At 56.8% G+C, this 111026-nt stretch overlaps 11 protein-coding genes and 2 long non-coding RNA genes across 49 annotated transcripts; 7 read left to right on the forward strand and 6 right to left on the reverse strand.

The window, feature by feature from the left end:
• Nucleotides 1-5305: 5305 nt before the first annotated feature.
• Nucleotides 5306-16255, reverse strand: LOC111928524 (uncharacterized). 20 transcript variants are annotated; one of them, XR_015281311.1, is made up of 14 exons: nt 12858-16255; nt 12736-12779; nt 12576-12641; nt 12321-12400; nt 12219-12248; nt 11055-11217; nt 10773-10939; nt 10610-10689; nt 10381-10537; nt 9435-9496; nt 9313-9356; nt 9176-9220; nt 8260-8303; nt 5306-6684 (listed from the first exon to the last, which is right to left on the reverse strand). It is a non-coding gene; the product is annotated as an uncharacterized LOC111928524 (long non-coding RNA). The 20 variants fall into 20 exon arrangements; XR_015281306.1 differs by having other exon boundaries at nt 9435-10537; nt 11055-11077; nt 11156-11217; nt 12858-16251; XR_015281303.1 differs by having other exon boundaries at nt 9435-10537; nt 11034-11077; nt 11156-11217; nt 12858-16251.
• Nucleotides 16256-16314: 59 nt separating this feature from the next.
• On the reverse strand, nt 16315-20366 carry LOC111922412 (uncharacterized). Its single transcript, XM_086870481.1, has 4 exons — nt 20297-20366; nt 19038-19095; nt 18404-18496; nt 16315-17566 (listed from the first exon to the last, which is right to left on the reverse strand). Exons 3-4 carry the CDS (start codon nt 18477-18479, stop codon nt 16851-16853), a joined length of 792 nt encoding a protein of 263 aa, XP_086726607.1. The 5' UTR covers nt 18480-18496; nt 19038-19095; nt 20297-20366; the 3' UTR covers nt 16315-16850.
• A 93-nt stretch (nt 20367-20459) lies between these two features.
• RNF212B (ring finger protein 212B) lies at nt 20460-24726 on the forward strand. Of its 6 annotated transcripts, none has more exons than XM_086870487.1 (12): nt 20460-21278; nt 21677-21825; nt 22196-22248; nt 22357-22431; nt 22527-22642; nt 22940-22988; nt 23114-23189; nt 23284-23326; nt 23436-23487; nt 23571-23619; nt 24031-24062; nt 24553-24726. In XM_086870487.1, the coding sequence occupies exons 2-12, from the start codon at nt 21726-21728 to the stop codon at nt 24613-24615; spliced, it is 708 nt and encodes a 235-aa protein (XP_086726613.1). In that variant the 5' UTR covers nt 20460-21278; nt 21677-21725; the 3' UTR covers nt 24616-24726. The 6 variants fall into 6 exon arrangements, with proteins under 6 accessions (XP_086726613.1, XP_086726609.1, XP_086726614.1 ...); XM_086870488.1 differs by having other exon boundaries at nt 20480-21278; nt 21567-21825; XM_086870483.1 differs by lacking the exon at nt 24031-24062.
• Nucleotides 24727-24806: 80 nt separating this feature from the next.
• Nucleotides 24807-27708, forward strand: ASB8 (ankyrin repeat and SOCS box containing 8). Its single transcript, XM_023943322.2, has 3 exons — nt 24807-25514; nt 26025-26129; nt 26812-27708. The coding sequence occupies exons 1-3, from the start codon at nt 25398-25400 to the stop codon at nt 27442-27444; spliced, it is 855 nt and encodes a 284-aa protein (XP_023799090.1). The 5' UTR covers nt 24807-25397; the 3' UTR covers nt 27445-27708.
• A 610-nt stretch (nt 27709-28318) lies between these two features.
• PFKM (phosphofructokinase, muscle) lies at nt 28319-38081 on the reverse strand. 5 transcript variants are annotated; one of them, XM_086870468.1, is made up of 23 exons: nt 37845-38081; nt 36793-36891; nt 35864-35937; nt 35694-35771; nt 35207-35396; nt 34413-34578; nt 34292-34336; nt 34096-34204; nt 33852-33947; nt 33660-33752; nt 33439-33564; nt 33105-33169; nt 32963-33026; nt 32545-32691; nt 31725-31795; nt 31559-31646; nt 31243-31395; nt 29946-30110; nt 29788-29849; nt 29463-29574; nt 29232-29331; nt 28760-28865; nt 28319-28652 (listed from the first exon to the last, which is right to left on the reverse strand). In XM_086870468.1, exons 1-23 carry the CDS (start codon nt 37984-37986, stop codon nt 28505-28507), a joined length of 2499 nt encoding a protein of 832 aa, XP_086726594.1. In that variant the 5' UTR covers nt 37987-38081; the 3' UTR covers nt 28319-28504. The 5 variants fall into 5 exon arrangements, with proteins under 5 accessions (XP_086726594.1, XP_086726595.1, XP_086726598.1 ...); XM_086870469.1 differs by lacking the exon at nt 37845-38081 and adding an exon at nt 37711-37825; XM_086870472.1 differs by lacking the exon at nt 37845-38081 and adding an exon at nt 37078-37822.
• Nucleotides 37946-46429, forward strand: SENP1 (SUMO specific peptidase 1). Of its 2 annotated transcripts, none has more exons than XM_023943158.2 (16): nt 37946-39157; nt 39798-39870; nt 39985-40081; nt 40597-40732; nt 40991-41094; nt 41249-41484; nt 41788-41842; nt 42000-42038; nt 42131-42215; nt 42629-42781; nt 42960-43091; nt 43530-43733; nt 44499-44578; nt 45000-45084; nt 45482-45577; nt 46221-46429. In XM_023943158.2, the coding sequence occupies exons 1-16, from the start codon at nt 39083-39085 to the stop codon at nt 46281-46283; spliced, it is 1713 nt and encodes a 570-aa protein (XP_023798926.2). In that variant the 5' UTR covers nt 37946-39082; the 3' UTR covers nt 46284-46429. The 2 variants fall into 2 exon arrangements, 1 of the variants encoding a protein (XP_023798926.2); XR_015281292.1 differs by having other exon boundaries at nt 38968-39157; nt 44734-45084.
• Nucleotides 46430-52829: 6400 nt separating this feature from the next.
• Nucleotides 52830-70408, forward strand: COL2A1 (collagen type II alpha 1 chain). 2 transcript variants are annotated; one of them, XM_086870466.1, is made up of 54 exons: nt 52830-53017; nt 54920-55123; nt 55794-55810; nt 56017-56049; nt 56165-56197; nt 56332-56385; nt 56508-56609; nt 56909-56986; nt 57242-57286; nt 57369-57422; nt 57513-57566; nt 57683-57736; nt 57820-57873; nt 57965-58018; nt 58179-58223; nt 58325-58378; nt 58485-58529; nt 58649-58702; nt 58783-58881; nt 58980-59024; nt 59403-59501; nt 59795-59848; nt 60499-60606; nt 60771-60824; nt 60904-61002; nt 61557-61610; nt 61735-61833; nt 61917-61970; nt 62119-62172; nt 62358-62411; nt 62517-62570; nt 62661-62705; nt 62994-63092; nt 63177-63284; nt 63364-63417; nt 63607-63660; nt 63807-63860; nt 63940-63993; nt 64064-64171; nt 64291-64344; nt 64425-64478; nt 64918-65079; nt 65159-65266; nt 66203-66310; nt 66490-66543; nt 66663-66770; nt 67081-67134; nt 67227-67334; nt 67451-67504; nt 67616-67723; nt 67833-68121; nt 68307-68494; nt 68994-69236; nt 69688-70408. In XM_086870466.1, the coding sequence occupies exons 1-54, from the start codon at nt 52870-52872 to the stop codon at nt 69832-69834; spliced, it is 4524 nt and encodes a 1507-aa protein (XP_086726592.1). In that variant the 5' UTR covers nt 52830-52869; the 3' UTR covers nt 69835-70408. The 2 variants fall into 2 exon arrangements, with proteins under 2 accessions (XP_086726592.1, XP_086726593.1); XM_086870467.1 differs by having other exon boundaries at nt 52831-53017; nt 54920-55120.
• Nucleotides 70409-72063: 1655 nt separating this feature from the next.
• TMEM106C (transmembrane protein 106C) lies at nt 72064-75889 on the reverse strand. 4 transcript variants are annotated; one of them, XM_023943214.2, is made up of 8 exons: nt 75564-75889; nt 74794-75015; nt 74633-74696; nt 74111-74270; nt 73892-74032; nt 73698-73747; nt 73396-73449; nt 72064-73061 (listed from the first exon to the last, which is right to left on the reverse strand). In XM_023943214.2, exons 2-8 carry the CDS (start codon nt 74984-74986, stop codon nt 72938-72940), a joined length of 786 nt encoding a protein of 261 aa, XP_023798982.2. In that variant the 5' UTR covers nt 74987-75015; nt 75564-75889; the 3' UTR covers nt 72064-72937. The 4 variants fall into 4 exon arrangements, with proteins under 4 accessions (XP_023798982.2, XP_023798983.2, XP_023798984.2 ...); XM_023943215.2 differs by having other exon boundaries at nt 75529-75576; XM_023943216.2 differs by having other exon boundaries at nt 75358-75569.
• A 2957-nt stretch (nt 75890-78846) lies between these two features.
• Nucleotides 78847-92853, forward strand: VDR (vitamin D receptor). The gene is made up of 10 exons (XM_086870480.1): nt 78847-78919; nt 79683-79745; nt 84737-84887; nt 86920-87050; nt 89708-89892; nt 90000-90123; nt 90517-90688; nt 91062-91213; nt 91533-91649; nt 91817-92853. Exons 3-10 carry the CDS (start codon nt 84739-84741, stop codon nt 92074-92076), a joined length of 1290 nt encoding a protein of 429 aa, XP_086726606.1. The 5' UTR covers nt 78847-78919; nt 79683-79745; nt 84737-84738; the 3' UTR covers nt 92077-92853.
• Nucleotides 92854-93123: 270 nt separating this feature from the next.
• Nucleotides 93124-95477, forward strand: MYG1 (MYG1 exonuclease). 2 transcript variants are annotated; one of them, XM_023943234.2, is made up of 7 exons: nt 93124-93325; nt 93632-93744; nt 93812-93971; nt 94224-94373; nt 94448-94570; nt 94756-94937; nt 95014-95477. In XM_023943234.2, the coding sequence occupies exons 1-7, from the start codon at nt 93146-93148 to the stop codon at nt 95192-95194; spliced, it is 1089 nt and encodes a 362-aa protein (XP_023799002.2). In that variant the 5' UTR covers nt 93124-93145; the 3' UTR covers nt 95195-95477. The 2 variants fall into 2 exon arrangements, with proteins under 2 accessions (XP_023799002.2, XP_086726604.1); XM_086870478.1 differs by lacking the exon at nt 94448-94570 and having other exon boundaries at nt 93131-93325.
• Nucleotides 95478-96171: 694 nt separating this feature from the next.
• On the forward strand, nt 96172-101101 carry LOC147647870 (uncharacterized). Its single transcript, XR_015281313.1, has 2 exons — nt 96172-96705; nt 98368-101101. It is a non-coding gene; the product is annotated as an uncharacterized LOC147647870 (long non-coding RNA).
• AAAS (aladin WD repeat nucleoporin) lies at nt 96722-103068 on the reverse strand. 3 transcript variants are annotated; one of them, XM_086870474.1, is made up of 17 exons: nt 102786-103068; nt 102448-102583; nt 102065-102192; nt 101926-101981; nt 101727-101818; nt 101389-101435; nt 100898-100996; nt 100194-100337; nt 99956-100076; nt 99665-99789; nt 99409-99469; nt 98658-98748; nt 98199-98292; nt 98008-98075; nt 97818-97899; nt 97406-97490; nt 96722-96960 (listed from the first exon to the last, which is right to left on the reverse strand). In XM_086870474.1, exons 2-17 carry the CDS (start codon nt 102568-102570, stop codon nt 96826-96828), a joined length of 1551 nt encoding a protein of 516 aa, XP_086726600.1. In that variant the 5' UTR covers nt 102571-102583; nt 102786-103068; the 3' UTR covers nt 96722-96825. The 3 variants fall into 3 exon arrangements, with proteins under 3 accessions (XP_086726600.1, XP_086726601.1, XP_086726602.1); XM_086870475.1 differs by lacking the exon at nt 102786-103068 and adding an exon at nt 102689-102783; XM_086870476.1 differs by lacking the exon at nt 102786-103068 and adding an exon at nt 100555-100660 and having other exon boundaries at nt 100194-100387; nt 102448-102723.
• Nucleotides 103069-104899: 1831 nt separating this feature from the next.
• On the reverse strand, nt 104900-106322 carry SP7 (Sp7 transcription factor). The gene has a single exon (XM_086870479.1). It carries the CDS (start codon nt 106286-106288, stop codon nt 105299-105301), a length of 990 nt encoding a protein of 329 aa, XP_086726605.1. The 5' UTR covers nt 106289-106322; the 3' UTR covers nt 104900-105298.
• Between the last annotated feature and the right edge of the window lie 4704 nt (nt 106323-111026).

Genomic DNA, 111026 nt, shown 5'->3' on the forward strand with positions numbered 1-111026 from the left:
CCCCCAACCCCTAACCCTAACCCTAACCCTAACCCTAACCCTAACAACCTAACCCTAACCCAAACACCCTAACCCTAACCCTAACCCTAACCCCTAACCCTAACCCTAACCCTAACCCTAACCCCTAACCAACCCTAACCCTAACCCTAACCCTAACCCTAACCCTAACCCTAACCCTAACCCTAACCCTAACCCTAACCCTAACCCTAACCCTAACCCTAACCCTAACCCTAACCCTAACCCTAACCCTAACCCTAACCCTAACCCTAACCCTAACCCTAACCCTAACCCTAACCCTAACCCTAACCCTAACCCTAACCCTAACCCTAACCCTAACCCTAACCCTAACCCTAACCCTAACCCTAACCCTAACCCTAACCCTAACCCTAACCCTAACCCTAACCCTAACCCTAACCCTAACCCTAACCCTAACCCTAACCCTAACCCTAACCCTAACCCTAACCCTAACCCAAACCCTAACCCTAACCCTAACCCTAACCCTAACCCTAACCCTAACCCTAACCCTAACCCTAACCCTAACCCTAACCCTAACCCTAACCCTAACCCTAACCCTAACCCTAACCCTAACCCTAACCCTAACCCTAACCCTAACCCTAACCCTAACCCTAACCCTAACCCTAACCCTAACCCTAACCTAACCCTAACCCTAACCCTAACCCTAACCCTAACCCTAACCCTAACCCTAACCCTAACCCTAACCCTAACCCTAACCCTAACCCTAACCCTAACCCTAACCCTAACCCTAACCCTAACCCTAACCCTAACCCTAACCCTAACCCTAACCCTAACCCTAACCCTAACCCTAACCCTAACCCTAACCCTAACCCTAACCCTAACCCTAACCCTAACCCTAACCCTAACCCTAACCCTAACCCTAACCCTAACCCTAACCCTAACCACCCTAAGTGAAACTGAAAGTGAAAGTGAAACCGAAACTGAAAGTGAAACCGAAACCGAAAGTGAAACCGAAACCGAAAGTGAAACCGAAACCGAAAGTGAAACCGAAAGTGAAAGTGAAACCGAAAGTGAAAGTGAAACTGAAAGTGAAACTGAAACCGAAAGTGAAAGTGAAACTGAAAGTGAAACTGAAACCGAAAGTGAAACCGAAACCGAAAGTGAAAGTGAAACCGAAACCGAAAGTGAAACCGAAACCGAAAGTGAAACCGAAACCGAAAGTGAAACCGAAACTGAAAGTGAAAGTGAAACCGAAAGTGAAAGTGAAACCGAAAGTGAAACTGAAACCGAAAGTGAAACCGAAACTGAAAGTGAAACCGAAACCGAAAGTGAAAGTGAAAGTGAAACTGAAAGTGAAAGTGAAACCGAAACCGAAAGTGAAAGTGAAACCGAAAGTGAAAGTGAAACTGAAACCGAAAGTGAAAGTGAGACTGAAATCTAGAACCTGATCTAGAACCCGATCTAGAACCCGATCTAGAACCCGATCTAGAACCTGATCTAGAACCCGATCTAGAACCTGATCTAGAACCTGATCTAGAACCCTGACCTAGAACCGTGACCTAGAACCATCACCTGGAACTTGAGCCTGGAATTGCAACCTGGAACTCGAGTCTGGAGCTGTAGCTTTGAATTTCAGATTAAATATGGCGGCTGCTAAGTATTTCCGGCAAAAAACATGCCGCGCCGTGTATTTCCGGCAAAAACATGGCTGCGCCCATGTATTTCCGGTGAAAACATGGCGGCGCCCTGTATTTCCGGCAAAAACATGGCCGCCCCCATGTATTTCCGGTTTAAAATGGCCGCGCCCTGTATTTCCGGCAAAAACATGGCCGCCCCCATGTATTTCCGGTTTAAAATGGCCGCGCCCTGTATTTCCGGCAAAAAACATGGCCGCCCCCATGTATTTCCGGTTTAAAATGGCCGCGCCCTGTATTTCCGGCAAAAACATGGCCGCCCGCATGTATTTCCGGTTTAAAATGGCCGCGCCCTGTATTTCCGGCAAAAACATGGCCGCCCCCATGTATTTCCGGTTCAAAATGGCCGCGCCCTGTATTTCCGGCAAAAACATGGCGGCGCCCTATATTTCCGGTTCAAAATGGCCGCGCCCTGTATTTCCGGCAAAAACATGGCCGCGCCCTATATTTCCGGTTCAAAATGGCCGCGCCCATGTGGTTATGCATAATTGTAGTGTCGTGCTTGTGTGTGGCTTTGAAACGGGGCGCCGAGAAGTGCCAGAAAACCGGCACCGAATGCCGCGCTGCCGCGCGGCATTCGGTGCCGTTTTTCTTGCGCTTCTCGGCGCCGGGATTTGGGATTCTCGATTTGATTTTTTTCCGGGACAAAATGGCGCCGCGCATGCGTCGTGGGGGCTCCGGAGCGGTTGCCGTCCCGCCGGTGACGCGCTTCCGGTCAAGATGGCGGCCGCCGTGCCGGGAGTTTTACCGGAGCCGCGCGGCCGCGGGAGCGCCCCTCGCGACCCGGAACGACCCTCCGGCGCGCTGGCGCGCGCCGGAGGGTCGTTTCGGGTCGGCGAGGGGCGCTCTCGCGGCCGCGCGGCGCTTGGGGGTGTGACGGTGATCGGGATTGTTTCTGGGGTTTCGGGACGGGTTTTTTGGCGTGGCGGGGTCGGCGGGGTGTGTGCGGGGTGTGGTGCTTGTGTTACGGTGTGTTTTTGTCGTGTTTCTGGACGTATTTTATTAAAAATGTGATTGTTTATATTTTTTTACAAAATGGCGGCCGTGTGATGTCATCGGGGCGGAGCGCCTTGACGGGCAGGCGGGGGGGCGGTGCCGGGGGGCGGGGCGGCGTGACGGACACCTCGGGGGCGGTACCGGTGGGCGGGGCGGCGCCGAGGGGAGTTCCGGGCGGTTGCCGTGGTGCCGGTGACGCGCTTCCGGTCAAGATGGCGGCGCCCGTGTCGGGGGGTTTACCGGAGCCGCCCGGCCGCGGGAGCGCCCCGCGCCGACCCGGAACGACCATCCGGCGCGCTGGCGCGCGCCGGAGGGTCGTTCCGGGTCGGCGCGGGGCGCTCCCGCGGCCGGGCGGGGCTTGGGGGGGCGACGGTGATCGCGACTTTTTCTGCGGCTTCGGGACCGGTTTTTTGGCGTGGCGGGGTCGGCGGGGTGCGTGCGGGCCGTGGTGCTTGTGTTACCGTGTCGTTTCGTCGTGGTTTTTTATGTATTTTATTAAAAATGTTAATGTTGATATTTTCATAAAATGGCGGTTGTCTGATGTCATCGAGGCGGGGCGCCGTGACGGACAGGTGGGAGGCGCTGCCAGGGGGCGGGGCGGCGTGACGGACAGCCGCGGGGCGGTCTCGAGGGGCGGGGCGGCGTGACGGGCGGCTCGGGGGCGGGGCTCGGTGACGGACACGCGCGGGGCGGTCCCGAGGGGCGGGGCCGCGTGACGGACGGCGCGGGGGTGGTGCCGGGGGCGGGGTCGCGGGGCGGGGCTGCGTGACGGACGGCGTGGAGGCGGTCCCGGGGGGCGGTGCCGGGGGTGGGGCGGCGTGATCGACGGTTCTGGGGTGGTCCCGAGGGGCGGAGCGGTGCCGGGGGGTGGTGTGGCGTGCCGGGCGGCTCGGGGGCTCTGCTGGGGTTGAGGGGTGGTGTTTCGGTGGGTGTTGTGTTGATTGGGGGGGCTCCCGTTGTTGCAGGTGTGTTGGGAGTGAGGGTGCTGGGGTGGGGGGCTGTGTTTGGGGCTGGGGTGTCCTTGAGGGGTGGGTGCCAGGGGGTGGGGGGTGTGCAGGAGGGGTGGGTGCTTGGGGATCGGGGGGGTGTGCAGTAGGGGTGGGGGCTAGGGGATCGGGGGGTGTGCAGGAGGGGTGGGGGCTAGGGGATCGGGGGGTGTGCAGTAGGGGTGGGGGCTAGGGGATGCGGGGGGTGTGCAGTAGGGGTGGGTGCTTGGGGCTGGGTGGGTGCTAGGGCATGGGGGGTGTGCAGTAGGGGTGGGTGCTTGGGCACAGGGGGTGTATGGGAGGGGTTGGTGCAGGGCTTGGGTGAATGCTAGGGTAGGGTAAGTTGTGTGCCAGGAGTGTGTGAGGGTGGGATACGGGTGGGGACTAGGTATAGTGTAGGTGGGAGGGGGTGGAGCCCCCCTATATAGTATATATACTATAAAGAAAAAGAATAAAAACTATAAGTCTGGTGCAGCAGTAGAAGGTTTCGTGCTCCCGGGGAGTAAGTGGTATGTACTTTATAATTTTTAAGTTGTTTTTTTACTCCCCAGGAGCACGAAAGGTTCTACTGCTGCTTTTTCTAAGTTTAAAGTTTAAGCTAGAAAGCAAAACAAGAAGTTAGAAGAGAAATGAGTTTAAGTTTCAGGGAAAGAAAATAGAGAGAGACTGAAGAGAAACAAAGTCAGAGGCACAGAGAAAAGGGAAAGAGGGTGGGAGCAAAAAGAAACTAAGTCCGAGTCAAAGTCAGAGGCACAGAGAAAAGGGAAAGAGAGTGGGAGCAAAAAGAAACTAAGTCCAAGTCAGAGTCACAGAGAAAAGGGAAACAGAGGGGGAGCAAAAAGAAACTAAGTCCAAGTCAGAGTCACAGAGAAAAGGGAAACAGAGGGGGAGCAAAAAGAAACCAAGTCCAAGTCAAAGTCACAGAGAAAAGGGAAAGAGAGGGGGAGCAAAAAGAAACTAAGTCCAAGTCAGAGTCACAGAGAAAAGGGAAACAGAGGGGGAGCAAAAAGAAACTAAGTCCAAGTCCGAGTCAGACTCACAGAGAAAAGGGAAACAGAGGGGGAGCAAAAAGAAACTAAGTCCAAGTCTAAGTCAGAGTCACAGAAAAAAGGGAAACAGAGTCAAAGTGAAAAGAAAGAGAGGGAGAGTGGAGAGAAACCAACTCTACTTCCTTTCCATCTAACTCAGAGGCAGAGAGAAAGGAAACTGAGACAATCCCTGTTCACCGTAACTCGGAGTTACGGTGGAAAGGAATCGAGTCTGTTTGCTTTCTGTCTAACTCGGACCTAGAGGGAAAGGAAACAGACTTGGAGAGAAAAGAAAGAGAGGGAGAGTGGAGAGAAACCAACTCTACTTCCTTTCCATCTAACTCAGAGGCAGAGAGAAAGGAAACTGAGACAATTCCTGTTCACCATAACTCGGAGTTACGGTGGAAAGGAATCGAGTCCAGTTGCTTTCTGTCTAACTCGGAGCTAGAGGGAAAGGAAACAGAGTTGGAGAGAAAAGAAACAGAAAAATAGAGTGAGCAACAGTGACAGAGACTTAGAGAAAGTTAGAAAGAGATTGAAAAGCAAGAAATAGAATGAAAATAATGACTACACCACACCGAAAACACAAGAGCCGGGGGGGAGTGGGGGGAGGGGGGCAGGGGGATGAAGGTTTATTCACCTTTATTTAATGAATTTATTTACAGTACAGCAAAACACAGATAAACTGGAGACAAATGCATTACAATACAATCCATGTACACACTGAAAAATTCCTAATTCACATACAGAGTAATACAGCAAAACACAGCAGCAAATGCAAATACAGAACAATACAAGCCAAATACATATTAACAGAATATAACTATTTCTACAGTTCTGGAAAGGTCAATACATGCTGTTTCGTTATTACTGCTATGCCAAACCACAAGGAGCACACAGAAAACACAATACTCATTCGCCACAGAAGCCGGCTTCAGCTCGCACACATACTCACCGTCACTCTCCTCTCCACCGCCCCATTATAATCCTGCTGTCGTTGGTCCTCGGGAACGTGGTTCCCGGGAGCCTGAAAATGAGCCTGCCTGACGAAAACCTCGGCCCGGGGCCGGTCCGTGCCCAAACTTTGGCGATGACTGTCGCCTCGCAGACCGGCCGGGACCGAGGAAAAAAAACCCCAGCTGGGAGGGAAAAAAAAAAAACCCCCCCAGCTGGGGATTTTTTATTCTAAATTTAAAAGTGAATTGCAAGTCCTGAAAAGCAAAAGCCATACAGACAAGGTTAGAACCACTCGACACAAACACACACCCCCCTCCTACCCCACGGGAACTCGGTTCCCGGGGGGCGTCAAATTCAGCCTGCCTGACGAAAACCTCGGCCCGGGGCCGGTCCGTGCCCAAACTTTGGCGATGACTGTCACCTCGCAGACCGGCCGGGACCGAGGAAAAAAAACCCCAGCTGGGAGGGAAAAAAAAAAAAACCCCCCAGCTGGGGATTTTTTATTCTAAATTTAAAAGTGAATTGCAAGTCCTGAAAAGCAAAAGCCATACAGACAAGGTTAGAACCACTCGACACAAACACACACCCCCCTCCTACCCCACGGGAACTCGGTTCCCGGGGGGCGTCAAATTCAGCCTGCCTGACGAAAACCTCGGCCCGGGGCCGGTCCGTGCCCAAACTTTGGCGATGACTGTCGCCTCACAGACCGGCCGGGACCGAGGAAAAAAAAACCCCAGCTGGGAGGGAAAAAAAAAAAAACCCCCAGCTGGGGATTTTTTATTCTAAATTTAAAAGTGAATTGCAAGTCCTGAAAAGCAAAAGCCATACAGACAAGGTTAGAACCACTCGACACACATGCACACAAGCAGACCCAGACCCACCGACTCTCACAGACAGACACGCTCTGACATGCAGCAGGAGACTAACTCGCACAGTGACTGCAACCCTTATTTGAAACACTCTGCTGAACAAAATGCCCTGACATATCTTCTCACTGCTGCTTCTCAACATCAAATGGTAGATCCTCAGAAAATAGGCATCAGAGACCTGCAAAACAACAACACAAGATGGTCAGTGAGGGATTCTATGGTAGCTATGACTCAGCCACCCTCAAGGCCCACACATTTTTTACACAAAAACCTCATAGAAAAGAGGAACTGTAACCTTTTATACTTGTTCCACCTAACTAACTATGTGCCAGGGCAGGGCAGCTCCAAACCAATGGAAGTTGAGTTACAGAGGCAGGCACAATGCAGTTAAATTAAGTTAAGCTGAGTTACAGAGGCAGGCACAATGCAGTTAAGTTAAGTTAAGCTGAGTTACAGAGGCAGGCACAATGCAGTTAAGTTAAGCTGAGTTACAGAGGCAGGCACAATGCAGTTAAATTAAGTTAAGCTGAGTTACAGAGGCAGGCACAATGCAGTTAAGTTAAGCTGAGTTACAGAGGCAGGCACAATGCAGTTAAGTTAAACTGAGTTACAGAGGCAGGCACAATGCAGTTAAGTTAAGCTGAGTTACAGAGGCAGGCACAATGCAGTTAAGTTAAGCTGAGTTACAGAGGCAGGCACAATGCAGTTAAGTTAAACTGAGTTACAGAGGCAGGCACAATGCAGTTAAGTTAAGCTGAGTTACAGAGGCAGGCACAATGCAGTTAAGTTAAGCTGAGTTACAGAGGCAGGCACAATGCAGTTAAGTTAAGATGAGTTACAGAGGCAGGCACAATGCAGTTAAGTTAAGATGAGTTACAGAGGCAGGCACAATGCAGTTAAGTTAAGCTGAGTTACAGAGGCAGGCACAATGCAGTTGAGTTAAGCTGAGTTACAGAGGCAGGCACAATGCAGTTGAGTTAAGCTGAGTTACAGAGGCAGGCACAATGCAGTTGAGTTAAGCTGAGTTACAGAGGCAGGCACAATGCAGCTAAGCTGAGTTACAGAGGCAGGCACAATGCAATTAGTTTTACAGAGGCAGGCACAATGCAATTAGTTTTACAGAGGCAGGCACAATGCAATTAGTTTTACAGAGGCAGGCACAATGCAATTAGTTTTACAGAGGCAGGCACAATGCAATTAGTTTTACAGAGGCAGGCACAATGCAGTTAAGTTAAGCTGAGTTACAGAGGCAGGCACAATGCAGTTGAGTTAAGCTGAGTTACAGAGGCAGGCACAATGCAGCTAAGCTGAGTTACAGAGGCAGGCACAATGCAGCTAAGCTGAGTTACAGAGGCAGGCACAATGCAGCTAAGCTGAGTTACAGAGGCAGGCACAATGCAATTAGTTTTACAGAGGCAGGCACAATGCAATTAGTTTTACAGAGGCAGGCACAATGCAATTAGTTTTACAGAGGCAGGCACGGTACAAGGCAGTCACAGGCGATGTCTGCCGGGTGAACGTGGCGATAGCTGCGGACGTGAAGGCCGGTTCCTCGGACGAAAAAATCCACGACGACGTCGAGAGGCTGAGATGGCCGATGACGTGAAACACGAGAGAACGAGAAGATGGATTGGAACTGCCCTGCCCGGCAAAAGCTCTGGGGAGCTTGCAAAGAAACCCTCTCCCTTGGCTTCAGAGGGGCCCATCCCACTACAGCCCTGTCCTCTAACTTAACTTCAAAATGCCAACTCACCTGCTCATCTCTGCTCCTTGCCGTGCTCGGGGCAACGCAGAATCCTGCAAAGACAGAAAAGAAAAAAGCACTCTGAGTTACTGTCACAATGCACAAGGTGGAATTCCTGATGTGGTTCCTTTATTCCATCTTGGACTACAAAAGCTTGTCAGCCAACCAGGGACTTTAAACAGAAGAAAAACCACTCAGTCCCACCTCTCATACCCAAAGATCCCCTGTAAAGTTCTGAAGACAGAGCCCTCAAACGAGTGTGGGGTGCTTTGCCCTGAGGCATGTGCAGTTTTTAACAAATTCGAGTCACCTCCCTTGCTTTCTAGACACTGCTCACCAACGTGGCAGGCTAGGGGCGGCTGAGGCGAAACGTCTTTCCCCTGATAATGACTGCACAATAAACCTGCAACCCCTTCTGTCTCTCAGAATCCTGTCCGTGACACCGATTCGTGTCAGGATCCACAAGGTGGGATTTGTGATGAGGTTCTTTCATTCTATCTTAGAGAACTGAAGATTAGCAGCAAACCAGGGACTTTAAACAGAAAAACCTCACAGTCCCACTTCTCATACTCAAAGATCCCCTGTAAAGTTCTGAAGACAGAGCCCTCAAACGAGTGTGGGGTGCTTTGCCCTGAGGCATGTGCAGTTTTTAACAAATTCGAGTCACCTCCCTTGCTTTCTAGACACTGCTCACTGGCGTGGCAGGCTAGGGGCGGCTGAGGCGAAACGTCTTTCCCCTGATACTGACTGCACGATAAACCTGCAACCCCTTCTGTCTCTCAGAATCCTGTCCATGACACCAACGTGTGTCAGGATCCACAAGGTGGGATTTGTGATGAGGTTCTTTCATTCTATCTTAGAGAACTGAAGATTAGCAGCAAACCAGGGACTTAAACACCAAAACACCCACAGAGCATGCACCCACCTGTCCTCCAGCATCCTGGGCTGGGATATCTTGCAAGTAGACCACCTAAAATAAAAAAAAAAACAAGGGATTAAAGTTATAGCAGAAACAGAGACCCCAGCAAGAACAACTGCTTCCCTCCACCAATCGAGGCTGACCTTCCACCTGCTTCGCCTTACCCGCTGCTTTCCAGCTTTACTTCCTAGAAATAAAGACAAAGAGCACAGCTGTTACACAGTGACCGGTTCCAGCCCCGCTGCAAAGTAAAACCGTGACCGACCTCCTCAGGGGGACCCCCTCATCTGGGACAGGTGCTCTGCCACGAGGTCAAACCGTCTGCATCTGAAAGAAAGTTAGGAAAAAAGTCAAAGTGCTGCAGGGTAACTTCACAGCTCCAGACACCTGCTGCAAACAGAAGAATACCACCTAGACTCCAACTACAGCCCGTATTACAAATCTCCAATTACAAGTGCCCGGGACTTGTCCTTAAACACCTACAACCGGGCTGGGCGGCAGGGCAGAGCAGCTCCGGACCAAATACCCCCAGACACCCGTGACACGTGAGACGAGGGGACGTGACAGGGAGAGAAAACTCTCTGAGACAAGAAAGTCCTCACGAGGACCGAGAGAATGCTGAACGTGATGACCGAGGAGGGACCCAAGGCGAGCCTGCCGGGCTCGGATGACCCCGGAGGAAAAAGATGCTAATGGAACAACTTTTTCCAAGAACCGCAGAGATGGATGCCTGAGAATCCTGTGGCTGGAAGCCTCTGCCTGCCTTTGAATCGGCACAAGTCCTTATCCACTGTAAAAAAACACTGCTGCATATAGCTGTTGACACAGCTGAGAACAAGACCTAAAAAAACATCTGATCACATGCTTCTAAAGACTGATGCAATTCTGACACGTGTCAGAGCTCCCGAATCGAAGCTTCGCCGGCGCCGCGCCGAGGAACGCAAAGATAGGAGACGAACAGAAGGACCCCGGGGTTTCTCATAAGCTCCTGGGAGGGCTAAGGCAAGAGACATGTTACACGAGATGCACAGAAGACACAGAAGGCACGAGAGACAAGTGACAACACACCCTGGGACTGCTCTGCCCTGTTCGCCTCAGCGTTACAAACCAAAGTGAGGCTTCCCCTCACTGGGGCCTATGGGGTCATTTCCAGAACCTCCCCATCCCCAAAGCTCACTCAAAAACCCAAACCGATCTCAGTCCCGACCCACCGCCCTGCTTTGATCCTCTCTGCGGGTTCCACTTATCTCTCAGAGGGCTGAAGATGTGAGTCACAGCGAGAGGCCGGTCAGGGAGCCAAACAAAGCCACCTCACTGTCTGGGAAGTTCTTCTCTCACCTGGCTGTTGTCTCAGACAAGTATCATCACCTATGATAAAGAAAACCAAATATAAGAGCACAATCTTAGTGGCATATTCACCAAAACCCAACTCCTACTCACTGTCTCTTAGGAACTCCCAGGTCCTCGGGCCGCACGCTTCGGCCACGCCCCGAGGCGGACACCGTCGTCGCAGGGTTCGCCTAGGATAAACGGACAGGAGGCGATGTAGCGTCGCTAAAAGTTGAGAGCGCCCTCCCCGCTCCTTCCGACGCCCCCGACTTGCCGTGACTCCTCGGCCGCGCCTAAAGGGTACCCGAACCGCACAGACACGTGGACGAGGTCGAGGCTTCGTCACAGACTCCGGTAATATTTCCTGGGGCTCACCAGAGAAGCAAACCGGGTCTCTTGGCAGGTCAGTGAGGGGGCCTCAGCACAGCATCAGGAGGCAGCCTAAAACACACAAACAAGCAGGGATGCTTGGAGTTGCACCAGAAACTGAGACCCCAGCAAGAACAACGGCTTCTCTCCACCAGCCAAGGCTGACCTTCCACCTGCTTCGCCTTACCCGCTGCTTTCCAGCTTTACTTCCTAGAAATAAAGACAAAGAGCACAGCTGTTACACAGTGACCGGTTCCAGCCCCGCTGCAAAGTAAAACCGTGACCGACCTCCTCAGGGGGACCCCCTCATCTGGGACAGGTGCTCTGCCACGAGGTCAATCCATCTGCATCTGAAAGAAAGTTAGGAAAAAAGTCAAAGTGCAGCAGGGTAACTTCACAGCTCCAGACACCTGCTGCCAACAGAAGAATACCACCTAGACTCCAACTACAGCCCGTATTACAAATCTCCAATTACAAGTGCCCGGGACTTGTCCTTAAACACCTACAACCGGGCTGGGCGGCAGGGCAGAGCAGCTCCGGACCAAATACCCCCAGACACCCGTGACACGAGGGGACATGACAGGGAGAGAAAACTCTGAGACAAGAAAGTCCTCACGAGGACCGAGAGAATGCTGAACGTGATGACCGAGGAGGGACCCAAGGCGAGCCTGCCGGGCTCGGATGACCCCGGAGGAAAAAGATGCTAACGGAACAACTTTTTCCAAGAACCGCAGAGACGGATGCCTGAGAATCCTGTGGCTGGGAGCCTCTGCCTGCCTTTGAATCGGCACAAGTCCTTATCCACTGTAAAAAAAACACTGCTGCATATAGCTGTCGACACAGCGGAGAATGAGACCAAAAAAGACATCCGATCACATGCTTCTGAAGACAGATGCGATTCTGACGTGTGTCAGAGCTCCCGAATTGAAGTTTCGCCGGCGTCGGGCCGAGGAACGCAAAGATGGGAGATGAACGTAAGGACCTGGTGTTTCTCATAAGCTCCTGGGAGGGCTAAGGCAAGAGACACATTACACGAGATGCACAGAAGACACAGAAGGCACGAGAGACAAGTGACAACACACCCTGGGAGTGCTCTGCCTTGCCTGCCTCAGCATTGCGAGCCAAAGTGAGGCTTTCCTTCACTGGGGCCTATGGGGTCATTTCCAGAACCTCCCCATCCCCAAAGCTCACTCAAAAACCCAAACCGATCTCAGTCCCGACCCGCCGCCCTGCTTTGACCCCCTCTGTGGGCTCCACTTATCTCTCAGAGGGCTGAAGATGTGAGTCACAGCGAGAGGCCGGTCAGGGACCGAACAAAGCCACCTCTCTGTCTGGGAAGTTCTTCTCTCACCTGGCTGTTGTCTCAGACAAGTATCATCACCTATGATAAAGAAAACCAAATATAAGAGCACAATCTTAGTGGCATATTCACCAAAACCCAACTCCTACTCACTGTCTCTTAGGAACTCCCAGGTCCTCGGGCCGCACGCTTCGGCCACGCCCCGAGGCGGACACCGTCGTCGCAGGGTTCGCCTAGGATAAACGGACAGGAGGCGATGCGGCATCTCTAAAAGTTGAGCGCGCCCTCCCCGCTCCTTCTGACTCGCCGCGACTCCTCGGCCGCGCCTAAAGGGTACCCGGACCGCACCGACACGTGGACGAGGTCGAGGCTTCGTCACAGACTCCGGTAATATTTCCTGGGGCTCACCAGAGAAGCAAACCGGGTCTCTTGGCAGGTCAGTGAGGGGGCCTCAGCACAGCATCAGGAGGCAGCCTAAAACACACAAACAAGCAGGGATGCTTGGAGTTGCACCAGAAACTGAGACCCCAGCAAGAACAACTGCTTCTCTCCACCAACCGAGGCTCACCTTCCACCTGCTTCGCCTTCCCTGCTGCTATCCGGCTTTACTTCCTAGAAATAAAGACAAAGAGCAGAGCTGTTACACAGTGACCGGTTCCAGCCCCGCTGCAAAGTAAAACCGTGACCGACCTTCTCAAGGGGAACCCCATCATCTGGGACAGGTGCTCTGCCACGAGGTCAATCTGTCTGCATCTGAAAGAAAGTTAGGAAAAAAGTCAAAGTGCTGCAGGGTAACTTCACAGCTCCAGACACCTGCTGCCAACAGAAGAATACCACCTAGACTCCCAACCACAGCCCGTACTACAAGTCTCCGATTACAAGTGCCCGGGACTTATCCTTAAACACCTACAACCGGGCTGGGCGGCAGGGCAGAGCAGCTCCGGACCAAATACCCCCAGACACCCGTGACACGTGAGACGAGGGGACGTGACAGGGAGAGAAAACTCTCTGAGACAAGAAAGTCCTCACGAGGACCGAGAGAATGCTGAACGTGATGATCGATGAGGGACCCAAGGCGAGCCTGCCGGGCTCGGACGACCCCGGAGGAAAAAGATGCTAACGGAACAACTTTTTCCAAGAACAGCAGAGACAGATGCCTGAGAATCCTGTGGCTGGAAGCCTCTGCCTGCCTTTGAATCGGCACAAGTCCTTATCCACTGTAAAGAAACATTGCTGCACATAGCTGTCAACACAGCGGAGAACAAGACCTAAAAAGACATACGATCACATGCTTCTAAAGACAGATGCGCTTCTGACGTGTGTCTGAGCTCCCGAATGGAAGTTTCTCCGGTGTCGGGCCGAGGAACGCAAAGATGGGAGATGAACGTAAGGACCTGGTGTTTCTCATAAGCTCCTGGGAGGGCTAAGGCAAGAGACACTTTACATGAGATGCACAGAAGATACCAAAGCACGAGAGACAAGTGACAACACACCCTGGGACTGCTCTGCCCTGCCCGCCTCAGCATTGTTAGCTAAAGTGAGCCTTTCCCTCACTGTGGCCCTGGAGGCCATTTCTCAAACCTTCCCCTCCTCATGACTCAAAACCCCTAACCGGTGTGAATCCTTCCCCACCGCCCTGTTTTTATCCCCTCTGTGACCACAGCCCTCGTCTTATCTCTCCGAAGCGAATATGTGCGAGAGGCCGATCCGCTGCTAAGGAAAGCTGCTGCGGGGGCGGTTCCCTTTGTGTTACGATGAATCTGCTGAGAGAATCTGAAATATTGCACTTGACATGATCTAGAACTTCTGGAAATTGCAATCCTCCTAAAAAAAAAGCCATGAAGAAGAGTCATGATAAAAGCATCTCATTGCCCCTGAACCCCCAGCCCAGAATCATAAACTTAAATACTCCCTGTATTCAATATTGTTTTCTTCAAGGTGTTTTCAAAACTTCTGCTGCTTCGAATGCCCAAAAGATGCCTGCTTTTAGCAGGCTGAAGTAAGTTGAAAGAGCTTCTTCACTGAAATGAGAGAGGAGCTCTTTGCCCCTGCTGATTCCCCTGGAAGGAATAATGCCCCTTAGCACAGCCTGGGGTTAATATACCCCTAATTGGGCCCGCCTCTTTTTCCCACAATGCCTGGGAAAGGGGAGGCGGCAAATCCCACCGGGTATAAAAGCCCTCAGAGGGACTGTAGCTGTTTGGCTTCTCTGAGTTAAATTTGAGGTACGAAGCTCTGCATAGAAGAAAACTCTTTGGGAAAAAGCAGTGTTTTCTTTTTTGCTGGGATTACTCAGAACAATGGAGCAAAGGAAAAAAAAAAAAGGTAAGAAGAAAAACTTTGTGTTTCAGCAGTGTTGCCAGCTAAGTTGGATAATTTATGGACTTGCATAATTATTTTTTAGTGATTACTAAGTAGCACTCCACCTGTGATTAATTACATGGAGAAGAATAGTATTGATATGAATGGTGTCTCATAGGGACCTTTAATCAGGGCTCTCTACATTATAAATGAAAATAAGAAAAAGAACGGACTCCCAGGTGGCATTACCGTTACATACCCGCTGGGCTTGCTCCCGTTGGAAATATTTGGTGCCGGGGTGTGGGTAGAAGTGCCCTGAAATGCAGCTTTAAACCCTTGAAATGCTGGAAAAGGTAACACTTAAAATGAGCAAATGGGACAGCTAACTCCATTTAAATAGATGCAGTGGTAAATAATTGGATTTTTTGTTGTCTGTGTTAGATAAGAGTTGAGAGAGAATTTGGGTGAGGCTGTATTGTATATAGATTTTATGTTCGAAGGTTTTGTTTTTTTAATTTTGAAGTTAGAGAATTTATGTTTGGGCATAAAGCAAACGTAGGGGATATTCTTATATAATGTAATTTCAGGACATTTTATTTTTTGTTGTTTATATTTGGCTTAATGCTCCAAGTAATGTATTTTAATTGTAGATATACTTTTATGTAGATACAGTTAAATATAGTGGTTGTAATATTTAGTAAGTAGAGGTGGTTTTTACTCAATATTTATTGCATTATTTATTTGCTTTATTCAATATTAGATTTTTTGGTGGTACATGGTGTGCTTTTTTATTGTGTTGTATAGTGTGTGAAATTTGGTTTTTGAGTAAAGATAATTTGATGAATGGGTTTGTATTTTAGGTAGAATCAATTAAAATAGATTTTGATCTGTATTATTGGGATTTTAGTTTTGTTTTTAGTATGTAGGGGTTCAAATTGGGTATTGTTTGTTTGGTTAGCCGAGTTTTGGGTATTAATTAGGTGGTTTTTGTTAGATGCAGCGGTTAATGATCTGAAGTTTCTTATCTAGTGGTTTTAAGGTGATTTTTAGTAATTGATTTATTTTGTTTGTAGTGGCATATATTACCGGATCTCTTTTACTTATTTCATGTTGTGTTTTTCAGTTTGGGTGTTGATGATACGTTTGGATTTCTTTACGTTGTGGTGTTTATTATTAGTTTTATTTTTGGGGACATGGGCATTCATACGGTGGATTTCTATAGGTATTTTTGGGGGGATGGTGATATTTTTCAATTTCTTAGTAATTTAGATGGGTATTTTTTGTTTTTAATTAGCTTTAATTTTTTTTTTTTTTTTATCGAGTATCAGTAACTATCTACGTATTAGTTTAAAGGTAGAGCTTTGGGGATTTTTTTAGTGATGTTTAGCGTTAGTTGAATGGTCTTGAGTTTCGTGAGTTGGCCTGATTATTTTTTTGCCCCCTTCAACACCCTTTCCGGTTTTGGGTTCCCCCCGACCCCCTCCCAATTTGGGACCCCTCCACAATCACCTTCCCAGTTTTTAGACCCCTTCATTGATTCCCAAAATCCTCCTGTCATCCTTCCCACGGCTTTGCAGGGATTGAACCGGGACCCCACCAAACCCTTGGGCCCCCCAAAATTTCCCCCCCAGGGCTTTTTTGTCCTCCCTCCCCCAGGGGTTTTTACTCTCCCATCCGGGGTTGTCCTCAGCCCTTTTTGGGGCGCCCACCCACACCCCATTTTTGTCAACCCCCAAAACCAACACCCAGGTCCCCCAAAACACAACTTTATTCGCAGCCCGTCCTCGTCCATGCCCCCTCCCCACCCCACCGGGGCGTCCCGGTGTCACCCTCCCCCCCTCCCCCGAGGGTCCCCGCCCCCACAGGGGCATCCTGGTGTCACCTCCCGCCCCTCGTGTCCCTCCCCCCTTCCCCTATTTACAGCTCTGGGATGTGGCACCGAAGGGGGACAGCGAGGGGCACCGAGGGTGACCCAGGGCATGGGGTGAGCTTGGGGCCATCAGCTCTGTGTCACTCCACTCTGTCCTGTCCATCTTGGAGTCACGGTGTCTTGTCCCAGACCAGGTGCCTCCTATTGTCTCCCAGCTCGGTGTCACCACGTCCCATCACCTGCGGCACAACTCTTGTGGCCCCAGCTGTCACCACATCCTGCCCACAAAACTCTCCCTGTGTCCTCTGGTATGGTGGCACCGTGTCCCCTGTCTGTGGTACAGTCCCTGCATCCCCCACCAGGGTGGCTCACTGTTTGTGTGTCCCCGCAGGACATCAACAGCTGCCAGATCATTGTCCAACTGTCCTTGTGTCCCCACCGTGGTGTCCCCTCATGGCACAAAGAGCGGGCAGTGTCCCACATCTTGGTGCCATTGTCCCCACATTGTCCCCTCAGGGCACGAAGAGCGGGCGGTGCCCCCGGCGGTGCCTCCTGAGCGCGGCGCTCCGGGCGAAGCTCTCCCCGCACTCGACGCAGATCAGCGGCTCCTGCCCGCGGCCGCTCTCACCCCCTGCGGGCCCCTCGCCCTCGCCCCCCACCCGCGGCCCCTTCAGCGCCCTCGAGGTACCCGCGGGGTGGGCGCAGCGCCGCGGCCGCGCCGCCCCCGGCCCGGCGTGGGTGCGCTGGTGCTTGATGAGGTTCTTGCTCTGCGTAAAGCTCTTGCCGCACTCGGCGCAGCCGTACGGGCGCTCCCCGGTGTGGATGCGCTGGTGCTGGATGAGGTTGGAGCTCCAGGAGAAGCTCTTGCCGCAGTGGCCGCACCTGTACGGCTTCTCCCCGGTGTGGGTGCGGCGGTGCTGCACCAGGTGCGAGTTCTGCGAGAAGCTCTTGCCACACTCACCGCAGGTGCTGGGCCGCTCGCCCGTGTGCGTACGCTGGTGCCGCAGCAGCTTGGACCAGTGGCTGAAGCTCTTGCCGCACTCGTTGCAGATAAAGGGGCGCTGGCGGCCCCCACCCCGGCGTCCCCCGCCCTCCTCAGAGCCGCCCGGGGCTGGGCCGGGGGTCCCGCGGGGTGGCGGGGGACGCAGGGGGCTGTGCGGGATCACCGTGCGGATGATCTCGTGCGGCAGCACCTCGGCCTCACCGTCGCTCACGATGCCGTCGTCAGCTAGCAGGGGCACGGGGAGGGGGTGAGTGCACAGAAGGGGCGGGGCCTCCTCCCCAAATGTTTGTTGTGCCCCAAAAAGAGGCTGGGCCTTCTCCCCAAATATCTATTGAGGCCCAGAAAGGGGTTGGACCCCTGACCCAAATATTCGTTGTGATCCAAAAGGAGCCGGTTTCCATTCCCAAATATTAACTGGATCCTAAAAAGGGGCTGGGACCCCTGACCCAAATGTTCACTGCACCCAAAAAGGAAATGGACCCCCTCCTCAAATGGTCATTGAACCCCAAAAAGTGGCTGGACTCCTGACCCAAACATTTGTTGTGACCCAAGAGGGGGCACAAAATGGGGCTGTGGCCCTTCCTGGTGTCCAGTGCACCCCAGAAAGGGGCTGGACCCCACCCCGAATGTTCACTGTACTCCAAAAAGGGACTGTGCCCCCTCCTGGAGTGTCTGGACTCCCCCCTTTCTTGGGGGGTCTGAAACCCCCTTAAAAGTGTTTTGAGCCCCCATCAAATGTCTCTATCCCCTTCCAGTGGTGTCTGGAGACCCCCAAAAGTGCCTTGAACCCCCTCCGAAATGCCCCTAGCCCTTTCTTGGTGCATCTGGAGCCCCCCCCAAATTTGCCTGCAGCCCCCAAGAAGAGCTCATATACCTCTCCAGGGATGTCTGGATCCCCCCAGATTGCCTGTACCCCCTTCTTGGGGTGCCTGAAGCCCCCCAAATTTGTCTGCAGTCCCCCTGAAAGTGTCTGGATCTCCCCAAAATTTGTGTACCCCCTTTGTGGGTTACCTGGAGTCCCCCAATCGCCCCCCACGCACACTTTTGGGGTTCCCCCCTCACCAATGAAGACCCTCCGAACCACGTCCCCCTCGTCCGAGTCCTGCAGTTCCACCACGTCTGGCTCGTCCTGCTCCATGGGGACTCCCAGGGGGGCTGCGGCATCAAGGTGGGCCCTGAGCACACCCAAAACCCCTTGGGACCCCCTCCAACCCACAATTCCAAAGGATTGTTTGCATCTTGGTTCCTGTTGTGCCCCCCAAATTTCTCAGTGTGATTCTAAAATCCTTCTTGTGACCCCAAATCCCTCTGGATGACCCAAAATTCCTTTTTTGCTGCCCTCAATTTCCCTGTACCCCCCCTCCAAATCCTTCTGTGTTACCTCCCCAAACCCTTCAGGGTGATTCCAAATCCCTTAAGTCTCATCCCCCCTAAGTCTCATCCCCTCAAAAACTTCTGTGCCTCCCAACCCATCTGTTCCCCCCCAAAATTTGTATCACCCCAAATCTCGCCATGTCCCCCCAAATCCCTCAGTGTAACCTCAAACTCCACCACATGATCCCAAATCCCTCTGTGCCCCCTCAAATATCCCTGTGCCCCGCAAAATCCCTTTGCGTCCTCCCAAATTCTTCTGTGTGACCCCAAATCCCTCTATGCCCCCCCCAAATCACCCTGTACTCCCCAATTCTGCCCCCACCTGCTCTTTGTGGGTCTTGGGGGGGTCCCGCAGATGTTCCAGACTCAGCCCCAAAAATCTGGGGGGGGGAAAAATGGAGAGAAGCAGATGGGGGGGGATCACAAAGGGAGAGGTCACCCAGTGCCCCCCAAAATTACCCTATGCCCCTCAAATTACCCCCAGTCCCCCCATTTTCCTCTTCCCCCTTTAATTTTGGGAAGGAGGCACAAAAGAACAATAGAGCCCCAGAAACCTTCCCCAAAATTCACTCCCCACCCCAAGTTCAATACTGAGGGGGGACTCCCAGGTTTTTTGAGGGGTCCCCACTCTCTGCCCCTCCTCCCAAAACGGTTCATCCACAGCCCCCCAGCCCTCCAAATCCAACACTGGGTTATCCCAAATTTTTGGGGGGCTCTCCCACATTTTTCGGAGGGGGTCTCCACTCTCATTCTCCCCCCTTCTGCCCCCCGAAACCAGCGCCTGATCCCACCCCCCAGGCCCAAATCCCTCTCCCTTCCCATCCCAAAGCCAAGACCGTGGTTCTCCCCGACTGCGAGGGGGTCTCCCAAATTTTTGTGGGGGGTCCCCACTCCCCTTTTCCCCTCTTTTCCAAACCTAAAATTGGCACCATCCCCCTCCTCGTCCATTGCCACCCCCCTGCCGTTGCCTTCTCCCTCCCAAATCCAAGATCGGGGGTATCCCAAATGGGGGAAGGGTCTCCTAAATTTGGGGAGGGGGAGTGATTTCCGCTCTCCTTCTTCCATCTTTTCCAAACCAAAAAACGGCGCCTCATTTCCACCGCCCCCCCTGCCCCCGGCTCCAATCCATCGTTCTTCTCAATCCCCTGGGTATCCCCAGTTGAAGGGGGGCGGTCTCCCAACATTCTGGGGGGGATCCCCGCTCTCTTCCCTCCCCTCTTTCACCGCCAAAACCTGCCGTTCGTACACATCCCACCCGCCCCAAATCTATTGCCAGTCCTTCGCCATCGGCTCCCCATCCCGTATCCAAACCCGGGGGTATCTCCGATTGGGATGTGGGGGGAGGTCTCCCAAATTTTTTGTGGGAGGGTTCCCACTCTCCTTTCTCCCTCATTTCCAGCCCCACAACGGCACCCCCGCCCCCGCCATCGCCTCCCGCATCCCAAATCCAACAGGGATCCCAAACTGGAGGGGGAGTCTCCCACATTTTTTGGGGGGAGGGAGGCTTTCTCTGGTATTTCCCCTTCCCTTCCCCCCTAAAAACGGCGTCTCCCTCCCCTCCCCCCGCGCCCCCCGACTCACCTCGGAGGCTCCGCGGCGCGGGAGGGGCCGGGGGGGTTCCGGAGGGACCTGGGGGTGGCTCCGAGGGTCCCGTCGGGCTCCGGGGTCCGAGGGGGTCGTGGCGGGGGCGCTCCCCGGTCGCGAGGCGGGCGCGGGGCCGGGAACAGGAAAGTCCCGTCATCCCATTCCCCGCCGGATGCGCCACTGGGAAAAAAGCGGGGAAAAAACGCTGGGAGAAGAGGGGGGGAAACCTTGGAAAAACAGGAATTTGGGCGGGGGGAACCCCTAAGGGGAAAAAAAGGGCGGGTCCCGGCACGGACGCCCCCGAGCCGCCCGGTTTTGAGTGGGGGGCAATTGTGGGAATCGCCCGAATTGTTGGGGGTTTGTTGTTTTGGGAAGGGGGGAGGGGGGGGCTGTTTTCCAAGCGGGAAATGGATCTGGGGGTGGGGGGGTGGACAGGGTGGATTTGGGGGAAGTAAGGACAGGGGGCTCCCCCAAACTTCCCCCCCCCCCCGCCTTCCTGCTTTGTGTAACTGCAGCGACGCGTTTCCTGCCCCCCCGGGAATTAAAAATGGTTGGAATTACGCAACGAGGGCGGAGGGCTCACAGCGGCATCCAGGGATTCCGGGAACGCTGGGATCGGGGCTTCAGGGTGTCCCCTGCGCCCCTCTCCCCCAAATCCCTGATTGACACCCCCCCCCTCCCCAGGGGTTTTATTGGGGCGTTTTCTGCCCTCCCCCCGCCCCCGGGAATCAAAAATGGTTGGAATTACACAATGAGGGGTCCCGAAATAGCGGGACTGGGGGGTAGCAGGACCGGGTAGCAGGACCGGGGTTTTTAAGGTGGCCCCTGTGCCCCCCCAGATTCCCCCCTCACGAGGGCCTGGGGGTGCATTTCTGCCCCCCCCCCCCCCGCCCCCCCCCATCCCTTCAGTTAAAAATGGTTGGAATTACACGACGAGGCCAGAGGGTTACACAGTGGCGTGGAAGAATTTTGGGATCAGGTAATAGTAGGATTGATGTTCTGGAGTTCCCCCTGCACTCTCCAAACCTGGAGCCCTCTCGTATTTCCTGCTCTTTCTTTTTTCTCCCTTTATGCACCGTTTTTCCTCTCACCTGTCCCACCCTTTTCCCCCTTCCTTTTCCCACCCTTTTTCTTCTCACCTTTCTTTCTGTTTTTTCCCCTCACGTTTCCGCCCTTTTTCTCTCTTTTACTGCTCTTTTCCCCGCCCTCAACTTTCCCGCCCTTTTTCCCCTCACATTTCCCGCCCTTTTTCACCTCATGCTTCCAGCCCTTCTTCCCTCACATTTCTGACTCTTTCCCTCTCACGTTTCCATCCCTTTTTTCTCTCAACTTTTCCCACCCTTTTTCCCTTCACCTTTCACCCTCATTCCCTCACAGGCTCTCACGTGTGGAGACATCAAAGGCAGCTCCTCACCCTGGTCCTGCCATGGACTGGTTCCACTGCGCTCGCTGCTTCCGCCAGGATGGCACCCAGTTCACCATCACCAGCTGTGGCCACATCCTGTGTGAGGGCTGTGGGGGCACAGGTAAAACTGAGGAAAACCCCCAATTTAAGCCCTTAAAATGCTGAGAAAGGGAGAGTTTAACTCAATTTAATCCCTTAAAATGAGGGGGAAAGGACGGGTCACCTCAACACAAGCAAATAAAATGGGCTCTGCCCTCAATTTAAACCCCTAAAGTATCGGGAAAAGAGGGTTTGCCCTCAATTTCTATCTTTGGAGTGATGGAAAAAAGAGGATTCGCCCTCAATTTAAACCCTTAGCATTGTGGAAATGGAGGATCCTGCTTCAATTTAAAATCCTAAAATGAAGGGAAATGGCCCATTTCCCTCAAGGAACACCATTCCGGGGACTTTCGGACACCTTTTTCTCTCACTTTTTTCTCCCCTTCCTACAGGTCCCTGCCCAGTCTGTGCCACCGCCTGTCGCTACCTGCCGCTATCCCAGCAGGCCAGTGCCCACCACGTTGTGCCCCATGTCCACCTACCGCTTCCCACCCTTTTCCCCTCATGTTTCCCAGCCTTCTTCCCATCCTTTTCACACCCCCATGCCCAACAGATGCGCCCGGAGGTGAAGGTTTTCTTCAAGAACCCAGTGGCCATCGCCCTCAAGCACCTTGCCCACGTGATGCAGGTGAGGAGGACACAGGTGACGGGGGATGAGGTTCCACCGCTGTCCCCAACCCCACATGCTGCGGGGTTATAAGGGGGTGGACCCACGTCCCGCAGGTATGGCGGTTCCAGAAGGCACAGGCACAGCTGCTGGTGGACTTACACCGGGACAGAGCTCGGCAGATGCAGGCGGAGCTGGAGAAGGCCAGAGAGGAGCTGAGGGAGACGAGGAGGTGAGGGGGATGCCATGGTAGGGGGTCCATACCTCCATCTTGGGCTCCTCTGGGCATGTGGGTGAGGCAGCACTCCTTGGTCAACATCTTGGTGAGAGTCCTCGTCCTTCTGGGCACTTTCTTGGGAGGGTCTTATCCCCACTTGGCTGCCACATTGGTGACAGCATGTTTTGCTATTCACTGACATCTTGGTGGGCTTCCACACCTTTGCTCTTCCCCCCTCAGTTGCCCTATGGGGGGACCCCCACCCCAAATAGGGGAAATTCACACCCCACATTAAATTCTCCCACTTCCCAGGGAGCTGGAGTCACTCCGCCAGGAGAATGCAGAGCTGCGCCGCATTCAGGTGACCCCCAAAGTCCTCCTTTCCCTTCCCTGGCCCCCAAAATGCCCCCCAAAGTCCCTCTGCCCCTTCCCTCACCACCAGACTATCCCCCCCAAACTTCCCTCCCTGCCAAAACTGCCCTCCAGATCTCCCCACAGCTGTCCCCGGGCTGGCGCTGGAGCAGCCGCAGCAGCACCCCCCGTCCCTCCCCCACGCAGTCAGGTAAGTGCCTGCCAAATTTTTATGGGGATCTTCCACACTCTAAAACCCCTCCTTGCTCATAGGGGTCCCCCCAAATTTTCCATCGCCATTCCAGTCACCCCCCAGCCCCGCCGGCAGCTCAGCAGCCAAGTGGTCAGGTAAGGGAGGGGCATCCTAAATTTAGAGTGTGGGTCACTCTGAATTTTGGGTTGGGGATCCCCCAGTTGCACAGGGGTGTCCCCCAAAGCTCCTGCCCCTCTTTTGCAGCCGCTTAGCCCCACTGGAACCCCCCCGGTCCCACAGCACCCCAGGATGGCAGGTGAGACCTCACCCCAAATGGGGGCCACCCCACAATAGAGGGGTTCCCATAATGATCTGCGACACCCCCCCCCCCCCCCCCAGGCTGGTGTAGCCTACCGAGATTCAAGGACCCCTCTGGCCTCCAGTGTGGGTGAGCAACCCCAAATCCTAAGGGATTTACCCCAAAACAATGCCCCATGCCCTGCTCTTTACCTCCAAGCCCCGCCCCCTTTCCTCATCTCCAGGGAGGGACCCCAGAAGCTCATATAGGACCTCAAACACCCAAGTCCCCAAGTCCCTGATTTCCCCCCATAGAGACCCCAAAAGCCCTGATCTCCCCCCATGGTGACCCCAAAACAAAACCCCCAATAGTACCTCAAACCCCCATGGTGTGACCCCAAACCCTTGATCTCTTCCCATAAAGACCCCAAACCCCCACGGAAGGAGCCCAGAGCTCCCCGAACCCCCTGCAGGACACCAAGCCCTCCCAGAGAAGCCCCTCAGTGCTGATCCCGGTCTACGGGGTGACCCAAAATCCCCCTAATGCCCTTTCCCCCCTTAGTGCCCCCCCGGGCTGGGACAAGTGTGGAGCAGGTACTGGGGGCACTGGGAGGGGACTGAGGGCCTTGGGATAAACCAGGAGATGCAGAGAGGGGGATCTGTGGGGACTGGAATAAGCTGGGAGGAGATACGGGGAGCACGAGGAGGGACTTGGGGGCAGTGGTGGGGGGGTGGTTACTGGGAGGGATTGGAATAAACTGGGAAAGGTAACTGGGGGGGACTGGAAGGGGGATTGGCTACTGGGAGAAAAATTTGGTTCCTGGGAAGGGCGGTGTTTGGGCTACTGGGAAGGGTGCTTGGTGTTACTGGGAGCACCCCAGCTCTACCCCTTCCCCTTTGCCCCTTCCTTATTCCACCCCTTTTCCTTCTAAACCAAGACAAAACCTCCGAATTCTGTAGTTATTCCCCAAATTCAGTAGCCGCCCTCGCCCGAATTCGGTAGCCAAGCACCCCAAAAATTCAGTAGCCACGCCCCAGAGTGCGGTAGCCACCCCGAAATTCGGTAGCCAGTTCCTTTATGTAGGGCTCTGCTCTGCGGCCGGCGAGGCGCGGGCGCTCCCAGTGGGACAGCAATCCACGACCATAAAGGACAAACAGAGACCTTTGAAGGGATCCAAGGCTCCTGGACAGGAGCTCCGGGAGATCCCTGGAGGTGGCTGGGCGCAGGAGAAATAAAAATGAATTTTAAAAATGCCAATTTTGGGGTCATTTTGAGTCCCGTTTGTGGAGTAAGCGGCGTGGCCTCTACCGCGCGGCCCCGCCGGTTGAGTTGCCGGTGCTGCACCCCTATTGGTTGTTGGCTCGGTGTGGGTGTAGCCTAAGGGTAAAGCGGAGTTTTTGGGGAAATGGAGGGAATTGGAAAAAATGGGGGAAACTGGGGGGAAATGGAGGGTTCCGAGGTGGTCTGTGGAGGAGGGGGAGGGCTTCCGTCATCTGGGGACAGCGCGGATTGGTGGAAATCCGTTAGCGGGCGCTGCTCAAGGGCGGCCGGTGCTGGGGATTGAAGAAAAGGAATGTAGGGCTGGTACCGACGGGGTCGACGGAGCCGGATTGGTGGCGAAGAGAGTGCGACGGGGCGCCTGAAGGGACGTCACTTCTGGCTAGCGGTATTTCCGCGTCCTGTTTGGCCGGCGGTCGCCGCTGATCCTGGAACGCTCCGGGAGCGTTCTCCCTGGCCCCCCTCCGAAGCTCCTCGGGGTCCCCGGAACCGCCTCAGAACCGCTCCGGAGCCACTCAGAGTTCCTCCGGAACACCCGCGGCTGCACCTCCGCACTCTCCTACGGCTCGGCCCGGGCCGAGCCGCTCCGCCCCGCGGCCGGCGCGGGGCTCGGTGGGGCCGGCCGGGGATGCCGCGGTGCGGCCCACGCCATGTGGTACATCATGCAGAGCATCCAGAGCAAGTACTCGCTGTCCGAGCGCCTTATCCGCACCATCGCCGCCATCCGCTCCTTCCCCCGGGACAACGTGGAGGATCTCATTGGTCGGGTAAGCCCCTGCGACCGGGACATCCCCCCTGCTTCCGCGGCGGGCCGGGCTGCTTGAGTCCCTCGAGCGCTCCGGCTCCCTCTGACGAGCACTGCCGAGCTATCCCCGGCTGTCCCGGTCCCTGCGAAACGACCGTGAGGACTCCCTGGAGGGGTTTTCGGGTCCCGAGAGGAGAAGATCAGGGCATCTCCGGTTGGTTCAGAGACTCCAGGCTTTTCCTTCCTTTTCCGGACCCCCGGGGCTGGGGGGGATCTCCGGGCACGTTTGTTGACACTGCATTGGTAAAACACAACCGGGAGCCGGTATTAAGACCGGGAGTGTCCTTGTGAACGAACCCACGAGATATCTCTTAATTAAGCCCTTCCGAAGGGGTGGGATTTTTCTGACGCCGAGGCAGTTCCTGTCCTGGGCATTTCCTGCAAACCCCCGGGATTTGTGTGAGCTAGCCCTTTCCCATATGGGATAGGAAGGGGGGTGTTCCTCAACCGGAGGGGTTCCTGTGCTCTCCAGGGCGCCGATGTGAACTGCCTGCACGGCACCCTCAAACCCCTGCACTGTGCCTGCATGGTGGCTGATGCCGACTGCGTGGAGCTGCTGCTGCAAAAAGGAGCTGAGGTGAAGCATTGGGAAAACCGAAAACGGGTGGAAAACACTGAGAAGAGGGGTGGGGAAGTCAGGAGGAGCTGATAAGCAGCTAGGGTTAGAGCTGATGGGTTTACGTAGGATTTTGGGAAAAAGTTTCTCCCCCGGTGTCATGGGGGCACAGCCTCCGGGGACTGGGGTTTGGACAATGCTCCCAGCGTAGGGGGGGGATTTTTGAGTCTCCTGTGCAGAGCCAGGGCTTGGATTTGATTATCTTTGTAAGTCCTTTCCAGCTCAGGATACTCCATGGGTTTGTATCCCGTCACAAGGTGGCAGCGGGGGAAGGTTCATTGTGTCAGCAGGGAGAGAAGTTCTGGGCAGGGAGCGAAGGAAGGACAGAAACCTAAATTATTGTGCTGAGCTGTTGGGGAGGGTGAGGGGGGAGAATTAAAACCTAAATGTTTGCACTGAGGTTTTGGGAAAGTGAGGAGGTAGGATTGAAACCTAAATTTTTGCGCTGAGATTCCAGGAGGCTGGGAAGGAAGAATTAAACCCTAAATTAGCTGGATTTTTTACCCTGCTTTCCCCTGTCTGCTGGGCTGAAACCCTCCCTCATTTTTCCTTACGTTTGGGATTTGTGACTTTTGTTCCCTTGCTGCCAGATCCAGCTGCAGGTCCGCTCCCTGACCCCCAGACCTTTTATTTTCTCCCCCAGGTGAACGCCCTGGACGGATACAACCGCACAGCCCTTCACTATGCAGCAGAAAAAGATGAAACCTGTGTGGAGATTTTATTGGAGTATGGAGCCAACCCCAACGCCCTGGATGGCAACAAGGACACGCCGCTGCACTGGGCGGCCTTCAAGAACAACGCCGAGTGTGTGCGGGCTCTGCTGGCCAACGGCGCCCTGGTCAACGCCCTGGACTACAACAACGACACCCCCCTGAGCTGGGCGGCCATGAAGGGCAACCTGGAGAGCGTCAGCGTTTTGCTGGACTTCGGTGCCGAGGTGCGCGTGGTCAACCTGAAGGGCCAGAGCCCCATCTCACGCCTGGTGGCGCTGCTGGTGCGGGGCCTGGGCACGGAGCGTGAGGATTCCTGTCTGGATTTGCTCCACAGAGCCACAGGACACTTTGAGCTGCGCAAGAACGGGAGCCTGCCCTGGGAGGTGGCCCGGGACCCGCAGCTGTGCCAGCGGCTGACGCTGCTGTGCTCGGCGCCTGGCACGCTGCAGGCGCTGTCGCGCTATGCCGTGCGCCGCTCGCTAGGCCTGCGCTTCCTGCCCCAGGCCGTGCAGCAGCTGCCGCTGCCCGCCTGCCTCAAGGAGTACCTGCTGCTGCTCACCTGAGGAAGGGACACCTGCCCTTCCCCCAGATTGGCCCTTGCTTCTGGGACAGGTTTCCTGCTCGCTTCGTGATTCACCGGGTTCGCCTCCGAGGCTTTTGTTCCCCTTGGCCGGCCAGGACCCCGCTGGCCCCTTACACTGCCTTCCTTTCCTCCTCCTGCTCCTTCCATTTTGTCCCCTTTGCTTCTCCCCCTTTCCCCCCCTTTCACCCTCCTGCAATGAACAGTCCCCCTCTGATGGCAAATTATATCCCAGCTGTTGGATTAATCAGTTTTTTCCCTTTTTACGTTTTTTTTTTCCCTTGCGAAAGGAAGGATTCAAAGGAACATTCTCCTTTGAGGAAAAACCCAAGGCGGGAAATTGAGGGCTGGGATGCAGAGAAATCTTGTGGGATATGTTGTCTGGAAATCAAAGATCCGGGTGTTTCTCCAGCACGGAGAGGGAAGTTTCCCCTGTTTATCCATAATTTTTATGCTGCATCAAGAGTGAAACCACCTCAAAAACTAAAGTTTTGCAGGGCTTGAATTCTTGTGGGTCAAGGAAATCTCCACAGAGCTCCACGTGGAGCTGAGGACTTCCCTCCCACTTCCTCAAGCTCTTCCTGAGGTTTCCCACCAGAAATTCACCCTTTGGTGGTGGTTTGGGGGTCTTTTGGGGATCTATTCCAGGATTCAATGGCAGAGCAGCTCTCCAGGGTGAAGCCAAGCAGCTAAAACTGTCATGGTAATTTTCTGGGCAGAACTTGGGGATGAAAGTTCAAATTCCACCTCTTTTATTCTTCTCTGTTACGCTGGGCAGTGAAATACTGAGGATCGGGAGGGATTTGGGGTCAGCGGGATCCAGGTTTAGCTTTCCATGGATTCACAGAAATCTGGAGCACTTGGACAAACACTGAATTTATTGAAACATCTCAATTTTGTGACTTAATCCTAAAAGCCTCAATTCATCATGCCATCGCTTGGGGACCACTTCTCAAAATCCCATAAAATCCCCAAAAAGCCGAAGGCTCTGGGAAAAGAGGATTTCTGGGGTTCCCCAGGGCTGGCGGTGGCAGCTGTCCCTGTCACAGAGGGGCCTCGGGGACCAGGACCTTGCGGGTCAGGTGCTCCAGGTGTGCCGTCTCTGACGTGTCCAGCTCAGTGTTGTACTTGGCCAGGATTTTGAGGATGGGCCGCAGCCTCAACCACCACTGCTCCTTGGGGATGCGGTGCCTGAGGGGACAGGACAGGGGCAGGCTAGGGACATCCCTGGGGATGGATCCCAGGCTTTGTCCCACCTTCCCAGGGCGGGGAAGGGAGGGACAGGGAGGGACACGCACTCAAAATCCGTCTGCTGGCGCAGCTCGGCGATGGGCTGGAACACCAGGCTACGCTTGCGCATCCCCAGCAGGCACGCCGAGTCAGCCGTGTTGGCAAAGATCCGGCCTGTGAGGGACATGGGTATGTTTGGGAACATCCTGATGGTGAGTTGGGAATACTTGGGATCCTCCGGGGTTATGGGAGGGAAGGCTGGGAATGTTTGGGAATCTTCTGGAACGGGGGAGCATCTGGGAGAAGCTGGGAATGTTAGAGATCCTCCTGGAGCAGGGGTTGGGAATGTTTGGCATGCTTCATGGGAGGGTAGGTGTGGAATGTCTGGGACCTTCCAGGAGCATGGCAGGGGAGGTTGAGAACGTTTGGGATCATCCAGGGGTGGGGAACACCCCCTAGGTTAAAATCTGCGGGAGGGCCTTTTGGGAACGTTAAGTCACTCTGGGGTCCCTTTGGGATCCCTGCTCCAGCAGCACCCACCATGCCGAGAGCACTCCTTGATCTTCCCGGTGATCCAGGCCACGGCCTTGGCGCCCATCTTGGTGCCAAAATTCCGATCAAATGGAGTGGGGCTGCCTCCCTGCACCAGGAGAATCCAGGATGAGCTGGGGAAATCCCCCAGACCCTGATCCCGTTCCTTGGAAAATCTCCCAAACCCCAGTCCTATTCCTGGGGGAATTCTCAAACCCTCACCCCCTTCCCAGGGAATACCTGCTGCATGTGCCCCAGGACATTTTTCCGGCAGTCAAAGACCCCTTTGCCCTCCTCGGAGTAGAGGTTGTAGATGAAATCTGTGGTGTAATTCTCATTGCAGCGCTCGTTCCTACAGCAGGGACAGGATCAGGCCCAAATCCCACAATTCATCCCAAATAATTCCACTGGTCCCAAACACCAGCACCACAGTGAGACCCCAAATCTTTCATCCCTAACCCAACACCACAGTGAGACCCCAAATCCCAAGGTCCCAAACCCAATCCATCCCCATGGGAGTGACACAACGTCCCCCCCAAGTCGCCCTGCCAAAGCCAGGGCCCACCTGAGCACAAGTCCCCTCTTCACCGTGGTCTTCATCTTCTCCGTCAGGTGGTCCACGTTGGCCTGCGGGGTCAGGAGGGGGATCAGGAATGGGGGCGGGAATGGAAACCCACTCATTTCACACCAACCTGGTGACACTGGGGACAGGGCTGTCCCCACCTGCAGGTCACGGCTGCTGAAGGGCTCCTCAAAGATGTAGGCAGCGTCGGCGCCTGCCGCCAGCCCGGCCATGGTGGCCAGGTAGCCACAGAAGCCGCCCATGGTCTCGATGATGAACACACGGCGCTTGGTACCCGCGGCTGACTGCTTAATCAGGTCACATGTCTGCAATGGGGACAGAATTTGGGGTCAGGAAAAGGGATTTAGGTCCAGGGGATTTGGGCTGCAGACTGCTTGATCAGGTCACATATCTGCAATAGGGCCGGGTTTGAGGACAGGGGATTGGGATGCCTACCACAGACTTCTTGATCAGGTAACATATCTGAAATGGGCAATTTGGGGTCAAGAAAAACGGTTTAAGGTCAGGAGTGTTAGGGGATTGTAATAAAGAATTGGATGAATAAAAATTCGAAAGAAAAAGTTTAAATAAAGTATATGTAATTGTAAATGATGAAAATATAGAATGAGAAATCCTCCTCCAGGTCGAGGCAGGATTTCTCTTCCAAAGCAACAGATTGCAGCCAAGCACCCAGATAACAATCGCAAGCAGGCACATCAGCCCCGAAAGAATGGGCAGGACACGGGCCATCGAACAAACAAAAGAACGGCCCGGACGAGATATCGCCGAGCCCGAGCACCTCCACCCTGCCCACCTGTGCTGGAGAAATGGAGAAACTAGACAAAGGAAGAAGAGCCAGCCGAGATAGCCATCGGCTCCAGGATGGGTGCCACCACTCCACCCTAATGGCCCGGACCAAAATGATATCAAAAAGACATCCTGGACCTCTTTACATATGAGGAGCCTCTGCCCAACGTCTATTGACTCTATTCTCCGGTGCCAGGAAATCTATTCTTCGAACAATTAAGAACCTCTTAGCAAAGGGTGCCTGCTTGGAATTTGGCCTCGGGACACAAACTTCCTATAAAAACCCAGGCCAAAGGACTCTCAGGCGTGGATTTGGGAGCATCTATACCTTGCGTATAGACCCTGTCCACCCAGCGCTGCGCTGCTTATTTTATTGTGGTTTTTTCTCTTTGTTCGAATTTATTATTGTTTGATAATAAATTTTCTCTTTTATATAACCCGAAATTGCCTTTGCATTTATAACAGGGATTTCCCCTGGGGTCTTAGCGTGGGGATGGTGGTGGGAGAAGTAAGTGCTTTGGGATCAGGTAAATTTGGGGACTTCCACTGGGGTTTCACTATGGTGATAGTGTTTGGGATATGGGATTTGGTGTCTGACTGGTGATGGTATTTGGGATGAGGGGGATTTAGGGGGAATATTTGGGGTCTCACAGTGGTGATGGTGTTGAGGGCGGTGTCGGCACCAATGCTGAAGTCAGAGCCGGGGACGTTGTTGGAGACGGTGGCGGGGACAATGCACATGGGGATGCAGAGCTCCTCGAAGCGTGCGCGGCCCTCCACCAGCTCCATGCCACCCATGAATGCCTGGGGGACAATGGGGACATCAAGGGACAATGCAGAGAGGAGAGGGACACTGAGGACGCTGACCCCACCCTAACCATGCCCCCCTGACCACACCCCAGCCATGCTCTGACTGAGCTGCACTGACCACACCATGCTGACCACACTCTGCCTACATCCCACTGACCTCAAATCCACCAATGATTATGAGTGCATGGATCCCAAACTTGCTGATGTTGGCGCTGATCTCCTCGAAATATTTCTTGGGCAGAGTCCTGGGAAGGGGAAACCCCCCTGGATGAGTCTGACCAGGGTGGGGACTCCAAATGACGCCACACAGGGTGGGGAGTCACCTCTTGGTGCCCAGTTTGGATCCCCCCAGCCCTGTCCAGCTGCCCACAGCATTCCAGCCAATCTCCTCCACCTGGGGGGTGAAACAGGGTTAATGGAGTGTGAGAAGGATCTGGGGTCACACAACATACCCTCAGCCCAATCAGGCCTTATCCCCTCATCATAATGTCCCCTGGCTCAGGGACAGCGGCGGATCAGACCCACAGAGGGGCAGGGGTTTGGACAGGGGTTAAACACCTCCATGCCAAGGAATTCCCATCCCTGCAGGGCCACAACTGCCCCTTCCCAGGCCCTTTTCTTGCAGCCTTTTCCCACAGGGATCTTCCCATTCCAAAATCCAACCCCTCAAATCCATCCTGCACTTCCAAAACTCTCTTCCCACCCTATTTTCCCACTAGGATCTCTCCATTCCAAAACCCTACCCTTCAAATCCATCTCAAATCCCTCAAACCCATCCTGCACTTCTCACCCCCTTTCCCCCCCTCCCCCTTTTCCCTACAGGTGTCTCACCAGCTCAAAATCCATCCCTTCAAATCCATCATGCCCTGGCCACCCCTTTATCCCACAGGCATCTCCCCATCCCAACTCCCTTCCCCCATAGGATCCTCACCCTCATCCCAAATGCCAGCTCTTTGAATCCATCCCAAACCCCATTCCCTTTAGGAATCTCCCCATCCCAAACCCTTTCTTTTCCCACTCTTTTCCCACCCCAATTCCCCTCTGGACCCTCACCATGCTGAAGGCCACAGTCCCTCTAATCCATCCCAACCCCATTCCCAGTAGGATCTCCCCATGCTAACCCCATTTCCTGTAGGGTCTCACCATCCCAAAGGCCAGCCCCTCGAAGCCGTCGTGCACGGCGAGCATGCGGTGGCCGTGGATGAGGCCAATCCTCACTGTTGCCCGCACAGCCGCATTCATCCCCGCAGCTGGAGCGCCCACGTTCATCACGGCCACTGTGTACCCACTCTGGGGACAGGGTCAGGGACACGGGGACAGGGGTCAGTGGGCCTTGGGGACAGCAGTGGATTGGGGTTCCCTGGGGCGGCTCTGGGGACAGTGGTGGGATTGAGGTGTCCTGGGGAGGGATTGGGGTGGGTTTGGGGTGTCCTGGGTTTGGATTTGAGATTGGGATTGGATTGGGGTGGTTTCCATCCCTGGAGTGTCCTGGGATGGAATTGGGGTGTCCTGGGGTGGGATTTGGATGTTCTGGGTTAGGCCCCTCCCCAGTGTCCCCTACCTTGGTGGCAGGTGGGCGGATGTGAGCCAGCAACTTGTAGACATTCCAGTTGTTCTGGAAGCTCCTAAAAATTGGGGAAATTGGGGGTTTGGGACATTTTGATGGTGGGGTCCAGGGACAGGGAAAGGGAGGTGCCACCTACCGGCCCCGCAGCTTCACCGCGTCCTCGAAGCGTCCCTCATTCATGGCCGTGGTGACATCCTTGGTCTGGGGGCAACAGAGGGGGATTGGGATGGGATCTGTCCCTGGGGTGGGATTGGGGTGTCCTGGGGTGGGATCAGGGTGTCTTGGGTGGGACTGGAGTGTTTTGGGAGTGATTTGGGTGGGATTAGGGTGGAATGGGACATCTTTGGGAGGGATTGGGGTGTCCTGGCATGGGATCCATGCCTGGGGTGGGACTGGGGACATCTCAGGTGTGACAACCATCCCTGGGCTGGGTCTGGGGTCACTCTCAGTGTCCCCTCATCCCCACTCACCACCTGGACGCACTCCATGAGGGGCAAACGCACGGCCTGGTTGCCAGACAGACTGACCACGCAGGCTGGTGTGTCTGGCGTCCCCTCCAACAACGCCATCACAGCCTCCACACCCATCCTGCTGGCCTGAGGGGACACGGTGGGTGTCACCTCCCGAGGGGGGCTGTCAGTCACCTCCAGGTCCCCTTGTTTGGGGCTGGGGTGAGGAAGGAGGTGCCCACCAGGATGCGGTCGAAGGCTGAGGGGGTCCCTCCACGCTGGACGTGGCCCAGGATGGTCACCCTGGTGTCATACCCCAGACGTTTCACCACCAGCTGTGGGGACACAGGAGAGTTTTGGGACTGGCCCCAAAGAGGGGCGGGGGGGGCGGGGGAGAACGGATTGTTTCCCCGTGTTCCCCCATCCCCACTCACATTCTTGATGTCGTCCGAGGTGATGGGCTTGCCGTGCTTGTCGATGGCACCCTCGGCCACAATGATGATGTTGAGCCTGGAGCCACCGTCACGGGTCTGGGGGAACACAGGGGTAACAACAGGGATAGGGACAGGGGGAGATCCTCTCTCCATCCATCCATCCATCCATCCATCCATCCATCCCTGTGTCCATCTCTCCCTCCCTCCCTGTGTGTCCACGCCTGTGTCCATCCCACCCTCCCACCTCAGCCAGCCTCCTGCACAGGTGCTCCTCCCAATCGTCCTTGGGGGGTGACTCGGGGATGAAAACCCAATCGGCGCCGCAGGCCAGGGCTGTGATCAGTGCCAGGTACCTGAAACCGGGCCAAAAACAGCTTTTGAGCCACTTCCCCCAATTTTTGGGGTAACAAAAACCCCTCCCAAATGCCTTCAGGACATACCCACAGTGCCGCCCCATCACCTCCAGCACGAAAGTCCTCTGGTGGCTGCAGGGACAAGAAAGTGTCATTCACCCAAAACAGGGACAGCGGGGCTTGGGGACAAAAAGGGTGTTCCTGTCACCTCTGCGCTGTGGTGGTGATGGCATCCACGATCTCCATGATGCGGTGCAGTGCTGAGTCGGTGCCGATGGTCATGTCAGTGCCACAGAAGTCGTTGTCGATAGAGCCCACCATGCCCACGATGTTCAGATAGCTCGAGCGCTGCGCCTCCTCTGCCGTGATGCCACCTGGGGAAAGGGTGGGCAGGAGGGGGATGTCACCCCCAGATGGTCACTCAGGGGGTAGAGGTGTCACACAGATTGTTAGGGAGGAAAACGCTCAACTTTGGGTGACAAAACCCCATCTTTTTGCGTAGGACACCTTGATTTTGCAACTAAAACTCCTTTGGAATCAGACCTTTCCATACCTGGTCCCTTTTCCTGATGTGGGACCTCCCCAGAATGTCCCCTCAGAGGGAAGCGGTGCCACAAATTTTTGTTTTGTTTTGGGGGAAAACTCTTGAAGTTTTGAGTGCCACATCCTGATTTTTTGAACCACACCCTCTTTTCCCTCTGTGCCCCCCCGCCTTAAGACATCTTCAATAGTGCTCCAAACCTCCATAATTAGGGGGGGAAAAAACAATTTTTTAGTTTGATTTGGAACCAAACCTTTCCACACCCCCTGGTCCCTCTGTGTTCCCCCTCCAAAGTGTCCCCGAGGGGAGCAAAGGTGCCCTAAACTTCCATAATTAGGGGAAAAAACCACATTTTTGTGTGCCAAAACCCGAATTTTCGTTTGATTTTAAACCCAAACATTTCTCTTTTGACCCCAACCCTTTCTCTGCCCCCTCCCTCACCCCGGGATGGCCCCCCGTACCTGTTTTGAGCAGCTCTGCCAGCAGCCCGCCCCACTCGGCGCGGAAGGTGTCGGCGCCGGTGAGGCTGCCGTCGCCGCCGATCACGCACAGGTTGGTGATGCCACGCTTGGCCAAATTCCGCGCGGCGCGGAGTCGCCCCTCGCGCGTGCGGAAATCCTGGCAGCGCGCGCTGCCGATCACCGTGCCGCCCTGCAGACGGCGGGGGTGGGTGGCCTTGGGGCTGTCTGTCTGCTCATCCCTCTGTCCGTCCACCCATCCCACCCCTGTGTCATCCCCGCGTCCGTCCCCGTGTCCATTCCTGTGTTCGCCCCTCCCTCCGTCCCGCCCCCCGTCCCCCCGTCCCAGCTCTCGTTTTGGTTCATTTTCTGCGGAGCCTGGGCTCAGACTGGGACCAGTGAAGAGCACACCCAGTGCCCCCCCTGCCCGGGCGGGGATCCCCCAGTGTCCCCCTGTCGTCCCCCCCCCGTCCCTGTCTGTGTCCCTCACCAGCTGCAGCATGCTGGACACGCTGTCCCACGTGGCTTCCTTGATGTGGTCGCCGCCGTCCACCAGGCCCTGGTAGCCCTGGGGGGACAGAGTGGACAGTAGTTAAATGACACCTTTTCCCAAATTTAGGGACGAGGACGTAGGATTTTGGGATTGAGGCTGGCACTGACCTCACACACGAAGAACACCCTGGCCCCGGTGTAGATCCCCACGCGCACCACGGCGCGCACGGCCGCGTTCATGCCTGTGAGACACCGCGGTCACTCTGTCACCCCCACCAAACAGATTCGGGGACATCCCCAAAGCTGTCACCTCCCCCCCACTCAGCCCTGCAGCTGCCACCCCCAGGGGACACCCCCAAAACCACCCTCAAAGCTGTCATCCCCATCTCCCCCCCAGCTGCCACCCCCCTGAGAACACCCCAAATCCACCTCCCCACCCCCTCGCGTCTCCCCCCTCGCAGCTGCCACCCCCTGGGTTATTTTTGCCCCGGTGACCTTTGGTGGCAGCAGGTGACAAACTCGGCGGGGGAGGGGACACTCCGGGGGGGCCCCCTGGCTTGGCACCCCCCCCCATGTCCGTCCACCCCCCATCTTTTGGACCCCCAGAAAAATCCCAAATTTAGGGATGAATTCTTAGAATTTTGGGCAATCCCGAGTGTTTTGGTTCGGTGCCAAAGTGCCACCGGTGTCCCCTTGGAGTCCCCTCCCCGAATTTTGTCACCGCTGCTCTCCACTGTTATCGCAAAACTCCCCCGGAGCTCTGCTCGACCCCAAAATTCCCCCCAAGGTCATTCCCAAAACCTCAATCCAGGGAAAACCCCAATGATTGTGGGCTCAAAATCCGGATTTACACCCCAAAAGGAGCGGGTTTAGGGATTTGGGGGGAATTTCGGGAATATTTGGGGCAGGGGTTTTAGGTTCCCAGGGATTTCGGGATCCAGGGGGATTTGGAAAGTTTTGGCGGGAGGGGAGGGGGGAGAAATTCTGGGGGATTTGTGGGGATTTATAGGGATCTGGGGCAGGGTTTTGGATCCCGGGGATTTTGGGGTCACGGGGATTTGGGATCCTGGAGATTTGGGGGGTCGGGGTCCCCTTACCCTGCGCGTCCCCCCCGGAGGTGAGGACGGCGATGGCTTTGCCGACCCCCAGGGTCTCGGTGTGCCGGGATCCCTCAGGGCTCGGGGGCATTTTCCTGCCTGGAAAAAATCGGGAAATTCGGGCGAATCCCAAGGCGGGAAGGACGGCTCTGTCCCTCCGGGTGGCGCTGCCAGCGCAGAGTGGCACCGCTGGGGGAGGAACACGGGGACAGGGACACCGGGACAGCCCTGCTGCCACCGCTAGGACACTCCCGCCCCGGGGGGGTGCTCTGGGGGACTCCTTACTGGGGCCAGTTTGTCTTCGTTACTGGTCCCATTCTCTATTCCCTGCTGACGCCAGTCTGTCCTTACTGGTCCTAGTCTGTCTTTACTGGTACCGGTTTGTCCTCCTTACTGGTGCCAGTCTGTCTTTATCGGTGCCAATCCTGTGTCCTTACCGGGGCCAATCTGTCTTCACTTGTCTCAGTCGTCTCAGTCCCTGTTCCCAGTGGGAGCTGCTGTGTCCTCCTTACTGGTTCCAGTTTGTCTTTATTGGTCCCAGTCTGCATACCCCGTGGCCACTGGTCTGCTCTCTTTACTAGTGCCAATTTATCCTCCTTACTGGTGCCAGTCTGTTCTTACTGGTTCCAGTCCATATTCCCTGTGGGAGCTGCTCTGCACTTCTTACTCGTGCCAGCCTTCTTTCCTGGTTGGTCCCAGACTGTCCTTACTGGTGCCAGTTTGTCCTCCTTACTGGAGGGCTGGTGCCACACGGTCCTTACTGGTTCCAGTCTGCATTCCCGGTTCGTCCCAGTTTCTATTCCCTGTGGTTACTGGTCTGCCCTCCTTATTGGTCCCAGTCCATCCTTACCAGTCCCAGTCTGTGTTCCCTGTGGACTTGTTCTGCACTCCCCACTGGTTCCAGACTGCTTTCCTTACTGGTCACAGTTCCCGTTCCCTGCCGCTGCCTCTCCCGGCTCCAGTTCAGAGCCGGCCCCGGTCCGCGGGCGTTACTGGTGCCCATCCGGGGCCGTTACTGGTGCCAGTCCCCACTGCCCACTGGGAGCACTGACCTGCGGAGCGCCGCCGGCTCGGGGCGGGGGGGAGGAAAGACAGGAGGAGGAGGAGGAGGAGCGCGGCCAAGGAGAGGGCGGCCGGGGCCAGGAACCGACTCAGCCCCGGAGACAGCACCGGAGACACCGGGAGCGCCGTCATGGCCCGGGGACAGTTCCGGGGACAGCTCGAACAGTGCCACCATGGCCCGGGGACACGGGCTGGGCCCTGGGAGTGGCGGCGGGGAGCGGTGTAACGGGATCGGGGTAACGGGATCGGTCGTGATGGGATCGGCTGTAACAGGAGCGGCTGTAATGGGATCAGAGTAATGGGATCGGCTGCAGGGACCGGCTATTATGGGATTGACTGTAATGGCATTAGCTATTATGGGATCGGCTGTACTGAGATTTGCTGTAGAGTCCAACTATTGTGGGATTGACTCTAACGGGATCGGTTCTAATGGGATCCTTTATTATGGAATTGGCTGTAACAGTTTCGGATGTAGGGACCAGCTGTAACAGGACTGACCACAGGAAGAAACTGGAATGGATCAGCTGGAATGGGATCGGTTGCAGGGACAAGCTGGAATGGGGTACACACATAGAGAGTGACCCCCTGTACGATGACATCCCCACAGGGTGATGCCTTATGTGGATCTATATTCCACCCACCCCCCTCCCCCCAACGGGGTGACACCCCTATAGGGTGACCTGCACACACAGAGTGACTCCCTATACGGTGACACCCCCCGCCCGGGGTGACCATGGTCCTCAAAGGGTGACCATCACCCCCAGGGTAATCCCCTATAAGGCTACAGACCCCAGAGAATGACATCCCCACAGAGTGATCCCTATAGAGTCACATCCTCTAGACAATGACAAGCCCGCAGGGTGATCCGTATAGGGTCACAGCCCCGTCCAGGGCCACCTCTGCGCTGCCACTTTGGACCTCCAAGCCGCCAGGGGCCGGTCCCTTCTCCAAGCAGCGCGCCGCTCGCTCCCCCGATCTTCACTCCATTTCCGGCGGCGCCTAACCCCTGGCGTTCACTTCCGCTTCCGCCGCCTCCTCCTCGCGGCCGCCGCCGAGCCCGGGAGAACCGCGCGCGCTCGGGACGCTTCCGGTCCGACTTCCGCTTCCGGTTGAGCGACCGGGCCGGCTGAGGGGAGCGAAGCGGCGGCGGCTCCGCTCCCGGAGCAGGCTCCCGGCGGCTCCTCGCACCGGCCCTTCCCCGTGCCCGGTTCTGGCGGCGCTGCCCCCGATGAGGATGGAGGCCCGGGAGGCGGCGCGGGCCCGACCCGGTTCGGCCTTCAAGGGCTTGGTCGCCGAGAGCAAGGTGCGGAGCGGGGCAGCGGCCGGGGGGCTGCGCCATTCCCGGGCCCCTTTCCCACGGTGCCGGAGCCCCCGACTCCTTCCCTCATGGAGTTACGACAGGGTTTGCGCGGGAAGCTGATTTTGGGAATGTTTGGGACAATTGCCCCATCCCAGGGTGCTCCTGCGACACTTCCAGCCGCGGTTTCTGTGGAAAACAACCTGAAGACCCCAAAAGTCGAATCCCAAACCCGTTTTGGCGTTTTTCCGCTTCCTGACGTGGGAATTCCGCCTGGAATTTGCCTGGAATGGGGAGCCCACGTGTGGGATCCGCGCCGGAGCTGACGGCAGAGCTGCGAAATTCAGGATTTTTCCATAAATTCTCTCTATAAAATATGGGAGTTGTGCGTTCTGGGATTTCTGACCTTTAGGAGCTGTGAATTTGGGAGTTGGGAGTTTTAGGAATTGTGAACTTAAGGAGTTTTGCGTTTTGGGAGCTGTGATCATTAGGACATGTGACCTTTAGGAATTGTGAATTCCTGCCACTATTCCCAACCAACCCCGGGAACACCTTTCCTTTTTCCCTATAATTTTCCTGGATTCCTCCCTGACATTTTCCCACTTCTAACTAAAATATAGGAATTTTCCCCACTTTTTTTTCCCAGTTTTTCCCCCCCAAACTCAGCAGCTTCTCCTGCCCTGCCGGGAACTCCTCCTGCTCCCTCAGCTACATCCCAGGTGAGTTTTCCCTCTGGAATTTGGGACTTGGGGCTGTTTTCCCTAAAAACAACCCTGGGAGAAGGGGAAATTGTTGTGGTTTTTTTGAGGAATTCCTGGTGTTTTTCCCCTCAGAAATTCCTGAAAGGTTCCCAGGAGCCAATGGGCAGTGGAGGAGCTCCAAGCCCCGTGGGAGCCGAGGCTCATTCCTGGAGACACGGAAAAATTCCAGGTGGGTATGGTAGATTCTGGATTTCCAGGTTTTATTTGATAATTTAGTGGGGGGTTTATTTTGGATTTTGGAGTTTTGTGATTTGAGGATTTTTTTTGGGATTCTCGGGATTATTTTGGGGATTTTAATTTCTTATATTTGGGGATTTTTGGACAGGTTTTATTTGGGATTCTGGTTATTTGCGGGACGATTTTTGAGATTTTTTTGTGGGGTTGGGGATTCTTGGCATTTCATTTTATTTGGGAGTTTTGAACGGGGTGGGATTTTTGGGATTTATTTTGGGGTTTGGGGATTTTTATTTTTTTTTTTTATTTTATTTTTTTTTGGTTTTGGGAAGGGAGGGTTGGGGATTTTATTTGGGATTTTGAGGATTCTCTGGGGGATTTTTGGGGGTTTTATTTGGAATTTTGGGCATTTCATCTGTCTTTTTGTGCCATGTTTTGTGATTTTATTGGTGATTTTGAATCTATCTGTGGGATTTACAACAAACCTAAGGTGCTTTTCCCTCCTTCCAGTGGGAATTCCAGCACTTTTGGGGGAAAATCCGCCCTCCACGGAGCCTCTTTCCCTCTCAAGCCAGCCCTGAGCCCCTCCTGGAGTCGCCGCAGCCCCAAGAAGGCCCCGCGGCGCTTCCTGAGCACAGCCGAGGAGGTGATGGGGCCGGGAATGAGAAATCTGAGGAAAACCCAGGGTTTCCTGGGATCGGGGGTTCAGGCAGAGCTGGGGGCACTGCTGGGGGTAAACGTGAAATTCTTGGGGTTTTCCAGCCCTAAATCCCAATTCTTTAGAGTTTTTCTCGTTGGCTGCCTTCATGGAATCCCACCAGACCCCTGAATTTGGGGGAAGTCTCTTGGGATTAGTGAATCCCAAGATTTTGACAGGAGTTTTTACCATGGTCTTTCCCTGCAGACAGTGCGGGAGGAGGAGCGGGAGATTTACCGTCAGCTGCTGCAGATGGTGACCGGGAAGAGATTCTCCAGCTGCAAACCCTCCCCACTGCTGCCCTTCCAGCTGTGAGTTGGGAATATCTCGAAAAACTCTCCCCAAATCCCTCAAAATCACCAAAGACCCTGCCCAAATCCCAGATCTCTCCAAAAACTCTTCCCTAATCCCAAATCTCCGGTCTTTTCCTGGGAATTTCCCTAACTGAGGTTTTTTTTTTTGCAGCTCCCGCTGTCCCCGTTCCAGCCCCTCCCTGCCCCAAGAGGCTTCCAGGGATGATCCCGAGGCGCTGGAAAGTCACAAAATTCCGGGTCCTGTTCAGTGTCCCACGCAGCTGCCCCAGAATTCCCAAAATCCCCCCCTGGGCCCCTCTTCAGGGTTTCCTGGGGGGTTCCAGCCCCGGAATTCCGTGGCCCCGCAGCAGCAGGAGGAGGAGCCTGTGGCCGGGGCGCAGAGTGAAGGTAAAGATTCCCAAGAATTCCAGGAAAATAGCCCCAAAAACTGCAGAAAGTCCCCCCAAAATACCAAAATCCCAAATAAAACAAAAAACAAATCCCCCAAAATATCCCAAAACCTCCCAAAATCCCAGATGAATCCCAAAAATTCCCCAATTCCTAAACAAAATGAAAACCAAATTCTAAATAACCCCAAATCCTGGGAAAGGGATTTAAATTCCCTGGCCATTCCGGGGTTTTTATTGGGGATCAGGCAGGATTTGGGGTGGGAATAGAGGGGGACAAAATTGCCATTTTTCCCGTTTTTAGGGTCAGATTCTGTCATTTTGCTCAAGGTCAAGGATTCCAGGACTCCAGCTCCAAGGTGAGGGGTGGGAAACGGGACAATTTGGGGGGGATTTTGAGGGACACAGGGAGGTGACTATGAAGAGGGGCAGGGTGAGAATTCGGGAAATGAGGGAATTCTGGGGAAATTCTGGGATTTTTGGTCAGTTCCAACCCTCCTTTCTCCCACTTTCCAGCCTCCCCTTCTTCCAGGCAGAGCTATGGATCAAAGAGCTGTGAGTTAATATCCCCTGCTCCCTTTTCCTGGGAAAAACCAAAATCCTGATGTTTTAAATCAATTTTTCCATGAAAATTCTGGCTTTTCCAGGACCAGTGTTTATGATTCCCGAGCCAGAGAGAGGTGGAGGCAGATTGAAGAGCAGAAAGCTCTGGCCCTGCAGCTCCAGAGCCAGGTGAGAATTACATGGAAAAACACTCTGGACTGGGAAAATTAGGGGTAAAAAGGTGGAAAAATTGGAAAAAACAGGAAAAATCAACTTTTTTGAGGCCTTTGTGCTTTCCAATCCTGGAATAAACAGCAAAGAAAAGAGGGGATGTTGTTCCAGATTGGAAATTATGGGAGATTTTGGTACTGGGAGGGTGGTCAGGGCATGGAAAAGGGGTCAGAATCCATGGAAATTGGGAAAAAATGCAGGTGTGGCACTTGGGGACAGGGTTGGTTGGCTCTGGAAGGGTTAATTCTGTGCTCCTGGCGGTTTTTCCCAATTGTCTTGGTCCCAAATCCTCCTTTTCCCCAATCCCAAATGTCTCCCTGAGGAGAATCCCTGATCCCAAACCTCTCATTCCCAAATCTCTGCTATCGCAGCGTCTCCAGGAGCGGGAGCGCTCTGTGCAGGACTTGGTGGATCTGCACCTCCGAGTACCCCTGGAGAAGGAGATCCCGGTGTCCGTGGGGCCGGAGGGACCGGAGCGTGCCCGGGCGGGCCAGGGAGACGAGGAATTCCCTGAAATCACTGAGGTGGGGCTGGTGGCCAGGAGAAAGGGAAACGTTAATGGAGTTCCTGAGGGTGGGCACAGGAATGGAGCCCTGCGCCCTCAGCCCATTGAATTCGTGGTTTAAGGGGGAAAGAATAAATTTGGGATTAAATCCTTGTGGATTTGGGGTCAGGAAAAGCAGGAATTCTGCCTCCCCACAGGAAATGGAGAAGGAAATCAAGAGCATTTTCCGAGGAGGGAACCAGGACGAGGTGCTGAGTGAGGCTTTCCGCCTGACCATCACCAGGAAGGACATCCAGACCCTCAACAACCTCAACTGGCTCAACGACGAGGTGAAAACCCCAAAATTCCCCATTCTCCACCAGTTCCGGCAGCTTGGAAGGGAAAAGTGGATGGGTTTGGTGTGGGCTGGGATTCCCACCCTGGAGTAGTAAATCCATGGGGAAAGCTCTATAAAATAAAAATAGTTTATGTGGGGAATTAATGATGGTGGGAAGATGGGGGTTGATGTGAACAGGGAAAACAACAAATAAATACAGACTTAAATAAAGGCAGATTCCTAAAAATCCTTGGATTTTTCTGGAATGTTTTAATAATATGGAGCTACTGCAAACCTCCCTGGGTTTTTTGAAGGTTTTAATGCAATTTCTGCTTTTTGGGGGCTTGTTCCCAAACTTTACACAGGGCCACAAATCTAAACCCTGTGATAAAATAAATAAAAATGTATAAAAAAATCAAAAATCCTGTCTATTTTTCCTTTCTTTTGCCAGATCATCAATTTCTACATGAATTTGCTGATGGAGAGGAGCAAGGAGAAGGATTTGCCTGCTGTCCATGCCTTTAACACCTTTTTCTTCACCAAATTAAAGACTGCGGGGTACCAGGCTGTGAAAAGATGGACAAAAAAAGTGGATATTTTCTCTGTGGATCTGCTCCTGGTGCCCATCCACCTGGGAGTGCACTGGTGCCTGGCTGTGAGTGCCTGCACTATCCCGAAAAATCCTTGCTTTGGGATTTAGGGACTGAAGGTTGTTGGTTTTGGGTGATGCTGAGGGGAAAAGTTGGTGTTTGTGGCTCAAATCTGAGTTTAAAGGGAAATACAAAGCTAGGAAACAGCTTTTTGTGGCGTTTTTGGTCCTTAAATTCAGCTTGGAGATCATTTAGTGGAATTTATTCCCTTGGGAAGATCTGATTTCCCCGTTCCCACCAGGTCCCAGTGCCACAGGTTCTTGTTAGAGAGATTTAGGCCACAGATATTTCACTTTCCCCCCTCCTTTGTCCCATCCCCTCCCTTGGCTCCTGCAGGAATTTTCAGGTCCTTTAGCAAAAGCGTCCTCAATTTATTAATTCCTGCTTAAATTGTTAATTAATTCCACAGAAAAGAGGTAATTTCCAGCACAAACGATGTGGGAATGGGGAGGGCAAGCATCGAAAACCACCCAGACTGGGGCTTGGAAAGGAGGGGCAAAATCGCTGTAAACCTGTGGGAGGAATATCAGGAATAACAACAATAGTAAATAATAGTAAGTCATAATAAACAATAATATTAGAGGCTGATTTAGACTTTCAGGGATTAAAAACACAGCAGAAAATGGGGATTTTGGGGGGAAATCCTTCTCTGAAGGAAATAATAATAATTTATTATTATTATATAAAATAATAATCTGAATTTTTTTTGCTGGCAAGGAGAATCCATTATTTATTTTTTTTCCCATTTTAAAGAATCTTTCTCTGTACAGGTTGTGGATTTCAGGAAAAAAACCATCACCTACTATGATTCCATGGGGGGGATCAACAGTGAGGCCTGCAGGATCCTACTGTGAGTAAAATCCCTTCCCTGGGAAAATCCCATTCCTGTTTCCCTGATCTTGGGAGCAGCGACTGCCCATTTGTGGGCCCTCTGTAGTCATTTTTAGGTCCCTTTTTGGTCATTTTTTTGGGCTCCTTTAGAGTCATTTTTGCTTCCTTTTTCAGGCTCATTCTCCCCTTCCAGGACCTGGAAAATTCCTGCTCTTCCCTGGAATTCTCTTCCACAAATCCCAGGAATTCTTTCACTTTTTTTTTTTTTTTTTTTTTTTTCCTCATGAGATTTGGCCTCTCCTGATCCAATTTTACATTTCTGGGGGGGATTAATTTATAAATCCCACCCCTGAATACCTTTGGGAATGGCCAAACAGAGGAAAACCTCATCATTCCCATTTTTCCATGAATTCCAGCTTTTCTCTCTCCTTTTCCCACAGGCAGTACTTGAAACAGGAAAGTTTGGATAAGAAAAGGAAGGAATTCGACACCAATGGATGGGCCCTGCTGAGCAAGAAGAGCCAGGTTTGGACACCCCAGAACTTAAAAAAATTTGGGGTTTCCTTGGATTCCTGGCCCTTTTTTGGGCCCCTTTCCCCTCAGGGCTTCATGGGAAGAAAAGGAGGGAACAAATCCCAGGTCTTGATAGAGGAAATCTTCCACAAGGATGAGATCAAGGGGAAGGCTTTAGGTGGGATTTGGGGAAGGTGAAAATGCAAGAAATACTGGAATTCTGCGACCTGTGCAGCCCAAAAAATTCTGGAGTTCTGGGACCTTTCTGGGTTTACCAGCAGCAGGTTCCACCGGAATTTCCCCCAGATTTCACTGGGATGTCAGGCATTTTGAGGATTTTCCTGGCCTGGGGGTTTGGGGGATGGGGGAATGTGGGAATTTGGGAATGTTGATTCCTGTTTTTCCGCAGGAGATCCCGCAGCAGATGAACGGCAGCGACTGCGGGATGTTTGCCTGCAGATACGCCGAGTGCATCTCCAAGGACAAACCCATCAACTTCACCCAGGTACCTGCACTCCAGGGGCTGCAATTCCCACATTCCCAGATTCCCTGGCTTGCAAACCCCCCAGGGCCAGGAGAATCCCAAAAATCCCCAAAATTCCAGTGAAGTTTGGGGGAAATTCCAGCATTGCTCACCCAATCCCAAGGAAATCCCATCTTATTTGCCATTTCCAGTCCCCCACAGGGAATTGTCCCTAAATCCCTCTCCCAAGTCCCTGGGAAAATCCCCCAGTGCCAGGGAAAATCCCAAAAGTTCCCCCCAAAATCTGGCACAAATCCCCCATTCCTCCCCAAAATCCCAAGAAACTCCTGGGTTATTCCCCATTCCCAACCTCCAGGATTATCCCACTTCCTTCCTCCAGCATTCCCAGATCCCAACATTCTCAAATCTCCTCAGGTCCCAGACCCCCAAGGCCAGGAAAACCCAGAACTCCCCAAAATCCCAGCAAAATCTGAGATAAATTTCAGACATTTCTTGCCTGAGTCCCAAGAAATGCCCACTTTTTCCCTCATTCCCACAACCCCAAAGCCCCAAATTTCCTCCTTTCCCCCAATTTTCCATGGGGAAAAAAGCGTGAATCCAGCCCTGGACAAGCAAACCCTGACCAAAATTCCCATTTCCCCCCCCCCTCCCAAAATTTACAAAGCAACACATGCCCTACTTCCGAAAGAGGATGGCCTGGGAAATCCTGCACAGGAAGCTCCTCTGATGCCGGAAAAGCCCCGAAATTCCATGGACTTGGATCAGAAGAATCCCAGGATTCTCCTCGGGATGCAGCCAGGGAACTCCGGGTCCTGCTCTTCCCAAACCGCCCCCCTCCAGATCTGGGGGGGAATAGAAAAGTTTGGAAGCACAGCTGGGATTTTTTTGGAGTTTTTTTCCCTCTTTCTTGGGATTCCAGAATCGATTGTCCCACTTTTCCGTCTGCTGGGATGGGGAAATTTGGGAATTTTGGGGTTTTTGGAGCTGGATTTTTGGGAAAAGGGAGTTGCCTCCATGCATTTGGGTTGAAAAAATTCAGATTTGGGTAAAACGGGAAGGGTTTGGTTCTGGAGGGAATTTTTGGGGATCAGTCCCATTTTTTTCCACCTCATTGCCAAAGTTTGGGGATTCTATCCGTGGGAAAACCTGGATTGGGAAAATTCCTGCTTAAATCCCCTTTTTTCCCAATTTTTCTTCCCAAATTCCCGCTTTTTCGCACCATTTTTTCCGGGATTAAGCATTGGAATGCCAGAGTTCCTCTGGATTCCTACCCAAACTTTGCTTTTTCTGAGGGATAAACCCCAAAACCTGAGCAAAATCTGGGATTTTTGGAGAATTTTTGGGAATTTTCTCCTCCCTTTCAAGCTGATTAATCCCGTCAGTTTTTGTTGCTTTTTCCAGCTGTTTTTCCCACTTTCTCCAGGAAAAAAAATCCCTCCCAAATCAGGAACTGCAGAACCGTGGGAAAAGCCCCAAAATCCTGTAATCCCTTCAATCTTTCCCAAAAAAACCCAGGATTTGTTTGGGGACCTTTTCCCACCCTGGATTCATTTATTCCCATTTTTTTTTTGGAGTTTCCCAAGCCTCTGGATTTGCTTTTCCTGGTGGAAAAGACGATTTTTAAGAAGAGAAGTGGGAAAACATCCCAAATTTTTGTATTTTCCCTCTCCTACAGGAGCTGGGAATTTTTTCTATTTTTCCCGAGTTGGGAGCTGAAGTTTTGTACCAAATTCCTGAATTTTTGGAGCCCTTTTTCCCGGTCTTTCCCAGCCCTTTTGTCCCTTTGGATCCCAAATTCCCTCCCCTCTTTTATACCAGGTTCGTTTCCTACTTTTTTTATCTTTTATTGGAATTAAAGATCTGAAAAAAACCCTGGAATTTTCCTGCATTTTGTGCTCATTGGGTGGGAATCTCAGGAAAAGGGTTTGGGGTTGTTCGTCCTCGGCCGAAGAAATCTGGGAAAGTGCCCCAAAATGTGGGAAAGATGCCCCCAATCCATCAGAAAATGACCCCAAATTCCACAGGAACCCCCTTGCATCCTGTCAGGAATTCCCTCCCCTGCTCCAGGTGACAAAGGGTCCCTTCACACCCCTGCCCCCCTGCTGGATCCATTGCTATTTTTACAAAACTTCCCAGAAAAAGCTGGATTTTGGGATAAAAGCGCCTTTGTGGGGCGGTGGTTGGGGTTGGCAGTGGCTGTGCCGGGCAAACCTCGGCTCTCCCAGGAATCGCGGGATTCCAAAAATCCAAAGACATTTGGGACATGGAGACCCCTGTTCTGTCCAGGAGAGGCAGTGCCACCCTGACAACCGGGGAAATGCCCCAAAATCCCTGAAAAATGCCTTGAAACACAAAAAGATACCCCCAAAACAGGGATGCCTGCCCAGACACATCCAAATCCAGGAATGATGCCCCAAAATCTGGGAGAGGTTCCCCAGAATTCAGTGTTGGGAGACCCCAGAATTCAGAGCTGCCACTCCAAGCCCCCGGTTTGGGGAATTTTGTGCCATTTTTAACCCCAAACCTGATGAGGTCTGAGCTGCCTTCCCAAAACCCCAATTTGGGTCATTCTGGGGTCATTTTGGGTCATTTTTAACCCCAAACCCCAAACAGGGCATTTTTAATCCTCCAAACTCCAGTTTTGGGGTAACTCTGGGGGTAACCTCAGGGTAATTCGGGGTAATTTTTCACCCCAAACCCTCCAGGTCAGGGTTGCTCCCCCAAACCCCAATTTTGGGGTGATTTGGGGTAATTTTTAACCCCATGACCCAAACCTGGGTCCACACACTCCAGGAGCCTCCTGATCCTAATTCTTCCTAATGATCCCCACCCCCCCACCCTGACCCCATTAATCCCCTGAGCCCTCTTTTAATTAATTAATTAACCCACAGCCCCGCTGGGCTTTTTTTCTGGTTTTTCCAAATAAAAATTTACGCAAAAATCCCAAAAAAATCCCCTAACCCGATCTCCCTTCAAACCTTGGGACCCACAGCCCAGCCCCCATAAAAAAATCCCTTTTAGGGTCAGGGTTTTTTTGGGATTTTGGGCGTTTTTGGTGTTTTTATAATTTTTTTTTTTTTCCCTGGACTTATTTATTTTTTGAGATTTTTCCGGTTCTGAGACACAGGGGCAGCTTTGTCCCCGTGGCTTTTGGGGCCCTGGCTCGGTGCCACCCCAAATAGGGTTTTTTGGGATGGGGGGATGGGAGAATTTGCCATCAAAGGACCCTAAATCACAGGTTTTTTTGGTCTCTTCTTCACTCCACACAGAGGAAAAAAAAAAGGAAATTTATAAGGTTTGAAGCTAGACAGAAATCATGAATTTCAGGCATTTAGGGGGAAAAAATCCCAAAATCTGGGGGGATACTAAAAAATTAAGGGGTGAAGCAACTTCCCCCCCACTCAGAGTGACCCTGAGGGAAAAAATCCAGGAATTCCAGGGGAAATATCTGCTTTGGGAATGGGAGAGACCCCTAAAAAAACCAAAAAAATCCCAAAGAATCCCCCAAACCCATTCATTCAGTTCCCAATGTTTCACCCCAAAATCCCAGGATTTTGCCCCAGATTTCCAGCATTTCACCCCAAAATACCCTAAAGATAAAAAACACACAAAAAATACCTCCAAAATATTTTAAAAATATTAAAAAAATTCTAAAAAATAAAAAAATGCACAAAAAAAATTTAAACCCCAAAAATATAAAAATACACAAAATCACACTAATAATACAAAAAGTTACACAAAAATACCCAAAAAATGCTAAACAGTAACTGAAAATTGCACAGAAAATATCAAAAAATATTAAAGAAATACAAACCCCCCCCAAAAAGTAAAAATAATACACCAAAAATACCATAAAAACATACAGAAAATAACTTTTAAAAATCTAAAAAAAATACCAAAAAATGCAAAAAAAAACCCCAACAAACCAACACATTAAAAAATAAAAAATAAATCAAAATAAATCAAAATAACCCCCCAAAAAATCCCCGTCGGGGCCCTGAACTCCCCCCTCTTCTCCCTGAAAGGATCCCTTTGTACCTTTCCCAAAAAATTGCCTTTTCATCCCAAAAAAAGGGGAGGAGGGAATGGAGGAGGAGGAGGAAGAGGCCGCGTGTGGGGGGAAGGCTTTGACCTCATCCCAGAAAAATTCCCGGTTTTTTCCCCCATTTCGGGCCCCTTCCCACCTTTCCAGGGGGAAAAGGGACAAAGGGTCTCTGTGAGACAAAACCCTGAAAAATGGGGAGAAAAAGGGAATTTTTTGGATTTCACCCTCTGGGAAAAGGAGGGGAAAGGAAGACCCTAAATGGAAAAAAGGAATTTCAGGCCAGGATTTGGGGTTTCGATTTTTTTTAGGATTAAAAGTGGATTTTATGTCCCTACAATTAATTTTTTAGGGGGTAAATTTACCCCAAAATCTGGTTTTCTGTGGGGCTTGGGGTATTCAAAATTGCTTTTTTCACACGAATTCACCCCAAAATTGGGGATTATTGGGGTTTTGCCTCCCCAAAATTCGGGATCTTGGGGGTTTTGTATCCCCTAAAAAAAATCAATTTGAGGCTCAAAAAACGATATTATGTTTATTATTAGATATTAATTTTTAATAGGAAAATTTATGGCATAATCAAAAATATGGAGTGAAACAGCTGTGAAATTAGGTGGAAAAAGTAAAAATTGGGAGTTTTGGGGGAGACAAAGATCCTTTTTCTGCTCCCCAATTCCAAAAGAATCCCAGGAAATATTTGGGGCCAGATCTGAGTTTATTGTGAGGTGCCAGAGGGAAAAAAGTGGAATCTGGGGAGTTTTTGTGTTGAAAAAAAGCCCTTTTTGAAAGGAGAAATAAATTCCTGGCTTCCCCCCTCTGCTGTCCCCCCTGTGGTGAGGAATTCCCTCTCTGGCTTTCGAGATTTCATGGGATAGGGTGGTTTGAGAAAGTGGGAAAAATTGTGAGGGAAGGGAGGAAATGAGGGGAAAATGGGGGGGAAATGGGGGGAAAAAAGGGGGCAAATTTGGGGGGAAAATGGGGCAGGAGTGCGGGAAAAGGGAGTAATAATGCAATAAAAATTGGGGGAATGGGGCAAAATTAGGAGGAAAATGGGGGAAACTGGGTAAAAATGGGGCAGAAATAGGGGGAAAGTGGCACAGGAATGGAGAAAAAATTGGGGTAAAAGTGGGGGGAAATGGGTTTAAAATTGGGCAAGGTTGGTATAAATATGGGGGGAAATGGGGCAGAAATGGAGCAGAAATGTGGGAAATGGGGGGGGGGAATGGGATTAAAATAGGGAAAGATGGGGGAAAAGTGAGGCAAAATTTGGGCAGAAATTGAGAAAAAATTGAGCCAAAATAAGACAAAAATTAGGCAAAATTGGAGTAAAAATAGGGTAAATTAGAGGTAGAAATGGGAGGACATGAGGGGAAAGGGGGAAAATGGTAAAAACTGGGTTCCCCCTCCGCTCCCAGAGCAGTTTTGAGCCTAAATTGGGGGATTTGGGCTGGGAAAATTTAGTCCCAAATCCATCGGGACCGGGCCGGGTGACGCTCGCGGGTGGTGGCGCCGGGGTGGGGACAACCAAGATCCTATGGGGACAATGGGGTGGTGCCACCCACTGGGCCGGTTCGATCCCAAACCACGCCCCCGCTCTGCTCCCCCCACTGTCCCGGTGTCCCCTCGCTGTCCCCGTCCCAGTCTGGGATCCGTCCCCTTTTGGGATGATTTGATATCAAGCTGGGATTGTTCGATCCCAAACTGTGATTTTTTGACCTCAAACTGGGATTGTTCAATCCCAATTCCACCGCTATGTCCCCCCCCATCCCGTTGTTCCCTCCCTGTCCCCTCCTGTCCCCGAGCTCTGGAGAGACCATCAGGGACCGGGGCCAAGGGACAAAGCCGGGGGTGCCTTACCTCTGTCACTTCTGTCACCAGTGCCACCAGTGCCACCTGCATGTCCCCACTCCGAGGGGAGCTGGGAGCGTCATCCCCACCCCGCGGCGGGGCTGTACTCACCCATTGTCCCCACCCCGGTTTTGTGGGAATTCTGGGGGGATTTGGGGGTGATGTGGGGGGATTTGAGCCGGCCCCGGCCAGGCTCTGTCGCCCAGGGGACAGCGGCGGAGCTCCCCCAGGAGCTGGGGAAGGGTCGGGCAGCACCTCCTTGGCCGTTTGATTTATTCCCGATTTTTCTGTTCCATAGGAAAGTGGCGGCTGGAGCCAAGGCCTGGCCCCGATCCCGGCCAGATCCGGCCACGCCGAGTGCTCTTCCACCTGCTGGGGGTGGAAACCTCGAAATCCCATAAATCGCCCTCAAAATTCCCCCCCAAACCCCTCAAAATCCGGCCCAAAAAAATCCCCCCAACCCCCTCAAAATATCCCCAAAAACTCCCCCCTAATTCCCCTCAAAGCACCCTCAAATCCCCCCCAAAAAAACATCAAATCCCCCTCAGGCTTCCCAATCCCCCTCAAATCCTCCCCAGAACCCCCTAAAACCCCTTCCAAATCCTTCCCTAACTCCCAAATATTTGGGGGAGTTTTAGGGGCCAATTGGGGAATTTTGGGGAGGGTTGGGGGAGGGGATGGCCCCGATCCAGGCTGGACAACCTGGGGGAGGGCTGCGCTTGGTTTGGGGTCGGGGAGGTTTCCCTGTGTGCCCCATCCTGATCCCACATTTGCTGCCGGGAATTCCGTCGGGAATAGGGACAAGGAAATGGGGGAGGGGTCAGGCTGGACCCGAGGGGATCACGGGGTGGGGGGGGGGATTTGGGGACACTGCGAGGGGGGCGGGGGAAGACGGTGTTTGTGGGGGGAGGTTCCATCGCGGGGCAGGGTCGGGGGTATCCCGATTTTCCCAGGACCCGGGAATAGGACGGGACGGGATGGGATGGGATGGGATGGGATGGGATGGGATGGGATGGGATGGGATGGGATGGGATGGGATGGGATGGGATGGGATGGGCTGCGCCCCCTCACCCCCCCCATTCCCAAACCCCACATCCCCAAATCCCACATCCTCAAACCCCGCACTCTCAAACCCCGCACCCCCAAACCCCACATACCCAAACCCCTCATCCCCCCTCAGCCCGGGTCCCTCCGTCCACTCCAACCCCGGTGGTGGCCGGGGGAGGGCCGGGGGAGGGCTCGGGAGGGCCGGCCCGGCTCGGGGGCCGGGGGAGGGTCCGGAGCCACCGGGGGAAGGTCCGGGGGGCCCGGCGGGGCCGGCCCGGCTCGGGTTACAGCTCCGGGGGGTGGTGGGGCCGGGACTTAAACGGGGCCGCTGGGCCGAGCGGGCACTGCCGGCTCCGGGCGCGGATCGGGCGCAGCCATGCCCGGACACCGCCCGGCCCCCGGCGGCCGCCGCACCGAGCCCGCAGCCACCGGCGCGGTCCCCGGAGCCGCCCCCCGGCCGGGGCTCCTGCTCCTCCTACTCCTCTGCCTCGCCGCTGCCGCCGCCGCGCAGGACCGAGACCTCCGTGAGTGGCGGGGATGGAGAGGGGATGGAGAGGGGACGGAGAGGGGATGGAGAAGGGTCGGAGAGGGGACGGAGAGGGGATGGAGAGGGGATGGAGAAGGGTCGGAGAGGAGACGCAGAGGGGACACAGAGGAGACACAGAGAGGACGGATCGGGGACACAGAGGGGTGAGGGATGGGAAAGTTTTGGGGCATCGCCGGGGGGGGTGAGGGGGACACGTTGAGGGGAAGTTGGAGAAGGGGGGGCGGACAGCGCGGGGACAGCGGGGAACAATGGGGACCGAGGGGAGAGGGAGCGGAAAGGACTGGGGGACAGTAGGGGACGGCGCGAGAACGGGGACAGCGAGGGGACATCGGGGGACACTTGAGGACGTTTTGGGCTGGACAGGGAACTTTTCAGAGTGGCAAGGGGGCACAGCTCAGAGAGTGGGGACGCCGGGGGGCCTCGGGGGGCCTCGGAGGACAGCGTGAGACGGAAGGGGAATGTTTCAAGGTGGCGGGGGACAGACAGGAATGTGGGGACACCGCGGGATTGCGGGAGGAGGGTGGGGGATAGCAGGAAGGCAGCGGGGGACAGCGTGGGGACACTGCTATGGAGGCACAGGACACGAGACAAAGGGGGAAAGTTCCGAGGTAATTCTGGGGACGGCAGTGCGAGGAGAGGAGGGAGCACAGCGGAAAGTGCCGGGAAATGTGGGACAATCTTGGTGGCGCGGGGGGGGCAGTGGGAGACAGTGAGGGAGACGGGGGGACCGCACGAGGAGAGTTGGGCACATCGGAGGACAATGGGAAATGAAGTGGAACAGGGAGGGACAGCATGGGGGACACCCGGGGGCAGCCTGGGGGACAGGGGGGGAACAAGGTGGGGCAGGGAGGGACAGCGTGGGACACTGGAGGATGGCACAAGGTGGGTGGGGGACACGGTGGAGACACTGGGGGACAGTGGGATCCAGGTGTGTGGCGAGGACAGAGTTCAAGGACAGTGGGGATGGACAGGGACAGGCTGGGGCAGGAAAGGGACAGCGCGGGGACAGCCTGAGATGGCCGAGGCGGGGCACAGGTGGGGCATGGGGACAGCTGGGGGCAGTGAGGGGACAGCAGGACGGCCGGGGGTGTAGGAGATGAGCTGGAGCAGGGGCATGGTGGGGACAGGCTGGGGACAGCGAGGTCTGGTTGGGGTCACAGGGTCCAGCTGGGGACAGGGGGTCCACTGAGGCCCAGCCCTGGACTGTGTCCTGGAGACATCCCTGGGGACTGACCTGGGGATGCTGGGGACATTCCAGGGACCCTGGGGACACCTGGGAACCCCGGTGTGCAGCCCGGGGACCCCGAGGCATCTTCTGGGGACCCTGGGGGACCCCCGGGACCCTCCAGCAGCACCTGGGTACCTCCGCATCACCCCTGAGTTCAGCCTGGGGACATCAACTCCCCTCCTCCCCGAGCTCGTGGGGACACTGGTGCCACAGAGCTGCGGGGACCTCGAGGACAGTTGGAGGGATCCGGGGGAGGGGCGGGGGTGTCGCTGCTCGGGGCTGTGTCCCCTTCGCTGCTTCGGGGCCTTCTCGGGGGCTCAGAGGGAGCTGGCAGTGCCACCACCTCCCTGCTGACTGTCCCCGCGTTATCCCCCTCACTGGGGGCTGCCAGGCCCCTTTGGCATCCCCTTCCTCCTCCTCGCGCTCAGGATGAGGCTGGCAGTGCCATCCCCCTTATCCTGCGCTGTCCCCGCGCTGTCCCCACGCTGTGCCCCTCACTGGGGGCTGCGGGGCCCCTTTGGCGTCCCCTTCCTCCTCCTCCTCCTCCGCCTCCTCCTCCTCCCCGCGCTCAGAGCGAGGCTGGCAGTGCCACCACCTCCCCCGCGAGTGTCCCCGCGCTGTCCCCACGCTGTCCCCGCGCTGTCCCCGCAGCCGAGGCTGGCAGCTGCCTGCAGGACGGGCACCGCTACAGCGACAAGGACGTGTGGAAGCCGGAGCCGTGCCGGATCTGCGTGTGCGACACGGGGACAGTGCTGTGCGACGAAATCATCTGCGAGGAGCTGCGGGACTGCCCCAGCCCCGAGATCCCCTTCGGAGAGTGCTGCCCCATTTGCCCCACCGAGCAGCCCAGTGGTTGTAATTTATTTATTTATTTCCCTTAATTAGCGAATTAATAAATAAATTACCCGGCCATGGATGGCGTCATCCATGCGGCAATGCGGGGAAAAGGCAACTTCACCCCCAAACAACGGGGAAAGATCGACCCCAGGGGAAAAAATCGAGGTTTTTAGCCCTGGTTGAAAATCTGGAGGTTTTGGGGGGGTTTTAGACAGAAAAAATGGGGCAAAGGGTGGTGCGAGGGGATTTTGCACCCCCAGAAGAAGGGTTTTGGTGGAAATGCCCCGAAATTGTGGGAATGCACCCCAAAATGAATGGAAACCTCACAGAACGCCACAATCCGGGTTCCCAACTGTGGGATTTCACCCCAAAATGAAGGAAAACCCAAACTCCACATCCCCCCCAAACCTCCAAAACCCCAAAAGTTGCCTTTTTTTAACCCTTCTCTGCCCCAGATGGGGGGAGGAATTAAAGGGTTGAGCACCCCCAAAAAGCCTTCCAACTGCCACAAAAAGCCCCCTCGGCCCCCTCGCTGCTGGTCCCGCTTTGGGGGAGCCCCCAGTGCCCCCCAGTTTGGCCCAACAGCCCTTCCAGGACGGAACCACCTCGTGTTGCCCCCACCCCAAATTCGTGTGTCCCCCTCCATTAATTTCTCTTTCTTTTCTTTTTTTGGGGGGGTTTCCTACAGGGCAGCCAGGCCCGAAGGTGAGCAAATTTGGGGGGCAATTGTCCCAAATTTTGGAGTGGTTTTTTTGGCTTTTGGGGTAATTGGGGGGGGGGGGGGGGGCTCTGGGTTCATTCTTTGCTTTGCCTTGGGGGGCTCTTGGGGCAATTTTACACTCATCCCTGGGGGGACAGAGAGACAAATTCTTGGGTGATTTTGGTGTCTCACCCTTTGTTTCTCCTCACAGGGACAAAAAGGTGAACCCGGTGACATCAAAGATGTGAGTGGAGGGGAGACCCCAAAAAGGGGCTGAGGCGGGCGTGCGGGGTTGGGACACCCCAAAAAGGGGCTGGGACCCCCGCAGCCCTGATGTCATCCCTTTTGTGTCCCTGCAGGTCGTGGGACCCCGAGGACCCCCAGGCCCGCAGGTGGGAACAGCTCCAGGCCGGGATATCTCTGGAATTTTTGGGGGAGGGGGGGTCTGGGGGGTACGGTGGGGGGGATGGGGGGAGAGGACTCCTGACCTCCCCTCCCCCATCCTGTTCCTCCCCTCCCCCCGCAGGGCCCCGCAGGTGAGCAGGGACAGCGAGGGGACCGCGGCGAGAAGGGCGAGAAGGTGAGAGAGACACCCCCTAAATCCCCAAAAATCCATTGTGAAACCCTAAAATCCTCTTTGTCTTCCCCCAAATATCAACGGGGAACCCTCCAAAATCCCTATTTTTATCCCCCCCACCCCAGGGCGCCCCTGGCCCCCGGGGCAGGGATGGGGAACCCGGAACTCCAGGAAATCCCGGCCCCCCCGGGCCCCCCGGACCCCCAGGACCCCCCGGCTTGGGGGGGGTGAGTATTTGGGGGAGGGGGGTAGATGGGATTGGGGGGGGGAAATTGAGGAGATTTCAGGGGGTTTCATGGAACTTTGAGGGGGATCTGGAGGGGTTTTGAGGCGATTGGGGGGATTGAGATTTGGGGAGTTTTTGAGGGAGATTTGGGGATTTTGAGGGAATTTGGGTGGATTTTGAGTGCAGTAGCAGAGATTTTGATGGGAATTGTGGGGTTTTAATGGGAATTGGGATTTTTCTGAGGGGAATTCAGGGGTTTTTTTGGGGTCTCCGGGGTGCTGAGCCACCTTTCCCTGGCAGAACTTCGCAGCTCAGATGGCCGGAGGCTTCGACGAGAAAGCCGGAGGGGCTCAGATGGGTGTCATGCAGGGACCCATGGTAGTGTCACCCGAAAATCCCCCTCAATTCCCCCCAAATTTCCATCAACCCCCCCCCCAGATTCCCTCAGTTCTCACCAAATCCCCCTAACTCCCCTCCCCACACACCCAAACCCCTCCTCATCCCTGTGCAGACTGATCCCATTTGGGACCCCACTCTAGGACCCCCAATCTTGGGGGCTCCCCTGCTTTGGCGGCTTCGGGGTTGTCCCCCCGCAATGTCCCGCCCTCGTGTGACATCACTGTGTCCCCCCAGGGCCCCATGGGACCCCGCGGCCCTCCCGGCCCCTCTGGCTCCCCCGTAAGTATTGCCCCTCTCCTCAAGTTTCGGGGTGTCCGGGCTGGCTGGTGCCACCCCCGCTGATGTCACCTTGTCCCTGCAGGGTCCCCAAGGATTCCAAGGCAACCCTGGTGAGCCCGGCGAGCCAGGCGCTGCTGTGAGTGCCCCCAGATGTCCCCAAAACCCCTCAAATCGGGGCACTGCCACCCCCTAGTGCCCCCCACCGCCACCTCTTTGTCCTCTTCAGGGTCCGATGGGTCCCCGGGGACCTCCGGGACCTCCTGGCAAGCCCGGTGACGACGTGAGTGACATTTGTGACATTCAGCTGCGGTGGCAGCCACCGAAGCTGGGCTGAGAAGGGGCAAAAAGTGACATTTTTGTGTCCCCAACCCCTCAAAAATCCCATTTTCCCCGCAGGGCGAGACAGGCAAACCCGGGAAATCCGGCGAGCGCGGCCCCCCCGGCCCCCAGGTGAGCGTGGCACCGGTGGTCCCGCGACAAAGCCACTGCTGTCCCCTTCCTGTCCCCAACTGTCCCTTCTCCACTGCCCGCAGGGCGCTCGTGGCTTCCCCGGGACCCCCGGCCTGCCTGGAGTCAAAGGCCACCGGGTGAGTGTGCGTCCCCTGCCCGTCCCCGTGTCCCTGTGTCCCCCGGAGTGGCTCTGTCATTGTCACAGCCCCGCCTTGTTCCTGTCCTCAGGGCTACCCCGGACTGGACGGCGCCAAGGGAGAGGCGGGGGCACCCGGAGCCAAGGTGAGGGGGGGTGACAGCTCCTGGAGCTGGGGACAGTTCCCTGCCTGTAGTGACGACCCCTGTGCTGGGGTGACTGTCCCCTGGCTCTGGTGACCGTCCGTGTGACACCAGGGGACCGTCCCCGTGCCCACCCCGTGCTCACCTTTGTCCCGCCCCGCAGGGCGAGTCCGGCTCCCCGGGCGAGAACGGCTCCCCCGGCCCCATGGTGAGTGCGGCGCTGCGAAAGGGAAACTGAGGCACGGCCGGGTGGGCTCAAGGAAGGGCCAGCACCCCCCGGGCCTCACCTGTCACCCTCTGTACCCACAGGGTCCCCGCGGGCTGCCCGGAGAGCGAGGCCGTCCGGGCCCCTCGGGCGCTGCGGTGAGTGCGGTGGCACCTACGGTGCTGGTGGCACCTGCGGGTGGCGGGGGGGACCTGTCCCCCGCCCTGGGGACCCCCCGTCATCCGCGGCACCGTCTCCCCCTAGGGCGCTCGTGGCAACGACGGCCTCCCGGGCCCGGCCGGACCCCCCGTAAGTCCAGGGGAGGTTGGCGCGTCCCTGGCCCTTTGTGTCCCCCTCCCGAGGGGACCGCGGCGTCCCCCGAGGTCCCTCGGAGCCCGGGGAGACCCTCACGCTCCTCTCGCCACCAGGGTCCCGTCGGCCCCGCAGGAGCCCCCGGCTTCCCCGGCGCCCCCGGCTCCAAGGTGAGGGGACAAGGATGATCCCGGTGGGGACAGGTGGGTCTCGAGGTCACCCCTGACCCTCTTTGTCACCTCCCCCTCAGGGTGAAGCGGGTCCCACCGGAGCGCGAGGACCCGAGGGTGCCCAAGGGCCCCGCGGAGAATCCGGGACCCCCGGCTCGCCCGGCCCCGCCGGTGCCCCCGTAAGTCACTGTGTCCCCTCGCCCTCGTGGCTTTGTCCCCCCGCCATGGCCGGATCCGGGTAAACTGAGGCACAGAGCTCAGCGCGGTCTGCTTGCAGGGGAACCCAGGGACGGATGGCATCCCCGGAGCAAAAGGATCGGCGGTGAGCTGGGACGGGGAAAGGAATGGGGATGGGGATGGGGATGGGGTGTCCCAGTGAGCCCCTGGGGATGGGGACAGGGACTGGCCCGGGGTGAAAAGCAGGTGCCGAGGGCTGCGCTGGGATCTGGGGAATTTTGGGTCCCCTGGGGGTCGTGGGGCACTCAGGGATGGCGGACACTGGGGGACGCTGGTGGACAGGGAGATGGGTGGGGACACTGGGGGGATGCTGGGGCGGTATTGGGGGACACTGGGGCTGCAGAGACAGGGTGGGATTTGAGCTGCTGGGCGGCGGGAACTGCCGGCAGAGACCGGGACACTGGTGACACTGAGAGGGACACAGGGACGTTGCGGGGTCCCTGACGTCTGCCGATGTCCGCAGGGCGCTCCAGGCATCGCCGGCGCTCCAGGATTCCCCGGCCCCCGCGGCCCACCCGGACCCCAGGGAGCCACCGGCCCTCTGGGCCCCAAGGGACAGACGGTGAGAGACCCCCGATGTCCCCCCGGGGACTCAGCCCCGGCCACTGACCACGCCCCGGCCACTGGCCACGCCTCTTCTGACCCAGGCCATGCCTCCTTCACGCCTTCCCCCTTTGGGTGTCCCCTCCCCAAAGTCACCCCCGGGTCATCCCGGGGTCACCCCAGGGTCACCTGGCCCTGACCCCTAAGGCGACACTGGGGGTGGGAATGGGATGGGGACAAGGACCTGAAGACCAGGCCAGGGTTGGGGTGGGACAGCTGTAGGGACACTGTGACATTGTCCCCCATCCTCAGGGCGAACCTGGCATTGCGGGATTCAAAGGCGAGCAGGGACCCAAAGGAGAGACGGTGAGTCCAGGTTGGGGAACACCCAGAGCTCCTCAATGTCCATTGAGTGTCCAGCTCCAGCGCCTCACTGCCCATCCCAGTGTCCATCTCCATCCCAGTGTCCATCCCTGGCTCCTCACTGCCCATCCCAGTGTCTGTTTCCTTTCTAGTGTCTGTTCCCAACCCCTGCCCACTCAGGGGTCTGTCCCTGGTCCTCACTGACCATTCGAGTGTCACCCCCTGACCCCTCACTGCTCCCCTGAGGGTCCATTCCCGTCCCAGTGTCCATCCCCGTCCCAGTGTCCATCCCCAGCCCAGTGTCCATCCCTGACCCCGCTCTCCCCTCCGGCGCCTCCTCGGCCCTAATGAGCCGTTCCCCTAACGAGGCCCCTGGAGGGGCAGCGTCCCCCTCCCGTGGGGGACAGTGGCCGGGGGGGCTGTGGGACAATGGCCGCAGTGTTTGTGTGTCCCCCCTTGGGGACATTGCCCCCCCTCGGGGACATTCTCCCCTCGCCTCATTAACCACCATCAATGGGGCCCCCGTTGAGCCCCGGCGCCAGCAGGGACACGGGCAGGATACAAGGGGGACGCGGATTTATGGGATTTGTCCCTAGAGGGGGTCAGGGAGGGGGTGAAGGCTCCTTGTGACCCCTTTTCCTCATCGTCCTCAGGGCCCTGCAGGACCCCAAGGTGCCCCCGGACCAGCTGGGGAGGAAGGGAAGAGAGGAGCCCGCGGAGAACCCGGAGCTGCCGGACCTTTGGGTCCACCTGGAGAGAGGGTCTGTGGTGTCCTCGACCCTAAAAAACAACCCTGATCCCAAAAAACTCACCCCGACCCCAGGGAAACAACCCTGATCCCAAAGAACCAACCCCAATCCGAAAAATCCTCCCCTTGACGTTAAAACCCTCCCCTGACCCCACAAATCCTCATCTTCTCCCACAGGGCGCTCCCGGCAACCGTGGCTTCCCTGGGCAGGATGGGCTGGCTGGCCCCAAGGTGGGACTTTGGGGACACTGGGGGTGACAACCCCAAACTGACCTCAAATCCCCCAAACTGACCCCAAATCCCCCCACAGGGGGCCCCGGGTGAGCGCGGCCCCGCTGGCCTGGCCGGCCCCAAAGGAGCCACTGGCGACCCCGGACGCCCTGGAGAGCCTGGCCTGCCTGGAGCCAGGGTGAGGGACAGCGGTGACCCCAAAAATGGGGATGGGGTGGCACCTGTGGGGTCTGGGGGGTGGATGAGGGGGAGGGTTTGGGGCTGGTTAAGGCACTTTTAGGGCCAATGAGATGATTTTGGGGGTGGTTAAGGCACTTTTGCGGTTGGTAAGTGTGGTTTTGGGGGTGGTTAAGGTGGTTTTGGGGGTCAATAAAGTGATTTTGGGGTTGGTTTAGGGTGATTTTGGGGGTGGTTAAGAAACTTTTGTGGTCAATAAGGTCCTTTTGGGATTAGCCAAGATGCCCTTTGGCATTAAGACCATTTTTTGGGTTGTGCTTGGTGTTCTTTGGTGCTAATTAAGAAACGTTCGGGTTAATTAAGAAACTTTGGGATGTTCTCTGCTAATTCAGGTGCTCTTTGAGATTCCCAAGGTGCATTTGGGGTTCCCAAAATTCCTCCTTGGGGTTTCCCGTTCTTTGTGGGAAGCACAGGTGCCCTTTGGGGTCACCCCACCGTCATGGGGTCAGGCCCTCCACACCAGGGGACATCCTCAAACCCTTTTTGTCTCCACAGGGTCTCACGGGCCGCCCCGGGGATGCTGGGCCCCAAGGCAAAGTTGGCCCCACAGTGAGTGACACCCCATCAGGGGTGGTTTGGGGTTTGGGGTTGCTTGGGGTGGTTTGGGGTGTGGAGTTTTTGGGGTTTGGGGTTTGGAGCAGGCTCCTGCCCCCGCTGACCCCTGTCCCCACAGGGCGCCCCTGGCGAGGATGGACGCCCTGGACCCCCCGGCCCCCAGGGGGCTCGGGGCCAGCCTGGCGTTATGGGGTTCCCTGGTCCCAAAGGTGCCAATGTGAGTACAGACCCTTTTTTCCTCTAAAAAGACCTGGGAATTCTCCCTGGGGCTGCAACCCCAAATCCTCCATTCTTTTTTAGGGTGAGCCTGGAAAAGCCGGTGAAAAAGGACTTCCCGGAGCGCCAGGGCTGAGGGTGAGGTCTTCTGTCCCCACAAACCCCAAAAATCCATGTTTTGGTGCCAGTCCACCCTAAAAGCCCCCAAGGGGGGAACTGAGGCACGAGAAAGGGGGAAATGGGATTTATGGGATTTGGGGCTCAGTAGGGTTTCCCTTCTCTGTAGGGACTTCCTGGAAAGGACGGAGAGACTGGAGCTGCTGGACCCCCGGGACCTGCTGTGAGTGCAGCGGGGCGAGCTCAGGATTGGGGCTAAAAACCCCCCTGGATGTGCTGGGGGATCCCAAAACCCACAAATCCCCAGCTCCTGCAGTGCTGGGGCTTGTGGGATCCCCAAAATCTTGGGGTGGGGGAAGTCTGAAATCCCAAAGGTTTTGGGGTCACTGAGTATCGTCCATCCCGCAGGGCCCAGCAGGGGAGAGGGGAGAGCAAGGAGCCCCCGGCCCCTCCGGCTTCCAGGTGAGCACAGGGATTGGAGGTTTGGGCTTTGGCGTCAGGCTGATGCCAGCCCAAGCTCGGGGGTCTCGCTGTCATTGTTCTCACGTGGCTCCTGTCCCCTCCCAGGGGCTGCCAGGGCCACCAGGTCCCCCCGGTGAGAGTGGCAAACCCGGAGATCAGGTGAGACACCCCCATTCCCCCTCCAGGTGGGATCAAGATCCCCCAAATCCCCCAGGTCTGACCCCAAACCCATTCATCACCTTTCCACAGGGTGTTCCTGGAGAAGCTGGAGCCCCCGGGCTTGTGGGTCCCAGGGTAAGTGTCACCTCTGGAAAGGTCCCAGTGTCACCTCTGGGGGGCTCCCAGTGTCACCTGTCCTCCCAGCTTAGGGACATGTTCATCCCATGGGGACTTCGGGGCATCCCAGAGCCTGGTTGTCCCCACCCAGGGCCACCCACTCTGTGCTGCTTCTGTCCCACTCCCTGTCCCTCCCTGTCCCTCCCAGTCACTCCAGGGCAGTGAGGGATGATGCCCTGCCCTCCCCCTGGTGCCACCCGTGCCAGTGTCCCCATGTCCCTGTTGAGCCATCCCTGCTGTCCCCAGGGCGAGCGCGGCTTCCCCGGCGAGCGCGGCTCTCCCGGCGCCCAGGGCCTGCAGGGGCCTCGCGGCCTCCCCGGCACCCCTGGCACTGATGGACCCAAGGTGGGTGACACACAGGGACAGCGCCAGCTGGCTCGGTGCCACCATAGGGGGTGACACCCCAGTAATGTCCCTTTGTTGTTTCAGGGTGCCACTGGCCCTGCTGGCCCCAACGGAGCCCAGGGACCCCCAGGACTGCAGGGGATGCCTGGGGAGAGAGGAGCAGCCGGCATCGCTGGTCCCAAGGGGGACAGGGTGAGTGACAGTGATGTGGGGGTCACGGGGTGCCACCAGGGTTCAGCTGGACTCATGCCAGCCCTGTCCCACCCCACAGGGAGACGTTGGAGAGAAGGGACCCGAGGGAGCCCCCGGAAAGGACGGAGCTCGCGTGAGTGGGGCGGGGATGGGGCCGGAGGGGGCCAGTCAAGGACACTCATGGTGGCTAGCCAGAGGTTCTCATAGTGGCTGGCCAGGGACACTCCTGGTGGCCTCATCCTCCTGCTGGCTGGTGAGGGATGTCCATGGTGGCCACCTAGGGCCCCTCCCAGTGGCCTCACTGTACCCTCTGTCCCCACAGGGTCTGACTGGTCCCATTGGCCCCCCTGGCCCTGCTGGCCCCAATGGCGAGAAGGTGAGACCAGAGTGGCCCCGCCACTGCTCCCATGGGGACAGATCCCATCCGATTCCCAGGACAGATTCCACCTGATCCCTGGGGTGGCCCCGAGCTGCCTCCATCCAAACAAACCCCTCCATCTCCCACAACTCCTTCCTTTCCAGGGTGAGTCCGGCCCCCCTGGCCCGTCTGGAGCTGCCGGTGCCCGTGGTGCCCCTGTAAGTGCCACCTGTCCTGTAGTGCTAGCAGCGCTGCATTTTCCCCATTCCCTTGATTTTCACCCCGTTTCCCCCACAGGGAGAGCGCGGAGAGCCCGGAGCCCCCGGCCCTGCTGGATTTGCCGGACCCCCGGTGAGTTTTGTTCCCAGTCCATCCCAGTGTCCCCAGTGACGGCTGACCACTGACCGTGGTTCTTTCCCAGGGCGCTGATGGCCAGCCCGGAGCCAAAGGCGAGCAAGGGGAGCCTGGCCAGAAGGGTGACGCTGGAGCTCCCGGGCCTCAAGGTCCTTCCGGGGCTCCTGGACCGCAGGTGGGTCCATCCTGGGATCCCCAAAATTGGGGCCGATCCTTTGTGGGGGCCCCTCATCCCTGGAATTCCAGGAATCTCTGGGTCCTGACTGTCCTGATTGGTTTTCTACCTCCTCCCAGGGTCCCACAGGTGTCACTGGTCCCAAAGGAGCTCGAGGCGCTCAGGGACCCCCGGTGAGTAGGGGGGTGGGGGAGGAGGAAGGGATGGGGATGGGGAAGGGCGGGGTCTGAGCCCCTCTCACCTCTGTCCCCAGGGAGCCACTGGATTCCCTGGAGCTGCCGGACGCGTCGGACCCCCTGGCCCAAACGTGAGCTGGGGGGAACTGGGGTCACTGGGGATCACTCAGAGCAGCCAGAATTGCTTGGGAAGATCTAGGGTCACTCAGGACAGTTGGGGTCACTGAGGAAAAAGTGGGATCATTTGGGAACAGCTCATTTTGGGACAGTCATGATACCTCAGGAAGCTCTGGAATTGCTCAGGACAGTCGGGATCAGCCAGGATCGCTGACCCCCAGCTTCAGAGGTCTGGGCAGCCACCACTCCCCACGATGTCCCCGAACCAAAGCCAACCCTGGGTTGCCACCACTCACCCCTTTCAAAGGAACATTCCCAGTGCTCCCCAATCCCTGAGCAATGCTGGGACTGGGATCAGGAATGGATTGGGAATGGGATCAGGAATGGGCCAGGGACAGATCAGGAATATGGAAACCCCTCCTGAGTTCCCTCTAAGCCCGATCTCTCCTGCAGGGTAACCCCGGCCCCCCCGGGCCCCCCGGCTCCGCGGGCAAGGACGGCCCCAAGGGCGCGCGGGGCGACGCGGGACCCCCGGGCCGAGCAGGGGACCCAGGGCTGCAAGGCCCTGCCGGCCCCCCCGGCGAGAAAGGCGAGCCCGGCGAGGACGGCCCTGCGGTATTTGGAATTTGGGGACACCCCCCCGGACCCCCTTCCACTCCCCCGAGTGGGGCTGACCCCCGTTGTGTCCCCGCAGGGTCCAGATGGTCCCCCTGGTCCCCAGGGGCTGGCAGGACAGCGCGGCATCGTGGGGTTGCCGGGGCAGCGCGGCGAGCGTGGATTCCCAGGGCTGCCCGGGCCCTCGGTGAGCAAAACCCTAAAAATCCCCAAGAAACCCCAAAAATCCCCGGTCTGGGAAGAAATGGGAACACATCAGAGGCAATTTTGTGGATTCGGTAGGGCTGGGGGGTGGGGAGTGGTGAAAGCTGCTCACGACCATCCCGGTGTTTTTGGGATCACAGCTCTTTCCATACCAAAAATGTCCCAAAATCTCTCAAGGCTTTTCCCTACTGACACGACCACGCACCAGACCAGCGTGACGCATTTTCCGTACAAATTTGCCATCGATCCCACTTTTATTCCACCGGGAATTTGTGCCCCCCGAGCTCTGGGCAAAGTTCGTGGCCGAGGAGGGTTTGAATTCCCTCCCGGTCTCCTGATTTCCTGCTGCTTTTCCGCTCTCAATGCAGCCGGCACGAGGGGTTTAGGGCCAAATCCCGGCTCTGCTCTGCATCCCTGGGGCAGCCAGGATGTGTGGGGACTCAGGGGAATTTAATTCCCGCATGGCATTTAATTCCTGCCTGGAAATTCCAAAAGCTGTGAGCGGGAGCCGCAGTTTTTGTGCTGCTCCAGCCTGGGAAAAGGGATCGGCAGGGCTGGGAGAAGAGGAGGATGGCTCGGGGATGTGGAGCGACAGGAGCCGGGATCCCCAGATCATCACGGAATGGTTTGGGGTTGGAAGGGACCTTAAGGATCGTCATTCCTATCCCTGGAATTGTCCCTGCACGGGGCTTGGAGCCACCTGGGAGAGCGGCAGGTGTGGGATAAAAGGGGCTGGATGAGCTCGAAGGTCCTTCCCAAAAAAATCCCTCGGTTGCACGATTCCGTTCCAGGGCCCAGAAATCCCTGAGGGACACACAGAGAAGTGGGAAAAGCCACAATCCAGTATTTCTCTGCCCTTGGAGCAGCGATCCCTCATCCCAGATTCACTCATGCGGGGGTTTTCCTGATTTTTTTTTAGGGAGAGCCTGGAAAACAGGGAGCACCTGGATCTGCCGGTGACCGGGGACCCCCTGGGCCCGTGGGACCCCCCGGGCTGACGGGGCCAGCCGGAGAGCCCGGCAGGGAGGTAGGAAAATTGGGAATGTCTGGAATATCCAGGATGGAGCTCTGGCTGATCCTGGGCAGGGATGGTTCTAAGGTTGATACCAGAAAATCCGTGTGTGTTTTCGCTGTAGAATTTTGCCTGGAAAAAGGAGTTTTACCCCCATCCCAAAGGCAAAGGCTGAATTCCTTCTGTTTTCCCAGGGAAATCCCGGCTCTGACGGACCCCCAGGCAGGGACGGGGCGGCCGGGGTGAAGGTGAGCTCATCCCAGATTTCTTAAGCCCCAGAATTCCCGGGATTTCCCATTATCCCTGTGCTCGCTCCCATCCCAGAGCTGGAATTCCTGGGATTCCTGACCCCATTCCCTATTCCCAGGGTGATCGTGGGGAGACCGGCCCCGTGGGTGCTCCCGGTGCTCCCGGAGCTCCTGGCGCTCCCGGCCCCGTGGGACCCACTGGAAAACAGGGAGACAGAGGAGAGACGGTGAGCAGGACATGCCAAGATGGGGGGGAGAAAAGAATTACCAGGAATCATCCCAAATCTGGGCCATGGAGCTGTTTGGGATCATCTGGGAGCAGCTCTGAGCATCTTCCCGAGGATTCCTGGGAGCCTGGTTTGGGATCCACCTGAGAACTCCAGGAGCTGGAACTGGGAATCTGTCCTGGTTTAGGGCAAATTTGGGAGAGTCACCCCAGGACAGAACCCAGGAGATAAAATTGGGAATACTAAATCCCACATCCGACATCCCAAATCCCATTCCCACTGTTTTTGACTCCCCTCCTTTCTCCTGCAGGGTGCTCAGGGTCCCATGGGTCCCTCTGGCCCCGCTGGCGCTCGGGGAATGCCGGTGAGTGATTCCCACCTGGAATTCCGAGGATCCCGGTTTGGTAATGCAGTTTGGGATCCCCCCGCTCCTGACCTGCTGTGTCCCCCTTGCAGGGTCCCCAGGGGCCACGCGGTGACAAAGGCGAGGCGGGCGAGGCCGGCGAGCGTGGCCTGAAGGGGCACCGGGGCTTCACAGGGCTCCAGGGGCTGCCCGGGCCCCCCGTAAGTGCCGGGATTTGGGGTCACAGCCCCCCATAGATCCTAAATCCCACATCCCACGCCCCAAATCCCACATCTCCCGTGGGATTCCAAATACTCCACCCTCCCATCTTTCCCAGGGTCCTTCTGGAGACCAGGGTGCTGCCGGGCCAGCAGGTCCCTCTGGGCCCAGGGTAAGTCTTGGAATTTTGGGGGGAAAAGGAGGTGTGCCCAGGACTGGTGCCATGCCTGGGGGTGGCAGCCTCATCCCTGCTGTGCCCTGAGCCCTTTTCGGGGTTTTTCAGGGTCCCCCTGGCCCCGTGGGCCCCTCGGGCAAGGACGGCTCCAATGGGATGCCTGGACCTATCGGCCCCCCTGGGCCCCGCGGGAGGAGCGGCGAGCCCGGCCCGGCGGTGAGCGGGGACAGTGGGGAGAAGGGATCCTGTGGGGCAGAGGGATTCAGTGGGGCAGTGGGATCCAAGCCCTGGCCGATCACCCCGTGACTGCTCCTCCTTCCCACAGGGTCCCCCCGGGAACCCTGGCCCACCTGGCCCGCCCGGGCCCCCCGGCACCGGCATTGACATGTCAGCGTTCGCGGGGCTGGGGCAGCCTGAGAAGGGCCCCGACCCCGGGCGCTACATGCGGGCAGATGAGGCGGTGCCAGGGCTGCGGCCGCACGATGCCGAGGTGGACGCCACCCTCAAGGCCCTCAACAACCAGATCGAGAGCATCCGCAGCCCTGAGGGCTCCCGCAAGAACCCGGCCAGGACCTGCCGAGACATCAAACTCTGCCACCCCGACTGGAAGAGCGGTGAGAGAGAAGCTCCATCCCTGTATCCACCTGTGTCTGGCCCTGTGTCCGTCCCTGCGTCCATCCCTATGTCCCCTCCTTCCTCCTTGTCCTCTCCACTGCCCACCTGGACACTAAGGACCACGCTGACCTCCTTGCCGACCTCACCACTGGGTGGTCACTCACTCTGCGCCCTTTGGCCGCAGGCGATTACTGGATCGACCCTAACCAGGGCTGCACCCTGGACGCCATCAAGGTCTTCTGCAACATGGCCACAGGGGAGACGTGTGTGTACCCCAGCCCCGGCAGCATCCCCAGGAAGAACTGGTGGAGCAGCAAAGCCAAGGAGAAGAAGCATGTCTGGTTTGCCGAGACCATCAATGGTGGCTTCCACGTGGGTGTTTGACTGGGATGGGCGTGGAGAAAAAACAGGGAAAAGGAGTGGGGGTGGAGTTTTACAGAAAAGTTGGAGCTGATATCCTTCCTTGGGGTGAAATCTTTGGTGGTTCTATCAGATACTGGATGATTTGAGGTTTATATGGAAACCTTGGAGCTGATGTTCATCCTGGGGGTGGAATTGGTGGTTGTTGGATCAGAACTGGTTGATCCAGAGGACTTTATGGAAGTCTTGGAGCAGTGTCCTTCCTTGGGGTGAGATTGATGGGGTTTGGATCAGATATTGGCTGATTTAGGAATTTTATGGAGAACTTGGAGTGATGTCCTTCCCTGGGGAGAAGTTGATGGGTTTTGTACCAGAACTGGTTGATTTAAAGAGTTCCATGGAAATCTTGGCAGCAGGCTGTGGCACCAACACCCCTCTGAGAAAGCAAACCCTGGAAATTCCCCCAAAAACCCCAAAAAAAGCCAGCTGAAAGCCTCTCTCCTCCCTGCAGTTCAGCTACGGCGCTGAGGACCTGGCACCCAACACGGCCAACATCCAGATGACCTTCCTGAGGCTGCTGTCCACCGAGGGCTCCCAGAACGTCACCTACCACTGCCGCAACAGCGTGGCCTATCTGGACGAGGAGTCGGGCAGCCTGAGGAAGGCGCTTCTCATCCAGGGCTCCAATGATGTCGAGATCCGTGCTGAGGGCAACAGCCGGTTCACCTACAGCGTGCTGGAGGACGGCTGCACGGTGGGTGCTGGGGAGGGGCAGGGAAAATCAGGGCAGAATCCAGAAATCATGGGGTTAACAAGGTTGGGAGAGGTCAGCGAGGGCAGCCTGGGAGGTGACAGCATCTTGTCACCAAGTGCTACCGTGTCCAGGCTTTGCGTAACACCTGCAGCTGGCCATGGTGGTCCAGGGATAGAGACTCCAAACTCCATTTTCCAATGTTTTCCCCTCAAAAATGCACTGGGAAATGTGGCCCTTCTGGGTTTAACGATGAAATGGGCACAAACTAAGAAAGAACTGGAAGGTTCTGGAGGATTAAATAACCCCATTTTGGCCCATTCCACTCAGAAACACATCGGGAAGTGGGATCCCTCTGTACCTGATGATAAATTAGGGTTCAAACCGGGATTTGAAGGGTTTGGGAAGGATTTAATGGATTAAATGACCCCATTTGGGCCCATTTTCCCCTCAGAAACACACCGGGAAGTGGGGCAGGACTGTCATCGAGTACCGCTCACAGAAGACCTCGCGCCTGCCCATCGTGGACATTGCACCTATGGACATTGGGGGACCCGAGCAGGAGTTTGGGGTCGACCTCGGCCCCGTCTGCTTCTTGTAAAAAAAAAAACCCAATTTTTTTGGTGTGGTTGTTTGGTTTTGGTTGTCGTGGTTTTTGTTTGTTGGTTTGGTTTTTGTTTTTTTAAAAAGCCCAGCCCGATTCCTTACAAAAAACAAAAAAACAAAAAAACACAAAAAACAGGATCCACGCAAAAATGGAACTGAAAAGTTCTGCACTGAAAGGGCTCACCCCAAATCAGGGAGCAACCACCTCATCCCAACACCAGAATCAAAGGAAAAACCCGTTAATATTTATTTATTCTCTTCCTGGAAGACCTGTTTTTGAGGTCAGGTGGAGGTGGGAATGTCAGTGATCCTTTTTTCCCTGAAAAAAATGGGATTTCATCAATCCAGGTATCAAAAATCCCCTCCTCACCCAAATTTGCCCCTTCCCCCCAGCAGGAGTGTTCATGTATAATATGAGTTAAAAAACACCAAAAAAAAAAACCAAAAAAACAAAAACAAAAAACAAAAAATGGTGCTATTCTTGTAAAACAAGTCTGTATTTTTTAACATCCGTTGGTATAAAATGAAAAAAGTCTAAAAAAAAAAAAACCTTCTGGTGGAAAGTAAAAGTTGAGTTGAGTCTTTTTTTTGGGGGGTGTATTTTACAGTGATTCAAGTATTTCTTCCCCATTTCAACCACTATAAAGTTCTCTAGGTTGGGAAAAAATCCCTTGAAAATCCTCATTTAACATTTAAAGAGCAAATTTTTTGGGTTGCGATACTTCAAACTAAGGGAGAAAATGGAAGAAAATTTCCCCAAAGAAGCCAAAAAAAAAAAAAAAAAGGGGGAAAAATCTGAAAAATTATGAAGTGGGAAATTTTGTAAAAGCAGGAATTTAATTGTGGAATTCTTGTCCCATAATTAGCATTGGGACAATCCCAGTGTCACCAGGGCAAGGGGTGGCTGTGCCCTCCTCCTCAGGGTTTTTATCCTGTTTTTTACCTGCAAAAACTCCAATTTGGGCTGTTTTGCAGCACTGGAAGTAGGAGACTCCATGGTCCTCCCCTCTTGCTGTGCCATAAAAAATCCCAGATGGAAATTCCTCTCCTCACCAGGCTGTTCATTACAGGCAAAAAGCTCAGAAATGGGATTTTTTAATGATCTTGACAAAAATCAGCCCAGTGACCCTGAAGAGCCCCAAACCTGCTCTGATTTCTCATGCAGGAGGCCCCAGGCAGCTCCTGGGTGAGGAATTCCTGAGCTTCATCCCAATTCTTTTGGGTTAAAACTCCTCTTTTTACCTCTGTTGATGGCAAAACTCCGCTTGGAGAAATTATATCTTGAAAACAGCTTTTAAAAAGCCATTTTGGGGCAGAATTTGACTTTTAAACCCTCCCAGTTTCAAGCACAGCAGCTGCCAGATGTAGCCCAGCACCAAAACATTGGCAAGGGAAATTCATTAAGGAGGATTGAGGGATTAAAGAGGATTTTCCACCCAAAAATGCCCTTTGAGAGGCTCTCCTAATGATGGGAGCTCTGCACAAAGGGTTTGGGGTCAAACCTTTCCCCTCCTGGCATAACCAAGTGGAAAATTCGGGGGTCCCTGCTGGGGACAGCCCCCCAAAAAATCCCTCCAGGATCCCTGGAAAAGTGAGATGGGGTTGGGGATAAAGAGGGGGAAAGGGAGTGTGAGGAGATGCCCAGAAAATCTTCCTTTTCCTTAAAAAAATATGAAAGGAAAAGTCAGTGGGAATTGGGTATTTGTGGGACAAGTTTCAGGTCACCAGGGAAGGAGGTTGGGATTGGGATTCTGGGCACCGGTCCCAGCTGGGAATGGGCACCTGGCTGAGCTTTTTCCCCCTCATTTTCCCCCAAAAAATCCTGGAAAGGGCTGGGAAAAATGGGGTTTTTCAGCCTGGAGAAGGCCTCAGGGTGACCTTTCAGGAGAGATGAGGATGGATTTAGGACAGGACACGGGGAGTGGCTTCCCACTGGGAACTGAAGGTTTGGGTGGGATTTTGGGAAGGAATTCCACCCTATGAGGGCAGGGAGGCCCCTGGATGGAATTCCCAGAGGATTCCCCATCCCTGAGATGGTGGGAGATGGAATGGGATGAGCTCTAGCATCCCTGCCAACCCATTCAGGGATTCTGTGGAAATCTATCAGCAAAACAGGGATTTTTGGGCAAGAAAAAACACAGGAGCAATCTCAGCAGAGCACTGGATTTAGGACAAATCCAGAGATTTTCCTTAAAAAAAAAATAAAGGACAGCACACACAGAAATATCCAAATCAGGTTTAATGAAGGATTCAGCCCTAAAAACACTGCAGGGGCAGGAATCTCCTGTCAGAAAAGGGAGCAAAGTGTGGATTTTGTGTCACTCTCACCCAAAAATCCAGTAATTTTTCCACTGAAGGATTCCCCCACCTGTAGCTGTGCCTGGCTCCCAAATCCCATGGGAAACGAGGGCTGAAATTCCAGAAGAAAACTCCCAAAAAGGGGCAAAATGCCAAAGGGCTGCGGGGGCTGAGCTGGCAGCTGGATTTTCCTCGGGATAGCGGCCGGCAGGAATGTCCAGCTCCCGGCAGGGAGGCCTTGGAATCCCAGCCTCCCACAAAACCCCTTCCAATCCCTGCTGCTGTGGGAAATGGAGCATAAAAAGCAGCAAATTCCCGGATTTCAAACCCCAGGAAAGAGCCTCTGGATGCCAAATATGTTGGAGCCACAGGGGAAAAAGGAGGAAAAAGTTCATTCCAAAGATTTGGGTTCCTTTGCCTCCTTCCCGAGTGTAACAGAGGGACATTCCTGGTGGGAACTGTCCCCTTTCTGGGGTCCTGAGGTGCTGCCACCACTGAGCAGGAAAATAAATTCATTTCCCCTGAAAAAATAAATTATTTACTCTCAAAAATTAAATCCATTTACCCCAAAACACCCCGACAGTGCCAAGCTTCCAGAACAGGTGCAAACCACTGTAAATCTTCATAACTTCAGCCCTTCATTCAGGAGGGAAAGTTCCAGATTCGTTCCCAAAAAGAAGAGAAGGAGCCTCAGAGCTGCCGGGTTTGTCCCCACACACTCCCGGTGCCTGCTGCCAGCCTGAGGTAGCCCCAGGTCGCTCAGAGCCCCCCAGGAGCCCTCAGGGAGCCCCCAGGAGCCCTCAGGGAGCCCCCTGGGCCAGGGCAGGCAGCAGTGCTGAGGAGTTTGAGCTGCAGTCCAGGTAATGGAAGGTCTCCAGGGTGCTCTGGGTGCTGTGGCCAATGTAGGAGAGCTTCACCGAGGTCCTGGCAGGGCAAAGGGACAGCCCAGTAGTTTGTATTCATCACAAAACTCCTCTTTTCCTCAAAAAAACCCCAACCCATTCCTGCAGGTTTCAGTGAAAAAGAGGGAATTGCAGCCTCTGGAGGAGGATGTGTGCTCCACCCTATATTTACCCCCCGGGCTGGATTAAAACCTGACCCTGAGGTGGATTTGGGGGACATTTGGGGAAAATCCAAGCAGGATTTTCTCCTAGGAGCCCAAAACTGTGGCTGGAATTCCCTTGGGATTCAGGAACCACAGAAGAGAATCTTTAAGGTGGAAAGAGCTCCAAGAACCCAAAGCAGGAGCGGCACCCACCTCATGAGGATCACGATGTTGTGGACCTTCACCTTGGGCAAAGTGCAGAAGAAACTAGAAAAGATCAAGGAAATTGGTCAGCAAGTGAAAAACCTGAGGAATTTGGGGTTTTTTGGCAGCTCCTGCTGGTATTTTTCACTTTGGTGTTAACAAAACCATCTCACAGCACCTTGAGAAAATTCCTGGCAAAGAAACTGAGCAGGAGAAGTGAGCAATTTACAGATTAATGTCCCAAATCTGATTCAAAGCAGCTCTAACCCTCTCCCTCCCCCAGGTATCTCCAAGGAGCAGTAAATCCTTACTACACATAGGACAGGGATCCACCCAGCTCTGCCTTCACGGTGAAATTCACCTGCAACAGAGTGGAAAAATCAGATTTCAGTACACTTTAATCACCCTTCAACCCCATTTTTGAGAGAGTGGACAGCACAAAAGCCGCTGTGGCCACTGGACACTGAAATGCCAAGGTGCAACTCCCAGAACTCCCAGTCAGTACCAGTTTGTCACTCAGGGGCTGGATGCTGGAGATGTTGGTGAGCTGCTGGCTGCCCACCACAGTGTTCATGTACTGCACCTGGCTGCTCAGGCTGCTCACTGCCACTGAGTAGAAGTTGGAATTTCTGATCCTCAGGGTGGCCTGGAGGGGACAGAAACAACCCTGACCTCGCTGGCTCGTTCCCCCGGTGGTTTATTTTCCCAAATCCACAAGATTTACCGTGATGGCCAGGAGGACAGCAGAGTTTTTCCTGTCAAACCACACCTGGACCACTTTGATGCCATCATCCTCCACCAGCACGGAGTGGGGGAACAGGAAGAAAACCCCCAGGCCAGACAGCAGAAGGCAGAGCAGCACTGAGAGCAGCACATAGAGTTTCCTGGGGAAAAAAACCCCAAAAAAATTAAATTCTTCAGCTCCTCTGCAAGATTTGGATTCTAAAAAACCCCACCCCCTGTTTGGTTTCCTTGGAAGAGCCACACAAGAGCTGCTGTCACATTTTTAATATCAAAATGGCTCAAAACCCTCCCTTTACACATTTGGGGCTGCATAATCAGAAACTAACCAAAGCAAGATTTTGGGGGTTTTTTTGCAGTTGCTCCCAAAACTTCAGTGAGGGGATGGAAGGTGGGAGTGGGATTGTGGTGTGCACAGTAGAAATATTTAAAATCGTGCTTTAAATCCTATTTTTTGGGGTGAAAACTAATGCAGCAATAAGTGATAAAGGAACTCCTCCCTTACGTTCTCTGAGGGCGAAGCCGTTGGTCACTGTAGGGGATCAGAGCTACCAATTCGTTCACCTGCTCTGGGAAGCAAAAATGGGAATAACACATTAAAAAGTGAAATTTTTTGGCTGTTTAGAGTTGTTTTTTGGCGTTTTTAGGCCCCAGAGGAGCAGCCACCTGTGGGGATGCATCCGGTGCCTTGGCAGGTGGGACAGGTGACGCTGTCCTGGCCTGTGAATTCCATGTAGGGAATCTTGGCCATGTCCTCCACAGGCTCCTGGCTGCCCAATAAATTCTCACCCTCCTCATCCCCGGCCTTGCTGTGGCTCAGGGCAGAGCTGACAGCAGACAGGGAACGCACAGAGCCCATGGCGGCGGCTGATAGAACGGCTGTGTCACCTGGGAGAGGTGGCAGGAACAACTCAGGGCTGTCAAAGGGGGGGTTTAAGCCATTTCTAAGCTAAAATGCCCCTCTCAGGCGTCCCAAAGCCACTAGAAAGTGTCCCCATCCACAAGGGGCTTCCCTGGAGAAAAGGACACCTCGGTGGGCTTCATTTCCAGCCCGTCAGAACCAAGCGCCCTCCAGGGCATCCCGTCCTCCACTGAGAGCAGCATCCCCTCAGTCAGACCCTACCCCAAGAAACAGGTCCGGGGCTCGTCCACTCCCCTCAGGAACAACCCCAGAGCCCCTGAGACCGCACGAGAGGAACAGGCCCCGCAATGGACCCCCGAGACCCTCACCTGAGAGACTCCCTCATTCTCAAGGATCCCCTCCCTCAAGAACTCCTCTTTGAAGACCCCCTCCCCTCAGGAACCCCTTCCTCAGAGACCGCCCCCTCACAGGAACTTCCCCTTCACGGACTCCTTCCCTCAGGAACCTCTCCCTCAGAGACCACCCCCTCATAGCCGCACCCCCTCACAGAGCCCTTCCCGCAGGGAACCCTTGCCTCAGCGCTCTCCGGCAGGGGGCGCCTGGCCCCCGTTCCCGCGCGCAGCCGCCGTCGCTGTGGCAACGGCGCGAGTTGGAGGTGGGCGTGGGGTGGCCATGGCCCCGCTCATTCACCCCCGTGTGGGGTGGGGCGGGCTTGTTCCGACCACGCCCATCACGTGGGCCATTTTGTCACAACGGATGGGCGGGGTTTAGTGAGCCACGCCCCGTCGATTCACCCAGAGCGCACGTGCCAATTTTCGGGGGTGGGGCCAGTGACCACACCCTTCATTTGCATGTGATGGGCGTGGTCAGAATCGCGCACGCGGAGAAGGAAGGCGCGGTTCCGGTTGGGCGGGGCAGGGCGATGAAGGGCGGGGAGTCACTTAATTGCGCGCGTGCGCACAGCGGGCCCTCTCTGTGCATGCGCGAGGGTGGAGGTTTTGGGGGGCGAGAACCCGCATGGAGCTCTGAGCCCCCGTTTTGGGGATCTCTGTCACAGTGTGAGCCCCATCACACCAGCAGAGATTCGGGCTTTACCGGTGTGAGAGCCCTGCTCCCCGCACGGAGCGCTTCCACACCATTCTGAGCCCACCTGTCCCAATATGGAGCGGTGCCCACACCGTCCCAGTTCAGCCCAGCATCACCTCCAGCATCTCTCAACTTTTGCGGTAAAATCCACCCCAGGCCATTCCCTCCCCACCACCCCCGCCCCCCCCCCCCCCCCCCCCCCAGCCCCGACAGCTACCGGGTCCGTTTTCCTTCAATAAATTCCCTCCCGTGGGATATTTTTCCCACCACACCCAAGAGAAAGTCGATGGAAAATGAAATCCACCCCTCTCTCAATCACCCAAACTATCAAAATAAAATTCAAGGCAAAATTTAAATATTTATGAGCTCCAGAGGTACCTCCTGCCCGGCCGCGGGAGCCGTATCCCATGGCAATGTTATGGATCATTTCTTCTCTCCTTCCCAGGAGCGAAATTCCAAGTGGGGCGAGAATTCCCGGCACTCCTTCCTTCCCACGGCTCCTTTCTGCGCTTTCCCGGGGTTTGTGGCATCCCAGGGAAGAGCCGAAAAAAGAGCAGGGAGAGGGATCGGGAAACGAGAAATCGCTTCCAACCCCTTGGGATCCGCTGCGGGATGAGCTCGTCCCCGCAGAGAATTCCCAGAGCAGGGAGAGAACCGAAAATTCCCCGCGCAGCCTCCCCTCGCCCCCTGTCACGTCCTGGGTTTGATCCCATTGGTTTTACCCATTGTTTTCTGTCCCCAAACCCAACGGGAATGGGTGGAAAGGGGGAAAAGCCCCTTTCCCAACCACCAGGTAGGATTGTGGAAGCGTTTCCCGGGAAATGTCTGCTCCCCCGGAATGGGGCGAGTCCGGATCCATCCCGGGAGGAGCTCCGGGATGAGGGATCGCTGCTCCAAGGGCAGAGAAATACTGGATTGGGGCTTTTCCCACTTCTCTGTGTGTCCCTCAGGGATTTCTGAGCCCTGGAACGGAATCGTGCAACCGAGGGATTTTTTTGGGAAGGACCTTCGAGCTCATCCAGCCACTTTTATCCCACACCTGCCGCTCTCCCAGGTGGCTCCAAGCCCCGTGCAGGGACAATTCCAGGGATAGGAATGACGATCCTTAAGGTCCCTTCCAACCCCAAACCATTCCGTGATGATCTGGGGATCCCGGCTCCTGTCGCTCCACATCCCCGAGCCATCCTCCTCTTCTCCCAGCCCTGCCGATCCCTTTTCCCAGGCTGGAGCAGCACAAAAACTGCGGCTCCCGCTCACAGCTTTTGGAATTTCCAGGCAGGAATTAAATGCCATGCGGGAATTAAATTCCCCTGAGTCCCCGCACATCCTGGCTGCCCCAGGGATGCAGAGCAGAGCCGGGATTTGGCCCTAAACCCCTCGTGCCGGCTGCATTGAGAGCGGAAAAGCAGCAGGAAATCAGGAGACCGGGAGGGAATTCAAACCCTCCTCGGCCACGAACTTTGCCCAGAGCTCGGGGGGCACAAATTCCCGGTGGAATAAAAGTGGGATCGATGGCAAATTTGTACGGAAAATGCGTCACGCTGGTCTGGTGCGTGGTCGTGTCAGTAGGGAAAAGCCTTGAGAGATTTTGGGACATTTTTGGTATGGAAAGAGCTGTGATCCCAAAAACACCGGGATGGTCGTGAGCAGCTTTCACCACTCCCCACCCCCCAGCCCTACCGAAATCCTTCCGCGCCACAAAATTGCCTCTGATGTGTTCCCATTTCTTCCTAGACGTTGTTTTCCCCTCTTCAGCCTCATTAAATCAATTTAAAGGCGATTTTGAATAGTTTTCCCCACGCAAACCGCAGCAGCTGAACCCGGTGCCCGCGGCTGTGGGGGCTCCGCTGCGCCCGGGGGCTCGTTTGCTCACGGGATTTTGGCTTTCTGGGACACAAGATAAACCCTGGGAGCAGCAGCAGCAGTTTTCTGGGAGCGTTTCTCTATGCTTTATTCGCTGTTGCAGTGGCTTCATCCCGGGTAGGTGTTTGAGGATGGGAAGAGGAAAACTGCCGAATATCCCGATTTTTTAGACTGGGGGCGCAGCGTGCCCAGAACACGGAACACCTTTGGGTTGGGTTAGGCTGAGCTGGCTCTGCCCAAAATTCCACATTCCAAGTCACCAATAACGGGATTTTCGATTTTCAGGGTCTGTTTTTGCTGTCCCAAACACTCTCAGATCTCTCAGGAGCAGCCAAATCCAGGTGTCCTGTGAGTCCCCAGGCTCGTATCACCCTCAGGGCTTTGCGGGGACAACGGGAGCAGCTGGAGCCTGCAAAGAACCAGGAGTGCTGGGGGTGGCACTCTGGTACTGGTGGCGTTTGCCCTGTCCCAGTATAGATCTGGGCACTCACTGGGAGCTGGATCGGCTGCCCGAGCCCACACGACTTTCTGGAGGGGTGGCAGCCCCCAAAGAGCCGGGCGCTGACACCTGCTCAGCTGGGCGGGTGTGGGAGAGGGGTCGGGCGGCCACCGAGAGCCGCGTGGGCAGTGGGTGGTCGGCAGGAAGCCGGGTGGGCAGAGGGGAGCCGGAAGGCCGCGGGCGGGCAGCAGCCCCGGGACCCCGAGCGGCCCCTCCGGGGAAGCCCCCGCGCTACCGGGGGCCACGTGCAATTCCCCGCCACGCCCCCTCCGCTTTGGCCACGCCCACCCTCGCCTTGTATGGTGCGTGCGGCCGGGGCCAAGGCGGTGCCGCGCTGGCATTGGCGGGGCGGGGCGCAGGGGGGGCGGGGCCTGGCGCGGAGGGGGCGGGGCCGGGCGCGGAGTGGGCGAGGCCAGGGGCGCCGGTTCCCGTCAAAAGGCGGCAGCGGGCGGGGCAGGGGCAGCAGCGGGGCCGGGGCTCAGGTACCGGGGGGGACACCGGGGCCGGGGGGCACCGGGGCCAAGCCCAGCCCTTCTCAGCGCCTGCCGTCACTCCGGCGCTCTCCGGGACGCTGGGGTGGCTGTTCCCGGGGCATTCGGGCTGTGGGGGGACCCTCGGCGTGAAGTGATGTGGGCACGGGGTGGCCCCGCCGGCGTGAGGGACACGGGGCGGGCGCTGACGCTCCCCGGTGCTTCCTGTTCTGGGCTCGCAGTGTTCCCGTGCTGCTTTGGGGCTTTGGAGACCCCCTGACCCCCCGTGCCCCCCCCCTCGGCTGGGGACCCTCCAGCCAAAGTTCGGGTCCCCCTAGGGCTGGGGGTGCCCCGGTCCCGTTCAGGGGGTGGCTCCTGGTTTTAGGGGGGTCAGGGACTGTCTAGTCTCAGTCCATACCGCCCCCAGAAATTTGAGTTCACCCGGGAGTTTTGGGGTGCTCTGGGGGGTCCCCCCATCCCGGAAAGGCACTACCGGCCTCCCCCCTCTGGGGCTTTCTGGGGGCTTCGAAACCGGGGAATTCCGGGAGCTGGGGGGGTGTTGATGTGACTTTAGGGTTTTTTATAGGGTGATTTTAGGGTTCCTGGGTGCTGTGGGGGTGTTTGTGTGACTTCAGGGTTTCCTGTAAGGCGGTTTTACGGTTTCTGGCTGCTCTCGTGGTTAACTGCCCCATTTAAGCCCACATTCAAGATCCCAACTCGGGTTTTTTTCGGGGGGCTGAGCCCCCGGCACGGCATTAATCACCCTCCTTTTTAGTTCCCCAGTGCCTTCCCGTATTTTGGAGCGATCCCGAGCCGTGCCAGCAGCAGGAAAATCAAGGTACGGGGGGATTTTTATGCATCAGGAACTGGGAGATCTTCCCCTGGGCACCCCAAAAGAGTTCTTGGGGCCGGTAGAGGCGGCTGAGCCGCTCCTTCCTCTCCTTTTCAAGGCTGGAGCTTTGAGAAAAGTTGAGTTTTTTTCTCGGAAAGAGGTTTTCGGGAGAGGCGACGTTTCTGCGGCGTGTCCTCCTCCCCCGGAGCCGCTGTGACTCATCTTCCTCCGGCTCGGGGAAGGAGCCGCGGCGGGACACGAAAACCCAGGAAAATTGGAGTTAAACCCCGGGAAACTGGGGTTGAGCCCAGGGAAGAGGGAGGGAAAATCCGGGGAAGCCAAGGAGAGCAAAAATCCAGGGAGGTGATGGGGAAAGTGAGGTGTGAGTGGAGCAATAATCCCGTGAAATTGGGGTTTAAACCCAGGGAGGAAGGAAAAATCGAGGGAAATGATGGGGAGATCAAAGGCAGCAAGAATCCCAGGACATTAAGATTAAATCCAGGGAAATTGGGCAGTGAGGGGACAAAAATCCAGGGACATTAAGATTAAATCTAAGGGTGAATGGAGAGAAATCTAGGGAGATGGTGAAACCCCAAGGTCTGAGGAGAGCAAAAATCCAGGGAAATATGGGGAAACCAAAGGGAGCAAAAAAGAGCGTAAATAAAGTTAAATAAAGTTTAAAAAGCCCTGGGGTTGGGCTGGACCTGGCAGACATGGGGTGAAATAAAGGAAAAAAAAAATGCCAGGGTGAGGTTGGGTTCCCTCTGGAATCCCTGCATGAGGAAAATCTGGGAGAAGATGATGAGGATGATGGGAGATGTCTGCCCCAGATCTCCAGGGTGTGACCAGATCAGGACTGAGATGTCCCAGCAATAACAAAAATCCCAAAAATCAGATTTTTCCCAGATAAAAACACGCCTGGGATCGTGGCTGGATTCCTGTTTCCCTGAATCCTGCTGTGTTTAGGGAGGAATACATGGAAAATCCAGGAAAATCCATTTTTTCCCATTTAATGGCTAATCCTGCTCCAGAGAATAATTTTTAACCTCTTGTGGCCTCTTTAACCTTTTGTGGCCAAAGCAGAGCTGGCCCAAGCTCCCTGAGGGGAAATTCTGGAATTGTCAGGGATTGGGAGAGGGAAAATCTCAGTTGGAGGTGGGCTGGGACAGAAATAGGAGCCTAAAAAGAAGAGGAATGGGAATGAAAATGGTTCTGGGTATTAAAAATAACAACAACAACAAAAAAAAATTCAGGGAGATGATGCTGAAAGTGAGGTGTGAGAGGAGCAAAAATCCAGGGAAAATATGGGGAAAGCAAGGGGAGCAAATTCCAGGGAAATTAAGATTAAATTGAGGTGTGAATGGAACAAAAAATCTGCCGGGATGTTGCCGGTGCCACAGCTTCATCTCCAGCCTCTGCTGACTCAGCTCCTCCTCAGGCCCTTTCTCTTATCTCAGCCCTTATCAGCTCAACCCTCGCTCTTTTTTGCCGCTAATAAACGGAAAAGGGGTGGAAAACTACACCCGGATTTTTTTTTTCCGGACATCCAAAGCTGTTTCCTCATTCCCAGGAATCCCAGGAACTGCTCCGTGTTCTCCTGGGCAGGAGAATAGCAACGCTGCAGAGGGATTCTCCCTTCCTGGAGTGATTCCTGAGTGTGCTCCTGCTTCCTAGAGGCAAATTGGGTGGAAAAGGGATTTTTGGTATTTCTAGCCTTTTTCTGGAAAAGTTTGAGCTGTTTCCTGAGATTTTTCCCACTCTCTCTGTGCTCCGTGTGTGACCGCTGCTCCAATTTCACAATTTTCACCCATAGAAGTGGTGGAAAACAACACCTAGAACCTTTATCTGCACATCCAAAGCTGTTTCCTCATTCCCAGGAATCCCAGGAGCTGCTCCACATTCTCCTGGGCAGGGGGACAGCGACACTGGGGAGGGATTCTCCTTTCCGGGAGTGATTCCTGAGTGTGCTCCTGCTTCCCAGAGGCCAACTGGGTGGAAAAGGGATTTTTGGCACAGGAAGCCTTCCTAACTTTTCTCTGGAAAAGTTTGAGCCATTTCCTGAGTGTTTTCCCACCTTCTCCATGCCCCAGGTGTGGCTGCTGCTCCAGTTTCCCAATTCCAGGCTGCAACAGCTCTGGCTGCTGCATCATTCCCACTCCTCCTCCTCCTCCTTCCTTGGGCAAGCTGAGGTTCTGGGGAATGAGAATTCCCTTTTCCACCGGGCATATTCCCAGGGATAGGGAATGGTCAGGGATCTGGGGCCTCTAATGGCTTCTTTTCCAGCTCCAAGGTGGGGCCTTCTGTTAAAATTCCCTTTTCCTCCAGGCACATGCCAGGGAAGGGATTTGGGCTCTCCTGTCCCTGTAGCCCAAGAGAACTCGTTACAAACAATCCGTCCTCTCTCCATAAATCCCCTGTTCGGGAGCTCTATTTTTAGACCAGCTGGGTGGCCCCGGGAGGGGACAGCAAACCCCAGATTTCCTGGGAATTGCCACAGGTGGGAATCACCTGTGTGGCTCCACACCTTTCCAGGGCTCTTCCGGGGCTGCTTCCAGCACAAAAAGAGGATTTGATTCCACAGTGTGGGGCTGGTGCTGTCCTTCCACCCCTGCTTTGGGAATTTTTTCCATAGGGAGAGCCTCTCCCAGTGTAGATTTTCTGGAATTTTGCAGTCTTTTCCCATTTTCTCCTGGTGTTCTGGTGCATTTCCTGTGCCTGGGGGCATCCTGGGCTTCACAATCCCTTCCTGAGAGGCTGGGACACTCCAAGAATTCCATGGGAAAAACCTAGATTTGTGTCCTGCTGCTGCCCAGGGCGGCCCCTGTCCTGCCCTGCTGCTCCTGGGGACACTGCCTGGGACAAGGCCCAAAAATTGGGATTTTGGTGCTGCTTCATTCCCAGGAAATTCTCTTCCCCGCTCCCAAAACTCTTCCTGCTGCTCCCAGGGGTGGCATTTCCAACCAGGGAAGTTGGGAACGGTTGTGTCCCAAACTGGCAGTGAAAGGGCGAGGCAGGGTCTGGTCCCTGAATCCAAGGGGGATTTGGGATCCTTGAAGGAGAGGGAAAAGGTCCAGGGCAGGGTTTTGCTCACAGCTTCAAAAATGTCATTTTGGGATCTTTTTGCAGCCCAGGAACAGCTGGGAAAAGCAATTCCTGCTCCAGCTGGGCTAGGAATGCTGCTGCTCCTCTCGGGAAGGGGAACAGCAGGGGAATTGCCAGGGAAGGAGTGGGGCAGGGCTGGGCCCCATCACGTGCTGGGATCAGTTGGAATTTTCCTCCTGGCTTGTCCAGACAGGTGGGGAAAGCTGGGATTTGGGATCCAGCTCATCCTTGTCGCCCTCCCCATCACCTGGTTTGGGGTCTGGAGCCCCTTTTTGGGGACTCTGAGCAGCACGGGGGCTGTGATCCCATCCAAAACTCCTTTTCCAAGGAAAATTGGCAATTGCTGGGGAGGTTTAACAGGCACTGGGTTGGGTTTACGTCCCTGGAGGCTTTTAGAGACTGGAGTTTTTGGGAAGGCCTTGGAGCTGCAAATATTCCTGGTTTGGGGATGATATCAGATTTTCTTTCACTCCTGTCACGCTGGATATTGGGAGTGAATTTTGGGTGGATTTGGGGTGGATTTTGGACATCCCACACCAAAAATCCCCCTCAGTCAAATCCATAGGGTTTCCCCTGCTGGGAATGGGTTTGGAAATTGGCCTTTAACCATCGGGAATGTTGGGAAATGAGTTTATTGTGGGGCAGGGCCGTGGCCTGGAAAGGCCCCGATCCCACGTGGGGTCCCAAGGCCTTGGATTCCGGACTCTTCCTTGCAGGGAGGAGCTGGAATCTTGGAAAATCTTGAGTTGGGATCATCCAGTCCAGCTCCTGGCCCTGCACTGGACACAAAAATCCCAAATATCCAAGAGTGTTTCCCAAAAATTCCTTGGGCTCTGGCAGACTCGGGGCCCTGCCCGTTCCCTGGGAAGCTTTTCCAGTGCTTGACCACCCTCTGGACGAGGAGTTTTCCCTAAAATCTGCCCTAAACCTTCCCAGAGGTCCTGTCCCAGCAACTTTAGATAATCTTTGCTCCAATCCAGGGAATTAAGGTTGAAATTTCCCAAATTCCAGCTCCTTTCCCCTATCTTCCAGTGTAAATTTCAGGAGCATTTTGCTGGAATTTTCCTTCCTCTGGAGCAAAAAAAGCCCAAGGGAGGTTGGAGATGTAAAAATAAAAAAAAAAAGAAAAGGGCATTGAAAATTCCTGGTAATTGCATTTTCCCAGGATGGTTTTCTCTCTCCAGAGGGAGCCAGAACCTGTTTGGGAATATTTCGAAATCCAGGGAGAAGCTCCGGAGGAGTTCTGGAATTTGCCACAAGCAGGGGCAGATTCTGCCTGTTGGCCGTCCCTGGATTTTTTTGGGGGATATGAGAGGAAGAATTCCTTGGACAGCCTGGAATTAGGGATTGGGAAATAAAGGAGGAAGGGGAAGGATTTGGGGCAAGAGGAGGAAATCCAGGAAGGGTTCAGGGGATACCAGGGAAGATTCTGTGGGAAAAATTCCCATTCCTAGGGGTTTTTTTGAGTTTTTCCTTGGAAAAGGGTGAAAGCTTTACCATGAAGTGACCACAGTGGTGCTGGAGGGATCTTTTTTTTGGGAAAATCCTGGGAAAATTTCTGCACAGTTGGATTTTCCCATTTAAAAGGAGCGGTGGGATTTGTTGGAAATGAGGCTGTTTTGCCTCATTAGTGATTAAGCCAGGTTAATTGAGCCTCTTCCAATCCCAGAGCTTTCCCGGCATTCCAGAATCCCAAAAATTGGAATTTTTGGGGTGCTTTTAATGCCCAGAGCCAATGGGAATAAAAATTCCTTGCCCATACCAGGGGAAATCCAAGGAAAAATCCTGAATTTTAGAGATAATTTTAGGACTAAGCCCCCTATCTTGCCCCAAATCAGGTGGAATGAAAAGTCCTGAACATTCGTGACAAATCCCAGTCTTTTCCCCCCTTCCAGCCATGGATCCGGGCACTTCCAGCACCTCCCTGGCTGATCCCAGTGGAGATCCTGAGCGGAATATTTCCAGGATCTGCGGGGTCTGCGGGGACAGAGCCACCGGCTTCCACTTCAACGCCATGACCTGCGAGGGCTGCAAGGGCTTCTTCCGGTGAGCCTGGGAATGCCTCATCCCAGAAAACCTTGGGAGTCCCAATGGCAATCCAATGGGGTCCCGAAACTGGCCTGGAATTCCAGGTGGTGCCGCGTTCCTGTGGTTTAAAAAATCGATGGGCTTTTTTGTGGGTTTGGAATCTTGAGATGGTTTTTTCCCTATTTTTCCAGAGTTTTCCATGGATCTGGGAGCCTTGCAGCACTCTGGAAAAAGTGGGGAGTGTGTGGGAAACTCCCCTGGAGTCACAGACTGGGATTTTTCCTGAGCCAAAAAGCCCTAAAATCTTCTCAAAAACCTCTGGGACTGGGGGATGAGGAGGGGCAGGGGATCCACTGGAGCAGCTCTTCCAAAATCCAGCATTTCCAGGGAATTCTGTGTCATTCTGGGAATTCTGCCCCCGTCCCCACTTCATCCTGGATCTCTCCCCACTCCCAACACTATTCCCTCATTCCAGGCTGGGAATGAGGTTTGGAATCCTCTATTTTTAGCCCCTGGGATCCCAAATCTGCCTGGGAATGGGTGGCTTGGGAAGTTTCCATGGAATTCCAGCCCAGCCTGGCTCTGGTGTCACCCTGGGAGCCTCCAGAACCACCCAAGCTGCAATTTTCATTCCAAACCTGGAATTTTGGCCTGTCCCGAGCCCCGGGAATGCTTTTCCCTGCTCCAAGGCCTCATTGTTTGTGCATCCCCGGCCTTTTCCTAAGTTTTTGTGGAAAAAAGGAGCTTTTTGTGCACCTTAATTGGGAATTTGGGGGTGTCCAGGGATGAATTCTGAGTGCTGGGATTGTTTGTCCCCCATTGGGAACAGCAAAGTTCCAAAGGTTTTGGATGAATGGGGAAAAACAGGGCTCTGCCATCCATTTTTCTGGGATGAATTCCCAAAAATCCCAAATTCCCGGCAGGTAAAGGCAGAGTGAAGCTGCTCTGTTTACATCTCCCTTTCTAAAACCATCTTTTAATTCCTGGGACTGCAGCCAGAGGAAATCTTAAAGATTTTTACCCATATTTGATTTTTTTTTTACCCATTTTTAAATATTTTCTTCCCCATATTCAATATTTGAACGCATAATTGACATATTTTACCCCTATTTAGTATTTTTTACCCAGATTTTATTTTTTTAACCCATTTTTTTATCTGAGTATTGGCCTTGGGCACTTCCAGGGATGAGGCACCCACAGTTTTTCCAGGAATTCTTTTCCAGGGCCTCACAGGGAGGAATTTCTTCCCAATATCCTATCTACCCCCCTTTTTCCTCAGAAATTCTGGCTCTGGCCCTTTGTCCTGGGAAGAGTCTGACTCTTTTTCCTTGTCAGTTTCTGGCTTTGACACTTTATCCCAGGAAGATTTTGGCTCTGACCTTTTGTCTTGGAAGGTTCTGACCCGTTTTCATTGGAAATTCTGGCTCTGACCATTATTCCTTGGAAGATTTTGGCTCTGACCCTTTGTCCTGGAAGGCTCTGACCCTTTTTTCCTGGGTTATTTTGGCCCTGACCCTTTGTCCCGGTGGCTCCACGTTCCCGTTCCGCTGTGGTTTCTCCACAGCCCAGGGTTGTCATTTTCGGGCTCCTTTCCCTGTGTCCTGCAGCAAGAATTCCTCTCCCTGCACACCCAAAATGTGCTCAGGCCAGTTCTGCCAGCAAAGCCGGGCTTAGGGCGGCTGGGTTTAAACCACACAGCCCCAGCTTGGGGCTCTTTGCTGCCGGGGGGGGGTTTCTCTGCAATCCCGCAATCCTTCCACGCTCCTGGCCTTAAAAATCCCTGCTTGGACCCAAGAACCTTCTCCAGCCAGCAGGCTGGGCTTAGGGCAGCCTGTTTTTGTGGAGTGGGATCGAGGGGCTTTAAGGTCATTCCCACCAAACCCTTTTAGGATAAAGCTGTGGCTGAACCCCTTGGATGTTTCCCCTTGAAAAATTCTCCTTTTCCAGCAGTGCTCAAATCTCCCAGCTCAACTGATGTTTGGAGCATCAGCCAGAGCAGTGAGAGTTCAGCCCAAAAAGGGGCTTTTTCGCTTTTCCTGCCCTTTTCCAGGAGGAGCATGAAGAAGAAGGCCACGTTCACCTGTCCCTTCAGTGGGGACTGCCACATCACCAAGGACAACCGGCGGCACTGCCAAGCCTGCCGGCTCAAGCGCTGCGTGGACATCGGAATGATGAAGGAATGTGAGTGTCCAGCTCGTGGGAATGACACTGGGAATGCTCTGGGGGCCTTTTCCACGTCCCTGCAGCCAGGGGTGGCACTGGCACCATCCCGGGGGAATGCAAAGGGCAGGGGAAGCAGCAGGTAATGATTGAGAGGAGCTGGTTTAATGATTCCTGCCCATCCAGGAGTTGTTTTCCCATGGGCTCTCCTGGTTTTTTGAGGAAAACCAGCTCTATATCTCCCAATGGCTCTGAAAATCTTCTTTTCCATGCTCCATGGGGAGAGCTGGATGAGCTTCCCCATCCTCATGGAGCCGGGTTGGGTTTTCCTCTTCTTCCTCTGGGATTATTTTTTTTCCCTAAACCTTTTTTCCATGTGGGATAAAGCAGGGACTTAAGTCAACAGCAGAGGGAATTAAAGTGGTTTTAAAACCCAGTCCAAACACACAAATGTGGCCCAAATGTTTGTTTTCTCTGGGTGTATTTAGAGATAAGTGGCTTTTAAAAATAAATCGTGTTTGAGGTGCTGGGGAGGAGCTGGGTGCTCCTGGAGAGCTCCAACCAAATATTTTCTGCTGGGAGATTGTGGCCAGGGTGTCCATGGAGCTGGAAATTCGGGATATGGAAGCAAGGCCCTTTCCCTGATGTGCTAAACAGGGCGCAAACAGAGCCTGATGTCACCCTGGGGCCTCCAGAAAATCTGAATTTGTAGGTGTTTGCGGGTTAATAAATGCTTAAACTTTCAGTGTTCCTGATGGAAATCCCTGGATTTTATTCTTTGGGATTGGCAGGTTGATGAGGGAGGAGAAGGCCACACCCCACACTGGCTGTCCCCAAATTTTGTGGAGTTGTCCCTGGTTTTTGAGGAGCCCCTAATGAGGGAGATGCTTTAATTTGCACCAGCAGCCAATTAATTAGCCAGAAAGGACTGGAAAGTTCCTGGGCAGTAATTCCAGGGGTTTTTCTCCACGATTTCTCCATGTTTTCCCCACAGGAGTTAACGTGTAAACGGCCCCGTTAGCAAGTCCTGCCCGGATTAACCAAAACTGACCCAGAGAGGCTAAAAATAGCTAAAAGTGGACTTTGCAGCTGAAAAAACGAGGGAGGACGAAGGGTTGGGGTTATTTTTAGGTGGAAAAAGGGAATTGGGAAGGTTTTGAGGCCTTGTTTTCCACAGGGATTCGAGGCTGGCAGTGTGGGAGAGGAGCGGGGCAGAGCCTGGTGCCGGGGTTAATTTGGGCTCCGACCAAATTCCAGCCCTGAGCCACCCACCGGGGCAAACATTTGTGGGTTCCTGCCTGTCTGGGGCCAAGCAGGGGGTGGCAGGCAGAGAAAATGCCCCTGCAGGCTGTGGGATTTGGGAATTCTCCTGTTTGGCTCTTGGGGAGGGCAGGGCCTGTCCCCTCCTCTCTGCCTCCTCCCCTTGGACAATGGGGTGGGAAATCTGGCCTTTCTCACCTGCGGTGGGCAGAAAGTGTGGAATTACCCCTGTTCTGCCTTTTTTCAGCTGCTTGGAGCTGAGGGAGGGGCTCAGGGGTGTTTGGGCTCCCTTGGATGCTTCCCTAATAATCCCTAAAAATCCTTGTCTGTGGATTGTTAACAGCTCCCTGCTCTTTGTGCAGGGCCAGGGATGGGTGACCCAGAGCAGGCAGTACCCCCGTGGATCTGATGCTTTTTGTGATAAAAACTGGGATGGGGGAACAGCAAAATCCTGATTTTCCTCCCCAGGCAGCCACGGAGCTGTCAGTGGTGGAGGTGGGAGCGACCTTTCAGCCCCTTCTGAGTGTCCCAGGCCCCTCTGAGATTGTGCAAGGCTGGAAAATGGAGAATGGAAAATCGCCCTTGGCCAAAGGAGCAGGGGAGGCCAAGGGTTCCTTGCCTTGAGCTCCTTCCGCTGCCCTTCACCGACCTCTCGCCCTAAATTCCACCTTGACTCTCCCAGCATCAGATCCCTGCACCCAGGGAATTCACAAACAGCCCCTGGAGGGTCTCCAGTGCCTGGAGAAAGGGCTGAGGAAAGGGAACCCCTGGTTTTAGGGGGCTCTGTCCCACCCTGCGCTCTCAGGAGTTGTGACCCCAGAGATTTCTGCAGCTCCCTGCAGCTTTTTTTCCCTTACAGCCTCTCTCAGCTGCTCAGGGCCTGGAGCTGTTGATAAAAAAGTGAAGATTTGAGCCCAAATTGCCCCTAGCTGCTCCTTTTCCCTAAATAAACAGGCCCAGCCTTCCGTGGAGCCCAACCTTTGGCCGCTGCTGAGCGCCACCACCCCAATAAAAGCCATAAATCCCCAACCCTGAGGGCGGGGAGGTTTGGCTGTGCCTTGACCTTAAAAATCAGATTAAAACTGCCCTGAAGCAGCGCTGGACACCCCTAGTGGCAGCTGGCAGCTGAGAGGAGCCAGAGCTGGGTGAACCCAGCAGTCCCAGAGGTTTTGGGATCGGGATTTGAGAGTGCTGAGCAAACAGGGAGGGAGCAGAGCAGGCACGGCTGGCACGGCCTCGCTGCCCCCAGAGCCTCACCAAAAAGCACCAGAAACCTCCTGGCACAGCAGGAAACCGGGGCCAAGGGGCTGCAGGAGGGAAAAGGGATTTTTCTGGGTGGAAAAAGTGGTTTTCCAGGGGCTGGGTGTGGCATCCCGGGGTCTTTCCAACCCCTAATTCCAGCCCTTTTCCTTTCCCAGTCATCCTGACAGATGAAGAGGTGCAGAGGAAGCGGGAGCTGATCCTGAAGAGGAAGGAGGAGGAAGCACTGAGGGAAAGCCTCAAACCCAAACTCTCAGAGGAGCAGCAGAAAGTCATCGACATCCTGCTCGAGGCCCATCGCAAAACTTACGACCCCACCTACGCTGACTTCACTAAATTTCGGGTACTGACCTCAAAATTCTCTTCTATCCCTCGAATTCCCCCCACAAAATTCACCAGACCCTTGTCCCGCCCTGCTCTTCAGGGAGCTTTCTCTGTTTTCTCCCCCAGCCCCCTGTGAGGAGCCACCCTGGCAGCAGAGGGGCCACGAAATCCTCGTCCCTGCTCACCCAGGACCTGTCATCGGAGGATTCCTCGGATCTCTTCGGCTCTGAGGCCTTCAGCACATTCCCAGGTGTGCCCCACTCCCTCCTGGCCCCAAAGTGGGACTGGCAGCCAGGGAGGGACCCCAGGACTCGCTTTGGGCTGGAGGTGATGCCCCAAATTCTAGGGGTGGGGAATGTGCCAGAGCCCAAATTAACCCCAGCAAGGGTCTGCCTTGCTCTTTTTCCTCCTCTTCATCCTCATCCCACATTCCCAAACTGGGATCCCAAACCAGCCCTGAACCCCAACATCCTGTGGAAAACCTGGCCTCAAAACCAGGTTCCCTTCTCTCACCCCTCCAGAGGTCGCAGGGGCAGAAATGCAACACTTCCACCCAACTTTGGCATTCCAGAGCGTTTTCTCACATCCTGTGGAGGCTCACTGATGTGCACACAGGGTCCCCTCAGCGTTTCCCTCCCCACAGATTCCGTGGAGCCACCGCCGTTTCCCAGCCTGGGGCTGCCTGAGGAGCAGGACGAGAGCTCCTCCATGAACCTGGAGTTCTCGCAGCTCTCCATGCTTCCACACCTGGCTGACCTGGTCAGCTACAGCATCCAGAAGGTGATCGGCTTTGCCAAGATGATCCCGGGATTCAGGTGAGGCCTGGCATTCCAAACCTGGTGTTTCCCACTCCTGGGAATCCTGTGCTGCCCCTCACACCCTTCCCTGTTTCCCCTTCCCAGCTCTGTTTTCTGTCTCTCCCCCTCCCTGGGGTTCTTCTCTTTCCCAAATGCTCTAGAAAACACACACAAATTCCAGCAGGGAGACACCAGAGCTCCTGCAGCACTTGAGTGGCTCATGAGGGGCCTCAGGTTCTGTTCACCCCAAGATCTGAGGCAAAAACACACCCAAAAAAACCCTCCTGGAATGGGAATTTATGAGGGGCATCAGTTCCTCCTGGCCCTGCCCTGTGTCCCCTCTGTCCCCTGAGCATCCCAATCCCCATCCAGAGGGCAAATCCCCCTGCAGGGATCTGTCTGCGGAGGACCAGATCGTACTGCTCAAGTGCAGCGCCATCGAGGTGATCATGCTGCGCTCCAACCAGTCCTTCACCCTCGAGGACATGTCCTGGACCTGCGGCAGCAGCGACTTCAAGTACAGGGTCAGCGATGTCACCAAGGGTAAGGGAATCCCAGCCCAAATCCCGAAATTCCCTGGTTTTTTTTCACCGTTGAGCCTTCCCTCCACACCTGGTTTTGTGCTGAGAAAGGGGGTGGTCCTGCCCCAAATTTTGGGGGTTTGGAAGATGACAAGTGGTGCATTAATTTCTCCAGTGCCACCTCAACGGCCCCCGTGCCACCCCAATGTGTCCGAAAAAATCCTTCTAGAGGAAACTATCCCCTTCTAAGGGAAAGGAGATCCCATTTCAAAGGGAAAAATCCCCTTGCAGAGGAAAAGAGCCTCTTCCAGAGCCCCTTTGAGGCTCCGTTCTCTCCACAGCTGGGCACAGCATGGACCTGCTGGAGCCACTGGTGAAGTTCCAGGTGGGGCTGAAGAAGCTGAACCTGCATGAGGAGGAGCACGTGCTGCTCATGGCCATCTGCATCCTGTCCCCAGGTAGGGACAAACCCATCCCAAACCCTAAAAACCCACAGAAGGGAGAGGAAAACCTCAAATCCAAAAAACCCACAAAAGGGAGGGAAAACCCCCAAGCACTGCTGGCCCTAAGAAGGGACGAAAGGAAGGGACTCACCCCACAGCGGCAGGGAATCCTCTCTCCGCAGACCGGCCGGGCGTGCGGGAGCCCCAGCGGGTGGAGGCGCTGCAGGAGCGGCTCTCGGAGGTGCTGCAGAGCTACATCCGCGCCCGGCACGCCGCGCCCGGCAGCCGCCTGCTCTACGCCAAGATGATCCAGAAGCTGGCGGACCTGCGCAGCCTGAACGAGGAGCACTCGCGGCAGTACCGCTGCCTGGCCTTCCAGCCCGAGCACAGCATGCAGCTCACGCCGCTGCTGCTCGAGGTGTTCGGCAACGAGATCTCCTGAGCGCCGGCCCTGGGTGCCCCGGAGCAGGGAGGAGCCGCGCCCGGCTGTGCTGGGAGGATCGGGGGGCTGAGCCCGAGCCGGGCCGGGGTTTGGTGTCTCCGCTCGGGTTTTTCCCCTTCCGAGAGCTGGATCCCCCCGTGGATGTTCTGGGGCTGAGCTGCCTCGAAACTCTTCCCGAACGCTGGGAAGGGGAAGTGCTAGGAGATGAACTCGGGGTGCTGATGTGGATGCGGAGCTCTGATCCCCCCGAAATCCCACAGCAGCCGTGGGCTCGGACACCCCAAATCCCAGCCAGCAGGTGCCATGGGCGATGTCCCCACAACTCCCACACATCCAGTGTGCTGCTGCTGCCAGACTGGGATGAGCCAGAGGCAGCTGAGAAAGCCCCTTGAGGGGAAACTTTGTCCTCGGCCCTCAAAGGGAAGAGCAGGATGAGCTTTGTTTGCACTCCCTGGGAATGGGGGAGCAATGAGATCTCCAGGTGACACCCCCACTTTGGAGCTGGACCCCTCTGGGGGATGAGATGATGACCCCTGGGCTGGGGCAGGGACCCCAGTTCCAGCTTGGCTTCCTCCTCCTGCCACGTTCTGGAGGCAGCTCCAAGCCCTCGTTCCTACCCACAGCAAACTCTGGGAAGGGGGGTTTGGCAGCTGAGAGGCTCCAGACACCTGGGAAGAGTCACCACAGCCCCCCTGGGCCATGACCAATGGCCGGAGGGTCCCCAGTGTCCGGAGGGTCTTTGATTCTGGCCAATAAATTCCTGCTTGGGCAAATCAACTCCGCTCCAGACTCGTGTGTCTGGCCATCCATCCCTGTGTCTCCATTCCTGTGTCCCCAGGGGGGCTGTGCAGCAGTGTGTGTGTCTGTCCCAAAGGTAGGTGAAGGCTGTCCCCATGTCCCGCTGTCCCCGTGTGCCCGGCCCAAGCCGCCAGAGGGCGCTCGCCACACCCAACCGGCGCCTTCACCCCGGCCTCTGCGCGTGCGCACTCGGGCAAGCGGGGGGGGCGGAAATGGCGGGAGGGGTTTATGCTGATGAGGGCCGGGGCTCGGGGGGCGGGGCCTCCCCGCCATGCGCGGGGCAGCGCGCGCCGCCCGAGCCGTGGTCATGGCGGCCACCGGGGCAGGAACCGGCACCGGGCACAAGCGGCCGCACCCGGAGCCCGCCGCTCGCATCGGCACCCACGACGGCACCTTCCATTGCGACGAGGCGCTGGCGTGTTTCCTGCTGCGTCTCCTGCCCCGCTACCGGGTAAGGCGCAGCGTGCGGGGGCACCGGCAGCGCGCCCGGCTCGGGGTTCCGCCCGGGGCATGGACGGGACGGGGGAACCGTGCGGGCTTCCCGGGGTCTTCCTCCCGGGGTCGCTTCTCTCTCGGTCCCACGTGGGGACACTTGAGCCCGCGCAGCGGCCTCCCTTGTGTCCCCGGTCCCACCTGGGGGTCACCCTGGTGTCCCCTGTCCTTCCTCAGGGTCCCTCCCCGGTGTCCCTCGTCAGCAGGAGCCGCTCCCGGGGGTTCCCGGTGGCCCTGGGGATCCTCACCGCGGTGTCCCCTGCAGGACGCGGAGATCGTGCGGACGCGGGACCCGCAGCTCTTGGCCGCCTGTGACGTGGTGGTGGACGTGGGGGGCGAGTACGACCCGGGGCGGCACCGCTACGACCACCACCAGAGGTGAGACACCGCCCCCCGGGACAGCGGCATCCCCGGGGGACCGCGGGGTGACCGTGTGGCCCCACAGGTCCTTCACGGAGTCCATGCGGAGCCTGCGGCCGGACAAGCCCTGGAGCACGAAGCTGAGCAGCGCCGGGCTCGTCTATTGTCATTTCGGGTCCCAGATCCTCGCGGGGCTCCTGGGGCAGCCCGAGGATGGGCCCGTGGTCACAGCGCTCTATGACAAGGTGACAGGGGGTCTGTCACCCTGCCAGGGTCACAGTCTTGCGCAGGGCTTGTCCTTGGTGGGAAAGGGGACCAGTTTGTGGCAGCTTGGGCTTCCAGCCAGGCTGAGCTCTGCTGTCCCCTCACTGTCCCCTCTGCCCCGCTGTTCCCCCTGTCCCCCCTCTACTGCCCCCTTACTGCTCTGTCTTGCTGTCCCCTCACTGTTCCTCATGTTCCCCCTCTTCTGTCCCCTCTTTCCCCCTCCCTGTCCCCAGCTGTACGAGAACTTTGTGGAGGAGGTCGATGCTATGGACAACGGGATTGCGCCAGCGGCGGGGGAGCCGCGCTACGCCCTGAGCACCACTCTGAGTGCCCGTGTGGGGCATCTGAACCCCCGCTGGAACGACCCCGACCAGGACACCGAGGTGGGCACAGCCCCCAGGGACACCCCTCTTAGGGACACAGTGCTCAGGGACACTGCTGACCCCCGTGTCCCCAGGCGGGGTTCAGGAGGGCCATGGAGCTGGCAGGCAGCGAGTTCCTGCAGCGCCTGGACTTCTACCACCGGGCCTGGCTGCCAGCAAGGGCGCTGGTGGAAGAGGCTGTCCGGCACCGCTTCGAGGTAATGCCAAGCCAGCCCAGCAGAATCTGGAATTCTGGGGGAGAACTGGGGCGTGGGGAGGCCAAATCCCTTTGGTAGAAACCTCCCGGGGAGGGGCCCCTGCACCCCTGCTGGAGGCCACTCGGATGTTTGGGGACACTGAGCCCCGGGTGGTTTCAGGAGTCACCCCCGTGTCCCCTGTGCAGGTGGATGCCAGTGGGCAGGTCCTGGAGCTGTCCCAGGGTGGCTGTCCCTGGAAGGAGCACCTGTTCCAGCTGGAGCGGGAGCTGGCCCTGCCCAAGCCACTGCAGCTCGTGCTGTTCCCGGACCGGGGCGGGCAGTGGCGGGTGCAGAGCGTCCCCACAGCCCCCCACAGCTTCCAGAGTCGGTGAGACCCCTCCCCATGTCCCACCATTGCCCCCCGTGGGGCCGGGGTCACTCCCAACACATCTGTCCCCCCACAGGCTCCCCCTGCCCGAGGCCTGGCGGGGACTCCGGGATGAGGCGCTCTCGGAGCTGGCTGGAATTCCCGGCTGCATCTTCGTCCACGCCAGCGGCTTCATCGGGGGGAACCAGACCCGGGAGGGGGCATTGGAGATGGCCCGAAGGGCACTGGAGCTTGGGGGGGGCACTGAGAGCACGTGAGCCCCCTCCCCAGCAGGGACACCCCAAAAGGGGCCCAGTGTGGGGTCCCAGGAATGCTGCAGGGACCGTTTTCACACAGATCCTAGATTCTCCAAGGGATTTGCTGTGCTGGGGGTGGGAGCAGCAGCTGCTGGGAGTCTCAGAGCACCCAGCCCTGTGCTGCATGGGTGCCAGCCCAGCCAGAGACTTTTTGGCTCCATTTTCTGGGAGCTTGTCCCCATTCCTGTCATGTCCCTGCACCGAGGTGCTGCCAGCATCAGTAAAAACCAGTGTGTGCCCAGTGCATTGGCTGTTGAGGGGTCCCAGGGGGGCTGCGTGTGACGCTTGGGGGTTGCTGTGACTTGGGGACAGCTGTGATCCCCCCGCAGCACGGAGACAGCAACCAGTGCCACCCCCCTGCTGCCACCCCACGTGTCACCGGCACCGAGGGGGGGTCACGGTGCGTCCCCTCACACGCCTCCTTGCCAGGGCCATGCGGGCGGCCGGGCTGCTCCTGCTGCTGCTGCTGCCCCAGCACCCCCAAGGAGGCTCCCGGTGCCCCGGGGAGGCTCCGCTGGCCCCGGCTGGTGGCCACAACGATACTCTGGGGAGGCCCGTGGGGACAGCGCGGGTCCCCGACGTGGCCGCGCTGGTGGCCGTGGGGGGGTGGCTGGGGGCTGTCCTGGTCTGCGTGGGCCGCGTGGTGCGGCGGAGCCGGGAGGAGACGCGGCTGCAGCTGCAGTACCTGCGGGCGCTGCCCTGCACGGCACCAGGACGGCCACACGAGGAGCAGGAGCCACTCAGCCCTGGGAGCCACCTGGGCAGGCCTGAGGGGTGAAGCCCCCCAGCTTTGCCCCAGCAGCTGCGGTGGGTGTGGAGCTCGGGTTACCCCCGGATTCTGTCTGGCCCCAGGAAGGGGCTGGATGCTCTGGGGGGGGGGGGGGGGAGGGGTCTCCCCTTGCTCTGGGGGGGATTTTGGGGGTCCTGGTGCTGTTGGGGTGTGGGGAACAGGGACCCTGCGCTCTCACTGTTCTCCCTGCCAGCACAGCGTAATCCTGGGATTAAGGGTGTGTAATCCCAGGATTTCACTGGGCTGCCACCCTGTTAATCCCTTCCCTAGGGGGGTCCAGCTGCTGCTCCCACCCTGTGGGGCCAGGGGGGCTCACGTGGGGCAGCACGAGCACTCTGGGGCCCCCAGGGTTGGGGTTTAGGAACCCACAGGGGGTTTGGCTCACTTCAGGGCTTTTGGTTCACTTTTGTTTAGCCTGAAGACAAAACCTGGGGGTTGAGTGTGTGGCCAAACCCCTGCCCCCACAAAACCCCTCCAGCCCTCACCTTTCCCCAAAACAGGGCTCTTTGACCCCAAAAGAGCAGCCCTGTCCCATGGACTGCAGTGGGATGACACCAACAGCCTCTGTGAGGTCACTCCAAGCTCCTTCTGACCCCAAAAACCAGCTCTGGAGCCCCCAGAGCCCCTCCAGACCCACAGGACTTCCCAAATTCACCCCCAAAAATCTTCCAGTCCCATCAAGGTGAGGAAAGGAGAGGGAGGGAAAATCCGCCTTTAATTGGGGCAGGAGCAGCACAGCCAGCCCCTGTACAGGTGTGGGGGGCTCCAGAAGGAGGGGAGGCCCTGGGGTGCCAGGCTGGGCTCAGAGCTCGGAGAAGAGCGGCTGCTCCCTGACGCTGCCCAGCACAGGCACAGGGCTGCGGCGGGGGCTGGCATGGGGCTCCAGGGCACCAACGAAGAAAAAGGGGATGTGGGAGATCTTCCCCGAGGACCAGCACTGCAGGGTGAGCATCCAAAACACAGAAATGGGAAAAATCCTGTGACTGAGTCCAGCCTGTGACCTGACACCGCCTCATCACACAGGCCTTGTCACCAAGTGCCACATCCAGGCTTTGCTTAAACACCCCTGGGGATGGGGCCTCCCCTGCCAGCCCATTCCAGGGTCCAGTCACCCTTTCTGGAAAGGAATTCTTCCCAAAGTCCACCCCAAACCTCCCCTGGCTGTGTCCCCTGGTGCTGTCACTGGTAGCAGAGACCTCACCTGGCTGTCCTGTCCTGTCAGGGAGCCACAGAAAGTGGTCTGTCCCCAGAACACAGGACCCACGCTTGGTCTGGTTAAACCTCCTCTCCTTAGAACCCCCCATAGCTCACCGCAATCCCAGCCCCCTTCCCAGTGCCACCAGTGTCCCCTGGGACTGGGAATGCCCCGGGGAGGGACTCACCACGGTCAGGAGGGCGCCCTGAGGGAAGCAGGGGTGGAAGGAGATGAGCTGGGGTCGGGCGCCACGCTCGCCCCGCACAAAGCCGCTGTGGGGTGGGAACAGCTGGGGTTACTGCCCAGGAAACACCACGTTCCCAGGGAACTGGGGCTGTTTGGGATCTGACAGGATGCACTGGGAAAGGACAACCCAAAGGGGGTGAGGTGGGGAGGGGACGATGTGGCCAAAGCACATTTGGGGGTGAAGCGGTGACAGGGATTGGAGGAGGAGCACAGGGGGCAGCGCTTCCCCATCACATCCTGGGGGTTAATGGGATTCAGTGAACCCAAACCTATCCCAAATCTGCTGCAGTGAACCCAAATCCACCCAAACCCCCCTGCAGTGAACCCAAGTCCACCCCAATCCCCCAAGGTACCAGGGCAGGAGCTCGAAGACAGGGCTGTTGCGGGTGCGGAACACGGCGACGGCCGGCTGGCTGTTCGGGGACTCGGGGTGTCCTGCAGGGCGACAGCAGCACCGAGGCTCTCCCTTGTCCCCCCCCATGTCCCTTTTCCCTGTGGGCAGTGGGGGTCCCAGGCCAAACCTGGGAACGGGGCAGGCCTCACCTCTGATGATCACTGCCAGCCTCTCCCCAGTGGGGTCCCACACCATGGAATGAACCTCTCCTCCAATCCTGGAACAGCACAAGTCCCCAAAATCAAGGGGCAGAGACACCTGGCTGTTCCCAGCAGCAAGGGGTGGCTGCCAGGAGGAGCAGGGACCCCCCTGTGCCCCCAGGTGCCCCAGCCAGACTCACCTCTCCTCCCCGTAGAGGGTCTCAAAGGTGGTCTCGGACAGGTCTGCCACGATTGAGGCTGTTTTGGAGCCTCCCACCTGTCCCTGCATCTCCCCTGAAAGGGGAGAAATCCACACTCCATAAATCCCATCGGATTTCCCAGGTGATCATTAATTTCTTTCTTTCTCAGAGCAGCTGTACTGGTGTCCCAGGAGTGTCTGGGATGGAGGCCAAGGGATAGCAAACACCCCTGAGCTGGCCCTGGACCCACTGGAGTCTCCCTGAAATCCCTTCAAGACCCCACAACCATGGCTGAGAGTGAGGAGCAACGTGAGGGATGGAAAAACCTGAACTCCAGAGATTCCATGCTTGGAGACCCCAAAACAGCTCCTGTGTGCCCCAGTTCCTCACCCCAATGCTATGGGATCATTTGGGAACCATCTCCTGGCCCTTGGGAAGCTCCACGTGGGACAAACTCACCCCGGTACTCGGAGAAGGACAAGGAGTAGATGACAGACTCGCCCAGCACGGTGAAGAGCAGCCGGCTGCCATCGGGGCTCCAGCACCCTGTCTGTGGGACAGTGCCACCCCTGCCACACTGTCTGTGGGACAGTGCCACCCCTGCCACCCCAGCACCCACAGCCACCCCAGGGAGGACACAGCTGGCACGGGATCCCCTGGAAGCAGCTGGGAATGGAGGATTTGGAATCAATCACCCCAGGTATCCCTCGGAGGCGACGCCTGCCCCGCGCAGCAAGGGCACAGCAGAACCCTGGGCTCAGTTTGGGGTTTCAGATGGACACTGAGGGGCTGGAGCGTGTCCAGAGGGGGAAATGGAGCTGGGAAGGGGCTGAAGTCCAGAGGGAACTGAGGGGGCTCAGAATGGAGAAAAGGAGGATCAGGAGGGACTTTTCACTCCACAGGTCCCTGACAGGAGGGGACAGCCAAGGGAAGCTCGCAGGGAACAAGAGACAAGAGGACACGGCCTCAGGCTGTGCAAGGGGTGGTTCAGGTTGGATATTGGGAAGATTTCCACACAATTAGGGACAATTTTTGGGCTGGCTGCCCAAGGCAGGGGTGGAATCCCCATTCCTGGAGGGGTTTAAAAGCCCAGTGGCACTTGGGGACACAGGTCTGTGGTGACCTTGGCAGTGCCAGGGGTTGGCCTGGGTGGTCCCAGAGGGCTTTTCCAGCCTCAATTATTCCCTGGGTGGGGAATATCCCATCCTACCTGGCAGCGTCCCCTGATCGTGGGCCAGCGCTCACAGGTCCACATCTGGGCCTCCCACACCCTGCAGGAGACAGGATTTAGGGAGCAAAATTCCTGGGAATTTGCCCCAATCCTGCTGCTCTGGAAATCCACCGTGTCCAACCCCATCACCCACCCATTCCCCACTCTGTCCCCACAACAGGAAGAGGAGCAGGGAGGATATCTGAGATCCAGGTCGACCTTTTGGATGGAGGGTGATGGGGGATGAGGAGCTCACCGGAACACGGCCGAGGGGGTGGCTGCCAGCACTTTGCTGCCATCGGGGGACCAGGCCAAGTAGGTGACACCGCCACCCCCAAACCACTGCAGCTGGACACAGGTCTCAGTGGACACGTCCCACACCTGCAGGAGGGGATGAGGAGGATGATGGTGACACCGGGAATAGGGAACACGGAGAGAAGATTCTGGGGCCAGGTGAAGTCCCAGAGCTGCTTCTGTAGGAACACTGCCTGTGCCCAGCTCGAGTGTCCCTTGGTGGCCCCAGGGGTGTCCCCAGGAGGGTCCTCACCAGCATGGCCGTGTCCACGGGTGACGCTGAGAGCAGCCGCTCCCCACTGGGCGCCCAGGCCAGGCTGGTGACAGGGCTGTGCCCGGGGCAGGACAGCACCTGGGCACAGCCTGATGAGGGCCTGCAAAAGAGGGAGAGGCCACCAGGGTTTGGGATTTGCTGGCAGGATGGTGGAGGTGTCCCAAAGCCAGCCCCGGTGGGGTGGCAACAGCTGGGAAGGGAAGGTGGGAGCTGTCACCTTGTGGAGAGGGAGGTGGGGTCCAGGTGCCACACGAGGACGCAGCTCTGGCAAGCCACGGCCAGGATGGAGGCGCAGAGCGGCTTCCAGGCCATGGCAGCCACGTTCCTCTGCAGGCGATGCTTCAGCGAGGGCACGGTGGCACTGCCAGGGAGGGGACAGGTGGCACACAGGGCAGGTGTGGGCTGAGAGTCCTGGTGCAGCCAGTGTCCCCTGCCAGCCCTGAGCACAGCGAGGGGGGACAGCAGGGTGACAGCACTGCCGTGTGCTTCCCGGGGAGGGGACAGGAATTCCCAGCCAGGTAAGCCAGGGGAGGTGAGCCAAGGCACACCTGGTGTGACTGAACCATGCTGTCCCCAGCCCAGAGAGGGCCCAGGCTGGCCAGAAATGCCTGGGGGGGCTGCAGAAGCAGCTGGCAGAGTCCTCTCCTGAGCAGGGCCTGGCATTCCCTGGGGGAGCGGGGAGAGCTGGGGACAGAGGACACTCCACCCATGTCCCCCTGACTCTGTCAACACCCCCAGGATGGCCCAAGAGCTACACAGGGAAAGGAAAGGCAAAGCTCTTCAGGCTTGGGGGAGAGTGGGGAAGGAGCAGGGAGGGCTGAACGGGAGCCCAGGCGTGCCCAGGTGGGCAAGGAGGCCTCAGGCAGCAGGACCAGGGCAGTGCCCACCCTGGGCTGCCCAAATCCTGGGACAAAGCCCCACCTGTTGGAGTTGTAGACGCGGATGGAATCATCCAGAAGAGCCACAGCGAATTTGTTGGTGTGGGGGTGCCAGGCAAAGGCCCGGACGGTGCAGCCAGCCCTGGAGGGGGCACAGGGCAGGGTGAGACCCTCCCAGCACACCCTGGGCTGGCAAGGACCCTTCTCAGAGTCCCCAGAGAAATTAAACTTCCTTCTTGCTGCTCAACAGGATAGTTTTCTTTGAGAAGTTCCCTGTTTCTTGGAATTATTCACAGGGCTCTGCTGAGGGGCTGGTGACCACCACCCAGAGTTGGAATTGGATCCAGGCTCTGATCTCCTTTAATCCTGATCTCTCTCTGACAAAACAGGGTAGCCAGAACCAGTGGGGCAATATTTGTCTTTAATGACTGAGTCCACCCAAACAGAGCCATCCCGTCCTTGTACCCCCACCCCTCACCCACCTGGAGGGGCCCCAGACCCCACCTTGGTGATTTTGGGACACCCAGGACTCACCAGTCCACAGCCTGGGAGAAGGCTGCGATCATATCCTCACTGGTCAGCTGCAGAGAGAGGAGAACACTGAGCTGCCAGCAAGGACTCCCAGTGTCCAGCCCTTTTCCCTCTCCCCCACCTGGATTCGGGCCCCTCTTGGAGCCCTTTGCTGCCCAAACACCTTCCCAGGGTCCACTGTCCTCCAGCAGAGGAAGGAGCAGGGTATCACCATCCTGGGCATCACCAGGAGGAACATTTTGAGGGGGTTTGAGTGGGGCAGGGAGCACCCTCCACCCCAAATCACGGCTCCCCTAGCCCCTGTCCCCCGCAGCAGCAGGGACCAGGCCGCAATGACTCACGGAGAGGTGCGGGAACAGGGATCCGTGCAGCGAGGCCAGCCAGCGGCACACGGCCAGCGCGTGGCTCGAGCCCTGGCGCAGCCACCGCAGCCCTGCCAGGCAAAGGACCCTCAGCGTCCCTGCCAGCCCCACAGGGGCCGGCGGGGCACAGCCAAAGCATCACACCGAGACCCAGGAGATCTCCACAGCCCAAACTCACCCTCCTCCTCGGCGCTGGCGAGCTCCCTGAGCAGCCCGCAGAGCCCGGCGTCGCGCCTGCAGCGAGAGCGCGGTCACCAGCCGGTCCCCCTGCCCGTGCTGGAGGCAGATGTGGCTGTTCGGGGACAGCGGGGACTCACCAGGCGCTGAGGCAGCGCTTCCACAGGGACTCGCGGTGGTGGATGAAGGGCGGGCGGGCGCTGGGCTCCAGGCGGCCGTGAGCCTTGAGGGGCTCCTTGGGCAGGCTCAGCACGGGCAGGTCGGGCACCTGCAGCACCCACAGCCCCCCTGAGCCCGGGGGGCAAAGAGACCCCCCAGGGCAGGGGGCAAACGGCGGTGGGAGGAAAGAAGGGGCACAAGGAGGGGCGAGGGAACAGCCTGAGGATGCCTGGAGGAGGAGAGAGCCCGGCACAGGGGACGAAGCTCTAGCCACAGCTGAGGGTGACAAATGTGGCACCGCCAAGGCTGGAGGGGCTGGCACGGCCCTGGGAGCAAGGGGGGTCTCCTGACTTGGGGGTCTCACCTGGCTCTGGAAGGCCAACGGGAGCTGCTCGCTGAGGCGGCCGCAGACCAGAGCGTTGTTGAGCTCGTACAGGGTGACATCCCCAGGGGAAGGCGGCGGCGGGAACAGCCCCAGAGAGCACATGGCAGCGCCGAACCTGGGGGCGAGCCCGGGGTGGGAGGTGACAGCTGAAACCTCCGGTGCCCTGCGGATGCGCCGGCTCCAGACCGGCAAACCCCCTGCTGGTCCCTCCGCCTCTCACCCGCTCAGAACCCCCGGGGCCAGCCGGTTCCCCCCCGGCTTCCCCGCACCCGCTCCCCGCCCTCTGCCCCCAGCGCGGCCATCTTGGCTCCCCTCACCCCTTCCCGGTTCGCGCCAATCGCCGCCGCGAGCCGCCCTCGCGCGTCAGGGAGGAGAATTAAAAGGGCCGCGGCTCCCGTGGGAAATACACGGGGGCCTGACTGGGAGAGAGCACCACCCTCCAGGATTCTCTTCCGCGGACAAGAGAGGATATCACCGTCCCCTGCACAGACGCGCTCCACCGGTGACTTAGCGGTTCTCTCGTTGTAACGGGGACTGATTAAAATGAGGTCCCATTTTTCCAGTCCTTGCCCCTTTAGGAAAGGCGGAGCCCCTTGGAAGGCGGGACGGGGGCGGGGAGAGGGGCGTGGTGTCCGAGCTGGGCTGCGCTGGGAGCGGGATGGGGACCCCCGGGACACCCCCGGGACACCCCCGGGACACCCCCGTGTCCTGCGGGCACCCCGGGTCCCGCACCCCCTCCTGGGCTCCCGGCGCATCCCGATGTCCCCCGGTGTTCCCTGTCGCGGGTGCGCGTGTCCGTTCTCCCCGTGTCCCCTGGGTGCCGCTCCCGCCGTGTGCCCCCCCTTGGCTCGCTCCCAGCCCCTCTGCCGGGGCTCCCGCTTTTCTTGTGTTTATCTCCGTGTTTTCCTTAGCGGCCGCAAGAGTTATTTTAATTTTCTCAGGATATTAAATAAAGGCGGCGGGGGGAGCTGCGGCGGGGGGCCCCACATTCCTCGCCCGTTACGGAGCGAGCGGGGTTCGATAGGAGACGACGATTTGGGATGGCGCCGACATCAGAGCCACCGCAGGGCTGGCGTGGCCTCGTGGCGTCCCTCGGACCCCCCCAACCCGGCCCTGGTGGGGCAGCGAGACAGGAAAAAAGCCGGTGGTGGCGGAGGGGGGTCCCCAGTGGGGTTTGGGGGGGTCGCTGGATGGAGTTGGGCTCTGTGGTTTGGGAGGCTCCGGGCGGTCGAGCCCTCGGTGGCCGCCGGGCCGGGGCTTGGCTCGGGGACGTGGCTCGTTGCCCTGCTTGGCACTGGCCCACCCACGGCGAGCGGCAGCAGGGCTGGCGTTTTGGGGGGGAAACTCCCGAAATGGGCAAATTTGTGTCGGGGAGGGTGTGGCTGGCTTGGGGGGACTACATGGAGAGGCCACTCTAAATCCCCCAGGAGCCACCCTGGGGACAGCTCTGTCGAGCTCTGTGTGCTGGCATTGAGTTGCGGCCACTCCATTGATGCCTCTGTGCCTCGGTTTCCCCAACTCGTGTTCACCCTTTCCCTGGGGACATCTGGGTCCTGGCCAGCTCGTGGCCACCGTGACTCACCCGGGGCTGGCACGGGGACCTGCTGCCATCCCTGTCCCCCACGGGCCACGGGTGCCAGCAGCTGCCCCCACACTTCGTGCTGGCACAGGAGTTTGTTTCCGCCTCCTTTTGCCTTTTTCCGTGGCTTTTTGGGGTTTTTTTTCAGGAAAAGCCCCAAACCAGGGCTGAACGCATCAAAGGGCTGGCAGGAGCCCAGGGCATGGGGAGGGGGAGCTCGGGGGAAGTGCAGCAGGGTCCCCGCCAGCCCACAGCGCCCAAAATTGGGGTGTCCTTGGGGACACGTGGCCCCGCCGCGTGCCCAGTGCTGCCACGTGAGTCCTGGGATCTGGCTGGGGGAAACTGAGGCACGGGGCTGTGCACACGCATGTTCCCATGCACACGGCTGTGGGGGACACGCGTGTGTGAGGCTGGCAGGGGACAAGTCTTGTCAGACCCGCAAATCCGTCCGGCTTTGGCTGTGCCTGAGCTTGGGGACAGAGGGCAATGGGACCAGGGGGACATGGGGAACGGGGTCTTGGGGACACAGGGCCATGGGGACAGGGAGATGTGGGACCGTGAGGACCACAGGACACAGCCCTACAGGCTCCTGGGGACACGGGGTGCTGGGAAAGGGGAGCAGCACAGGAGACGGCAGCCATATGGCACCCCTGAGGACAAGGGGACAGCCCAGCTTGTCCCCACTCCCACTCAGCTCCTGCCACCCCCAGAGAGGAGGGACACAGTGACCCTGAGCAGGACTGTGTCCTCCCTGTGCCTCAGTTTCCCTTGGAGCCCTGCAGGGAGGGGGAAGCTGAGGCCATCCCTGTGATGAAGCCACTCGGCCTCAGCCACAGAAGGGGGGCCCAGCTCCACTCTCAATCCTTTTATTGCTTTTTTTTCCAGGGGGGCAGGAGGGGCAGGCAGCTAAAAAAAGAGGGGGGGAACACGTTATATTAGCACTGATGAACCAGGCCGGGGGAGGGGGCCAAACCCTGTCCCTGAGTGCAGGGGGCGAGGCGAAGGCTGGGGGACAAGAAGGTTTGGGGGGGAGTTGAAGGGAAAACAGAAAGGGGGGGTTCTCACCTTGACACTCCCCTGTGAGCCCCAGAGCGCTCGGAGAGCCTCCCCCATAATTTAAGACATAAATTAGAATAGCTAATGAGGAGCTGGAAGAATTGAGGGGGGGAGCCTGGGGGAGAAGCATCCCGTAATAAATATCCCCAGCGGCGCGGAGGAGGAGGAGGAGGAGGAAGACAAAGGCTGAAAGGCTCAAATCTCCAACAAACTCCCGGCTTCGGGACTGCCGCCGTCCTTGCCGGGCGAGGCGGGCGGCGGCCGGGGGGACGCGGGGGGCTGCTCGGCGCCGGGGGGCGGCTTGGGGGGGCCGGGGTCGGCGTGGGTCTTCTGGTGCTTGCTGAGGTGGTCGCTGCGGGTGAAGCGCTTGCTGCACAGCAGGCAGGTGAACTTCTTCTCGCGCGTGTGGGTCCGGACGTGGCGCTCCAGCTCGTCGGAGCGGGTGAAGCGTTTCCCGCAGAAGAGCCAGTTGCACACGAAGGGTCTCTCCCCCGTGTGCCAGCGCAGGTGCGCCTTCAGGTGCGAGGCTTTGCCGTACACCTTTCCGCAGCCCGGGATGTGGCAGCTGTGCACCGGCTTCCGCCGCGACCCCCCCGGGCCGCCGAGCCGCTCCAGCTCCTGGCAGTTGGGACAATCGCACGCCGGGCGTCCCCCCAAGGAGCCGCCGCGGGGACCCTTCGGGGTCTCGCCCGGCGTGGGTTTAGGGGCGGGGGGCGCCGCGGGGGCGTTGCTGTAAGGAGGGGGGTTCAGAGCGCCGAAATCGGAGCTGTAGCTGGGCAGAGGGGGGCTGAGGGTGGGCTGGCCCTGCAGCGAGCCCTGCAGCCCCTCGGCGCCCGCCGGGCCCCCGAGCCAGCCCCCGTTGGGGTGCACATCCCACCAGGACGGGGCCGCGGGCCCGGAGCCCCCCGGCAGTCCCCCCCCGATGCCACCCTTGTACCAGGAGCCGTAGGGGTGCGGCATCTCCAGCGAGGGGTACACCCCCGGCAGGCACTCGCCCGGGGAGTGGCCCTTGGCCGCCACCACCACGGGGGCCCCCAGCACCTCCTGGGCGCCGGAGGGAGCTGGGAAGGGGTGGCCGAAGGGGCCGTAGTCGGGGCCGTAGGGGCCGGGGGAGGCCTGGGGGCTGGCGGACGGCGACAGCAGCCCCGGGGCGCTGGGGAAGGCGGCGGCGTAGGAGTCACCCATGGCTGCGGTGGGGGCACCCCGAGGCGTGGGGGCGATGTCAGCGGGAGCTCCCGGCCATGGCACTCGGCAGCCTGTGGAAAAGGGCGACGGGGCTTGAGGGTCCCGAGGGGTGCCAGGGGCTGACCTGGCCTGGGGGTCAGCCCCGCTGGACACCCAGTGCAGGCGCACCCAGCAGCACCCGCCAGTCCCCCGGTGCCACCCACCACCCCCAGCGCTCCCCATCCCCTCTGCCTCAGTTTCCTCCCGCTGCGGCCATCCCATCACCCCCCAGCCCAGCATCCCCCCAAAGGGGCTTCTCGGGGGCTGCTGTGGGGTTGTGCTGGTGGCAGGGCCTCCCCCCACCCCCAATCTCGGCTCCTTCTGCCTTTATGGTCTTTTAATCGAATTATGCTGTGGCCTCCCCCCTCCCCGGGTGACTTCCTCTGCTTTTATACCCGTCATGGCTTTCAGCTGCACGGGCTGGGCTGGGGTGTCGCGAGCAGTCCCTCGCCCCCATCACCCCCGGCATTCCCTTTATTTTAATTTTCTTAAAAATTCAACTCTTCACCCACTTTGGGACATCTCCACTTTGGCTTTTTTGTTTGTTTGGGGTTTTTTTTTTTAGGGTGTCCCCCCCTCACCCCCCTTTCATTTTTTTTCCGTGGTTTTTGCGCCTATTTTTACGCCGGCCCCGGCCGTGGCCGCAAGCGCGCTCCCGGTTTTCCAAGGATAACAAGGGCCAGGCCTGTGCCCCGGGAACGCTGCCCTGCCGCGAGAGCCGAGGTAATTAAAACCAGGGCGAGCGGCAAACGGAGGCGCACGCTTAAAATAGTGTCAAACTCCCATAAATCAGCTCCGCTTGCGCCGGGAAATTAAGGAGCAGGGAAGGAGCCCCGGGAGCTGTGGGCTGAGGACGGTGTGAGCTCGCTGCACGAGTGGCCGCTGGTGTGGGTGACAGTCCCTTCGCGGCTCCTGCTGGGTCAGGGATCTTGACCCCTCCCATATCCCCTCCCGGCGTGGGAGGGGTCCAGCCCCTGCTCTGGGGGTCCCTGGTCCCAAATTCTTGGTCCTGAATTCCCAGTCTCTTGTCACTGACCACCAGTGTCCAGTTCTTGGTCCTCAGTTGCCCATTCCCTGTCCCCTTGTCCCCCAGTCCCTGGTCCCCTAAGTCCGCAGTTTCTTGGTCCCAAAACCCAGTCCTTGTCCCCAGTCCCTGGCCCCAAATGTGCCCACAGCCCTTGCCTCAGTTTCCCCGACCCTGGCAGTGCCACCCTGTTCCCTGAACCAGAGGACACCCGGGCCTGGCTCCTCCTGCTTGTCCCCAGCCACAGGGACAGTTTGGGGTGACAGTGGCACCGCCCCCCCCCCCCCCGCTCCCCCTCTGGGGATGGCAGGGCGCAGTCCCTGCTGGGCCAGGGGACACCCGTGTCCCCCAGCACAGGCACCGCAGGGGGAAGCTCGGGGCCCACACAGGTCCCTGTCCTTGGGGGGGCCTGTATCCCGGGGGTCTCCCCCATCCTGGAGTGAGTCCTCTAGCCCGTGGGTCCCAAATCCCGGGGTCGCTGTCCCCAGAGCAGGGATCCTCCATCCCAAAGTGTCCCTGTCCCTAGAGGGGGATCCCTCACCCCATGTTCGTCTATCCCGGGGTCCTCATCCCGAAGGGTCCCGGTCCCCAGAGCAGGGATCCCCCATCCCGAAAGGTCCAGAGTGGGGATCCTCCACCCCACGTTCCTCTGTCCCGGGGTCCCCGTTCCGAAGGGTCCCGGTGCCGGGGGTCCTCACCACGCTCCGGGGACGCCAGGGGAGGGTCCTGCCCGCGGGGATGCCGCTGTCGCGGTGTCGCGCTGTCGCGGTGTGCCGCTGGCCGGGATGCCGGTGTCCCGGGATGCCGGGGCTCGGTGCGGAGGGAGGGACGGAGGGAGGGGGGGGAGAGGGAGGGAGAGGGAGGGACGGAGCACCGCGGCCACCGCCCGCCCCGCTGTGCCGCTGCGGCGGGGCTGGGCCGGGCCGGGACCGGGAGCGGGAGCCCGGCCCCGAACCGCCCCCAGCCGGGGGGGCCGGGGGACCGCGGGAAGGGGGGCAGAGGAAGGGGAAGAGGAAAAGGAAAAGAGGAAGGAAAAGATGAGAGAGGGGAAAAGAAAGAGAAAAGGGGGAGAGAAGAGAAAGGGAGAGAAAGAAGGGAAAGAGGAAAAAGAACAAGGAATTGGAAGAAGAAAAGAAGTTAGAGAGAAAAAGAAAAGAGATGAGGGAGAAAGGGAAAGAAAGGGGAAAGGAAAAAGGAATAGAAAAGTTTAAAAGGAAATTAAAAAGGGGAGAGAAGAGAAAAGAAAAAATGTATAAGGAAATGGAAGAAAAATTAAGGGGAGAAAGAAAAAGTTGTGAAGGAAGATGAAGAGGCTGAGAGCTGGAGGAAGGAGGGGAGATGGGGGACAGGGACCAGTGTGGGGAAAAGGAAAGGAGAAGAGAGAGGAAATAAGGGGAGGAAAAGGGAAAGGGAAAGGAGGGAGAGGGGGAGAAAGGGATGGACAGCAGGAAAAGGAGGAGGAAGGGGCTGGGAAGGGGAAGTGGATGAATAGGAAAAGTGCTGGAAGGGAGGGATGGAAAGAAGGAATAGATGGATGGGGAGGGGAAAGGGGACAAGGGGATAAAGGAGGAGGGCACAGCCGGGCACCCAGAGGTGCTCGTCACGCCAGAAGGAGCCAGGATGATGCAGGGATGGGGATGAGGGACTGGGATGGGGCTGGGAGAGACCAAGGATGGGAATGGAGCAGAGATGGGGACAAACTGGACCAGGGCTGGATGAGGACAGGATCAGGGATGGGGACAGGAGGGGACAAGAGATGGAGATGAGACAGACCTGGGCTGGAGCTTCAGGTACCAGGAATGGGGTTAGAGGTCTGGAGATGGGAATAGGGGCTGCGAATGGAACAGGGATGGGGCTGGAGGGACCAGGGATGGGGGTCAGGGAATAGGGACAGAGCTTGGGACAGGGACAGGGGGCATGTGCAGGGGGACAGGGACACGCCTGGCTCTGGTGATGGGGCTGGGGCTCCCCCGTGCCTCAGTTTCTCCCCCCCCTCCCCCCGTGAATAAATTGTTCCAACCTCCGCTTTTTTATGTTACTACTCCTCCATCCTTCCCATTTTCTTTTCGCTTTCCCCCTTCCCTGCTTTCCCCCGCCGGGGCCGGTCGGAGCCAGCGGGGCCCTTTCCCAGCCCTGAGTCAGGGCTTTCCGCTCCGCAGCCGCCGGCGCCGCCGAAGGCCACAACCACCGGCCCCCCCTCGCTGGGGCTTCCACTGCCCACAAACTGGGAGCAAACTGGGACGGCCACTCCAGTCCTCCTCCTCAGCCAGCCCGGCGTGGGATGGGGGGGAGCACCCCATGGGTTTTTTGGGGAGTTTCACTCCCACCAGCATCGCTCCCACCAGCGTCCGGTTTTTTGGGGGTGTCTGGCGCTGCCCAGACGGCCGGGGCTGGGATGGGGGTGTCAGTTGGGGTGAGGGTCTCTCCCCGGCCCGGGGGCGGTGGGGACCCCCCCCCACCGTGTGCCCCGGGACCCTTCAAAGCGCGGCGGCGGCGGGGGGGCGGCGGCGGGGGCTGATTACAGGGCGGCGCCGGGCTCGGCCGCCCACGGCCCCGCGGCCGCGCCGGGCCCCCTCAATTACCGGTATTTATACCCGGCCGGACGCCGGGACCTCGCCAGGGCGGGGGGATACGGGCCGGGGGGGCTCCGTCCTCCGGCAGCCGGCCAGCCACTGTCCGTCTGTCCATCCCTTCCTCCATCCCTCCTTCCCTCCTCTGCCTCATTCACCCCCGTTTATCAGCCTGGGCAGGAACGGACACGAGTTTGGGGGGTCTCAGTCCCCCGAGATGTGTTTGGGGGTCTCAGCACGACAGAGATTACAGGGCTGGAGGTGTCCCTGTCCCCATCCCGGCCCCCAGGGTCAGGGGACGCCCCCTGCCCAGTGCGGGGGTCCCGGCGGTGCCGCCCCCCCGGGTCCCGCGGTGACACCGGGAGCACCGCGGCCCCTCGGGCTGGGGGGGAAGCGGAACCAGCCCCGAGTTTCTCTCACATGTGTGCGGGGGCACTAGGAGGGGGGACACTGGGAATGCGCACACCCAGCACTGTCCCCCCAAGCCCTCCCCCCATTCTGCCCCCGACCCGGGGACACCGGAGTGACTCCTGCGTACCCCAGCCCTCACCTGGCGCGGTGTCCCCCCGTGTCCCCCCCCGGCCCGGCCCCGCCCGCCCTCTCCGGCCCCCGGATGTTTCCCTTGCGGTCGGAGGCCCCGAAATAGCGCAGCCCCCGCGCTGGGTGCGCCGGCCACGGCCGCCCACGGGCCCGGGGGGGTCGGGGGAGGCTCCGAGGGCTCGGAACAGGCCTGAGCTCCCCCCGGGGTCCCAGCGATCGCCCCCAAGGTGGGGGACAGGGAGGGTTGCGGGGCAGGAGGAAAGCAGGGGGAACATGGGGGGGCCAGGAGGAGCCGGGGGACGCGCGGGGACGTGGGAGGTGCAGGGGGCCATGAGGGGGGTTGGGGGGGTTGGGGGTCCCATGGGACCGTGGGGGAGCCGGGGGGTCCCGTGGGATCATGAGGCATCCAGCGGGACATTGGGGGACCCAGGGGGACGTGGGGGGATCTGGAGGGACCCGACGGGACATTGGGGATGTGAACGGACCTGCAGAGATGGGGGGGGCACCCGGAATGGAGCTGGGGGGTTCCCACCCACGGGAAAGCCAGGGCAGGGTGGCCCCAGGG

Source organism: Cyanistes caeruleus, chromosome 32 (genome assembly GCF_971803275.1).
Source record: "Cyanistes caeruleus chromosome 32, bCyaCae1.hap1.1, whole genome shotgun sequence".
Classification (NCBI taxonomy): Eukaryota; Metazoa; Chordata; class Aves; order Passeriformes; family Paridae; genus Cyanistes; species Cyanistes caeruleus.

Excerpts from the sequence above, each read along its gene's own strand:
- VDR (XM_086870480.1), top strand. The coding sequence starts at position 84,739 with ATGGATCCGGGCACTTCCAGCACCTCCCTGGCTGATCCCAGTGGAGAT. Across the intron at positions 87,051-89,707 it reads CATCGGAATGATGAAGGAAT|TCATCCTGACAGATGAAGAG; the intron begins GTGAGTGTCCAG and ends TTCCTTTCCCAG. Across the intron at positions 90,689-91,061 it reads AAGATGATCCCGGGATTCAG|GGATCTGTCTGCGGAGGACC; the intron begins GTGAGGCCTGGC and ends ATCCCCCTGCAG.
- COL2A1 (XM_086870466.1), top strand. The coding sequence starts at position 52,870 with ATGCCCGGACACCGCCCGGCCCCCGGCGGCCGCCGCACCGAGCCCGCA. Across the intron at positions 61,971-62,118 it reads CCGGAGCGCCAGGGCTGAGG|GGACTTCCTGGAAAGGACGG; the intron begins GTGAGGTCTTCT and ends CCTTCTCTGTAG. Across the intron at positions 63,661-63,806 it reads CTGGCCCCAATGGCGAGAAG|GGTGAGTCCGGCCCCCCTGG; the intron begins GTGAGACCAGAG and ends CTTCCTTTCCAG.
- MYG1 (XM_023943234.2), top strand. The coding sequence starts at position 93,146 with ATGCGCGGGGCAGCGCGCGCCGCCCGAGCCGTGGTCATGGCGGCCACC. Across the intron at positions 93,972-94,223 it reads TCACAGCGCTCTATGACAAG|CTGTACGAGAACTTTGTGGA; the intron begins GTGACAGGGGGT and ends CCCTGTCCCCAG. Across the intron at positions 94,938-95,013 it reads CCCCACAGCTTCCAGAGTCG|GCTCCCCCTGCCCGAGGCCT; the intron begins GTGAGACCCCTC and ends GTCCCCCCACAG.
- SP7 (XM_086870479.1), bottom strand. The coding sequence starts at position 106,288 with ATGGGTGACTCCTACGCCGCCGCCTTCCCCAGCGCCCCGGGGCTGCTG.
- SENP1 (XM_023943158.2), top strand. The coding sequence starts at position 39,083 with ATGAGGATGGAGGCCCGGGAGGCGGCGCGGGCCCGACCCGGTTCGGCC. Across the intron at positions 39,871-39,984 it reads CTCCCTCAGCTACATCCCAG|AAATTCCTGAAAGGTTCCCA; the intron begins GTGAGTTTTCCC and ends TTTTCCCCTCAG. Across the intron at positions 41,485-41,787 it reads GGCCGGGGCGCAGAGTGAAG|GGTCAGATTCTGTCATTTTG; the intron begins GTAAAGATTCCC and ends TCCCGTTTTTAG.
- LOC111922412 (XM_086870481.1), bottom strand. The coding sequence starts at position 18,479 with ATGGAGCAGGACGAGCCAGACGTGGTGGAACTGCAGGACTCGGACGAG. Across the intron at positions 17,567-18,403 it reads GGTTCGGAGGGTCTTCATTG|CTGACGACGGCATCGTGAGC; the intron begins GTGAGGGGGGAA and ends TGCCCCTGCTAG.
- RNF212B (XM_086870483.1), top strand. The coding sequence starts at position 21,726 with ATGGACTGGTTCCACTGCGCTCGCTGCTTCCGCCAGGATGGCACCCAG. Across the intron at positions 22,643-22,939 it reads GAGCTGAGGGAGACGAGGAG|GGAGCTGGAGTCACTCCGCC; the intron begins GTGAGGGGGATG and ends CCCACTTCCCAG. Across the intron at positions 23,190-23,283 it reads TCCCTCCCCCACGCAGTCAG|TCACCCCCCAGCCCCGCCGG; the intron begins GTAAGTGCCTGC and ends TCGCCATTCCAG.
- AAAS (XM_086870476.1), bottom strand. The coding sequence starts at position 102,570 with ATGTGCTCTCTGGGGCTGTTCCCGCCGCCGCCTTCCCCTGGGGATGTC. Across the intron at positions 99,470-99,664 it reads ACCCCCTCGGCCGTGTTCCG|GGTGTGGGAGGCCCAGATGT; the intron begins GTGAGCTCCTCA and ends TGTCTCCTGCAG. Across the intron at positions 96,961-97,405 it reads AGGGCGCCCTCCTGACCGTG|TGCTGGTCCTCGGGGAAGAT; the intron begins GTGAGTCCCTCC and ends CTCACCCTGCAG.
- ASB8 (XM_023943322.2), top strand. The coding sequence starts at position 25,398 with ATGTGGTACATCATGCAGAGCATCCAGAGCAAGTACTCGCTGTCCGAG. Across the intron at positions 25,515-26,024 it reads TGGAGGATCTCATTGGTCGG|GGCGCCGATGTGAACTGCCT; the intron begins GTAAGCCCCTGC and ends TGTGCTCTCCAG. Across the intron at positions 26,130-26,811 it reads TGCTGCAAAAAGGAGCTGAG|GTGAACGCCCTGGACGGATA; the intron begins GTGAAGCATTGG and ends TTTCTCCCCCAG.
- TMEM106C (XM_023943214.2), bottom strand. The coding sequence starts at position 74,986 with ATGGGCTCTGTGCGTTCCCTGTCTGCTGTCAGCTCTGCCCTGAGCCAC. Across the intron at positions 73,748-73,891 it reads AGCCCCTGAGTGACAAACTG|GTGAATTTCACCGTGAAGGC; the intron begins GTACTGACTGGG and ends ACTCTGTTGCAG. Across the intron at positions 73,062-73,395 it reads AACATCGTGATCCTCATGAG|GACCTCGGTGAAGCTCTCCT; the intron begins GTGGGTGCCGCT and ends TTGCCCTGCCAG.
- PFKM (XM_086870468.1), bottom strand. The coding sequence starts at position 37,986 with ATGACGGCGCTCCCGGTGTCTCCGGTGCTGTCTCCGGGGCTGAGTCGG. Across the intron at positions 35,938-36,792 it reads CTCCGGGGGGGACGCGCAGG|GCATGAACGCGGCCGTGCGC; the intron begins GTAAGGGGACCC and ends GGTGTCTCACAG. Across the intron at positions 30,111-31,242 it reads CCCTCAACACCATCACCACT|ACATGTGACCTGATTAAGCA; the intron begins GTGAGACCCCAA and ends TCCCCATTGCAG.